The 144,179-nt window shown below is 40.2% G+C and overlaps 1 protein-coding gene across 1 annotated transcript; it reads right to left on the bottom strand.

Annotated features, from left to right (window-relative positions):
- Window positions 1–48,551: 48,551 nt before the first annotated feature.
- ALDH1A1 (aldehyde dehydrogenase 1 family member A1) lies at window positions 48,552–102,056 on the bottom strand. Its single transcript, XM_046023790.1, has 13 exons — window positions 101,928–102,056; window positions 88,625–88,729; window positions 80,630–80,770; window positions 77,939–78,068; window positions 76,277–76,338; window positions 73,680–73,808; window positions 72,204–72,317; window positions 67,861–67,963; window positions 65,628–65,812; window positions 61,297–61,461; window positions 57,188–57,345; window positions 53,861–53,935; window positions 48,552–49,173 (listed from the first exon to the last, which is right to left on the bottom strand). The coding sequence occupies exons 1-13, from the start codon at window positions 101,991–101,993 to the stop codon at window positions 49,101–49,103; spliced, it is 1,506 nt and encodes a 501-aa protein (XP_045879746.1). The 5' UTR covers window positions 101,994–102,056; the 3' UTR covers window positions 48,552–49,100.
- Between the last annotated feature and the right edge of the window lie 42,123 nt (window positions 102,057–144,179).

Below are 144,179 nucleotides of genomic sequence, written 5' to 3'. Positions count from 1 at the left end.
GGTCCCCATGCAGTGAGGAGCTCGAGGCCGCTTCTCCCTTGCGCCTCGCTGTTCCCTAGGTTTGCAGCGTCAGTACCTCCGTGTCTCCTGGAATCTCTGTGAACCCCGCTCTCCGAACACGTCCATCCGCACACCCCGAGCTGAAATGTGGTTTGCTCGTGGATCTGCTTCCTGGTTGCTTCTGTGGTCTGGAAGGTGCTATTTTGGCAGCGCTAGAATTGGGATTTTGTTGTTGTTGATGATGTTTTTCTAATAACTCTTGTTTCAAGGCTCAGCGGGCATCTTCCCAGATCGCCTCCATAAGCTTGACTCACGCACTGTTCCCCGGGGGAAGCAGGACGAACGCGAGCTCTGAGCTCCAGGCAAGGGTTCGTCATGCAGTCCTCGCATGACCTTGAAGGTTGTCACAGAGGTGTCCTCGTCTTGCAGATAAGGCAGAGAGGGTGGCGAGGCTGTGCCAGCGAGGGTAGTGGCGCGGGACCAGGGCGTGTCTCATCCGCTGGATTGCACGGGGTCGGCCCAGTTCCAGCTTCATGGTCTCATCGTAGCATTTATAACTTGACCTTGACCGTCTTCTCCTTCTCCTCCCTTTCCCCTTCCCTTCCACCATTTTCTTCCTTCTCCTCCTGACTCCTCCTCCTCCTACCGATTCTTCCTCCTCCTCCTCCTCACCATCATTATTACTGCAGCTTATGTACGTCTGTTTACCCTATGAGTGTTTGACTCTTAAAGTCCAGAGGCCGAGTCCTGTCACTGCCGGTTCTGGGCGGTCCACGGAGCTCGGAGGGGCCGGGGAGTCTTGGTGAAGAGAAAGAGCTCCACGGTACAAGGTTTGGGGGCATCCGTCGCTTGTGAACCAAGCGACCTGAGGAAATACACACTGTCTCGTAACCTTACTGTCCTCCCCAGGAAAGCCAGGAGGAGATTAACACTTCTCGCCACTAGGCTTTGTGAGAGGCAGTTGAATCAAAGTCCACGAAGCGCTCCATGCAGGGTCTGCGACGTGGAGCTCCATATGGGTTAGGGATTCCAGCAGCCGTTTGATGTGGATGAATCTTGTTGAATTGACATTCCTGAGGCTCAAAGTGTGACATAGCTCACAGTTTTCAAGGCAGCTTTTTATGCTTTAAAAAAGAAAAGTCGTAGCGAGATTAATATTTTACTCTCACTGATCCATAGAATTAAGTTTAAGAATGAGTTGGTGACCAGCCATTAAAAGGTGGCAACATAAAAACGAAACAAATATCAAATAAAAATCATTTTTAAAATGTAAAGATTACTACATACCATATATATGTATGTATATAAAAGTTTTATTTATTTATTTGACAGAGAGAGAGCACAAGCAGAGGGAGAGGGAGAAGCAGGATCACCACTAAGCAAGGAGCCGGCTGTGACTCATTCCCAGGACCCTGGGATCACCACGTGCACTGAAGGCAGATGCTTAACCGACTGAGCCACCCAGGCACCCCCCCCCCCATACCACATATATTTAACATTTAAAAGTTAACATCCTTGAATTTTAGAAAACACAAAGCATTAGTTGCCCTCTTTGATAGTCTCTATGTTTGTTTTATGACAAAGATGACTTTTACTCTGCATCAGTGTTTGTTCAGTCATGCAAAGCCATCTCTCCATTAGGTGTTAGGATACACATTGTTTCACAGAAGCTTGTTTCTTTTTAAAACAAGTTTGGGGTTTTGTCAAAGTCAGTACTGCTTTTGCTCATTCAGATATTAGATCAATTTCTGATTTCCCAGGGGAACATCCTTCAATAACATTTATATCTTCTTCCATTTCCTCTCTTAAGATCTTTACAAAGAACTGTAGCCTAGAGCAAATATCCAGACACTCGAAGGGCCATAAAATACCGTGGAGCAGTATATGAATGCCATAACAGGAGGATCTGCTGGGAAGTTCACAGACTGCGCAGAATCAGTAGTTGAAGGTCCTGATTTAAGGACTCCTTTCACTTTACAAACTCTTTTTTTGGGGGGGGGGCACACCGTTCATTGAATTTGTTTAAAATGTGTCATGAGATAAACTTACTGATTATTTATAAGAATAACTGTTAGCATACCGGGCCATGAATGCTATTTTTAACACACTGTAGTTGAGCTACAGGAAGACTAGATTAAATCATTCTGCTTCTCTCCTCCATGTTTTGTCCCAGTTCCTAGAAAGTTTGGCCCCAAACTTCAGGCCCCAGGTGTCTGGCTTTTTACTAGAGCCAGTGAATTCCTTAAAACCGGTGATACTCTGTATACTGGTTGCTAGCTTACAGAAGAATTAGGGTTTTTTTCCCCCTTAATTCCTCAACTAATTTTTCTTGAGATTCCTGATGGATAAACTTCTTGGGACACACTGGACAAGAATACTCACGCTGAAATCGCAGTGCAGGATCCTCTAGGAGCCATTCCCACCTTTGCTGCTGGAACTTTCTCACACTCGTCTTGTGCTGTGAGTTTTCTTATAAACTCGACCTATCGGGCATTTGTATTTCCAGGATTTCTCATGTTTTTTTATCTATTTTAGGAGTTGTCTTCTTTTTATCCTTCAGCATGGCCAAATATCCTTTAAAATGTGTTTTCTGTATTTCTATGGGTTTTATGTGAGAAAGACATTATAATGTCTTGAAATGAAAGTTTATCGCTTCCATTTCTAGACTTCAGTACTGCAGTGAAGAGATAAGCAGATCCTCTTCATAAATGGTGTTGGAATGAAGGAGAGCCAGGATTCCCAACTGCTGTAGAGACAAATGGTGCTATATTGAGCTGTTCTTGTAGACTGTGCCTGGGAGGTAAGTAATTTGGCCAGCAGTGGTTTGAATCTCTCTTTTTTATTTTTACGAAAATGAGCCGTTCTCACTGCAGTAATTGCTTTAATATATGAATCAGTACTTTCTGATTAAATGCTATATTCTATTATTCTGTGCTGTTGAAATGACAGGCTGTATGATTAGAGACAACTTTCATGTGATGAGCAAATCTGGCTTCAAATTTGTTAACTGTTCACACCAGCCCTCCTCACGGTGGACCTGGTGATTGCTAGAATATTCTACTTGGTTTCCATCCTAGTGGTCTTTAGGATTGTCCATTTCTTTGTTCTTCTGTTTTTATTTGTACAATGAAGACTTTCTAGGTAAACAAACAGAATTATCCAGTGAGAGAGAAAAGTCTTCCTCTGTACCCTGCCCATCCCCATAGCAGTTTCCATCAACCTTGGTTTATAGCTTGGGGAGAAGGAATGAATTCATTTTTATTTTTTTTTTTTGAAGATTTTATTTATTTATTTGACAGAGATCACAAGTAGGCAGAAAGGTAGGCAGAGAGAGAGAGAGAGGAGGAAGCAGGCTCCCTGCGGAGCAGAGAGCCCAATATGGGGCTTGATCCCAGAACCCTGGGATCATGACCTGAGCCGAAGGCAGAGGCTTTAACCCACTGAGTCCCATGAATTCATTTTTTTTTAAGATTTTATTTATTTATTTGACAGACAGAGATCACAAGCAGGCAGAGAGGCAGACAGAGAGAGAGGAGGAAGCAGGCTCCCTGCCAAGCAGAGAGCCCAATGCGGGGCTCGAACCCAGGATCCTGGGATCATGACCTGAGCTGAAGGCAGAGGCTTTAACCCACTGAGCCACCCAGGTGCCCCATGAATTCCTTTTTCATCTGAATTCATCTTTAATGACGGTGATGACAATGATAATGATGATGAGAATGGTATGTGGTGGTGTTGTTTTTTTATGGTGAGGTCTTTTTCAGGAATCATCCAATGACGTGGATGAACAAGAGAAAAGTAAGTGGTGAGAAGGAACTTTTGAGAGTCTGAAACAACAGTTATCAGGATACCCACACTGGTTACAGGTGGTCAAATTTATTTCAAGTAGACGAGCATTGAGACAAATAGAAAGAAGCATAAACAAGGATGACTTTCTAGAGCCGCCATCTTTTCTTTTTTTAAGCCAACAGGATGTCAGCTCAGAAATGAAGCCTGAGATTCAGATGATTCCACTCTTCGGCCGAGATGTCAAGTTTATCCTAAACCATGACTAATGACTGTGCTAGTGTGGATTTGGTGATATGTCTGCTATATTGGCAAACAAATAGATTTTCATAAACTTCTTTTTTTCTTTTAAAGATTTTATTTATTTATTTGACAGACAGAGATCACAAGTAGGCAGAGAGGCAGGCAGAGAGAGAGGGGGAAGCAGGCTCCCTGCTGAGCAGAGAGCCCGATGCGGGGCTCGATCCCAGGACCCTGAGACCATGACCTGAGCCGAAGGCAGAGGTTTAACCCACTGAGCCACCCAATTGGCGCCCCAATTATCATAAACTTCTTAAGAAAAGGAACTAAAATTTTTCACAAAGACCATGACAGAGTCAGTACAAATTCCCAAAGCTTTAATGATGAAGTCAATAGAATGCTGTGGAAGGTCAGGGAAGTCTGAGGAAATCCAATCCGGTCTCACCATTCTGGATGAGTTCAGGGAAGGACCCTGAGTTAGAAATATTTTCATGACCAACGTGTAGGGTGAGACTACTCTGAGAAGTGTTTGAGACACCATTTATCCACAAAAAGGATGTATGTATCACCTTCAACAGATTCACTAATAAGAATGGGAATGTTATGGGCACCTGGCTGGTCCAGTCTGTTGAGTGACCAGTTCTTGGTTTTGGCTCTGGTCATGATCTCAAGGTCGTGAGATCGAGCCCTGTGTAGAATCCATGCTCAGTGGAGAGTCTGCTTGAAGATTCTCTCCCTCTCTCTCTGCTCCTACTCCCCACTCATGCGCAGCCATGCTCTATCTCTAAAATAAATAAACCTTTTGAAAAAATGCTTGTTAAATATACAAATTTCTAGTCTCTACTTACATAATCTTTTCAGTCTTAATCTCTGCTGAATGGGCCCTAACATCTATAACAAACTCCCTAAATGTATTTCTGCATAGTAACATCCAGTTACCCCTTTCTATTTAGATGAATAGGGATCCTGGATGAAATTAGGTCTTTGGAGAAAATGCATTCTCCGCTGCCTCCAACTGAAGAAGAGATGTGGTTGGAGCAGGTGTGAGGTTTCTGGATTGCTGAGTTTGTACCAAGAGTCTCAGAGTTGCTTTAACAGTAGAGACGGCACCATATAATGTCTGTCAACAAGGTCCTAAAAAAGCATTTAGTGCTATGGTGTATTACAAGTACTGACACTAAAACTGCTGCATGGCTGACTTCAGATGTAGTGGTGATGTAAAAAATGGAGGCTGGCCGCCTGGGTGGCTCAGTGGGTTAAGCCGCTGCCTTCGGCTCAGGTCATGATCTCAGGGTCCTGGGATCGAGTCCCACATCGGGCTCTCTGCTCAGCAGGGAGCCTGCTTCCCTCTCTCTCTCTCTCTGCCTGCCTCTCTGCTACTTGTGATCTCTGTCTGTCAAATAAATAAATAAAATCTTAAAAAAAAAAAATTTGGAGGCTGGGTGAGCTCAGGATCTAAGATGGCCGCACTCTCATTTGGGTGGTGGTTGTGGGCTGGGATGCTTACTAACATTTTTAAGTCTGTCAGAGCCTTATTTCATTGTCATTTCAACTCTGTGCTTCTTTCTCTTCCTCCTCATTTTCCAAAAAGCTGTTGCACCATTTGCTTACATTAACCGTGTGTACAAAACTTACAGAAACATGATCTGCCATAGGGTGCCTGAGATTACTGCTTACTCTGGGCTAAAAGTTGAAAGTAGAATTTGTTCCTAGATTAAACATCACATTTTCCAGAATGTATATTCTATTTGATTCCTGCAACTAAATATGTAGTTGTAAGAAGCAGCGATTTTTTTTTAAACTGCATCTAATTCTGATGCAAATTTAAGGACAGAAGGCAAGGCAATTTACAAAACCATGTTTTATATAAATTGAGAAATGAAAGAGGGATGGAATTAACACTTATAATTTTGATGTTATTTTCTGCCAGTTTTTAATCCATGCATTTCATAATGTTGTCATAATTGTTTTAAATGCTGCTTTTAAAATAAGCTTATGCCACAAATAATCTCTCATATTGCTACATGATACTCAAGACATATTTTTAATGGAGGGTTGATTTTCCATCCAGTGAGTGAATTGTAATTTATTTAACTAGTTCCCCATGAGTGGACATGCTGTTTTTTTCCTGTTATTTTTTGTTTTGTTTTGTTTTCCCTTTTATTATTACCTAAGGCCAGATTCCTATAAGTGAAGTCAAAGCTTATGAACACGTTTATAAGACGCAGCTGACCTCAGTTCCAAGGAACTGCACCAACCTACTTGCCTATCAGTAATCTGTGAGCATCATTACTTGCCCTCTTCAGCATTTCTCGTGTTCACAAAATGTAATTTCTTCAGATGTGTTTATTGAACACTTTACTATGTGTCACAGCCTACAGATACAAAGAAGTTAAAGTCTAAAGAAGTTGGTGACTAAGTAGGAAATACAGATAAATAAAAAACGGATTTCCAGTTCAATTTTAAAAGTCCATTAAGAGAGATTCTCAGTTAAGATGCCTTAGGTCATCATGACTGTAGTCCGCTTCAGATACAAAACAACGGTGGGCAAAGGACAAAAAATATGACATTTAAAAGCCGTGACTATATTAAAAGCCAAATAAAGGTGAAGTTCTAGGCCCTCTGGGCTCCTGGACTCTGGTATCTGTGTGTGGCTGCAGGGAGAAAGTGCGTGTTGATGGACCCCTCCCCCAACCGCAAAGCCAACTGTGTTGATCCATCCTTTGACACCACAGTGGACGCCGCATGCTTTCTTTACTTTGTTTCATGCTCAGTTCACTAAACTTCAAATCTTTCTGTTACTAACACTTAACCACTGAACGATCACAATCTTTCTAAATATTTCTATACTACTTATAAAGCAAATCCATCAAAACTTTTAAAGTTAGAATATCTCAAATATTTATATGCTTATGAGCTTATTTAATTTTACTCCCCTAGATATTTAATTAAATCAAAACAAGATAAGAAATTCTCTTAACTGCCTTTAGCAGCTTAAGGAACAAATAAAACACACACAAAATATCACAGCCATTACAAATATTACAGTAAAGTTAAAATACATTTGACCCTTGAAAACACAACTTTGAACTGTGCACATCCACTTCTATGTGAATTTTTTACAGTACAGTACTGTAAATGTATTTTCCCTTCCTTATGATTTTCCTAATGTTCTAGCTTACTTTATTGTAAGAATACAGTATATAACACACATAACATACAGAATATGTTAACCAACTGTGTGTGTAATCAGTAAGGTTTCTGGTCAATAGCTAAGCTATTAGTAGGGAAGTTTGGGGGATGTTAAGTTTATACAGGAATTTTTTTTTTAAGATTTTATTTATTTATTTGACAGAGAGAGATCACAAGTAGGCAGAGAGGCAGGCGGAGAGAGAGAGGAGGAAGCAGGCTCCCTGCCAAGCAGACAGCCCAAAGCGGGACTCAGTCCCAGGACCCTGAGATCATGACCTGAGCCGAAAGCAGAGGCTTAACCCACTGAGCCATCCATTCACCCAGTTATACAAGAATTTTTGACTGTGCAGTAAAGGTGGTGGGGAGGATTGGAGCCCCTTACCTTTGCCCTGTTCAAGGGTCAACTGTAGCTGTAAAGGTAATGATGAGAAGATTTACCTGCATTAATGAGTGATTTCATTTCATATTTATATTCTTATTTTTTGTTCTTATGTTTGTATCTCCCCGAGATTGCAGTAATTTTCCCAGAAGGTGGAAATGGTATTTTCAAACTCTCAGCTGTCCGACTTGCTGAGGTCCACGGTCTGGCCTTGAGCCATTGACTCTCAGTTGCGTTGCAGGATCCAAGCTGAGCCACCACCGGGAAGAATCCTTTCCAGTGGTGAAACTCCCTCGTGAGACCGTAAGAAACTTCTGAAGCTTGATACTTTTCTGGGAGTAACAGACACTTTATTTATCTAAAGATTTTATTTATTTATTTAAGACAGAACATAAGTGAGTGAGCACCAGCAAGCGGAACAGCAGAAGGAGAGGGAGAAGCAGACTCTCGGCTTGAGCAGCGACCCCAGGAGCCCTGGATCATGACCTGAGCCAAAGGCAGACACTTAATTGACTGAGCCACCTAGGCACCCCTGAGGTACACTTTAAAAAAACAACACTATTAATTGATAGTCCTCTCATTTTGAGTTTTTTTTCTTTTTCCCTTTTTTTTTTTTTTGGCATCATGGGAAATTTACATATGTTTTTATAAGTGTTTCATGATTTCATCAGGGGTGTTAACTTCTAGAGAGAAATGAATGAAACAGTGTGGAAGGAACAAAACTTTAAGTTTAGGAGTGGTGAGAAACACTTTTTTTTTTTTAAATCTAAATTCATTGTAAGTAGATTTTTGGCAAAAACACTGTAATCCAGATCCACATAGATTTTTGGTTTTTTTCTCTATGGCTTAGAAAGAGCTGTCATCTACCGGACATTGTGCCCCTTCAGTCCACAATCGTATTAAAGACCAAAAATTAGATGCTGGCTACAGATCAATGGTGAGGGTAGAAAAGCACGTGAACTTGAGCTCCTTAAGTATTTTATCGTTTCTGATGCTACTCTAAATGGAATTGCTTTCTTAATTCTGTGTGGATTGTTCGCTGTTAATGTATGAAAATTCAACTCATGGTTGTGTGTTTTTTATTTCTTATTTTTTTATAAACATATAATGTATTTTTATCCCCAGGGGTACAGGTCTGTGAATCGCCAGGTTTACACATTTCACAGCACTCACCATAGCACATACCCCCCCCAATGTCCATAACCCCCCTCCCCTCTCCCAACCCCCCCTCCCCCCATCAACCCTCAGTTTGTTTTGTGAGATTAAGAGTCACTTATGGTTTGTCTCCCTCCCAATCGCATCTTGTTTCATTTATTCTTCTCCTATCCCCCTGACCCCCCATGTTGCATCTCCATGTCCTCATATCAGGGAGATCATATGATAGTTGTCTTTCTCCGATTGACTTATTTCACTAAGCATGATACCCTCTAGTTCCATCCACGTCGTCGCAAATGGCAAGATTTCATTTCTTTTGATGGCTGCATAGTATTCATTGTGTATATATACCACCTCTTCTTTATCCATTCATCTGTTGATGGACATCTAGGTTATTTCCATAGTTTGGCTATTGTAGACATTGCTGCTATAAACATTCGGGTGCACGTGCCCCTTTGGATCACTACGTTTGTATCTTTAGGGTAAATACCCAGTAGTGCAATTGCTGGGTCATAGGGTAGATCTATTTTCAACATTTTGAGGAACCTCCATGCTGTTTTCCAGAGTGGTTGCACCAGCTTGCATTCCCACCAACAGTGTAGGAGGGTTCCCCTTTCTCCGCATCCTCGCTAGCATCTGTCATTTCCTGACTTGTTAATTTTAGCCATACTGACTGGTGTGAGGTGATATCTCATTGTGGTCTTCATTTGTATTTCCCTGATGCCGAGTGACGTGGAGCACTTTTTCATGTGTCTGTTGGCCATCTGGATGTCTTCTTTGCAGAAATGTCTGTTCATGTCCTCTGCCCATTTCTTGATTGGATTGTTTGTTCTTTGGGTGTTGAGTTTGCTAAGTTCTTTAGAGGTTTTGGATACGAGCCCTTTATCTGATATGTCATTTGCAAATATCTTCTCCCATTCTGTCAATTGTCTTTTGGTTTTGTGAACTGTTTCCTTTGCTGTGCAAAAGCTTTTGATCTTGATGAAATCCCAATAGTTCATTTTTGCCCTTGCTTCCCTTGCCTTTGCCGATGTTCCTAGGAAGATGTTGCTGCGGCTGAGGTCGAAGAGGTTGCTGCCTGTGTTCTCCTCAAGGATTTTGATGGATTCCTTTCTCACACTGAGGTCCTTCATCCATTTGGAGTCTATTTTCGTGTGTGGTGTAAGGAAGTGGTCCAATTTCATTTTTCTGCATGTGGCTGTCCAATTTTCCCAGCACCATTTATTGAAGAGGCTGTCTTTTTTCCATTGGACATTCTTTCCTGCTTTGTCGACGATTAGTTGACCATAGAGTTGAGGGTCTATTTCTGGGCTCTCTATTCTGTTCCATTGATCTATGTGTCTGTTTTTGTGCCAGTACCATGCTATCGTGATGATGACAGTTTGTAATAGAGCTTTAAGTCCGGAATTGTGATGCCACCCACTTTGGCTTTCTTTTTCAATATCCCTTTGGCTATTCGAGGTCTTTTCTGGTTCCATATAAATTTGAGGATTATTTGTTCCATTTCTTTGAAAAAAATGGATGGTATTTTGATAGGGATTGCATTAAATGTGTAGATTGCTTTAGGTAGCATGGACATTTTCACAATATTTATTCTTCCAATCCAGGAGCATGGAACATTTTTCCATTTCTTTGTGTCTTCCTCAATTTCTTTCATGAGTACTTTATAGTTTTCTGCATATAGATTCTTAGCCTCATTGGTTAGGTTTGTTCCTAGGTATCTTATAGTTTTGGGTGTAATTGTAAATGGGATTGACTCCTTAATTTCTCTTTCTTCTGTCTTGTTGTTGGTGTACAGAAATGCAACTGATTTCTGTGCATTGATTTTTATATCCTGACACTTTACCGAATTCCTGTACAAGTTCTAGCAGTTTTGGAGTGGAGTCTTTTGGGTTTTCCACATATAGTATCATATCATCGCGAAGAGTGATAGTTTGACTTCTTCTTTGCTGATTTGGATGCCTTTAATTTCTTTTTGTTGTCTGATTGCCGAGGCTAGGACTTCTAGTACTATGTTGAATTGCAGTGGTGATAATGGACATCCCTGCCGTGTTCCTGACCTTAACGGAAAAGCTTTCAGTTTTTCTGCATTGAGAATGATATTTGTGGTGGGTTTTTCATAGATGGCTTTGATAATTTTGAGGTATGTGCCCTCTATCCCTACACTTTGAAGAGTTTTGATCAGGAAAGGATGCTGTACTTTGTCAAATGCTTTTTCAGCATCTATTGAGAGTATCATATGGTTCTTGTTCTTTCTTTTATTAATATGTTCTATCACATTGATTGATTTGCAGATGTTGAACCATCCTTGCAGCCCTGGAATAAATCCCACTTGGTTGTGGTGAATAATCCTTTTAATGTACTGTTGAATCCTATTGGCTAGTATTTTGGTGAGAATTTTTGCATCTGTGTTCATTAAGGATATTGGTCTGTAGTTCTCTTTTTTGGTGGGATCCTTGTCTGGTTTTGGGATCAAGGTGATGCTGACCTCATAAAATGAGTTTGGAAGTTTTCATTCCATTTCTATTTTTTTGGAACAGTTTCAGGAGAATAGGAATTAGTTCTTCTTTAAATATTTGGTAGAATTCCCCTGGGAAGCCATCTGGCCCTGGGCTTTTGTTTGTTTGGATACTTTTGATGACTGTTTTAATCTCCTCAGTGGTTATGAGCCTGTTCAGGTTTTCTAGTTCTTCCTGGTTCAGTTGTGGTAGTTTATATGTCTCTAGGAATGCATCCATTTCTTCCAGATTGTCAAATTTGTTGGCGTAGAATTGCTCATAGTATGTTCTTATAATTGTCTGTATTTCTTTGGTGTTAGTTGTGATCTCTCCTCTTTCATTCATGATTTTATTTATTTGAGTCCTTTCTCTTTTCTTTTTGATGAGTCTGGCCAAGGGTTTATCAATCTTATTAATTCTTTCAAAGAACCACCTCCTAGTTTCATTGATTTGTTCTATTGTTTTTTTGGTTTCTATTTCATTGATTTCTGCTCTGATCTTTAAGATTTCTCTTCTCCTGCTGGGTTTAGGGTTTCTTTCTTGTTCTTTCTCCAGCTCCTTTAGATGTAGGGTTAGGTTGTGTACTTGAGACCTTTCTTGTTTCTTGAGAAAGTCTTGTACCACTATATATTTTCCTCTCAGGACTGCCTTTGCTGTGTCGCACAGATTTTGAACCGTTGTGTTTTCATTATCATTTGTTTCCATGAATTTTTTCATTTCTTTAATTTCCTGGTTGACCCATTCATTCTTTAGATGGATGCTGTTTAGTCTCCATGTATTTGGGTTCTTTCCAAATTTCCTCTTGTGATTGAGTTCTAGCTTCAGAGCATTGTGGTCTGAAAATATGCAGGGAATGATCCCAATCTTTTGATACTGGTTGAGACCTGATTTAGGACCCAGGATGTGATCTATTCTGGAGAATGTTCCATGTGCACTAGAGAAGAATGTGTATTCTGTTGCTTTGGGATGAAATGTTCTGAATATATGTGTGATGTCCATCTGGTCCAGTGTGTCATTTAAGGCCTTTATTTCCTTGTTGATCTTTTGCTTGGATGATCTGTCCATTTCAGCGAGGGGAGTGTTAAAGTCCCCTACTGTCATTGTATTATTATAGATGTGTTTCCTTAATTTTGTTATTAATTGGTTGATATAGTTGGCTGCTCCCACGTTAGGGGCATAGATATTTAAAATTGTTAGATCTTCTTGTTGGACAGACCCTTTGAGTATGATATAGTGTCCTTCCTCATCTCTTATTATAGTCTTTGACTTAAAATCTAATTGATGTGATATAAGGATTGCCACCCCAGCTTTCTTCTGATGCCCATTAGCATGGTAAATTGTTTTCCACCCCCTCACTTTAAATCTGGAGGTGTCTTCGCGTCTAAAATGAGTTTCTTGTAGGCAACATATAGATGGGTTTTGTTTTTTTATCCATTCTGATACCCTGTGTCTTTTGATTGGGGCATTTAGCCCATTAACATTCATTGTAACTATTGAGAGATATGAATTTAATGCCATTATATTGCCTGTAAGGTGACTGTTACTGTATATTGTCTCTGTACCTATCTGATCTACTACTTTTAGGCCCTCCCTTTCCTTAGAGGACCCCTTTCAATATTTCCTGTAGAGCTGGTTTGGTGTTTGCAAATTCTTTCAGTTTTTGTTTGTCCTGGAAGCTTTTTATCTCTCCTTCTATTTTCAATGATAGGCTAGCTGGATAGAGTATTCTTGGCTGCATGTTTTTCTCGTTTAGTGCTCTGAATATATCATGCCAGCTCTTTCTGGCCTGCCAGGTCTCTGTGGATACGTCTGCTGCCAATCTAATATTTTGACCATTGTATGTTACAGACTTCTTTTCCAGACTGCTTTCAGGATATTCTCTGTCACTAAGACTTGTAAATTTTACTATTAGGTGACGGGGTGTGGACCTATTCTTGTTGATTTTGAGGGGGTTTCTCTGCACCTCCTGGATTTTGATGCTTGTTCCCTTTGCCATGTTAGGGAAATTCTCTCCAATAATTCTCTCCGATATACCTTCTGCTCCCCTCTCTCTTTCTTCTTCTTCTGGAATCCCAATTATTCTAATGTTTCATTTTATGGTGTCACTTATCTCTCGAATTCTCCCCTCATGGTCCAGTAGCTGTTTGTTCCTCTTTTGCTCAGCTTCTTTATTCTCTGTCATTTGGTCTTCTATATCACTAATTCTTTCTTCTGCCTCATTTATCCTAGTAGTGAGAGCCTCCATTTTTGATTGCACCTCATTAATAGCTTTTTTGATTTCAACTTGGTTCAATTTTAGTTCTTTTATTTCTCCAGAAAGGGCTTTTATCTCTCCAGAGAGGGTTTCTCTAATATCTTCCATGCCTTTTTCGAGCCCGGCTAGAACCTTCAGAATTGTCATTCTGAACTCTAGATCTGACATATTACCAATGTCTGTATTGATTGGGTCCCTAGCCTTTGGTACTGCCTCTTGTTCTTTTTTTTTGTGGTGAATTTTTCCGCCTTGTCATTTTGTCCAGATAAGAGTATATGAAGGAGCAAGTAAAATACTAAAAGGGTGGCAAAGGCCCCAGAAAAATGCACTTTAACCAAATCAGAAGAGACCCCAAATCGTGGAAGGGAGCAAGGGGATAAAAAGAGGTTCAGACAAAAAAAGAAAAAAATTAAAAAAGAAAACAAATAAAGAAAAAATATTAAAAAGAAATATATATATATATATATATATATATATGATAAACTAGTTTAAAAGGGTTAAAAAAGAAAAGCGTAAAAGTTTAAAAAAATTTAGCAGAAGAAGAAAAAAGAAAAAAATTGAGAAAAAAATTAACTGTAAGACTAAAGAATCATGGGGAGAAAGCCATGAGTTCCGTGCTTTGCTTTCTCCTCCTCTGGAATTCCGCTGCTGTCCTAGGTATTGAGCCTTCTTTCCTTGGTAGATGAACTTCATCCTGGCTGGATTTTCTGTTGATCTTCTGGGGGAGGGGCCTGTTGTATTGACTCTCAAGTGTCTTTGCCCGAGGCAGAATTGCACTGCCCTTACCGGGGGCCGGACTAAGTAATCCACTCGGGTTTGTTTTCGGGAGCTTCTGTTCCCTGAACACCTTCCGTAGAGTTCCGGAGGACGGGAATGAAAATGGCGGCCTCCTAGTCTCCGGCCCGGAGGAGGCGAGAGCCTGGGGCCCCAATCCTCAGTGCACTCCCAGAGGACAGCACCCAATCACTCCCGTATCCCCAGTCTCTAGCCGGGCTCCGAGCTCACCCAGCCTGCAACCGGTTCAAGGTAACCCTGAGCTGATAGTTCAGTGCTCGGCTCTGTCTCTGTAGCCGGCTTCTCCGTTCTAATACCTGCGAGCTCGGCGACACTCCAACACCACCAATCCTTCTGTGACCCTGCGGGACCTGGTGCCACGCTGACCCCGTGTGGGCTTCACCCTGGTTTAGCCTCTGGAGCAATGTCCCTCAGTGGAACAGACTTTTAAAAGTCCTGATTTTGTGCTCCGTTGCTCCGCTGCTTGCCAGGAGCTGGCCCCTCCCCCCGCAATCTATCTTCTAGTCATTTTGGATTCACTTCTCTGCCAGTCCTACCTTTCAGAAAGTGGTTGATTTTCTGTTTCTAGAATTGCTGTTCTTCTTCTCTTCGATATCCCGTTGGATTTGTAGGTGTTTGCAATGTTTAGATAAGCTATCGAGCTGATCTCCTGCTACCTGATGTAGTCTCAGCCTGCTACTTCTCCGCCATCTTGACTCCTCCCCTCTGTGTGTTGATTTTTAATCCTGCCACTTCGCATAATTCATTTGTTACTTCTAACAGTTGTGTGTGTGTACGTGTGTGTGTGTGTGTGTAATCATTAGTTTTTCTTATTATGAATTAAAGTTATATAAAGTTGCAGGAGTCATAGAAGTCCAGTTGTCTATGAACAGAGATAATTTCACTTCTTCCTTTCCAACTTCGATGTTTTTTATTTCTTTTTTCTTGCCTAATTGCTCTAACTAGATCTTCTAATACTGTGCTGAACAGAAATGGTGATAGTGGGCATCCTCATCTTTTTCTTGATCCCAGAGGAAAGATTTTCGGTATTCCACCCATCAGTACGATGTTGGTTGTAAGTTTTTCATCTGTGGCCTTTATTATGCCAAAGTCATTTTTTTCCATGCCCAGTTTAAGTAGTTTTTATCATGAACGGGTGTTGAGTTTTGTCAAATGCCTTTTCTGAATTAAAATGATCATGTGGCTTTTGTCCTTATTCTGTTAATGTGATGTAGTACATTGATTTTTTCATGTCTGTAAAACCATCTTTGCATTGTTCCAGGAATAAATCCCACTTGGTTGTATTATATAAGCATTTAATATGCTGTTCAATTTGGTTTGCTAGTATTTTCTTGAAGATTTTGCAATCAATATTCACCAGAGATATTAGTCTGTTGTTTACTTTTCTTATAACGTGTTTGTGTGGTCCTCATAAAAGGGAAAAGTTGGCCTCATAAAGTGAATTTGAAAGTGCTCTCTCCTCTTCAGTATTTTAGAAGAGTTTTAGGAAAACCGATGTTAATTTAAAAAAAAAAAAGATTTTATTTATTTATTTGACAAACAGAGATCATAAGTAGGCAGAGAGGCAGGCAGAGGGGGAGGGGAAAGTAGGCCCCCTGCTGAGCAGAGGGGCTCCATCCCTGGACCCTGAGATCATGACCTGAGCCTAAGGCAGAGGCTCAACCCACTGAGCCACCGAGGTGCACCCCCCCCCCCCTTTTTTTAATGTTTGGTAGAACTCACCCATGAAGCCTTCTGGTTCTGGGCTTTTATTTGGTAGGAGGATTTTGATTACTGATTCGAACTCCTTACTAGTTATAAGTCTATTTAAATTTTTTTTATTTCTTCATGATACAGTGTTGGTAGACAATATGTTTCTAGAATTTGCCAGTTTCATCTAGGTTTTCCAGTTTGTATACAGTTGTTCATAGTATGCTTACTAGTCCTTTTTATTTCTATAAACCTATGGTATTGCCCCCCACTTTTTTTTCTGATTTTGATTATTTGAGTTTGGTCTCTTTTTTTTCTTTATCAATCAACCAAAAGTCTGTCAATGTTGGTGTTTTGTTTTGTTTTGTTTTTTTCCCAAAGACCCAACCCTTGGTTTCATTGATTTTTCTCTATTGCTTTTCTGTTCTCTAGTTGATCTAGCCTACTGTTTTTAAAATTGCTACAGTTGAGTAATCACATGATTGTTAGGAAAGTTTAAAGGTTAGCAGATAACCTACTACTTTTTTGATATTTCTTTTAATTAATCCTGAAGTAACTACTTCCCCCCCCCCTTTTTTTCTTGGAGAGAGGGGAGGAGCTAGGGGGAAGAGCAGAGGGAGAAGGAGAGAGAGAATCCCCAGCAGGGTGTACGCCCAGCATGGAGCCTGATGGCAGGGCTCGATCTCAGTACTCTGAGATCACAACCTGAGCCAAACTCAAGAGATGTATGTTGAACTGACTGAGCCACCCAGGCATCCTAGAAGTAACTACCTTTTAAATCTTTCTTGTCCAGTAGGTCAAGGAGGAGAGTGATAGCATTTGTTCTTTAGAAATATACCTTCGGTAACAATGCGCTGAATGGTTTGAACAGAGGAGAGACTGAAAGAGGAGAGAATAGTTTGGAGATCCTGCTATAATGCAGTCGATAAAAAGTTTGAACAAAGGTAGTGACTGCAAGTCTCTTTTCAATCTGAGATTTTCTTTTTCGTTTGTGTTTTTTTCCCTGAGTTGAAAATTTTAAGAGTTGAATGTCTATGTGCGCAAACATGCCAGTCTTTAACTGTCACTTATTTGTAACTCCTAAGGTTTAAAAAATAAATCACTTTGCATTTCTTTGGTGGGTTTTTTTTAAAAATTAACTATTAATTTACCAGATCATTTTCATTCATTTTCTGAAACTGATCTGAATCAGGATATTCAGGCCTTGAAACAGAAGTGGGTCAAAAGCCACTTTAGATTTTCAAACAGGAATTGAATACAGGAAATTGGTTGTCCTCAGGTATAAATACTCAGGTACTCGGGTAGCTGCTGGGACCAGCAACAGTCCCTTTGACGGAAGGTATGCATGGAGGCAGTGGGTCACCTGAGCCCAGGATCCTGGAGGATGGGTCTGCCTGGGCCAGTGCTGAAACCAGAACTGAAGAACCACCTAACCAGGTGCTGGGACTCCTGAGGGGCTGCTGGTTCCCCAGTGATAGCACTCACTGCTATGGGCACCAGAAGAGCTATCGGATGGTGATGCAGTGTTGGCTATCTCTTGCTGGTGGAAAGTGCCCCCAGAATCTGGACCAGGAAGCAGATCCTTTTTCCCCACTCCTGCCTGTACTTCCCCTTGGTAGAAACTAACCAGAAGCTTGAGGCAAGTGACTGGGAAAACAGAACACCCAGGTCCCTGGACTCTTCAGAGCAGAGCCAAGAACACCAGGCAAACGACAGTTCAAGCCTGTTTATTGTCATGGAGGCTGAGCGGGTCAGAACATTCCAGAAGTTTCTCCATTTGACTTTCTGAGTATCTCTCTTTTCTCTTTGAGAAATTAAATAGGTCTGGTGCCTTTTATACTCCTTTGGATTGAGTCATTGCCACAGGTTTCTGTATCTCCACCAGGTGGAGTCAGAGGCCAGTTTTAAAGGGTTAAATTTAGGAAGTAAATTTAGTTGAGAGTTTCAGTTTCAAATTTGGTGAAGCCAAGATAAACACTACCAGGGGGACTACTTCTTTCCTCTGATGTTTCCTACTAGAATGTTACCTTGTTACTATTTTATTCACTTTGACTGTTAGTCAATGCACCCCATTCCCCAGCTGTACCTGAGGACATTTCTGTTGCAAGGAACAGAGACTCATTCCAGCTGGCTCAAGAAAAGAGAATCTTATTATAAATATACAAGAAGAAACATCACAGACATTTTTGGAAGAGAAACAAAACACAGCAAAGGCTTACCAGGGGCTGCTCTTTGCTTCTTGTAGGGAACACATAGTCACTCTCATGTCTGCTCCTCATTTATTCATTATTCATTCATGAATATGCACTGTGTCTCTGCTATGGTGCTGGAGACTTGAGATACAGGGGTGGATGAGGCATTAGAGGGAAGAGAGATATCAAATAAATAAGCACATATAAAATTATAAATCGCTATAAATGCTCTGCATACAATGTGTAGCTTTTTTTCAACTTTCTTTTATTTATTTATTTATTTATTTATTTGACAGACAGAGATCACAAGTAGGCAGAGAGAGAGAGAGAGAGGGAGGGGGGAAGGGAAGCAGGCTCCCTGCTGGGCAGAGAGCCTGATGTGGGGCTCGATCCCAGGACGCTGGGATCATGACCTGAGCCGAAGGCAGAGGCTTTAACCCACTGAGCCACCCAGGCGCCCCTCAACTTTCTTTTAAAAAAATTAAATTCAATTAATTAACATATGTATTATCAGTTTCAGAGGCACAGGTCTATGATTCGTCAGTCTTACATAATACCCATTGCTCATACATCACATGTCCTCCTTAATGTCTATCACCCTGTTAACCTATCCCCTAGCTCCTCCCCTCCAGCAACCCTCTGTTTGTTTCCTATGATTAAGAGTCTCTTGAGGTTTGTCTCCCTCTCTGATTTCGTTTTGTTTTGTTTTTTTCCTCTTTTCTTCCCGATGATCCTCTGTTTTGTTTCTTTTTTTTTTTTTTTTTAATTTTTTATTTCTTTGACAGAGAGAAATCACAACTAGGCAGAGAGGCAGGCAGAGAGAGAGGAGGAAGCAGGCTCCCTGCCAAGCAGAGAGCCCGATGCGGGGCTCGATCCCAGGGCCCTGGGACCATGACCTGAGCTGAAGGCAGAGGCTTTAACCCACTGAGCCACCCAGGCGCCCCCTCTGTTTTGTTTCTTAAGTTCCACATGTCACTGAGATCATATGATAACTGTCCTTCTCTGATTGACTTACTTTGCTCAGCATGATACTATCTAGTCCATCGACCTCATTGCAAATGGCAAGATTTCATTGTTTCATCTTCTTTACCCATTCATCTGTCGATGGACATCCGGGTTCTTTCCATAGTTTGGCTACTGTGGACATTGCTGCTATAAACATTCGGGTGCAGGTGTCCCTTCAGATCACTACGTTTGTATCTTTAGGGTAAATACCCAGTAGTGCAATTGCGGGGTCGTGGGGTAGCTCTATTTTCAACTTTTTGAGGAATCTCCGTGCTGTTTTCCAGAGTAGCTGCACCAGTTTGCTTTCCCACCAACAGTTTAGGAGGATTCCCCTTTCTCCACATCCTCGCCAACATCTGTCATTTCCTGACTTGTTAATTAGCCATTCTGACTCGTGTGAAGTGGTATCTCATTATGGTTTTGATTTGTATATCCCTGCGACTGAGTGATATTGAGCATTTTTTCATATGTCTGTTGGCCATTTGGATGTCTTCTTTGGAGAAATGCCTGTTCATGTTTTCTGCCCATTTCTTGATTAGATTATTTGTTCTTTGGGTGTTGAGTTTGATAAGTTCTTACAGATTTCAGATACTAGCCTTTTATCTGATAAGACTTGCAAATATCTTCTCCCATTTTGTTGTTCATCTTTTGGTCTTATTGACTATTTCCTTTGCTGTGCAAAAGCTTTTTATCTTGATGAAGTCCCAGTAGTTCATTTTTGCCTTTGGAGATGTGTCTAGCAAAATGGTGCTGTGGCCGAGGTCACAGAGATTGCTGCCTGTGTTCTCCTCTAGGATTTTGATGGATTCCTATCTCACATTTAGGTCTTTCATCCATTTTGAGTCTATTTTTGTATATGCTGTGAGAAAATGGTCCAGTTTCATCTCCTGCATGTGGCTGTCCAGTTTTCCCAACACCATTTATTGAAGAGGCTGTCTTTTTTCCATTGGACATTCTTTCCTGTTTTGTCAAAGATTAGTTGACCATAGAGTTGAGGGCCCATTTCTAAGTTCTGTATTCTGTTCCATTGATCTATGTGTCTGTTTTTGTGCAAGTACCATACTGTCTTGATGATTACAACTTTGGGATAGAGCTTGAAGTCCAAAATTGTGATGCCACCAGCTTTGGTTTTCTTTCTCAACATTCCTTTAGCTCTTTGGGGTCTTTTCTAGTTCCATACAAATTTTAGGATTATTTGTTCCAGCTCTGTGAAAAAGTTGATGGTATTTTGTAAGGATGGAATTGAATGTATAGATTGTTGTAGGTAGCATAGACATTGTAACAATATGTGTTCTTCTAATCTATGAGCATGGAATGTTTTCCCATTTCTTTGTATCTTCCTCAGTTTCCTTAATGAGTGTTCTATACTTTTCTGAGTACAGATTTGGTCAGGTTTATTCCTAGGTGTCTTATGGTTTGGGGTGAAATTGTAAATGGGATCAACTCCTTGATTTCTCTTTCTTCTGTCTCATTGTTGGTATACGAAATGCAACTGAGTTCTGTGCATTGATTTTATATCCTGCCACTCTCTGGAATTCCTTTATGAGTTCTAGCAATTTGGGGGTAGGGTTTTTTGGGTTTTCCACATAGGGTATCATGTCATCTACAAAGGGTGAGAATTTGACTTCTTCTTTGCTAATGTGGATGCTTTTTACTTCTTTTTGTTGTCTGATTGCCGAGGCTAGGGATTCCAGTACTGCGTGGTAGTGATAGTGGACTAGTATTGTGTGGTGGTGATAGTGGACAGCCCTGCTATGTTCCTGACCTTAGGGGAAAGGCTCTCAGTTTTTTCCCATTGAGAATATTTGCTGTAGGCTTTTCATAAATGGCTTTTATGATATCAAGTTATGTTCCTTCTATCCCTACACTGTGAAGAGTTTTAATCAAGAAAGGATGCTATACTTTGTCAGGTTTTTTTGTTTGTTTGTTTTGTTTTGGGTTTTTTTGCATCTATTGAGAGGGTCATATGGTTCTTGGCCTTTCTTTTATTAATAGAGTGTATCACACTGGTTGGTTGATTTGTGGATGCTGAATGACCCTTGCAGCCCAGGAATAAATCCCACTTGGTCGTGGTGATTAATCATTTTAATGTACAGTTGGATCCTTATTGGCTAGTGTATGGTGAGATTTTTTCCATTCATGTTCATCAGGAATATTGGTCTATAATTTTCCTTTTTGGTGAGGTCTTTTCTGTTTTTTGGGATCAAGGTAATGCTGGCCTTATAGAAAGAGTTTTTAAGTTTTCCTTCCATTTCTATTTTTTGAGACAGCTTCAGAAGAATAGGTATTAATTTTTCTTTTAATGTTTAGTAGAATCCCCCCCAGGAAGCCATCTGGCCCTGGACCCTTTTTTGTTGGGAGATTTTTGACTACTGTTTCAATTTCCTTGCTGGTTATGGATCTGTTCAGGTTTTCTATTTTTCTTGTTTCAGTTTTAGTAGTTTATAAATCTCTAGGAGTGCATCTATTTCTTCCAGATTGCCTAATTTTTTGGCATATAGTTGCTCATAATATGTTATAATTGTATTTCTTCAGCATTGGTTGTGATCTCTCTTCTTTCATTCATGATTTTATTTATTTGGGTCCTTTCTCTTTTCTTTTTGATGAGTCTGGCCAGGGGCTTATCAATCTTATTAATTCTTTCAAAGAACCAGCACCTAGTTTTGTTGATCTGTTCTATTCTTTTGGTTTCTATTTCATTGATTTCTGCTGTAATCTTTATTAATTCTCTTCACCTTCTGGGTTTAGGCTTTATTTGCTGTTCTTTTTCCAACTCTTTTAGGTGTAAGATTAGTTTGTGTATTGAGACCTTTCTTGTTTCTTGAGACAGGCTTTTATTGCTATATACTTCCCCATTCCAAAGGTTTAGAACAGTTATATTTTCATTTTCATTTGTTTCCAACATCTTACATATATTATATTGATAAGGTCCCTGGCAGTCAGTACTGCCTCTTGTTCTCTTTTTTGAGGTGAGTTTTTCTATCTTGTCATTTTGTCCAGAGAAGAATGTATAAATGAGAGAACAGAATACTAAAACGGCAACAATGACCCCAGAGAAGTATACACTAAGAATCAGAAGAGACCTGAAACCAAAACACACACACACACACACACACACACACACACACATATACATGAAATCAGATAGGTGAACAGAGCAGAGCAATGCACTGGATCCTGTGTATATTTTGGTTTGTTAGGAAACTACAACCCAAAATTGTAAAGAAAGAAAAACTTATATATGTACAAAAATAAAATTAAATATAATGAAAGGATAGAATTTAACTGTAAAAGTGAAAATTAAAAGACAAAAAAAATGAAGGAATATAAACAGACAGTTGAACGGAACAGAGCAATACACTATATCCTGAGTGTACTTTGGTCAGTTTGTTAGAAGAAACTGCATCTCAAAATTGTAAAGAAAAAAAGAAAAAAAATATATATATATGCAAAAATAAAATTAAATATATTGAAAGGATAGAATGTAACTGGAAAGATGAAAATTTGAAAAGGCTTTAACAAACAAACAAACAAAAGAATAAAAAGAGACTATTATCAGACAAATGAGGAGAACAGAGCCATACACTAGATAGATTCTGGGTGTATTTTGACCTGTGTGTTAGAAGAAACTGCATCCCAAAATTGTAAAGAAGGAAAAATTTATATATACCCAAAATAAAATTAAATTTAATGAAATTTATGAATTTAAGAATGCTACTATAAAAATAAACATTTTAAAAAGATTTTAAAAAGTTGATAAAATAAGAAACTGGTTGAAAAAGGAAAGAGGAAAAAAAATTAAAATTGAAACACTGAAGTATCATGGGGAGAAAAAACCCATGAATTCTGTATGCTGTATTCCCCAAGCACTGGAGTTTTACAGTTCTCTGGGATTAGAAAACTTGATCTGGGCTGGATGTGCTTGCTGATCTTCTAGGGGAGGGGCCTGTTGCTTTGAGGCTCAGTGTCTTTGCCCCAGGGGGAATTGAACTGCCCTTGCCAGAGACCAGGCTAAGTAATCTGCTCCCCTTTGCTCTCTGTGGCTTTGGTTCCTGAAGGCTTTTTGCACAGCTTTAGAGGATGAGAATGAAAATGGTGGCCTCCCAATCTCTGGGCCAGAGGTGAAAGCTGCAAGCTTGGGGCCCCACTCCTCAGTGTGCCCTCAGGGAAAGACAGTCAGTCAGTCCTGTCTCCCTGGTCTCTGTCTACACTCCCTGTTCACCTGGCCTGTGACCGAGCATTTGTATCTCAGGCACAGAACCCCATTTGGAGTCTCCAAACCTACAGACTCCTGGGGCGTGCCCCTGTGCTGCTCCTCCTGGGGGAAGAAGGGGTTTCTCCCTGGTTCTGCGGTTTGTTGGGTTCTGGCTCAGAGAGCAGCTGCTTGACTGTGCCGTGGTTTGAGGTTTACGGCAACCCCAGGCTGAGAGGCCTCTCCTGGGCTCACTGATTGCAGCTGCCTTCCCCTATCCGATCCCTGGGAACTCTGCTGCCCTTAGGCCCCCCTGTTCTGTGACCCCAGCAATCCTGAAGCCACACTGTCCCACCTAGGATTCCACTCCGTTTCAACACCTGAGCACCTTTCAGGCAGGGATGACGCTCCCTGTGCAGACTTCTAAAAGTTCTGATTTTGCGCTCTGCTGTTCTATCACTTTCTGGTAGCTGGCTCTTGGAGGCTCCATCCTTCCAGGGTCTATCATCCCTTACGTCACTTGGGATTCACTTCTCCATGCTTCCTCCCTTGCAGAAAGTGATCGCTTTTCTATTTGTAGGGTTGCAGCTGTTCTTTTCTTACATCTCTGGTTGAGTCCACAGGTGCTCAGAATGATTTGATCGCTATCTAGTGAGTTCCTGGGACCAGACGAAACGAAGGTCTCCTACTCCTCTGCCGTCTTGGACTCTCTGCCCCTGTGTGGCTTTTAAGAGAATATAACCTGGGACCTCAATGATAGTTACGAGGTTAAGGCAAAAAGAATTCTCAAGTAGCATTTAAGTATAGATCTAAAAAGAAGACTACAAATCAGCCCAATTAGAGTAACGAAGCAAGTTTGCTCAGGTACAGAGTGTTTGAGAAAGAATCTAATTATTTGTTATGTATATGCATAAGCACTAGGCTTATTATTTAAATAGCTTATTATTTTAATATGGGGTGTATATATTTGTGGGGAGTGGAGAAAATCCTTATCAGAATTAGTGAAAAACCTGTGGAATACATAGTACTATTTCATTTGAATTGGTTCTTTATTTTATATTTGCTTTATGTAGTAATGGAAGGTAGAAATCATACATTTGTGATGAGCACAATGTTTTCCAACACTTGTTTCTAATGTAATTTCAAAGTGCATGAAAATAACTTGCCTTGCATTTTAAGTCGGCCAAACTCCCTGTCTCTTGGGGGAGATTTATTACATGAACACGCAGATCCGGTTCTCTTTATCTCCACCAAAATGGCCACAAAGGTAACTTTGACCCTGTCAAATAAATAGTGTCCTATCTGCTGATGATTTCTCTTTTAGATCTAATCATTGCAAATCCTTAAACACCACCTGGCATGCATCTGGTCTCGCTGTGTCCAGGGTGTAAACTTGAATTTCAGAGGTCTGACATACAGCCCTTATTCTCCCTGGCCTCTTGTACACAGCAGGCTAATTGTGAATTAGTGAGTTAGCCACCCTGAGTCAGACGGTCACTCCTGGTGGCTTTGTTCCCCTCAGGTCCTGATTTCACAGACAACAATCCACAGTTAAGTGCATTGATTTAATAAAGCTCCACTGACAATTCTGATTCCTATGTTGATGTTCTACTTACTGGATTTGGGATAATTACTAATAGTCCACAGATATACAAACAAACAAACAAACAAACAAAGAAATCCTAACAGTCTACTGGGGTAAATGACTGAACATAAAATGATCACTATTGGCTTCTAGCTATCTAAGCCTAGCAAATGGACTATTTAAAAACCCTGCCCAGAAAGGAAATTTTGCCCTTAAAATTTTCCGAGAAATACCTAGAAAATATAACGAATGCAAATTTACTTGTACTCTTTGATTGATAGAGTTGGCAGTTTAAATGAAAGCTTTCTAGGAATCCCAGAAATCCTTTGCAGGTATTTATTTAAGGGAGAGGTGGTGTCCAGGTCTGTTTGTTTTGTTTGTTTGTTTTGCCTGTTGTTAACTCATTTCAATAAAAATAACTGGAAGTATGTAGACTCAGATAATCACACTTTGTCATCTTTAGGGATTTTTGGCCTCCACATAGTTAGTGGTTGGATGGCCAAAAGATAAACCAAGCTATGAAACAGATTCTATTCTTCAGAATTAAAAAGTATTTTTCCTAGATATATGGGCATAACTCCTATAACCGAATCATCCAAAATAAACTAGATTAATTAGGTCCAGGATGGATAGGACAAATACCCATGAAAGAATCACACCGCATGTCAACATAAAAATCTTCATTCCCCTGTGTCAATAGTTTTATGTTTGGTCTGTGGATGTGTAAAGAAAGTGAGTGAGCCAGCGAGACTTAAAAATGCTGTTTCTGGGGCGCCTGGGTGGCTCAGTGGATTAAGCCGCTGCCTGCGGCTCAGGTCATGATCTCAGGGTCCTGGGATCGAGCCCCGCATCGGGTTCTGTGCTCCGCAGGGAGCCTGCTTCCTCCTCTCTCTCTGCCTGCCTCTCTGCCTACTTGTGATCTCTCTCTCTGTCAAATAAATAAATAAAAAAAATCTTAAAAAAAAAAAAAAAAAAAAAAGAACTCTTTGCCTAACTATAGGTCAGGAGTTTGTTTGTTAAAAAAAAAAATGCTGTTTCTGCCTCAGTGCATGGATTAGGATGTCAGGCCTGGATTCAGATCCTATAGCTCGACCAGCCACTCTCATGCAGCTGGTAGGGTCGGTTACTTACGGTCTTTGTGCCTTAGCCCTAGTCTGTAAAATGGCCATCAGTACACTGCATACACATCGAAAGGTTTTTATGAGGATGCACTGATACCAGGTTTCTCAAGTACTTGGCAAAAAATAAGCCCTTGTTTAAAAATCAGACAGGATCATGAACAACCTGCAATTTGGTTTCATTGCTTATCTCTGCCACGGTGTATCCCCAGGGCCATAATTTGGAACTGGACCTTGATACCTCCCATTACCAGGAAGCATTTAGAAGTGTCTGGAGACAGGTTTGGTTGTCACATCCGGGGAAGGAGAACATTATACTGGTGTTTAGTGGGTAGAATTCAGAGACACTGTGGAACATTCCATAATGCCCAGTGCAATCCCAACCACAAAGACTCACCCAACCCCAAATGTGGGAGTTCTGCGTTGGGGTGTAGTGTGCCTCTGTTTTACTGAGTGTATGTTATATAAGGGTGTGACTTTGTGTTTTGTTCTCTGATTCACTCTCTGCTTCCTTTCCCTGTCCCCACACTGCCCCCCCCCCCCACAGCTGGCTCCCCCCACTCCCCTCCCCTGATAGGCTATGAACTCCTTGGGCAAGTTTCGGGGCATCTCTAGCACGGTCATGCTTGCATTATCCAGCCCAAGGCCTGACCCAAACACCTCAGCAAATGCTGAAGGATGTTTCAAAAAATGCTTTTCTGAAAGTCCATGAAACACTAAATCTATTATTGTGGGCTATGCATAGCAACCATGTATTTTGAGCTAAAACTCAAGACATGTGGTCTGAACAAGATAGGAGAATTTTCATGATGAAGTCAGAGCACATTTGTTTTGGAGGTAGAAAAACACGAGGTTTTAATTTTGCTCTGAATTTACCACTTAGCCCATTACTTTGACAAGTTACAAAACTGTTGCTAGTCCTGTGTTTATTCTAGGGGTGTTGTGAAGATTTCACGAGATCGTCCATGTCAGGTGCTTAGTTCAAGATCCTTATTCCTTGCACCTAGGACATCCTATGACTTTGGGCAAATTCCCACCCCTAGCTCCCCAGCCTCCTGCGTCAGTAAAATAGAGACAATAACTTCTTGGCATGAGTTTCAAGGCTTAAAGGAAACCATGATGTTGGGGCGCCTGGGTGGCTCAGTCATTAAGCGTCTGCCTTCACCTCCGGTGATGATCCCAGAGTCCTGGGTTCAAGCCCCGCATCAGGCTCTGAGCTTGGCGGGAAGCCTGCTTCTCCCTCTCCCACTCCCTCTCCTTGTGTTCCCTCTCTCACTGTGTCTCTCTCTGTCAAATAAATAAAATCTTTTTTTAAAAAAAAAAGGAAACCATGATGTGCTTAGCAGAATTTAATGAACAATAAATATTATCATTGTTGTATTTTTATTTCAGTGGCAGAAAAACTCAAGAAATCATTCTCTGCCTCGTCCTTTTCGCCTATGTCCTCTCCTTTATTCATACTCCCTGAGAACAACAGGAAGGAAACAAAACAGAACAGAAGAAGGAATCCAAAGAGAGACATTAGAAGGTATTTTGCAAATACTCTAAAATAACGAGATGCATTTAGGGCTCTCTTCCAGAGAGGAGTTGGACTCCCTAGTTCTCATAGTTACATTGACTAGAAAGGCACATAGGCCTTTTACTTGTGTTTCTGGGTCATTCTTCAAAGTACTGAATTATTTTCTAGACCATGTGACAACCAAAAGTAAATTGTGATGATTACGGTCACCTTCTGCCCCATCTTTTTTTATATACAGAGATGAAGCTGCCAAAACATTGAAAAGTTGTTTATGTCAAACGTTGGGTGGCAGTGCGGGAGAGAGGAAATAGTATGTATGTTATATAGAAATATCTCTTATTTGATGATGGGTGTGGGGGGAGGGGGAAGAGACCAGGAGAGAAAAAGAGACAGTATGAGAATTAGTCAGGTTTGGTTTTGTTTCAAGGGCACAGACACAACTTAAAAGGAAACTATTGGCTCACTGGCCCATGCCTTAGGATGGACTCGTTTGGGCTGGATTGGGCTTTATGTTCGGACCTGGGGACACCTTAAGGAAGAGGGATGGAATATCGTTTTCCTGCCAGTGAGAGACTGGAGTTTGCCACTGTGCCCAGAGGGTCAGGCACTAGGTTTACAGGTCCCCCTGGAAGAATTCCCCTAAATCACATCTTTCTTAATCTTTCCTTCTTTCCCTTTCTTCTTCTTTTTTCTTCTAATTTTAGTGGTATGAGATCTCTTGTCTCATACCTCTCCTATAGGATCTATCCTTCTGTGCAAGACATGAGAAGGTTTTTTTTTAATTAATTATTTTTATTAACATATAATGCATTATTTGCCCCAGTACAGGTACAGGTCTGTGAATTGAAGAAATGGGAAGTTTTAAAACATCATATTCCACTGGTGGATGCGAGAACCCCCTGCTCTGTGTTACACTTGGTAAATAACACCACAGGTTGCTTTCAGTGACCGTGAGAGTTCTTCGGATTCCAACACGCAGAACCTTCCTCGGGGACCCTGCGATGCCCAGGCAGGTATGACAGCTATAAAGCCCCCTGAGAGCTACCTGTGAAGGGCTCTTGGCAGGGAGGTGGGCAAGAATTCAGTCCTTCGAAATCAGCATGAAAAAAAAATTAAAAAAAGAAAAAAAGAAATCAGCCTTAAGATGTTCACAGAAAAGAGGGCAGATCCATGAGTCTGTCTTTTGGCAGAAAGTGTCCTGTCGTGCTTCATTCCCCCGGCACAGAATGTGTTCTTAATAACCATCTGTTGAATGAAGGGAACTGGGGTCATGCCAAACTCTCGGGCTCGATTTTGAAATTCAGGGTTGGTATGCAAAGGATCCTGTAGAGCTCAGAGTCACACCCTTCTGGAACCTCCAGGCCTGTTGGATGGGAGGGGGGGAATCAGTATAGGCCAGAAGTATTCACCCTTTTCTATAACCCATTTTCAACAAAAAAACTTGTTGCTGAAACTCAGTATGTAGACAATATAAGAGACGTTCTGGTTGGAGCTGGAGGGAGCAGGCAGGGCTTCCCAAAGCTGGCCATTCACCCTTTGCCTTGCCACATGGACACCCCGTCCTGTTCCATCAAGAGGCACATGGGACAGTTGACAAAAACCAGGACCAAGACACTTAGAAAGAGGGCTGTCCCTTGAAAACTAGCCTCTATCCTGTTGAGCCTAAGAAGGATCATCTCTTAGAAGTCAGCACATCAAAATAGCAATGCAAGAGTATTTCATTAAGAGAACAAGCCTCCTTCCACAGGGGTGAGTGGTCACCTTTAGTGGGATGCAAATTCAGCAGGAGATTGGTGTGGGACCACCTCGAAGGGGGTGAGAGCTGGGCCCTTGCAGGAAGCTACTGTATGGGTCTAGGATTGTCTCTTAATGGCAATGGAGTGATAAGACCCTAAGGCAGTGTGGGGAGGTGTTCGGGACTCGCTAAAGGGATCTTGAAGGGTAAACACCCCGACAGGATGCCCCAGATAGAAGAAGGAAGAGAGGGAGAAGATTAAGAGTCATTGTCTTCGTGTGAGGAAGCCTTGCGAGGAGCCAGCAGTCGGGGTTGGGGGGGGCAGGGGGACAGGAGACACCCATGGGAACAGCTAACTGTCAGATACCCCTTTACCCTGGGTACTGATGTTTTGAGGAGCAGGTCACTTGAGGGCAGCAGCCGAAGTTGGCTTTCCTGACCCCAGCTGGAAGACCTGGGAATGTTAGAAGCTGCTCCCTCTGCATTGACCTAAAAGGATGATCTTACCAACATGGTAGCTCAGGTTTGTTTCCACCTGGAGTCTCTGACTGGAAAGAATGGAAGTCAGGTGGGAGACTATGAAGCCTGCCAAGCCTCCAGCCCCTTCCCTCCCGGAAGTGTTCTGGGTCCTACAGGCTGACATGTTTGGATGGAAGAGTGAGTTCGCTCAGCAATCTGCTAACCAGGTTTGCCCCGTCAGACATATCCGAGGACTTCGCTGAGTCTTCTCACAGGAAAAAGGAGAGCAAAGAAGGCTTGATATAAACTTTGACTTTATTTTGGGATAGAGATTATGGATTTCTCTCCTCTTTTCTCCAGGGGAATGTTCAGTTTTGGGGTCTAGCTGGTGAGACCTGTCTGGGGTGGCTGTCCCTGGAAGCAGGTGTGTCTGTGATCACCCCATGTTCCTCAGGAGTGGCCCTGTCACCCCACAGCCACTCTCAGACATTTATCCAGCTTTGTGTTCTTCTCAGTGCTTACAACCAGACAAAATAGTGTGTATTTATTTGTCTGCTTCTGTATTATCTCTGCCTCCCTCCCTGGAGCACGTGCTGAGGGAGAGCATGGACTTTTTCAGTATTCCTCGCCATGTCCCCAGCTAGAACAGTGACTGGCAGGCGCCTTGCCATGTGTTCTCAGTGTTTTCCTTCTTCATTTCGCTTCTCAGCCTACGGATTGGGCACCATCCTTATCCCCACGTTATAGGAAACAACTTTGACCTTAACTTGGTCAAGATCCCACAATGACAACTGATGAAATCAGGATTTGAACTCCGGGCTTCCTGCTCCCGAGCCTCCAGACTTCCAATCCCCTTTCCTCATCTGCCAAGTTTTTGTTGAATTAAAACCACTCTCTTGAAGAAATTATTTGCAAACATTTTATGGGCAGTTGGTTTTGTGCCTCTGTCTCTGCATAAGACTAACGGTGGTCCCAGTGGCTGGGGAGCCGGGTGTGGTACGGTGAGTCTGCAGTCCTCACTGTTCAGAGGGCTGGGCAGGGAGGTTCTGCAGAGCTCGAGGCTGTATGGGTGTGGAGGTTTGAGAAAGGAGGGCAAACAGTAAGAGACAAAGAAGTTGAGTTAAATGAACAAACAAACCCACAAATAAAGAAAGGAATAATTATTTGTTGGTGGAGTGGAATCAGGTAAGGGCAGAGGGCGTACCCTGTCCCACCCTCAGTAATCTGGCCACACTCTTTTTCAGGACTCTGATGAGAATAGAGAAAGCTTTGAGGTTCCTGTCTCCTCGTTATTATTTTTTTCAGCTTCAGTAAGATATCACTGAAAAATAAAAATTATATACCTTTAAGGGGTATAATGTGATGGTTTGGTGTGTGTAAATATTGTGAAATGGTCACCACAAGGCAGTTAACATATCCATCATCTCCCACAGTTAGCTCTCCCCCCCCCTTTTTGGTGTCCTGAGGAAAGTGCAAATCTCCTCTCAGCTTATTTCAGGTCTACGGTGCAATAGTAGCGATAGTCCCCACTATCACATTAGATCTCCAGAATTTCCTCATCTTGTAACCGGAAGTTTGTACCCTTTAACTAGTATCTCCTCATCTCTCCCACCTACCAGGTCCCAAAAGCTACCATTCTCCATCGGGTTCTGGGAATTTTTCCAGTCTCTTTGCTCCTTCCTGCCACGTTTTGACTGGTTTCGATGGAGCGGAGTCAGGCATGTCTCTGTGGAACACGCTAAGAGGTTGTGGAGGACATCTTGTGTACCCCTTTTTTCACCTGGTAAGTGGGACTCTTGGAAGCCACTCCAATCCAGGGTTGGAAAGCCAGCTTCATAACTTACTCAGCACATGACCTTGAAGAAATAACTTACCCTTTTTTTTTTTAAGATTTTATTTATTTATTTGATAGAGACACAGCAAGAGAGGGAACACAAGCAGGGGTAGAGGGAGAGGGAGAAGCAGGCTTCCTGTCGAGCAGGGAGCCTGATGCGGACCTTGATCGCAGGACCCTGGAATCATGACCTGAGCCAAAGGCAGATGCTTAACGACTGAACCTCCCAGGTGCCCAGGGGATGAATATTCTTCATCCCCTCATGATGTTACCGGAATGATAAAAAATTGTATAAAATACACACACACACACACCCCACCTAGTGCCATGCCTATAGCTCAGTAAATACAGCTGTAAGTCATTACATTTGAGAAGGCAGAAATAAAGCTGAAACAAAATATGGTTGGTGGGGGATATATGTCCCAACGGGATTCTCTTGGTTAACAGAGTTTTAAAAAAAAGATTGATTGATTGATTGATTGATAAAAAATATTTACTTATTATTTATAAATACTTACATCTTTATAAAAATTATTTATTTATTTGTTTGCATTGTGGGAGGGGCAGAGGGAGAGAGAGAGAATCTCAAGCAAATTCCCCACTGAGCACAGAGCCCAAGGCAGGGTTGGATCTCGGGGCCCTGAGATTATGACCTGAGCTGAAGCCAAGAGTCAAGCGCTTCACGAACTGCACCCCCCGGGCGCCCCGTGATTTTGAACAGGATTAATATGGGCAAACGATGTTCAGAGCTGCAGCTTGCCTTTCTCTTCCCACTTAAGTTCTAGGAAAACAGTTTGCTGACGTCCTGTGTTTTCTGCTGAAGGGCGGGGCCGTTTGAGAGCTTCTGTATTTATTTGACTCTCCGGCTTGGACAGTGTCTTGGTTGGATTAGTGTCCAGTTAGACAGTTATGGGTTCTTCACTTTTTCCGAAATTGCTTTGGAGGATTTTATGGAATCTTGTTATTTTGCTGTGAGATGCTGGACATTGGAGTGGCTTGTCACAGACCGAGGTGTTAGGTTTGCAGTGAGGTTACAAAAGCACACGCATGTCCCTGGGGTTGACTGCAGACGCCACACAGCACAAGAAGCCAGGTCCCCGCAGGAAGAAGCGATGAGCACCGATAAATTCCACATTAGAATCACGAAAACTGGGGCACCTGGGTGGCTTAGTGGGTTAAGCCTCTGCCTTCGGCTCTGGTCATGATCTCGGGGTCCTGGGATCGAGCCCCACATTGAGCTCTCTGCTCAGTGGGGATCCTGCTTCTCTCTCTCTCTCTCTCTCTCTGCCTACTTGTGATCTCTGTCTGTCAAATAAATAAATAAAATCTTTACAAAAAATTCATTTATAGAATCATGAAAGCTTTCTAGTTCTCTTGATCATAATTACATCTGAATGTTGTGGATGCACCTTATGTGATGGGAGAATCAGGAAATATTATACAGAAAAAATGGCTGAGCTTATTTAATATTTAAGTAAATGTATTTCTTGGAGCTGGCTTTGAAATATAATGCACTTCCCCGCGTTGGTGGCAAAGGTTACAAAGCTAGTAACATTTCGTAAGGTCCCGTAGACCAGAGTACCTATGCAACGTATCACTTCGGGGCTGAGGCTGTTAAAAGCGAGTGTGTCTTGTTCACCTACCTCTTCCCTTAAAGTGGTCACCTTGACGGTTCCATGTTCTGAGGGCAGAGCTATTGGAGGCACGGGGGCCGCCGCACCCACCACCGACTGCATGAGTAATCAGCCCTCACTGCGCAGACACCAAGATCTGGAGGGTTTTCTGTTACGGCAGCATCATATACCAGACCTCACTAATTGGGAGAATTAATAAACTACCCATGGGATAAAGCCACAGGAGAAGAAAACGGTACAAAAAGAAAGGCCGAGAAGGTCATCCTTCAGAAACTGAACTGAGTTTGAGTTCAGCATCAGCCGTGGCCTGTGACTTTACATAATACCACTAAACCTGTTCTCTGTAAAGTGGGAATAAAAATAGGATGTGCTTCAGAAGGCTGTGACACGGGCGCCTGGGAGGCTCAGTCAGTTGGCCGTCCGACTCTCGATTTCAGCTCACGTCATGATCTCAGGGCTGTGAGGTCGAGCCCTGTGTCAGGCTCCACACTCAGCGCAGAGTCTGCTTGTGATTCTTGCTCCCTCTGCCTCTACCCCACTCTTCTTCTTTCTCAAATAAATAAATATATAAAATATTTTTTAGAGAGAAGGTTGTGGTAGGAATAAATGAGGCAATTCATGCAAAATCACCGTGTTTTAGATAGTTCCTGGCACATAATAAGCCCTTAATAAAATGCCTGATAGCACAAACTTAAAAAAAAAAATACAAAAAACTCATCCTGCTTTGTTCAGGATGTCCGTCAATATTGTGAAAGCCAGATCAGGCCCAAGTATAAAAGAGGGGTTCTTAAGTTATAAGATCTACAGATAGATTTTAGAGGGTGAGTAAACCCCACAAAATTATATGCAAAATTGCATAAATAAACGTGCACTTGTCGAAATAGAGTGATTCCTAAATGAGAGTTTTGAGAGCATCCGTGGACTTACGTAATAGATCATAGGAATGGAGAATCAAGTTTGGACATAAAAGATACTGCAGTGAAAGTATAGATAAGGCACAAAGACTCATTGGATTATTGGGAAGTTCAAAGATTCAAAGAAATTAATCTGGGAATCTGCAATGGCCCAAGCTCAAAGACTTTTGGCTCTGGTCATCTGTGCTACTTGAGACTGCTTGTGTCTCCGTCTGTCCCACCATCCGTCCTACCATCCGTCCCACCTTAGAGGGGCTCCTGCTCTTCAAGGGATATTTCTGCTCAGCCCTCTGAGCAGTGCAGACTCTGGGCTTATATCACGGCCCCCAGGCCCCAGCTGCGGTGACTACTATGGCCAGTTTCATAACAGGTTGAGGGAACTAAACCAGCCAATAATAAAGCCCTTGAAAATAATCACCTCATGAATGGGATTTGCTTTATTTCAACAGAAGCTTTGAAAATGAGGGAGCAGAGGGTAAGAATGCTGGCTCTGAGGTCAGCTCACTTAAGCAAAATTTCCCAAGCTAGACCCTGCTCAGGTACAGCTGAATTCAATCAAGACTTTCCTTTTCTATCCACCAGTTTTACTTTTCTTTGTGAGTTGACTTCATTTCTACCTGGGCTCTTGTCACGGAGGATGTAATTTTATAACCAGCTGAGCAAAAGTTTCAGCGAAATCACTGAGGTTCCGTACCTATTGCGTCATGAAGGAGGTATTAAGGCATAGGGGGAATCTGCAAAGAGCTAACCAAAACCAAATTGTACGATGATGGAAATCTCTATTATCGAAAGGGTTGGCATGGGTGATACGAAGGAGGAGTTAGCGGAAAGATTTGTTTGAGGAAAACTGTTTGTGAGAAGGTGTGAGTGGGGAAGCTTTAGAGGGATCACTCTGAGAGATTGACATTGTACATATAATGTAGTTTTCCCTGCGACTGATTACTCTCTGAGTCCTGAGAAATCTGAAGGATGAGAAAAAAGTTGCCTGGCTTCTCTAGAAACAACAAAGGAGAATTGTTGTGATGTTAGACTTGTGCTTCTAAATTCTGACAATAAGAATGATGCATAAGGTTTTCTCTTGGACTGTGTAAGGCTTTCCTAAGGCCACTGTAACAAAATGCCAAACCCTGGGTGGCTTTAACAACAGAAATTTATTTTTTCAAATAAATTTTGGGGGCCAAAATCCATGATCAAGATGTCAGCATGCTTGGTTTCTCCGGAGGCCTCTTTCCTTGGCTTGGAGACAGCCACCTTCTTGATGTGTCCTCACATGGTCTTTCCTACCTGTGTGTCTCGGTCCTCATACATTATTGTAAGGACACTTGTCATATTGGCCCATCCTACTCACCTCATTTTGACTTAATTACCTCTTTAAAGGCCGTTTCTCCAAATACAGTCCCTTTCTGAGGTACAGGGGGTTAGGACCTTAACATATAAATGGAGTGGGGGGATGGGGCAGAATTCAGCCCATAACAGACCGTGTGCAGCCAAGACACATGAGAAAGCACCAGGGTCACTGTCTTAGATCCGATCCAAAGAGAAAAACTGAACTGTGGACAGTTTATGGCTGTGGTAAGAATAAGGTTGAAAGCGTGATGAAGAAGTTTTCATCTGGTCGAGGGCATGAATGGCATGAGAGCCCCAGCACGTGGTCTCCAAAGAACCCATGAAAATGCCCCCAAGAGAAAGTCAGAAGCAGAGAGAATGAAGCCTGAACACAACAGGGTCAGTTAAGTGAGGCCTTTCTTCCCACCAGACTTCTGTCTCCTCTTTCGTTCCACCCTGTCCCTGGCTCAGATTTGACCCTGACGGGGAAGAGATCTGCTTATCAAGTTGGGGAAGGAAGAAACAAATGTGTATTCAGGGAAAAGTGATAAATAAAAAGAAAAGATCATTTCTTCCTCTTTTCCAGTCCATACGCTTTTATCTTGTCACCAGCTGTGGTTAGCGGTGGATGAGTAGCCTTACCTTTAACTCACAAAGGGGATCTGACATTCTACATGTTGAATTACATCTTAAAAATATAAAGAACTTCTTACTCCTTGAGAGTGAAAAAAATTATACGTCTATTAGAGTTTTGTGCAGGATCAGAACTTCTCCCATAAAATACATTTTTGGGGGAGAGGGGAGATCAAGATAAAAGTGTACACCGATTATATCCCCTAAATCTCGTTCATTCTGTGTGCTAGATGTATTAGTTATCATTCTCCATAGTTCTAGCAATAGTCCCAGGTAGAGGTCTGCTTGGCTTAGTTGGGACCAGGTGCCTAAGTCAACACCAATCCACCAACTCAATCAGAGTTGACCAGATTGGGATAGTGCCCATCCCAGAAGTTAGAGCAGCTGTATGGGTTCCAACTTTCCCAAACCATATGAAGTGAGAATGGAGTAAAGCTGATTCCCCAAATAATACTAAGTTGGCACAACAAAACAATTACCAACAAAGTTTATAGCAACAACTCTCAACTTACTTCCAAATTCAAGATGTAAATATTTTATGTTTAGAAAATGTATAGGTTCCATGATACTGGAAAAAAAATACCGGTGTACAGATCAGCAATCCTAGATTCTAGTGGTGATGTTGCCACTAACGAGCTGGTGGACCATTTCACTTCACCTCTAGGACCCTCAGTATCTTCATCTATACAATCACAGGTCTGGGCTACAGTGTATACTTGATTCCCTCCCACTTAACAACCCCATGCCAGGCACAGAATGATTTTATCTGCTTCTAGAGGGAGGATTTTGACTTTGCAGTCATTTTATGCCGACTTCGTCCTCAAATCTACAACAGACAGTCTGTCATGACCAGCAAACTGGTCTGTGTGGAGTTAATTGCAATGTGGATGACTTACAGAGACACGTTAATTTCAGTGCTTCTCTTTTACCTGCTGGGTGTAATCATGTCATAGCTGCTGACGTTTGTTTGATTCCAAAAAAGCTTATAAACCAGGAGAAGATCAGATGGGACGTTTCTAAGCCCAGCAAAACCACTCCTTTTCTTTCAATCGCACCATCTGCCTAGTAGGAAAATCCTACCTAGTTTTACCCCTCCAGAATGTGACTCAAAATGATTGGAGAAAAAAAAAATGTGAATGCAACAAGAGAGGGAATATCCTGCAATCCGTTAATATCCTCTGCTGAGTCATTTTGTACCCATTCTTGCAGTTGGAGATCACAGGATTCTTGGCAACCTAATAGCATTTCATGCCAATAACTGTCCAGACTGCCTGTTTGTTTGATGTCATTTGGAACGTGCAATTATCCCAAGGGCAGGTTGGAGCTAAACATTGTCATCTTCCCTCAGCCCTATCTTCCCTCAGCCCTTTCTGCGGGGGTGGGAGGGGGGCTGTGATGGGCTTCTCAGTTTCAGTTATGCAAAGTTCCAGGATTGGCAAGATTCAAGGCTTTTCCCTTGCAGAATGCTTGCTGTTGTAAATCCTCTTGGGGAAGGGTTTTTTTTTTGGCTCTTTCATAATGGCCATTTTGCTTCTAATTTTTATTTGGATGACAGATCCAGAAATTTCCGCATTGTTCTATGTCCGTCACCATTCGGACCTCCTTTTGAAGCTCTTGTCCCTCTTTAAGGTATAAAGGGAATAGGGATCAGCTTCTCAAGCCCCAGACAGAGAGGGATCTCTGTAGGATGGGTGCACAGACAGCGGCTTCAGTCTGCGCCTTTCTTTCTTACACCGTCCCCACCCACCCTGCTCCACGCTCTACCTACTATTTAGAAATGGTAAGAAAACAAAGAAGAGTTAATAGGTCAGAGTTCTGAAGGGAAGCCGAGCATGCCTGAGGGAGCACTGTTACAGGGCCGTCATTCCAGGAACACGGAGCGCTGTCCCCCTTCCCTGCACCCCTTCCCCATGTGGAGCTCACCCCAGCAGCTCTCCTTCGCCATTTAGGAACAATGTGAAGGGGCAATGTCGCACTGTCTCTGTGCAGAGCACCACCTCCCTTCCTCCTTTCTACTCTTGCCCCAGTACTGAGCTACTGCCCTTTGCCCTAGCTGCTTCTTCAGCAGGCTCTGACTTTTATTTATTTTAGATTTTATTTATTTATTTATTTATTTATTTATTTATTTATTTATTTATTTGACAGAGAGAGAGAGACAGTGAGAGAGGGAACACAAGCAGGGGGAGTGGGAGAGGGAGAAGCAGGCTTCCCGCTGAGCAGGGAGCCCATCGAGGGACTGAATCCCAGGACCCCAGGATCAGGACAGGAGCTGAAGGCAGATGCCTAACAGCTGAGCCAGCCAGGCGCCCCAGGCTCTGACTTGAAAAGTACAGCGAGGGAAAGAACAATGACTGCTGTAAGGGTGCTGTCTAGGAGCCCGGAGTCAGCCCGAAGTCGGAAGATTTCAGCGTAATCGTTGTGTCATTACGCCTTACCTGTGTGAACTTGAATGCGTCAGTCAATCTCTTAGAAGTTAGGATTTCAGATATCCAGTGGGATAACAGCACCTTCCCAGCTCACTTCATGAGACGTTACAAGAATCAAATACAATAAAGGGTGTGTAAGATTCATATAAAATGCAGCAAAAATGTGAGCTGTCATGAATAATTTCGTAGTTAATGATTTCCAAGCCAACTTTTACGAACCAGGGACTGTGAGCTGAAACCCAGGCAGAGCTAGTTACTTCCAAGGATTCTCGTAGCCCTCCCAAGTTTTCACTCTTCTTCCTCCATCTCACCGAGCAGGTGAAGAAAGTGAACCCTAGAACGGTTATTCTACCCAAAGTCGCTCAATTATTGACATCAGAGGCAGGAGCTGGCTCTTTGAAGCAAGTCTAGGCAAGGCTAGAGTGACCTTTCTTGTGCAAAATCTCCGTAGTAGTTCTTGGAAGGATCAGTGTGCCTGCCTGGGTTCAGAGGGATGTGTTTCTGGGTCGCCTGGGTGGCTCAGTCGGTTAAGCGTCTGCCTTCAGCTCTGGTCAGGATTCCCGGGTTCGCTGGCTGAACCCCACGTCGGGTTCCCCGCTCAGCAGGGAGTCTGATTCTCTACCCCTCACCCCCGCTTGTGCACACATTCCCTCTCAAATAAATGAGTAAAATCTTTAAAAGAAGAAGAGCAAGAACAAGAACAAGGATAAGAACAAGAAGATCAAGGACAAGAAGGACAAGGACAAGGACAAGAAGGACAAGGACAAGGGCATGTTTCTGATCTGCTTGGCTTACTCTTCTTCACCTGAAGCCTAGGCATTGCTGAGCAGCTCTGGTTCCCTTTTAGGCTCTATTCCCTCATCCCTGGCTGCCACACAGTGGAAACCCAGACATAGAGGACTGGGAAGGGCTGATGGCGGAAACCAGATTGTGCCAAAGGCAACATACATGACTTACATAGAAAACACATTTTTCTGGACGTGTAACCAGAGCTTGCAGAAGCCCAGGGTCTCAGAATACAGATCCGTTCTGTAAGTTTGAACTTCTAATCAGTGTCAAGCCCAGTGCTGGAACTAGGAACATGGAATAAAAGCAAAGCATCCCATCTCAGGTTGTGACTTCGCCCTCTGATGTGTGAGGCAAGCAAGGAAATAGAGGGTGACCGCTAGGTGAGGTCAGCCGAGCGCGCTGGGGCATACAGAGGGGAGCCGACTGGCTGGAAAAGCGGTAGACATGTGGGCGGTAGGGAAGCTTTTGGGTTAAGGAGACCATTGACTTACATCATGAAGAAGCATCACCAGAGTCAACATTATAATGAAATAGGTCTTCCTCCCCCTTCAGCATCTGTACCTACAATCTCCCTGTGCTTTCATTCCTTATTTCTCCAAATCTTGCCTTGATTTTTCCCTCAGCTATCACTTGACTCTAAAAAAAATTCTTCAATCTAAATATTTCAAAAAAAAAAATCTAAATATTTCATCTTCTGCCCTTTTCCTTAAAACACGATTTGGTTAAAAACTGGTCGTCCTTTGTTGTTGGAGGGGATGAGCCCTAATAAAATTCTTCGATCTTTTTTTTTTTTTTTAAAGATTTTATTTATTTATTTGACGGAGAGAAATCACAAGAGAGGCAGGCAGAGAGAGAGGAAGGGAAGCAGGCTCTCCGCTGAGCAGAGAGCCAGATGCCGGACTCGATCCCAGGACCCTGAGATCATGACCTGAGCCGAAGGCAGGGCTTAACCCACTGAGCCACCCAGGCGCCCCAAATTCTTCGATCTTTGAAAAGCAGCTGGGAGTAGCCTAAGAGTCTTGAAAAGTTGCAGAAGTTCTATAATCAGTCCTCTTGGCTGAAGAAGACCTTCGACGCTGGAGTTACGGACCTGTTGTTTGAACATCACCGAGATGGGGACTCTTTCATTGGATGACAGAGATGGCAGCTTCCTCGTGTGCTCCTTTGTGAAAATGAGTGTGAAGGAGACGTGGACTTCTCTACCAGCTGTGTCTTAGGAGGTTACCTGCCACAAAGACCCCCACCTTATGGGTCTTTCGGCCAGCAGACGTCAATAGGAGTATAACAGAGAGGTCTCAGAGGTCTGGACTTCAATGTTAGAGGAAGAAAAATAAAATAAATGTTTGAAGTCTGAAAAATCTCAATGACCTTTCATGGAACATTAGTGCAGAGGAAAAGAGTAAATGTTGCTAATAATATTGCGTAGTTTGTGATTGCTTGACTGGGCTTGGTGTGCCCAGTTCTAGTTTTACTGGTTAAGAATGAGGGGGATTATGTGGTGAGACTGCCTGGCTTCCTATTTTGATGCTGCTGCTTCCTAGCCATGTAAGTTAAGTTTTCTGCTTCTTCCCCTACAAGTTGAAAGTAGTTCCAGTCTAATGCCCTTGTTGAGAAGAGGCAATGAGATAGTTCATTGAGTGCACCTACAGTAGGGCCTGGAGTGAACTCAGTGGTCCGCGGTGGGGGCGGGGGGTGCTATTGGGCTGTGTGGTGTCGTGTGGGGCTGGGGGATGTTCGCGGTACTGCCTGGTGTTCTGGGGCGGCCGCCCTTCCACTCTGCAGGCAGGTTGTCAGCACTACTGAGTGCCGCAGGGTCTTAGCCTGATGGAGCAGCCGGAGGAGTGGAGAAAAGATGAGGTTCCTGTGGGGACAACTGAACTTTCTCTGGTTGGGGGAGAAGCTGGAGAAAACCAGTCTGTTTGGCAGGGTGAGGACCCGCATACCCGGCGAGGACCTCGGGCTTTCTGGGTAATACTCAGGAGATGGATGAAAAAGACACGTAGAATTCAAACATCTGCCGACCTGTTTGAATTTGTCTAAGACTATGAAGCGCCCCTTCTCCCACAGTGCCCTGCACTGTGTCCTTCAAGCCTTTGTTGAGTGTCCGCTGTGGATACTGAAGGAATTGTTTCTTCTTAATCTAACCAAGAACTTCAGAGGAGAGTCAGTTATGCTTCCAGAAGTATCTGCCAACAGATCCTCCTCCTACTTACCCACCCCACCCTCTCATTGTTATCCTGTTCTCACACTTGGCTGGAGGATGATAAGACATGTCAACCCTATTCTTTTTTTTTTTTTTTTTTTAACAGAGTGAGAGAGCAGAAGCAGGGGGAGCAGTAGAAGGAGAGGGAGAAGCAGGCTCCCCACCAAGCAGGACGCCCAATGCAGGGCTTGATCCCAGGACTCTGGGATCATGACCTGAGCCGAAGGCAGACGCCCAACCGACTGAGCCACCCAGGTGCCCTCTATTCAAAATTATTAAAAAAAAAATAGTGAACGTCTCTCTAAAGATACGTATCTTAGGATCTGTCAAGACACTTCCCATTACCGGTGGTAAATTGCGGCCGTATACTTGTCATGTATTATGACTTACTAGACACAATAGCTGGGATGAATCTCCACGGAATTATGCTGAGAAAAAAAATAATCCCCGAAGATTACGTACTGTATGATTCATGAAATGACAAAACTAAAGAAATGGTGGACAGATTGTCAGGGGTATAGGCTGGAGTGAAGGTGGCAGACACACCCGTATGACAATGAAAGCAACACGAGGAATCCACATGGTGACGGAAAGTTTCTGTATCTTGTGTACAGTGACATCAGTGCTCTGGTCCTGAAACTGTACTACAGTTTTACACGCTGTTACCATTGGGGGAGGTCGGAAAAGGGCACACCAGATCTCTTTTTATGATTTCTTACAACGACATATTAACCTACAATTATTAAATAAGAGTTTAACTGAAGAAATCAAACCAGTGAATTTACTGTTTAAGATTTTTTTCTTTTTTTTTTTTTTAAGATTTTATTTATTTATCTGATGCAGAGAGAGCACACAAACAGGGGGAGCAGCAGAGGGAAAGAGAAAGGCAAGCTTCCCACCGAGCAGGGAGCCCCATGCGGGGCTCAATCCCAGAACCCCGGGATCATGACCTGAGCTGACGCTTAACTGACTGAGCCACCCAGGCACCCCAGGATTTTTCTTTGTTAAATGTTTATGGCTCACCTTGGAATTCCATCCATCTTATCATACTTCATACATTTGCTGTTTTAGTTGCACGATTTTCTTCTCCACTAGACTGAAGCATTGTAAGACCAGCATCTTTCCTTCTTATATGAAGCAACTACCCTAAAGCATCTAGAATTGTGTTTGCACAGAACAAGAACTTAATGCTCATCATCTCTTTCGTAATCCACTGTATTTCATAGACTTCCGGTAACCGTTAAGTAAACACATATAATGGATTTTAATTTTTGTAACTATATCAAGACAGCCTGCTTTACAAGTGATTGAAGCTGATTTGCATTACTTGAAGGCTTAGTAAAAAAACTATCACTGGAAGTTTTTCCTTTTTTAGACAAAAGGAGTAAATTCCAATCAATAAAATATCTGCAAACAAAATACAACAGTGGGTGCTACATAACTTCTTTTACATAAATGAATAAAATATAATAAATAAAACACAGCACTGGCTGTTACATCTCTACTCACGTATCGATTTACACATCTGCCGTGCTGCATGGGGCACAGGCAGTAGGACAGAACAGGAGTTAAAATACAGAGGGTCTTAACCAAACCCTGCCACTGATAATTTAGTGATATTTCAAGCATCATCCGATTTCTCCATGCCTCCGTGAAATGAAGTTACTGGGCTAGAAAAACACTACGTTCTTTTCTAGCTCTGACATTTTGTGGTTGCATGAATGCGAGATGACTGAACATTGAACACAAATGCTAAGCCATGTGCTTTTAAGTCCCCTAATCCTCGCTGAATTTGTGTGAGTTGAACCTCTGAATCAATCACCGGGTGACCACTGTCCCTGTGGGCTCCCGTGCTGCATTTGAAACCAGTCTCTCCAGTTTGTTGTTCTCTTAGTCACGCTGTCCCAGACTATTAGCTTAAGGATTAATCATGAGGACTGGCAACTCAGGGGTGAAAGGCAGTTGAGTTCATTTCTTTAGAACTAACCCCACTTTGGTATTAAATGTATTTAAATTTGTAGCCTCAAATCTAAGCCAAGTTTTTTACTCACATTTTCCTCCACCCTGGTCTTTCTTTGATAATGAATTTTCACCTGTGTCTGAAGGAAAGATTAAAAAAAAAATGGTTGGAAGGGATAGGTATATCATAATTAAAGGGCCCTCACTGAGGGTAGCCTAACAGTTAGGACCCAGGAAGACAGAGAAAGAACATGTAGAAGATACAAAGTCAAGGTCAAGAGAAAGCTATTTAGTGTCTAAAGAAACTCTGTTATCTTCATTGTTATTGTTAAATTTCATCAGTAGACGAGTTATGTGTATTGAGTAGTTACTAGGAACCTTACATTTTTGCATTTTACAAACATTATTTCACTTAATAAAATAACCCAGTTAGATAAGTCCAGTATTAATTCCTCCCTACAGAGAAAAACAAACAAACTGGAATTTTAAAAGGTTGGTTATTTTGTCCCAAATTCCAAGGCCACCATGATTGCTATGGTGGTTGCTTTTGATTGCTAAATGAGAAATGATTTCTAAATGAGAAAGGTTTAGTAATTGGCCTATGATAATACCACTAGTGAGTGGTAGAACCAGAGTTTAGCATTTCTTTTACTCTAAAGGTCAAGATCTTCCTGCTACAATTGTACTTTGAAAGTAAAGTCATTTAAAGTGTTTCTAAGCGACTGAGAGATTTGTAACCAGTTACAATTAAGGTGCCTCGCTAGACGTCATTAGAATGTTGGCAACCTGTTATTATGAGAAAATATTCAAATAAACAAACTACGGAATGAAATGAAAAAGGGCAGCATTGCAACAATGCATACAAGAAATAGGTCCTAATGTCCTCAAGGGAACATAGAGCTTTTCTTCAAAATTGTCCAAGGGAGAACCCATGTGTATAATATCTTTGACAATTTATGAGGAAAGATGGTAATTAATAGTCAGTCTTGAAATGAGGTATTTATGCTTTAAAGCTACTTAATCCCCTTTTCTTACTCTTTTTAATTTAGTGAGTTTTATGTGTCCTTTAGGTTTCTCTCTAGACCAAGACATTATTGATCAACCTGGCTGAATATTAGGTATGTTTGCAAGTTATGCTACTGTTATTAAGGAATAGTAAAACAAAAGAAAATCATGAAAGCCAAATGTAATTCATGATCCTTGATTAAGTTTTGGATCACAGGGGGAAAATGCCATCAAGGACAATAGTGAGACAATTTGAGAAAATAGTGCATGGGTTGTGTTTTGGATACTAGTATTTTATCAATGTTCATTTTCCTGAATTAGGTAATTACTCTGTGGTTTTGATAAATTACATTGAAGGAAAAAAAAACAGAAAAAGATATTGAAATATTTTGGGGCAAAGGGACATGATGTCCAAGAGTTATTCTCAAAAGTTTGTCTCAAGAAAAAAGTGAATCTATAAAAAGAATGGGATGATAAAGTGAATGAGGGAAAATATTAGAAATTAGTGAATAGAAGATACACGGGAGTTCTTTGCTCTGCTATAGCAACTCCTGCAAAAGCTTGAAGTTATTTTAAAATAAAAAGTTAAAAAAATAAAGGACGGGATTGGGAGGGAGACAAACCATAAGAGACTCTTAATCTCATGAAACAAACTGAGGGTTGCTGGGGGGTCAGGGGGAGGAACAGGGTGGCTGGGTCAGGGGCATTGGGGAGGGTATGTGCTATGGTGAGTGCTGGGAAGGGTGTAAACCTATGATTCACAGACCTGTACCCCTGGGGCAAATAATACAGTATATGTTAACTTAAAAAATAGGGGGAAATGAAAAAAAAGTTTTGTGCTTTCCTATTTGGTACATTCTTCTAGGCTTGGCAAATCTTTAAGTAAGTTACTTGACAAAAAGTAAACAAAGTAAAATCTTAAAATCTGGTGAAATCCACTGAAGGTACACCAGGTCAGTCTCCTAGAACATTTCTATAAAACTCAGAGATGTTTATTTCTTAAATGAAATGAAATCCTGCTTGTGAAACTAGTGAGTACATCGTACTAAATCAAACGTGTGATAAGCATTGCTATACCTTTGCCAGAGATATTTCATTTGGCAAGAAAGTTGACTTTCTAGGGGTTTTGGAATGATCCAAAGTGTTTATGGATGTTACTGTTTTTCCCTGGGATAATCCTGCCATTCAGAATCCAAGGGCCAGCTTAGAGACAGGACAGAGGGCATTCTGAAGCCCCCACCAAGAAGTCTGTGGCCATTACTACCCTTGTGCAGAATTTGAGTGAAAATTGGGCCATTTCGCTCTCATGTGTGTCCTGACACAGGATCGTATCTTCCAGAATATCACAGTCCCAGCATGCTACAAGACTAAGTCTCTGTGCCCTTGTTGCAGTCACTGAATTTTGGTATCTGGAGAATTCAGCCATCATCTCCAGTTCTCTTCCCAGTGTACTCTTTTACCACCAAAATGGAACGGCTCAAATGCATCTGCAGAGAATATATAAACAAGAGATCCAAGATAAATCAGCAAATGAAATTCTAGGTGGGAACTTGTGCTTCATGTGAAAACATTACCTGGGGGTATACGTATACTTCTAAAGGTCCAAGTGAAATGAGACAAAAAAAAAATAATAATAATAAAAATAAAAAAAAAAAAATCATGCATTACCCAGGCAAAGGGGAAGTTCCTCTCTCCCTCCAAGTATGTAAAGAAATGGCCAAAATCCCCTACATTCAGTTAGCTCTATTTTGAATTGGCCACAAAAAATTTTAAGAAAAATATTTTCCTCCAATTTCTCCTTGGCTATTACAATATAATGCAGAAAGAATCATGCATTCTAAAAAAAAAAATGGGGTAGGGGGAAAAGAGGTAGGAAGCCACTAGGACATTTGAAAATCTGTGTTGTCTGATCCCTGACATTGCCTCTGCCTGAACAGTTCTAACTTCTGTGACTTCGTTTGGTATTCCCCGAGCAGAAAATATGTTCTATCATGTGGATAATGAGGACAATGATATCACATTAATGACTGCAGAACTGAATTCTTCATGATAAAATTCCTTATTATATTTTCTGTAGCACATGGGCTAATAAAATACCCTTTAATTTTTCAAGGTTGGAAGAATTACTGCCAGCATAGCTTTATAAATTGGAGGAAAAGAAAGAAAAATGATGTCTAGAGGCTCAGGACAAGCCAATATGTAACAGGTATTTTGTTTAATCCTGTAATCTCTTATTTATACAATGAAGATTTAATTTTCAAATATTTAAACTTGCTTCTGGCTTTTGTCTTTCACCTCTTTGTTTTACATTGTAGAATGTTCTGGTGGGTTGCCATTACAATATTAACTTGTCTACCTATTAATTTATTTATGCATGGTTTTAAACACGTCTCTTAAAAAAACGTAGACACTGTCTGGCTTTGGGAAAACACAGCCCTCCTCTGTATTTGGGTACTTTTTCTTCTCAACGTCCAAAGATTTTTCAGTTCTTCCCAGGCCTTTGATTCCTCCAGTTTTCAAAGTGATAATTGTGTCCCACATCTTACAAGATAGTCTGGATTGCCAATCTTCGAGGCCCTCACAGTTCTGAAAAACTTTTGCAGTTGGAGTTGATATTATTTCGGGTCTAAGAAGCCAAAGAATTCCATTTGTTCGCACATTGTGGAGCTGTACTGTGACAGCTGGTTCATTTCCTAACAATAATGGTACTGAGGGATCCGCTACAGTAAAATAAGCAATTATGTTTATAAAATCTGAATCTGGAAAAAAATGTTATCCTAAATGTTATTAAGCTTAAATTTTGGGTTGCTGAACTAAGAACATTTTGGAATATGTATACACACAAAATATTTACTTATTTTTACTTTCTACGTGGGAGCCCAGACAGAAAGTTCTTTGTATGAGGGCATAAATATGTAACTTCTTCAGTGTCCACAGAGGACAACTGTTCCAGTCGCTCCTCCTTGATCCCCAGCGCTCTCCTCAGAACACTCAGTGCTAATATGATGCTCAGAACAGCACCCTCCAATGTGGGTCCCTTAGTGTTAATAGGTATTAAATGAGGGTGGGAGAAATGGAAAGTGTATGGTTAAATAAATCTAGAAGAAAATCCGTATTAAACAAAACTGAACAAGTTGTAGGACTTCTCAGAATCTAGAATACACCACCGTGCAATCTGGAACTCCAAGAGAGGAAAATACGATAGAAAATTTTTCCAATTTTTTTTCCAAAGGAACATATCCTGAGAGAATGTTACAGAAACTTTTCCCTTTTTTTTGTATAGTGTCTTTGTTCTCCACTAAAGCAAAGCATCTTGAGGTAATGGAACATCCATTATTCACTTGTTTGTGTGTCTCTGTGTGTTTAATAACACCTAAGGTAGCACCCAGAATCTTCTAGAAACTCAGTAAATGCTTGCTGAAAGACTGAAGCCACCCACCTACCTCAGATGTTTGCTGTTGATTTTAAGAATTCCTTTGGAAAGGAAAATACGTTTCTTTACCTATTTGAGAATGAGTGGATTTGACTTTTTTTTTTTTTAAGATTTTATTTATGTATTTGACAGCGATCACAAGTAGGCAGAGAGGCAGGCAGAGAGAGAGAGAGCGGTGGAAGCAGGTTCCCCACTGAGCAAAGAGCCTGATGTGGGACTCCCGAAGGCAGAGGCTGAACCCACTGAGCCACCCAGGCACCCAGACTTTTATTCTTAAATACATCTTGATGTCCAATTTAACACTGATTTTAAGTGACAGGAAGAGTAAATAACCATAAACAAAACTTCTACTTAAAGAATTCAAAGCAGGGGTGCCTGGGTGGCTCAGTCAGTTGAATGTTTGACTCTTGATTTCAGCTCAGGTCATGATCTCACTGAGGGTCATGTGGGATGGAGGCCCCCCCCCCGCCCCGCCCTGGTCCCACTCCATACTGAGTATGGAGTCTGCTTCTCCTTCTCCCTCTGCTCCTCCCAACTCATGCTCTCCTTTCTCTCTCTCATATAAATAAATAAATAGTCTTAAAAAAATTCAGACTTAACAAAAATCATGCAAGGTTGTTTTTATTAAGCTTTATGTTTAGGTTACAGCTAAGTACTTCAGGCAATTACTTCCTTTGACAAGCAGACACGACATTCTAGGACACATCTCAACAAACTCCAGTGACTTCACAACTACTGGGAACACAACAGATCTATTCTGCAGTTCAAAGGTGTGTTAAGGACTTCACGGGGTCATTAGAGAAAGAAGCTACATAACAACTGGTCCTCTTCTATAACATGATTATCCTGGACGAGTAGCTACAAAGAGAAGTGCATCGCTATTACAGAGTTTGGAGAGATCTTACACCAGATCCGTCTTTTTTTTTTTTTACAGATAGGACTTGGGGGGGGTCACATGTCAGAAGATACAAGATTCTTTCAGAATAAGCTACATGTCAAGTTTTCTATGTGTAGTTTTAATGCTAATATGATTAGCTTATGTTTAAGAAAAATCAAGGACAGAACAGTTTTGTATTTAAAACCCACTGCAATATATTAGTGACTGTAGGAGATGCTTAGTCACTGAGGATGCTTCGCTCCATCTTGTGCTTTCTTTATGAGTTCTTCTGAGAAATTTTCATTGTGACCGTCTTGACCTCTGTGTATTCGTGGAGACCATATTCTCCCCTGGAGAGAGGGGGAGAAACCCACAGAAGTTAACAGAGCAGTGCAAATGGACCATGGTCCATGGTTTAGTACAAATGTGTTCTTGCCTATCTGGCTAGGGACAATGGAAAATATTTTCTGCGTATGGAAGCATTTCAAATAGTAGCCAGCCAACCAGAAGATATCTGGTCTTACATAAATCCCCTTGTGGGGAACCTTTTGAAGCTCTTTTTATTATTTTGCATTTTAAATGACTATGTGCGTTCTGTTGATTTTCACATAAATTGTCCAGTTTTGACATTGTTCTGTTTGACTATAAACAAGCTCACCACAAAAAAAACAAAAACAAAAAAAAAACAAAAAAAACCAGACAGTTCAGTCCACCAAGCATTGTAACATTTCTAGTTTAGGTTCGAATAAATAAGAGAGATATAGTACAAGAGGAGAAGTCGTAATATATAATCACTTGAGTGGTACAGTAAAACTATAAATTCAAGTGGAGCTTAGCTCAGCATTTTTATTGTGTGTGATTGGCCCGGAAGTGATGACGGGGCATTTTCATGCTAACGTGCCCTGACACAGTTTGAAACAAAATATTTTCTAGCTGTATGTAGTTTTAATAGTATCTATTGATTTGGGGGAAAACAAAACAAAACAAAAATACTACCTTTATTATTAGAATTTTTTTCTTTTTTTTTTTGTTTGTTTCGAGAGAGAGAAGAGAGGGTTCATTGGTCCAAATTCAGACCTTTGGGCTTTTTGTAGTTTCAGGGTTTTTCTATTCATTCCGCCCCTGCCATTTGCTTATATAATTCTTAAATCCAACCCAAATGATCAAGAACTAACCTGAGTCAACCAGTTAGCATCCTCGTACCTGTTATCGGGTTTGTTGAGAGCTCCTACCAGTTTTGGAAACTGTAATTTACTCTCTTTTGAAGAAATGACTAAAAGCCTTGGGTTCGTTATTCTCTATATTGTTTTGGTGAGAGGATTGAATTGCATGTACGTAGCGGCTCCCTTAAAATTATAACTCGGGCACATGCAGGCTGACAGAGGAAAAGGATCTTGATCCCTTCCCACCCCCCCCCCCCCGCTTCTGGTGATGGAGACAGGTAGGCAGAAGACAACTTTTTCTCCTGGGTAACCTAATCCTCTTAACGCTGATTATTTTCTTGGGCAATTAAGCTTCTGAAAATACCTTCTGAAAGCTTCAATGAACATGTTCTTCAAAGTAATTAAAGGACTTAGCCTCAGTTGTCTGAAACCCATTAAAGGATAATATCTTAGTAAGTATTTTATCTCACAAAGTTAGATAAATTAACCCATGATTTTTGCCAATGGGCTTTCCATTGTATTTCGGGTGACATGGACACTTGAAACTCTCAGGAGAGTACTATGTGTGATTATTGTCTTGCTCGGGCTGAACCAAGTCCTGCTCCTAAGTATCCCGATGCATAGACATTCCTGTGTCTATGTGCACAAACACATCTGTTTGCATTTCTCTTTATCTTGCTGCTCTGTGGGCTACTGGTTCTGTGCTTCTAAAATCCTCAAGGTACCAGTCACTGGGGCCTTATTCGAATGCTGATTCTGTTTCAGTAGGTTTGGAGAGAGGCCCGAGATTTCTCCTTCCAGCAAACCTCTGTGGGACACCCTTGCTTCTCACCCAGGTCCACGCTGTACTAATAAGGTCCTGGTAAGCAAGTTACAACTGTTTCTCTCTGTACCCAGAACAGAGCCTGGTGCCACTTCAGCGGGCACAGCAATAATGCTCGCTACACTGACTTGGAGCATATAACTGAACAAATATATTCACGTGAGCTTTCTCTGTAAGTCTGGTAGTTTATAGCACTTTCATGCTCCCCTTTCCTGCAAGGGACAGGAGGAAAGAAAGCTCTTGTGAGGTGCTAAGAACTGATTAAGTTTGCGAGAGTACACCAGTAAAGTCTCCAGTGACTTAGTTCCCTCGATTGAAAATGAGCACAATTACACAAAGGAAGGAGTTTCTCCCATTTGACTCATTTCAGCGCCAGCACCATGAACGAAGACCAATCCCAAGTTCAGGGACTTAGTATTACCACCGTGCGGAGGTCTGCGCACCGTTCGTCTTGGCTCTTTGAGGACTCTGTTCCCAACTGACCAATTACACCTTTCTATCTTTAAGGATAAATTGTAATTAAACTCTTGGGAGTCATGTAAGGTTGCTGCTTGGGTAATTCTCTTTAAACATCTTGTGGTAAATGACTTAATTAAGTTGGCCAGATTTGGGTTCAGGTAGACATTAACAGCATCCTCAGCCAGAATTTTTGCAGTAAAAAACATTACAGCATAACGCTTCTTTGTATTTACATAGATGTAGAAGGAAATTATATGCACGTAACAGAATTTTAGGAAACTATTGATGTTTGATTATTTTTCCATTTCCCTCTCTTACTGGATTTCCTTATGCCTCAACCTTAAAGTTGGACCAAACTGTATTCAACAAAATTGATATATTTGGTCTGCCTTAGTCATTTATCCTTTATGATTGTTTTATCCTCAGCATTCTTAGGGAAATGCATTAGACAGCTGAGCCAAGAACGAGTTAACCCTTCTTCAGAATAACAACCTTTGTTACAGCTTTTTGTACAGTAATTAGGGACTCCCTAATAATGGATATTATAAAGAAAAGGAACCAGGGAAGGAAGGAACCATTTGCCGAGTCCCCGCCTGGTGACAGAATGCTGTGGGATGGACACACAGTGTGTCGCTGGACTCTCAAACAGCCATCTTAAGAGGCTTGTTAGCATTTCCGTTTTAAATAGGAGGGAACAGAGGCTCAAAAGTTGGACAACTTGAAACAGGCTGCAGAGCTAGCAAGAGGTGCAGCTGCGATTCACATGCAGGTCGGCTAGGATCCCATCATGCTTCCTCTACGATGCCATGTTCTTTTTACAAGTTGAGCTTTTGCCATTCTCTCCCCACCAACATTCTAAAGATACCCATGGTTTTTCACTGCTCCCTCAACAAAAGGTAAGCCACTTTTCTTGAATGCAAGACTTCTTAATCTGTATCCTGTTTAACTCTGAAATCATACTCTCCAACCCCATAAATCCCCACCAGCCATCAAAGTTCACTAACTCCCCCCCCCCCCCCCCCCCCCCCCCGCAGTGCGCCACAGGTAACCTGCTGTTCAGGAATGCTCCCTTCTCTGCTTCCTGACATCCGACGTTTGTTTCATGGCCTAGATCAAGTCCTGTATTTTCTGTGAGGTCTTTTCTGATTCTGTCAGCTGCCAGTAAGTTCTTATTCACTGAGTTCCCACAAGGGTTAAAACCATAGAATCTTAAGTATGGAAAGGAGCTCACTGAATCTCTACACTGTGTTCTCCCCGTCCTGTTCCCACGCACGACTGCTGATCATATGGGACAGATGAAATCGTGAGAGGTAAAGCAATGCCATGAATGTTAGACTCTGGTGGTGCCCCAGATTTTCTATCCTTCAGTGCTGTGCTCTGCATTTTATCTGCTTTTCTACCTCCAAGACTTACGAACTCCTTTTCTTACGACTGTTTACTTCACAGTGTGAGGAGATTATTTTGCACAACTTATCCTTTTACAAATTCTTGCTGCCACCACAATTATATGGAGGATGGGATGTGGTATCGTGTGTCTCTAACCCCTGGGTCCTAATATACAGAGCAAATGCTTAGTGAACATACATTGAGAAGGAGGACGAATCATTTTATCATTCTTCCTTCCTACTGGCTCCCTGAAGATGATTGCTTCATTGTAATTTTGCTGATTTATTTAAATGATAAAGTTGATGCCTATTTAAGGCATTCAAGACCTGTAGAAACTGAGGCGCATTCTTACTTGCTATTTACAGAATGAGCAGCTTTCCTACGCTTGATTCCGTGAGGTTTGTATAGGATGCGTCTTTATTCTTTATGACTTTTAAAACATATCGATAAATACAAGAAAATTTTGAGATGAAATGGTTAAAACTGTTTGAACAACATTAACCAAATATATTGCGACCACTTTCTGTGTATACATATGTATATGTACGTTTTTAAAGAGTCTATATACCCAGGTTTCAAAAGCAACTTGAAGGCTTGTAAATGAATTTATATATATATATTCTCAATCTAGTCATGACTATAAAACATCTTTTCCTTAGTTAAATTTCCTTTTTAGTTTATATTTTAGTGCAAAAAAACCTAATTTGGGTAATTTAAAATTTTAGATTCCATATCAAAATATTCCAACAAATGAGAAACTTGTTACACTGAGAAGCTTTTTGAGATAAAGACACTAATTTACTTTTTAAAGAGGTATACTCAAATGACTAGAGTGTCATTATATTTTCATATTTCTTAGTCATCAATGTGTAGTTTTGCTTCCTTTTTGGAAATATTTCCCAGATAGATTCCATTCTTATACATAGCAAGAAACTCTAAAAGTAGGCACTATTTCAGTAACCAACGTCAAGTGCTTAGTGTGGTCCCTCATGAATAGTAGGAGCGTAATATGTTACAATTCCCTTCTGCCAATGCTTTTTTGCACTTTTGGGCTAAATCCAGCATTTAAAAGCTATTTGACAGTACGAATCTCTAGGAAAGAACAGAGGCAGGTTTTAATTCAAGTAGCAACTACGGATCGATTTGCTGGAGTGACAGTCGTTTTGATCAAGGGAAGCATTTATCTGAATAGAAAGTTATTCTTACAGTTCTCTTCCGTTTCCGGACATCTTGAATCCACCGAAGGGACACTGGGCAGATACTACGCTATAGCAATTCACCCTGGGAAAAGAAGAAGTACACTGTAGATCATAACCGACGAAGTAACTCCTGAATCTGGGATGTTAACAACCTTAACAACCCTGCTGATTTCACTACAACGTACTCATTGTTATTTTTTTAAAAGCAGTACTATAAATTAGAATGCAATAACATGTGTATGTATTACCGAGAAAGAAAGAGAATGGTGCAGCTGTGTGTGTGGATAGTCCTTCTGGTGTAGCGGATTGTGTCCCTGAGAAATTGTAGTTTGATTTATAGAAGATAGAACAGCCGACATGCCATAGGAGAAAGGATACGGTTTGCCAGAGAACTGGTGTTTGTTGGGTGGGTGTTTTTCACTGCCTATATTCATAAGCTTTATAAATCCCTTGAGGATTGTGTACGTAAATGGCTAGAATCAATTATCTTTTGCAATTGTATGTATCACATTACTCAGTTCACTTTTCCCATTAATTGTTTTAATAAATTACTTAAACAGGCCTTAGCAGGAGTTGGATTTCACTACTGGTTTATCCCTTGCCATATTCCATAAAATGTTTAAAAGATAGTCTATGAACAAACATAATTACAGAAACATGAATAATTAGAAGTAAAGGAAAAATTATGATAAAAGGTCAAGACAAGAAAAATAATACATTTTTGCAGGGCATGAACAATTTGTTTAACTTTCAATCTCCTGATGGCCAAGGTGAACAGCAAAATTTAATGACCTACATGATTCTCATTATACATAAGGAGAAAAAACACAATTTAAAGGAGAAACAAGGCTCTTTTAAAATACTTCCTCTCCCTTGATGTTACCATAATAGGAGAACAACAATGTGACCCTTAGATACATTGTATGATGCATGGACGTCTGACTATGAACACGATCCGGAGACAATACTCAGACATCTCCTCAGTTAAAGCATTTACTGTCCAAATTCCCAGAGCTCCATGTATCCCGCTGAACCACAGTTTCTTCCAAGTCTCTCCTTCTGGAGCAGAGCTCCTTAAATAAATGTATGCTTTCAAAACACAACTTGTTTCAGCTTTAACTGTTCTTCTGCAAAGCTAGAGCCCTACTCTGAAATGATGAGTAAAATCAAGCAACCCTGGGATTCAGTGATTATCCTGAAACACCAAGTGGAAACTATGTCTGGGACAATGCCAGAACTAGAATTATGTTCTAGAATAAATAGCAATAAGAATATGGCTCTGTTTTAATAACAGAGGAATTCCTGACTGGGGATTTCCACACCACTGGGCAGAATGATGTCATACACTCAGTCTACCCGAGCAGGCATATAACATTCCAAAGTCAGAAACCTGAAACTTATCCTTGTTAAAAGGTGCAGAAAATGAGTTTGCTCTTTTGAACCTATACTGGAAATGAAACTATTTTAGTTTAAGTAATTGGAGAACTAAGAAATACTCAGTTAGAGAAAACTGTTAATTTCAAAATAATCAACTCTGCCAATTGATTCTCCTTCCACAGCCTTTTCTTGTTATAAAGGAGGGAGGTTCCAAACCCAAGACCCCCGACTTTGCCCCTTAGTACCCAGGTGATACTGAGAAAGGTGTCTGGCTTCTTGGAACATATATTTTCTCCTGTGTACAATGGAAGTGGTACTATCTCACCAGGTTATTATTTTTTTTTAAATAGAATGTCCTTATAGTGGTTAGTACATAGTTTTTAGTAACTGGAGATAACATACATACGTCTAATAGTAATGCTGAATCTTCTTAATAATTTTATCATGGGAAAATTACACTTTAACCACTAGCCCTCCTGGTTCTTTAAGAATTTGCTTGATTTTAAGTCTCTGACAGAAAACATCCCACTATAGAAAGAGATTTTTCAGAATTTTCTGTGTTCTAGTTGCACAGAGAACCACATGGGAGCTTTGAAAAATACTCCTTACGTAAAAGTCCATGTTCATTCCCAGAGATTGGTACAGCTGATGGGTTTGAGGGTCACCGCCCTCTGCCCAATCAGTTTATTTAATTTTTAAAACTCCCCAGATGACTCCAAGGCACAGCCAGGGTTGAGAATCACTACTTTCGAGGTAAATAGGTCTGCATCTCAGCTTTGATCAATGACTTAATGTCACTAATTAACAAGTGGGGACCACGTCAAACTAAAAAACTCCACAGCAAAGGAAACCATTACCAGAATGAAAAGACAATCTATACTGAATGGGAGAAGAGATTTTCAAATCATATCTAATGAGAGACTGACCTCCAGACTACATAAAGAACTCATACAACAAACAAAAAACAGTCCAACAAACAAAATGGGGAGAAGGATCTACATAGACATTTTCCCAAAGAAGATATGCAAATGGCCAACAGGCACATGAAAAGATGCTCAACATCCCTCATTATCAGGGAAATGCAAATCAAAACCGCTTGAGAGATTACTTCACTCCTGTCAGAATGACTAGTTTCAAAAGGATAAGAAATCACAGTGTTGGCAAGGACACGGAGAAAAGGGAACCCTCTTGTGCGGTTCGTGGATATGGAAATTGGTGCAGCTACTATGGAAAACAGCATGGAAGTAGCTCAAAAGATTAAAAATAGAACTGTCCTGGGATCCAGCAATTCTACTGCTGAATATTTACCCAAAGGAAATAAAAATACCTCTTTAAAAAGATATATGCACCTTATGTTAATTGCAACGTTATTTGCGATAGCCAAGATATGGAAACAACCAAAGTGTCCATTAACAGATGAACGGATAAAGAAGATGTATCCTTTGTGTACAATGGAATACTACGTGGCCATAAAAAAGAAGGAAATCCTTGCCATTGGTGACAACATGGATGGACCTTGAAGGAATTATACTAAATAAAAGAAGTCAGAGAAAAACAGATATTGTGACTTCACTTACATGTGGAATCTAAAACACAAAACCTATAGAAGTACACACTTCCAGGTATAAAATAAATAAGTCACGGGGAGATAATGTACAGCGGGGCAACTACAGTACATAATTTTGTACTGCGTATTTGATAGTTGCCAAGACAGTAAATCTTAAAATTTCTCATCACAAGAAAAAGAATTAATTTTGGAGAGAGACTGATGATAATCAGACTTATTGTAGATCACTTTGCAGTGTATGCAAATACCAAATTATTGTGTCGTACCCCTGAAAATACTACAATGTCAATACCTCCAAAATGGATAGGTAAATAAGGAAAGAACAAAGTTCAAAGTAACATGTTAATGTGACTAACATGGAGAAGATGATTTTATGTGGGTTGGACTTACCACACTGTCCCAGCCTGCAGAGCAGAGGAGACTGTGATGGCTTTATCAATATCTTTGGTAAAGATTCCTGCTGATAAGCCATAAAGAGTGTTATTTGCTCTCTTGATCACGTCATCTAAAGATTTGAACTTCATGATTTGCTGCACTGGTCCAAATATCTACACCATAAAAAATGAACGAAATCAAAGTAACAGGTTAAAACTAAATGGTTTTCAATGGTATTGTAGTTTTATTCCCCTACAAGCTATCGTAAATTAAATTAAAAAAAAAAAGAAAACCCTCTGTCCACGAGGTAGATTATTTATAATTCCTAAATGCAAACTAGCCTTTCCTAGTTGTATAGTTATATATCATATCTCTGGATTACATCTTCCTAACATTAATTACCTTGTGCTCACCAAATATTTAATTGCAATATATTTGTCTAGGAAAATTAGGAAGTACAAGAGCTGAAAACAGGGCCAAGAGCATATGGAGCATGAGGAGTCATATGGGGGATGACTGTTATTTTCAAATATATGGATGGCTCTTATGTGGAAAAGGGCACAGTGAAGCTGTGAGGCCAACAAGCAGAACATACCAGGAGGGATTCATGTGTTGCCAGAGGCAGAACTTTCTAATGCTTAGCATTGTCCAAACATGGAAAAGTCTAAGAAATAATGAATTACCTAGTGGTGATGCTGCTGTTTAAAGAGACACTGGCTGGCCACTGGCCAGGAGCAAACCAATGGACATAGTGAGTTTGGAGAAATGGGTTTAAGAGATCCTTCTAGTTTGAAGATCCTATCTATATCTAACAGTAACCAGACACCTAAGCTCTACAGATCTCAATTGCCTCATCTATAAATTTGACTTTTGGCCTAAATTATTCATAATCCTCTTCCTAACATTAACACCCTATCACTTTTTAACAGAATGGTTCCCAATGCTCAATGGGATTCTGCGCTGTTAGGTTAGGTGGGATTGGGTGGTAATGAGGTTAGTATGAGCAACAGTCGGTCACATAGAAAGAGTGGGGAAGGTGGTCATGAGAAGTAGACTACACTCTCAAGCTGCCTTGAACTAGCCATGTGAGCTACCTCCTTTCTACTTGGGCCTTGGGTTTTTTATCTACTACTTAAGATGATAACAAGAATCATATGTCATAGTTGACTATGTGGCTCAAAGGAGAGCTCAAGATACAAAAGGCATAAAGATATAAAAAGGTTCAAAAAAGTTTGACATGTTATATTCACAGGGGTCATAAAATATGTAGAAACGGAAAACAACTACCATGTCATTATTTAAGAAAAATTATTGGATCAGAATTTTCAGTTCAAAATGTTTAATTTTATTTAGTTGCCAATGATTAAAACATAATGTAGGAATTATACACTGGATAAATATTCTGAGATTTTTTTATTAGAAAAATAATACCAGTCTTGGGGTGCCTGGGTAGCTCAGTGGGTTAAAGCCTCTGCCTTCAGCTCGGGTCATGATCCCAGGATCCTGGGATCAAGCCCCGCGTCCAGCTCTCTGCTCAGCGGGGAGCCTGCTTCCCTTCCCCCCTCTCTCTCTCTGCCTTCCTCTCTGCCTATTTGTGATCTCTGTCTGTCAAATAAATAAAATCTTAAAAAAAGAAAAGAAAAGAAAAATAATACCAGTCTAAATAGGTGAAAATAATAAAAGAGTATTTGTCTCTGGGAAGAAAAGACTACATACAGGCTCTCTTTTTATATTGGAGAGATTCCATGAAAAGAAAACAATATATTGACACTTCTCTCCAGAGGCTGTGAGAATTAAATGAGAATATTTTGTGTTTATATTAAATATGTTTATATAAACATTTATATAAACATATACACTAAACTTTACAAAAATGAATAGGAATGTCAGAAATATAAATCTATATATCACATAAATAAGACATTTGTATTTCTGTTATTTCATAGGAATATACTTATGTTTTACATTGACTATAAGGCACTTAACACTATACCTGGCACATAGTTAGCAATCACTAAATGGTTCTCATTATTAATAAAAGCAATCAAACAAAACAAAAGGAATTAGGCCAATATCCCTCAAACTACAGACGAATATCAAACTATAGACCAATATCAACTACCGCAAATATTCCTTAAAAGCGTTAGCAAATAGTATTCAGCAATACCTACAAAGAGCTATACACCATCACCATGTGGGAATCATTCCAGAAATACAAGGCTGGTTCAGTATGCAAAAATCAATCAATACAAGACACCACATTGGTAGAATGAAAAAAAAAAAACAAACCCCACAAAATCATCTCAGTCCAACAAACAAAATGGGGAGAAAATGCAGAAAAAGCATTTGACAAAATCCATCCTCCTTTTCCTCTCAACAAACTTTCCAAAACCTTATTAAGGGCATTTATGAAAAATCTCATCGCTAATATCATACTCAGTGGCAAAGAGTGAACGTTTTTCTGCTCTGATAGGGAACAAAGCAAAGATGCTCACTCTTGCTACTCTTATTCAACATAATGCAGAATTCTAGCAAATGAAAAAGACAAGCAAAAGAAAAAGCATACAGATGAGAAGGAATATGCTTTTTCCTATTTGTAGATGACAAAATTGTCTACATACAAATTCCCAAGAAATCTCTAAAAACCTCCTAGAATTTCTGAGTCCAGCAACATCAAGAAAATAAACAAAATCAGTTACATCTGTTTATACTAGCAATAAGCTTATGCATACCAGAATTAAAGATTCCACTTACAATAGCTCAAAAAAATACTTAGGCACAAATTCAATAAAACATATTTAGGACTCATAGACTGAAAACTATAAAATCCTTATGAAAGAAATCATGGAAGGTATCAATAAAGACACAGGCCATGTTCAATGACTGGTAGAGTCTATGCATTCAAGACGTTAATTCTCACTAAATTGATAGACATGTTTAACACAATTCCTCTGAAAATTCCAGTAAGATTTTTTAAAATCTATGTGGGCAAGTTTATTCTAAAGTTTATACGGAAAAGCAAAGGAACGAGGCTAGCTAAAACAACTTTGAAGAAGAATGAAGTGAGAGGATTCATTCTTCCCAATTTCAAGAGAATTGCTCTGCAATAAAAATAAACTCTCCTGAGATGCAACAATTTAGATGAATCTGTAGAAAATGAAGCTGAGTGGAAAAAAAAAAAATCAATCCCGAAGGGTTGCACGAGTATGAGTCCACTTATGCAAAATTCTTGAAATGACAAAATGATAGAAATGGAAAACAGATTAGTGGTTAAGGGAAAGCTGGGGGTTAAGGATGGGGGCGGGTAGAAGAGGGACAGAGGTTTGGCCCTTAAAGAAACATGAGGGATTCAGGTGCAGATGAAATGTTCTGTTTTGTCTGTTTCAATGTCAACATACTTGCTGTGATATTATGCTATAGTTTGCGAGATGTCACCATTTTTGAAGAAAACTGGATAAACATGAAGGGGATCTGTCTGCATTATTTCTCATACCCATAGCTGAATCTACAATTATCACAAAGGAAGAGGTTTAATTTTAAAAAAATCTTCCATATTATGTAATAGTTTTCCAGTTATCTTTGAATATATTATTTATTTGCAGAGGAGAGAAAGCAACAACGAAATGAAGGTTTCTTTTCCATTACTTTAGAGCTGTGGAAGAAGCCCCTAGACATTGTTAAACATCCCGATCGGTCTTTGACTAGAAATTCTTGCCTGGCCTCATGACTTCCTTAATGCTTTTAGTCTTGATTACAAATAGACATTTATCAGTAAAAGAAATGAAAAGTAACATTTACCAAAGAAAGAGGTTAAGAGAACTGAGGATTTTATTTTATAAAGATTTATTTATTTTAGAGGTAAGAGAGTGTGTATGAGAGTGTGTGGAAAGGGGGGCAGACCGGGCGGGAGAGGGAGAAGCAGACTCCGTAGTGAGTGTGGAGCCCGTTGCAGGGTTCGATCTTGTGACCCTGAGGTCATGACCTGAGCCGAAACCAAGAGTGCTGTGCTCAACCAACTGAGCCACCCACGTCCCCAGGGGCTGAGACTTTCAAAGGGACACTTTGTACACACACGTTGAGAAAATACTGCACAGAAGGGAAGGGAGCAGAAGGAACGGATTTACCTCCTCTTTGGCAATGCGCATCTCGTCTGTAACGTTGGAGAAGACCGTGGGCTGGATGAAGTAGCCTTTGTTCCCCCACGGGCCCCCACCACACTCCAGTTTGGCCCCTTCCTTCTTCCCACTCTCAATGAGGTCAAGTATTTTTTCATACTGTTTCTTATCGATCTGTAGGAAAAATACCACCCAGAAAGGAAAATAAATGAACAGATAAAGTGTAAGTTTTATAAGGATACTATATTGCCCAGCCTGTTAATGAGGGTTTCAAAATGCTGGAATATTGTTATTAAGTGAAATCTTCCATCAAAACACAGCGACAGAGGATCAGACTCATTCTGTGCTTATTCTCCCGACTTTTCCAGAAAGAGCACTTACAGATAAACATTTGTGTTCGGCATTTGTTTTGCAGTTACATAAGCAAAGCGTATCAGCCCTGCAAACAAATGTGAACTTTTTCACACAACTGTCCTCTGTTTACAGCAGAACAAAAATGCCTGTTAATGGTCAGATGTACTTACTTGGAAACTATAGTCCTGACTGAAATATTGAGAGGAAAAGGAGAAGAGAACTTTGATAAGTTTAATTAAATATGGCAGTTGGAAAGAAAATGCTTTCAGGCTTTGAAGACTCCTAGACCTCTGTTTGCTTCTCCTCATTCCTGACAACCTCGTCTGGCCAGACCCACGCTGACCACAGCCCGGGCGTCCTGCTGGCCGGATCCCCATGGGGCGGTCTCAGTGGGTCTGATTCCAATTTCCAGTGGGTCCTGATTATTAACATCCTGCTTCCTTACATAGAACACATCTAAATACACAACAAGAATTACGGAGCCTTAATGGTTTGTTAAACAATATTTTTTTATAAGGAAAAAACCAAACAAACCCAAAACTGTTAAGTCCAAAGTTCTGGCTGGGATGCCCGGAGCACCCATCTTCCCTCCATGCACTGGAATTGGGCCTGTGTACTGTCTCAATCTCTATTTTGGGAGGGACTGGGTGACTCTTGGACCCTGAATCACTGGAGAAGCCTGCCCTGTGTCAGGGGTGGCCAGAATTAAGCTTTAAAGGAAAAAGATCCAAGATCCAGGCGTTAAGGTGAAGGGCCTTTTGACAATTCAACTTGTCTCTTCTCACTACTTAAAAAGTGTCGCTTTTGGGCACCTGGGTGGCTCAGTGGGTTAAGCCGCTGCCTTCAGATCAGGTCATGATCTCAGGGTCCTGGGATCGAGTCCCGCATCGGGCTCTCTGCTCAGCGGAGAGCCTGCTTCCCTTCCTCTCTCTCTCTGCCTGCCTCTCTTGTGATTTCTGTCAAATAAATAAAATAAAATCTTAAAAAAAAAAAAAAGTGTCGCTTTTTATCTTCCTATTTGACCCTGAAATCTCTCCGTCATCCAAATCCCAGAAAAAGGTCTCAGACTAAGGGCACACAACCCCGCTCCCATATCCAAGGAGATTAAGTGCTATTTGAAACCAGAAACCATTTTCTAAAGTTTGGCACAATATTTGGTACAATGTTGCTCAGTCCTTACTGTATGATATTTAATTGAATATTTCAAAAAGAAAACATTTCTTCATTTCCAGCAGATTAAGGAAGTTGTAATGTTAGTTTAATAACTGTTGGTCTGATATTTAAATTGCTGCCTAGTATTTACCACAGCCAGACTAAGGGGTGGTGTAAGTTCTGCCTGGTTAGAATGTTCAGGTTTGCCAGCAACTAGCCAAGGGTCCAAGTATCTCCGCGCAAAGCTTCTCTGGCCTATGCCAAAATATTAATCTCACTATGGCCTCAAAAAACCATGATTCTGGGGTGGATGTGGTTTCATCTTAAGATGTATTACATACATCTTAAGTTATAACTTTCCCCTGCCTGTGGCCAGAGTGGATATTTGGGGACAGTCCTAGTCTTGCTTATTAACTGGAAGGTAAAGGCTGAAAGGATTTGTTTGTTGGAAAACTTAGATGGTCAGTAACTTCTAAGAATACAGGAATTCACAGTATAGTGTCAGGCTACCAACAATATGCATTACTTGGTGGCAAAATGCATTTCTTAGCCCTCACCCTAGACCTGCTTCATCAGCATTTGCATTTTTAATGAGATTCTCAGGTGATTCAAATGCACAGGAAAGATCCAGAACATTGCACAAGAGTTTAGTCCTAGTGATGGAAGTTTTCAGTTATACCTCGGGACATACTCCGTGTAGTCTGGCTAATTTTGCTTCACCGTAAATACAAATCTTCCTCAGAAGGTTTCAGAGAGTCCATATCTGGATTTGGCTTTCCTTTTGGCACTCAGGAACTTCTCAGTAAGGCTAGGATGTAGCTAGGGCTCTTTACAGTGTAATGGGCCATTAGCTCATGGGCTAGTCTATGAAATGTAATAGGGCATGGCATTGTAATGTCTCAAAGTATACGTTTTGATGTGTTTGAATGTGCACGTTCTTTAATTCCTTAGGGCTGATGGGTTGAGAAAGAAGACAGTTTGAGAAATGACACTGAGACATCTCTCATATTATTTGGAAACCATAGATCAGCAAAACCAATGAGAGCGGATATATGAAGTTATTGATCTGACAGTAATTGTCGCTGTAGGTATGAATGGAAGCATGCAATTTTCATTTACTCAGCAGACATTTGGGCACGTGCTGTGAACGAGGCCCTCAGATGCTTTGTAGAGATTACTGCATTTCACAGCTCGATGACCCTGCAAGATTGGTGTTACTATTTCCATTTTACAGAGGAGAAAACAGAGCCTCAGGGAGGTTAGATTTAAAATCCAACCTCTATTTTGAAAGTCCGTCTCTCTGCATTAGGACAAGATACCACTTCTGCTGATAATGTTATAACCTTTGATGAGGGTATCCTTACTTCTTTTGCAAGTGAAAATACCAATTTTTCCAGGTTTTTAGAAAGACAAATTTTAAAAAGAACGCATATTTTGGTCTATGAAATCAAATTGGAAAATCACTTTACCAATGAAGAAATATAAATATAATGTGATTCAAATAAAACAACATATTACTTCATTTACCAGATGAGTTATTTTAGGGCTCTTAGGTTTTAATATTTGGCATTGCCTAAACCCTAAGGTTTTCCTACTTGGCTGTCTTGGCATGAGCAGGAAAACCCCAAGACAGCCTTTTAACTCTTCCAGAATGTAAACTCCATGAGGTCAGGTAGTGTATCCTTCTTGTTCCTTTGGGCATTGCCAGGTCCGTATCCCAGAGTTTAGCTGACAGTAGCATTCCATAAATTTTGGCCAATAAAATTTATTTTTGGCTTAGGGAGTATGTTAAGAACAGTGTTCATTTCAAATCAATAGCATGGAACAGTATATAATTTTTAGTGTGAAAGAATAAAGCCTCTACATTTACTGTCTACACTCCAGAGAAGGATTTCTCAACAGTGGCCTTATTGGCATTTTGCTGCAGAGAACTCTTAATTGTGGGGCTCTCCTGTGCATCATAAAATGTTTTATAGCATCTCTGGCCTCCACCCTCCTTTAAATGCCAGTAGAACCACTCTCGCAGTCACCCCAGTTGAGACAACTTAAAATGTTGTCAAATATTGCCTTGGTGAGGGGCAAAACTGTTTGCAGTTGAGAACCACCTCTCTAGATCAAGATCCCAGAAGGCTGGAGTAAATTCGGAACGAGAGATCCAGGAGTTCACGTAACAGACAACGAACAGGTCACTGTGCAAGGAAGAGGCAAAGGTAGCCTTTGGACAAGAGAAAGACCCTCTTGTTGACAATGGTTCTAAGACAGAAGAAAATGGGAACCTGAGGGAACAACTGGCCTTTTCCACCGGAAATGAGAAGTTTGCCCCAAAACCAAGACCTGGGACCTTCTAGAACACTCAGGCCACCACTGCAAGGCCCGTCAGAGCGCATGAAGGCCGGTGTGAACTGAGAGGCGTGCTAGCGGCCCGCGTCTGTGGGATGGTAGCTGAGACAAAGGGTTGATCCTGAGGGAGAGAGCAATGCCAGGATTCTACACGAGCTTCCAAGTGGCCGGAGACGGCACGCAGGAATCAGGAGGTGTGTGGACTGAGGGGCCAAGACAGTGACAGCCTTTGCTGTTTGTCCTCACCTCTTCCATTGCCAACAGGCTTCTTAAACTGTTTCAAGACATGAAGCCAGGGCCGCACAACTTCGGGGTGCTTTCTTTAACACTGGGAATGATTTGCTGCTTTTTATTTTGAAACACCAAACTGATACAGTGTGATCCCCTAGGAAGATCTGTGGTAAGGAAATGATCTTACTCAATGAAAAGTAAACCTAAAGAGGACACTTTATTCTTGTCCCCTGTGAATGCTCTCTCTTCTTTTGTACACTCACCTGAGGGCCTTGGCTGACTCCTGGGGTCAGAGGATTTCCAAGGACGTACTTTTTAGCCCGTTCAACGCTCCGTCGAACAAACTCATCGTAAATCGATTCTTCCACAAAAAGCCTGGATGCGGCTATACAGCATTGCCCTTGGTGGTAGAACAACCCGTGGTGTGCAAATTCAACGGCATTGTCCACTGCAGAGGAGACAGTCACACGGAAGAAGGGGTACTTTTTAAAGATGATGCATTTGTATGCATCTCTCTCAGGGGCAGTAGGACACTGTGAGGTGCACGGTCAGATGTAGATCCACCCCCCGCCCCCCCCCCCCTTATTGACCAGGTGACAAATGAACCTTTCTAATCCTTCATTTGATATGGAAATGTTAGCCACAAATATAGAATCTGAAAAAATTAATACAGAGACTACCAAGAATACAGAAATATTTCTTTGTCTTTTAGTTAAAATCTGAGGCCAAGAATAATGACCAAGAATATAGAAAGTATCACAAGATCCTATCCCACTATAAATGATTTCTTTTAGATTTGTTCGTTTTAGAGAGAGAGAGAGAGAGAGAGAGAGAGAGAGCAGGGGGAGGGGCAGAGGGAGAGAACTCAGGCAGGTTCTCTGCAGATGGTGGAGCCCGACTTGGGGCTTGATACCAGGACCCTGAGAGCACACCCTGACACAAAACCAAGAATGTGTGCTTAACTGATTACACCGCCCAGATGACTGACCCTGTACATGGTTTTTATAAACATTTCTGCTTATCATTAGTTAGATGACTGAATAGCTCAGGCCTCCGATTTTTTTTTTTTAATTTTTTTTTAAAGATTTTGTTTATTTATTTGACAGAGAGAGATCACAAGTAGGCAGAGAGGCAGGCAGAGAGAGTGAGAGGGAAGCAGGTTCCCCGCTGAGCAGAGAGCCCGATGCGGGACTTGATCCCAGGACCCTGAGATCATGACCTGAGCCGAAGGCAGAGGCTTAAACCACTGAGCCACCCAGGCGCCCCCAGGCCTCCGATTTTAACTGACAAAGAAAACATGAACTATCTATTGCGTTAAATAATTTAAAAACATTTTTAGACACCCTGATCAATAGGAAAGGTTGTATTTCTGAAAAAGAAAATAATAGTCAAAATCACTCCACCACCTTAACAGCACTGTTCTAGAAAAAACATTTTCCACCTTTATTTAAAATACACCATATTATTTCATATATGCCCATAAACTCTTCTTATCTATGTATTTGAGATGATAGGATGGGCCTTAAAAGGGAGAAATAAGTTGTTATCACTAAACCCTAAACAACCTGAAGAAAGTTTTCTCCACATTTTAATTTTTTAACTGTTGAAGATTTAATTGAAAGGAAAGCAATTGAGTATTGCTCTATTTACATCATGAATTAAGCACACCCACTTAAGTTGGAGTGGAAACAGTTTCTAGAAAGGTTTGGTAAAAATCAGGACTCTTATCACATTTGTAGAATATACAGTGAGGCAGTGTGCTCTGAAAAGCTTCAGCTAAGAGCACACTGGGCCATTTCTGTTCATTGCCTCATACTGCAGCTGTCAAAGACAGAACGAGATGAATGCCTGACAGTCTATCACCGCTGACTGACTCCCATTTAGGAAATAATCGTGGGAGGTTACTTGATAATATAACCAGAATGAACCAGGGGTACTGTATAGTGGAGTCACATCCTAATTATAGATGGAATTTATGTAAATTTGACCACACTTGCTAGGAAAAAAAAAAAAGGAGAGAGAGACATTCCTTAAATGCTAAGTATCACTGTCTTCTGGCCAGTTCATTTCGTGTGTGTATGACCCCGCGTGAAGGGAAATGAAAATTGGGACATTAGCCATCTCTCCAGTTGGTCCCAGTCCAGCACAACTGGGGGGATATCACCATGCCCAAGCCAATGCTAATATTTACAGGCACAGAATTAAAAACAACAAAACCAAAAACACCATGGCTCCTAAGTGCAAGACAGTCACCCAGAGTTCGGCCGCGAAAACGGCAATCTATTCCGCACCAGAAAGAAAGTGTGTCTGTGTTAGACTCATCTCCTTGTGACATTTTAGGACAGTTTGAGAGATTCTCAAGAGTCATTCTGGGTTCTGGTTAATGCCTTACATTTGGATGTTAGAAGCAAACCCTTTTATAAACTTCAAGGTCACGGTCCGGCATTGCCAGACACCAAGATGAAGGGTGAAAAGTTAAGAATGGCTCCCACTCACGGTCGGCGTCGGCAAACACGATGCAGGGGCTCTTCCCCCCAAGCTCCAGGGTCACCCTCTTCAGATTGCTTTTCCCGGCAGCTTCTTTGATCTTCTTGCCAACCTGGAATGGAGCATTACAGAGCAGGAGGCTGAATCCGCTCTCCCGAAGGCGGCTTCATTTAGCCTTTTAAATGTATATGAGGTTTGTGCCACAGTTGAGTTCCATTGGGGAGAAACATTAAATGGTTGTTCTCAAGATTTGGCACCTTCCGCTATCAAAGGCCCCTCCATCCGAACACAAACATGAGGCCTCAGAAAAACACTCATGAGAACAGATACGGAGAAGATGACGGCTGATCGTGATGGACAGAAAGGACAGGAGGTGTTTTTCATTTTAATCAGAACTTCATGTTTCTATTGCTGGACTGGACGTGTCATGCTCCAGCCATCACTTACCTACTTGGCTTTTTATCCTGCTACTGAAATCCAGAGAGTTCTATCCGAACTGGCAAATTTACTGCCCCCTAAATCTCATCTCTGTTTCTCATTCTATGTCTACCCTGACCTGAGCCTCCCTCAGTCCCACCTTTCCTTGGGGTCCGGCCGATACGGGAACTCTTCTGCGAAGCCCGCTCTGTTGAGTCTTTGCAGACACGACTTTTTCTTCCTCTTATACCGCCTCCCCCATGGAACCCTCATGAGGACGGATTCACAGTCTCCCTCGGATTGTATTATTTGCAAACACATCAATTTCCCAAACAGATACCGCCCCATTGGTGGCAGTGACAAAGTCCTGTCGTTGTATATGTCTCAGCACACTCTGTCACAGTGGGAGCTGTTTAACTATGGGTTGCTTGCCAGGTCTCCCCCCGCCACCTCCCTCCCTCCGTTCCTCCCGTCCTCTCTCCTTCCACACCTTTGAACCGTGGAGCTAGAAAAAAGAAATTGGATCTGGGCTCCGAGCTGCTGCTTCAGTTAGCTGGAATCCTACTGTTCTGGTTTCTTCTTTAATGCTAGTTGTCCCTCTTCAGAGAAAGGCATTGTTTTCATTTTTTTTCTCTGTGGATCATGTCCCATCAAGATTATTTGCTGTAGTTGTTTTATTTTTCCATCCCTAAGACCTGGCCTGCTTTGTAACTCTTTCCTCTTTACTATTTCTATTGAAGTCCTAATGTCCTAAATGATCTTTGCTTTTCTTTTTGAAAGATGATTCATTTTATCTTGCTTCTGGGTTTTTTTTTCTTTCCCTATTTGACACATCAGATTTTAATAAAAAGTTTCTCTCCCAACTGAACAAAAGATAAGCAGGTGCTTGCTCAGTGTACGTTTGAATTTTATGTGGTTATTGAACTGACTGCTACTGTGCCTTACAGAGCACAGCAATAATGAATCTGCCAATGTTTTTATCTTATTTAAAGATGTCATGCACTAAATCAAATCCTTTAATATAGGTTAATAAAAAGAACCTAAGATAGACTTGTGGTTGGGAAATCCTGTCTGAATATTTCTTTTGTATAACATTTTCCTTCTATGATATACTTCCTATTAAATTGTCATTTAAGATGATGATTAAGAATCTTTTATTTTCTACATAATATTTTCAATTCTTCCTTTGAAGTCTCCAAATTCTTTCTGCATCTTTTTTTTTTTAAGATTTTATTTATTTATTTAACAGAGAGAGATCACAAGTAGGCAGAGAGGCAGGCAGAGAGAGAGGGGGAAGCAGGCTCCCTGCTGAGCAGAGAGCCCGATGTGAGTCTCGATTGCAGGACCCTGAGATCATGACCTGAGCCGAAGGCAGAGGCTTAACTTACTGACCCACCCAGGTGCCCCTGAATCTTTTTTTTTTTTTTTAAACTTAGAAATATTTACTGGAGAAACTTTTATTAAAGTACATCATCTTTGTCTCAGGGAAGGGAATGAAATCTGAGATACTTTCCTAAAAGCTACAGATGTCAAAAGAACTAGAATGAAGAGTGGCCAGAAGTATGAGTAGGGGAGGAAGGTTACACTTTTGCTTAGTACAAGTTTCGAAGGCAAATAAAAGGTTTGTTTGAGTTTTCCCAAAGGTCTTGTGAAAGCCGAAACAAGGAGACATCAGTTTTTGTCCCATGATTTTGTTCTCTTGGAGAAAAATGAAGATTCATCATTGTTCTTAAAGGGGTCTGCAAGGAAGAAAGGTAAGAACCTTCGAGACTAGAGTAAGCAGTATGTTCCACGATGCTATCGCATTGCCACGTGGGGCAGAAGTAGCAAGTGCTCATGAAAATGGTCTCATTTACCACATCCTGCACAATGTGCACTGGACTCTCTTGTTTGCTTTGTTTTGTTTTATTCTGTTTTCAATGAATCTAATAGGACATTAAAGTTACCTTGCCAGAAACACTTTAGAAAGAGGGTCATTGCTACCATGACCACAAAAGATACAGGTGGTGGAAGCCATATTGCAGTGGGTGTGGCCCTGAGTGAGCAAAAGGCTGGAGGAGTGAAAAGATACATTTGAATACCCTGTACGGTGCCTGTGTTTTACTACTCACTAGCTCCTTCAATTGTATTTTGTACAATACGGTAGATATTATTATTTTCATTTACAAATGCGAACTGCAAATGTAGCAATGATACTTAACGTTTGGAGGACACACTGTTTAAAGGGGTAGATTCAAAATTTGAACCCAGATGTTTCCTAGTTTTTAATCTCAGAGTTCTACCATTTTTAGCAGGTCAAGTGCCCCAAAGCGTGTAGGGGCCCAAGCATGGGTCAAGACAAATAGGCAATGGTTGTAGAGATGGGATCCGATGAACTGGGGAATGAGTGGGCATGGGATCTAGAGCAGGAAATGTGTGTGGAGGTCTAGAAGGCTATGCTGAAGAATTTCTCCCCTTATGTCTTAACCTCCCCTGCTATAATTTTGATCTGTGACTTCACCATTTTTTAACTTATTGCCACGTCTTATTCCCAGTTGTTTTGTCCACAGAATCCTAAATGCAGGATTCATTTTCCCGAACTCACTGAGGGGTCTGTAGAATGTAAACCTTTTCTGTTCTGTGTCTATGAAACATAAAAAGTATTTTTTTGTATTTGTCTAGTTTTAAAAGGATCAAGGAAAATAAAATTTGATTTTCCGCCATTTTCATTCTCTATGTAAATGTTTCTTTAGGGGTGCCTAGGTGGCTCAGTGGGTTAAAGCCTCTGCCTTCGGCTCAGGTCATGATCTCAGGGTCCTGAGATCGAGCCCCGCATCGGGCTCTCTGCTCAGCATGGAGCCTGCTTCCTCCTCTCTCTGCCTGCCTCTCTGCCTACTTGTGATCTCTGTCAAATAGGTAAATAAAATCTTTAAAAAAATGTTTCTTTACATTGGAGTGTTCTAATTAGGAATATAAAATAATCAAATTAGCCTCTCCTCGTAATCTAGGATATTCTTGCTTCTCAATCTCCGGGGACTTAAAAAAAGGAACCACTCTTCAAAATTCAGAGCAGGTTCTCACTCGTGTGTAGGCATCATCATTCCTTCCTGTGAATGCCCTTACAGCAAGCACTTTGTACAGCCCGTAGTATCTTGTGTGTAACAGCACCTTAATAAGGGGCTCTTCTCATTCTTTATCTTTCGTCCTGTGTACCAGTGAGAGGTTTGCACTGAACATCCCAGTGCCACATAATCCAGCAGAAGGACTCCAGTGGTTTTCTGCTTGATACCGCATGATTTTACCACTTTCTACTTGCAATAGGAAATCATCTCAATCCGTGGGAATCCATTCTCCTGAACTCCACTTTCCGGGCGGTTCCCTCTTCCTTTCCCCACTGCCTCTTCTTGCAGTGCCCACAGCTGACACCCTGTCCTTTCACCTTCTGGAAAGTTAAGCTGGAGCCAGAGAGGCATACAAGTTAGGCTCAGCCAGCAGAAGCACTCAGGGAGCTGAGTCGCTGGCTCCCTTTCAGAATGATCAGGAAAGAGAGCCCCAAATAAGGAGCTAAAGGGGATGTGCTGCTGTTTAATTTCCATAATCTACAGGGTATGATTACTTTCATTCATACAAATCACTGTGGCCTAATTTAGATTTTCTATCATAAACCATACTAATCATACGCCCGGGTCTCATTGGCTCCATTTCTTGTCATGGAAAGTAACGCACACACTAAACACAGTTTCGTGCAGGCCCTGTGTGTGACAGGAACCCCACTTCATCTCGCCCACATCTGCTTATGTTCTATAAACATGCACGGAGCCTGGAATAAGGAACAAATCATTAAAAGGAACTTTTGTTTTAGAGAAATGTCGGCCTAAAAGCAGTGATACAAAACATGCTTCTGACACCTGGAGATGCAGACCTTCCGCACGACTAGCCTGAGTAGCTAATGTTACCTCTGTGGATCCTGTGAAGGCCACTTTGTCTATATCCATGTGGGAGGAAATGGCTGCCCCAGCAGTAGGTCCGTAGCCAGGGACAATGTTCACCACGCCGGGAGGGAAACCTGCCTGAGGATAAAGAGTAGAGCGGTTACGACAGAACTGAGAATTTAATTCTATGGTAACAAGAGGAGAGTCTGGGATCAAAGCCACCTCTCGATGCTGAGCTTATGAGTCTCTCTACCAAGACAGACTCATTTAAGTGCTCTTTTTATTATTCTTATTTCATTTTGTAGCCCACTTAAAATAACCTCCCAAGTTATGTTACTGGGGAAGTGTTTCTCCTTGGTCGGGGGAAGTCCATGTTTGACTTTTCTGGATCATTGCCCCAGTGATGGCTACCTCACATTTCATAAGAGTAACCCAGAAAGAGAGTGTGTGTAAAAGAGCTTGGTAAATTATTCTCAGAGAAGGAAAACAATGCAATTATTATCCTATCGGCGAAACTAAGAAGCTAAAAGGATCTCACATTTTCAGTTTCTAGCTATTGATTGTTCAGGGCATTCCAGCTGGGCTACAAATTTGTACTGGCAATATTTAATCAGTAAAACATTAGATAAGAACTGTCCTCCTGTGCATGACTAAGCTTCACAGATTGATTTCATTCCTGTTAAAGAATGAACAGGTAGAAAACAGTGTGTACTTAAGATGGGCACATAAAAATTTCATGTTATTAGCATCAAAATGCCCCATTTTGATATCTCTTTTGCCCTTTTTCTCTTTCTTTTAAATTTGAAGTGAAGAATAGTTTTAGGATTTAGGTTCAGATTTTTAAAAATTTTTGAGTAACTAAAGCATGGTTTTTAAGTTCTGGAAAGATCTGAAGGACAAAGAGCAATAAATTGCAAGAAGAAAGTAGAAACCCAATCTGGATAGTTGATGAAACAACACTTCATGCGTTTTGTTTTGTTTTGGCCGGTGTTTGAGCAAGAAGGTAAATGCAGAGAAAACCACAACAGAAAACGGAACATAAATATGTCCTCTCGTGGATAGATATGTTTAAAAATTATGTGGCCCAATATTAAAAGTAAGCATATTGGTGCAGAGGCCTCCAACCTTTGGAGGGACTAGTTTAAAAAAAAGTTCTGCGGAACCTCCAATCCATTAGCGCCAGTTAGAAACCAATGTTCATCTCAATATTTGAAAGAAAGATACATCAATTTCAACGTGACTTTGCATCCGTGAGTTAAGCTAAGGAAACAAAAATCAAAGTGGTTGTAAGGTGACTGTTTGACAGGAAGCCTTTGAGTCTGGCTTCTTGTCCCCATTTGGGCAGAAGTTCATGGCGGCTGTCGGCTGGAGGCCCTGTTCGATGTGTTCTCATCTGGATTGGAGCCATTGGCAGGTGGTTTACAGCAGCACCAAGTGAGGCCTTCATAGGGTAAAGAAGGGCTCCTGAGTTCTCATATGTATTTTGATTGGGAAACTCACCTCTTGGATTAAAGACGCCACGTGAAGAGCAGTGAGAGGAGTTTGCTCTGCAGGTTTTACAACCACTGTATTTCCACAGCTAAGGGCAGGCCCTATCTTCCAAATGAGCATGACCAGCGGGAAATTCCACTAGAAAGCAACAGGGAACAATTGATTCTTTGTATTGCTGAAAGCCACATTAGCCAATCTAACTTCTGCATTATTCACTACCTACAGATGTGAAATAATACTTGTTGCAGTTTTGTGTAATCAACTGGTGTTTTCAAATTAGGTTCATTGCTAAAAGCAACTCATAAGTGCTGGAAAACTCCAAATAAACTAGATATGGGACAGGAGTGGAAGGGAGCTGTAAAATTTTATTAAGTGCTGTTATTTTGAGTTCTTCATCTACTGGAGGAAAAAAAAAATACTGCACGGTTTAAAAATCAGGCCTGTTAAACATGTCTGCACATCTTTGAAAATTGTAATTACTCCTTCTTCCTTATAGATCATTTGTTGTTACCATGTACCCAATAATAATAGTTAGCAGTGACCTGAAGCTAATATAACAGTGTACATCAACTATATTTCAATAATAAAAATTGGATGTGTGTGTGTGCACGTGTTTATGCGTAGTAGTGGTAGTTGCAATGTTTACTTACAAGACAAATATCTTGTTAAAGACAAAAAGTATAGGGTCTGGTGGCTAAGAACTTTGTTCAAATCTCAGCTTAATCATTGACCAGCTCAGTGAGCTCTGAAAAGTTACATGCTCTCCATGCATGATTTCATCATCTGTAAATGCTGATAAAAATCCTCTCTACTTCAAAAGGTTATCCTGAGGATTCTAATTTTTTTTAACATCTTAATTTAATTTTTTTCGTGTTCCAAGATTCACTGTATATGCACCACAGCCAGTGCTCCACGCAATACGTGCCCTCCTTAATCCCCACCACCAGGCTCACCCATTCCCCCCACCTCCCTCCCCTCCAAAACTCTCAGTTTGTTTCTCAGAATCCACCGTCTCTCATGCTTCATCTCCCCCTCCACATTCACATTTCCCCCAATTAACTCTTCCTTTCCGTCTCCTAATGTCCTCCATGTTATTTGTTATGCTCCACAAGTAAGTGAAACCACATTGATAACTGACTCTCTCTGCTTGACTTATTTCACTCAGCATAATCTCCTGCAGTCCCGTCCACATTGATACAAAAGTGGGGTATTCATCCTTTCTGATGGAGGCATAATATTCCATAGTATATATGGATCACATCTTCTTTATCCATTCGTCTGCTGAAGGGCATCTTGGCTCTTTCCAGAGTTTGGCGACTGTGGCCATTGCTGCTATGAACATTGGGGTACAGATGGCCCTTCTTTTCACTAGAGCTGTATCTTTGGGGTAAATACCCAGTAGTGCTAATCATGTCAAAAAATGGGCAGAAGACATGAACAGACACTTCTCCAAGGAAGACATACAAATGGCTAACAGACACATGAAAAAATGTTCATCATCACTAGCCATCAGGGAAATTTAAGTCAAAACCACATTGAGATACCACCTTACACCAGTTAGAATGGTCAAAATTAACAGGACAGTAAACAACGTGTGTTGGAGAGGATGTGGAGAAAGGGGAACCCTCTTACACTGTTGGTGGGAACGCAAGTTGGTGCAGCCACTTTAGAAAACAGTGTGGCGATTCCTCAAGAAATTAAAAACAGAGCTACCTTATGATCCTGAGTATTTGTCAAGAAAGTGGGCCAAAGGCTTAACAGAGTGATGGGTTCATAATAGGCATGCAAAAAATATTAGCTATTATTAGTATTCAGGATGGTGTAATTTTTATTAGTTTTATTGAGTGTCGAACTAATGAGCAATTTTATTCAAAATGTGGCTGTGGATGCATTTCCATCGCACTGAAGGAGAAGATAAGTCATTGACATGTCTCCATCTAAAAGCTTCAGAATACTTGACCATCTTTTTATTTGGCTTCTTGGAGTATGTCGGTGAAATCATTTAGATAGTCTCCTTTTTGTTGGGTTTAAAAGAAAGCCTTCATGATTCTGCTTAAAAATACAACTAAAGGTAGGATAAATTCCACACAGTGTTCCAACAGTTTCCTCCACTTTAATTTAAAAAATGCATTTTGGACTCAAACACTGGTTGCTACTCTTCTCCTGGATGAGAAGTCTCAATGAGGAGATAAAAAGTGTTGGAGACTAGTAGGCCATCCTGCTTCACTAAAATGGCGTCCTGCAACAGAGAAGGCAGCAATGGCTGCTTTGCCACATGCATGTGAAACATGGGTATTTACATAACACAGCTTTTTGAAAAATGAACCACAGAATAAAAGGTTAAGATAGGTCAATGCTGTAATATCAAAACACACTCAAGTGATATTGCACAATATAGATATATTTCTGGACCACCTCATTCACCTCCAGAGGTCAGTCACAGAGAGACCTAAGCTCATCAGCTACTATGTTTGCTCCACATTTAGCAAATATCTAAGAATCCCTATGTGCTGGAGAAAACTTCTTTACCAAATGAAATAGAAATAGAATTCTTTTTTTTTTTTTATTTTTTTTAAGCCTGAAAATGATACAGGAGACCAACTTACAGGAATGATTTGGCCACATACACCAATAGGCTCATGTCTTGTGTAAGTGAAAAAGTTTCCATCTGGAAAATAAAACACACAATCATTTGTGGACAAATACGTTTGACATTCATGGAACAGTCATTGGGGTTGATGTGAGAGGAAGGTGTAGACAATAGCTGAAAACAAAAACAACACATAAAGAAATAAAAATAACCTCCATATCTCCAACCACTTACAAAAGGAAAAATCCACGTCCTGCAGTAGTAATTTGTAATGAGAGGTACCATAAAACTGACGTAAGCCAAGGCAAAGATGCAAAACCGGAATGTATCTGAAAGATATTTAATTCTCTCATCTTGTAGAAGGGCTATTTTCTAATTTATCCTCATTCTCAACTTTATTTTCTTAAAAGGTACAAGGTGGGTGGCTAAGACAACTGGTAGAGTTCTGTTTCTGGCAGTTCTATCAGTAATGGCAGAATTTTTTTGGAGTAAAAATAACAAAATTAGAAGAGAGTAGAATTAAAAAAATATCTCCCTACAAGTCTACTGGCTTACTCTAAAAGGTGCTTTTTTTTTTTTTTTTTTTTGACCTACCAACAATAAAAACAAATCTGTTCATTAAAAAAAGAAAAAAAAAAAAAAAGGAAGAAAATGCCAGAAATAAAAAACATTGTTTTGCAATCTGGATTTGAACTGATTCATATGCCTCAAAGTTTGATGAGGTACATTGTGCTTTTTGTTGTTTTGTTCTGTTCTAGTCCCCACAAGAGCTTCTTGGCTATCATAACAAGAAAGCTCCTTATCAAATCTATTTGTACTTAAAATAGTTCCTCCCATTTTGTCATAGGGTAAAGAAAGTGTTTCTGGAGTAGCCTCATTTCTTTTTGCCACCATGTTCTCACTCTCCCCTTTTAGTTCCTGGCTATTGCTTTTACGCTGCTGGATGCTTGAATTAGATTGAAAATGCCCATCAGGGCCAGTCCTGGAGGGTGTTGCAGTTCTAGAGCCAGTAAATGTGTACGAACTAAATTCTACCCATAACGTTTTCCCAGTTAATGCTTTTTTATATTCCTCTCCCATTAGCATTCTCTGCTAAAATGCTAAAGCACATACATATGCATTTCGTCACGCAAATTCTTAAACTGAGCCGTAAACACCACCTCATCTCACTTTGAAGTGACTCAAAATAAATCAGTGTGAACTGGTTTGTGGAATTAATGTACCGTAACTCTACTGAGTGAGACCAGGCACAGATGACCATAACTGCCTCGCACTGGAACACACAAAGACACTTAAATAATTACATTATAGGAAGGGTGTACATTTCACTATCGGAATACAAAGTAAATCATCCGAGGCCAACTTTGAAAAGCCTGGGCGGTTAGAGAGACAACTGCTCTAATTCAGTGATTGTGCACATAAAAACGTTCTTACTTGAATATTTTCTAAAATATCTGCAGTGGGATCTTCTGCATGATTATGCTGAAACAATTTGAAAAAACCATTTGATAAATCTTTGCAGAACTTCTAGGCTCAGAGCTGCCTTGTCTCAAAGTCAAGGAGAAAATCAGTCTGCCTTTTTGGCTGACATCTTTGAAAGGGAGAGTTTGGAGTAACAGCTCTACAGGGATCGCCTCTCGCCTACCCTCTCCCCTGGTGGCTTCTTGAAGCTACTCACCGATGGGTATTGTGCGGCCTTGGATCTTGTCAGCCCATCCTGCACAGTAGCGCAAGGTTGTGATGCAACCGCCCAAATCCATCAGATAGGAACTGGAGAAGAGCTTTCCACCGTTCATTGATTCCATCGTCTGAAAAGGAAATCAAACCTCAAACGTAAACTCCCACAAACATTTTCAATTAAAAAATCGAGAGTTAATATTTTGAAGAAGCATGTGCTAGAGAATTTGGGAAATAGAAAAGAAAAAAAAAATCCTGTAAGCTATCTTGTATAACCTTTCCTTTCTACAAAGGAGGTAAAAACAGAACAAAACAAAAAGAGTAAAAATGACTTGCTTAGACTTGCTTAAGGCCACATAACAAGATCCAGATAAAAAGGGCAGTAAGATTGCGGCTTCTATACCCTAGCATTCCTTCTTCAGTCTGAATGTCCTCCGGCTGGACAGCTTGCTAGGAATCAGTCCCAATTTGGAAGACACACAGATGGTGAGAGTGAGTGGCACCTCGGTTCCTAAGTCAGATCAGAGGCCTAGCAAAATTTCACTTATTGTATAAACACAACTCGACAATTTAGTGACTACGAATGGTGCCTCAGTGATCATTTTTGGTATTTGGATTCCATCCAGATATGACCTATGTACACAAACCTCAGTGCTTCCTGGATCTTCCATCCATGAGTTTTCTTCAGCAGAACTGTGAATGGGGAAACTTCCAGTATTGTCCCTATTGTCATAATTATTGTTTGAATGGTCAGGCTGGAAAGTGCAACATTTTCTAGTCCGGTTTCCTAACCATCCATTGGATGACCTGGTTTCTTTTCTTCCTTCCCTTCAGCAGGAACTTTAAGAGCTCTTTGGAGATCTCATGTCCTGCCGGGGCAGGAATATACAGGTGAAAAACTGTTGAAACAGTTCCTCATTTGTTACACAGCCTTCTGTCTCTGTGTTACCCTGATTGCCATCCCCAAACTTCATCGAACATTTTTGTGTGCCTAATTTTTTTCCCCCTTAGGATCTTATGCTGACAGAGACAGCGAGCATTCTATAATCCACAGAACAGTTAAATAAGACAAGCCAAGTTTTAGCAAATTCTGCTTTCTTCCTACAGGACATTTTGATTAATGTGATTTTATTGCGCATAACTTTTTTTTTAAAGATTTTATTTATTTATTTGACAGACAGAGATGACAATTAGGCAGAGAGGCAGGCAGGGAGAGGGGGAAGCAGGCTCCCTGCTGAGCAGAGAGCCGGATGATGCGGGGCTCTATCCTAGGACCCTGAGATCATGACCCGAGCCCAAGGCAGAGGCTTTAACCCACTGAGCCACCCGGTGCCCCAACTGTGCATAACTTCTAACTCCATATTTTTGCATGCTTTGAATCATGCTGAACCTTTGAAAAATAAATAGTTCCTTGATTAACTATAATCGCTCAAGTTCATTTAAAAGTATGTACATGGGGGTACCTGGATGGCTCAGTGGATTAAAGCCTTTGCCTTTGGCTCAGGTCATGATCCCAGGGTCCTGGGATCGAGTCCCGCATCGGGCTCTCTGCTCTGCAGGGAGCCTGTTTTCTCCTTTCTCTCTGCCTGCCTCTCTGCCTACTTGTGATCTCTGCCAAATAAATTTATTTTTTTATTTTATTTTTTTTTTTTAAAGATTTTATTTATTTATTTGGCAGAGAGAGATCACAAGTAGGCAGAGAGGCAGGCAGAGAGAGAGAGAGAGAGAGAGAGAGGGAAGCAGGCTCCCTGCTGAGCAGAGAGCCCGATGCGGGACTCGATCCCAGGACCCTGAGACCATGACCTGAGCCGAAGGCAGCGGCTTAACCCACTGAGCCACCCAGGCGCCCTCTGCCAAATAAATTTAAAAAAAAATTATGTACATGAGATTCTTTGTTACTGCCATTATAAGATTCTAAAGGTAATGAGAATTTGCTGTAAAGCTTGTTCTTGGTATTGGTTCATTTGCAATTGGCTTTACTCTAATGTCTAATTGAAAAGAAAACAAGGAAACATCCCACCCATTTTACTTGCTGACTCATCTAACTGCCGAAATGTTTTTTTAAAGCAGTATACATAACAAATACAGTTTTTACAAATACACAAGGGATTGACTTTTTTTTATTTGTCAACTTTTTCACCTATAAGAAGACCATCATTTAACCCAGACCGCTGTGAATACATACATTTCAGGAGGGAAAAAGCAGCCATTTAGTAAGTTTCTTGGTGGGCTAGATTAAAGAGAAATGCATCTATGTTAGAAAAATATTCTGGGCACCTTTGACAAAATCTAGGACCTTTTCCACAAAAGAGTTCAGTGGTCAGGTAAGTTGGAGAAACCCAGCATATTATCCCAGGACATTCACTGCATGTGACTTTGTTAAAGGCCCTAAGGAATTCTAGAATAGAGAAAAAAATTTTGCTTAAGAGGCTATAACTTGGGGCTTGCTAAGGTTTAGCCTGGAGCATCTAATCTAGGCGTAGAAATGAACATTAGCCAGAAGTAGCAGGCAGCTTCCTCTTTGAGAATAAGCTCAATGGTGTGTACAATTTCTATGCAGGAGCGGGTAGAAGTCTCTCCATTTTGTTTGTAGAGAGCACACAGTGATCACTAAAACCAAAGCCACTCGCCAATCCAAACAATGGATGCTTTCTAGAGATCTCTCTACCTCCCCAGTTTGGTTAATACTCACTGCCAGGAGAAGACGATCTCTTTCAATTAAGTCAGCCAGCTTGTAGATTAGCCGCCCCCTCTCCGAAGCATTCATAGTACGCCATGGAGAGCCGATCTGAAAAGCCTTTCTTGCAGCCTTCACTGCTTTGTCAATATCCTCCTGCAAGTCAAAGGGAATTCATTTCAGTAGCCTAAACGTGTTAGCAAATGCAGTGGCAATAACCCTATAAAAACAGACTGACAGTCCTCCTCAGCAGATGTTGTGTGTTCATTAGCCCGAAATCTAGCACACGGTACGAACTCAACTGTCAGATATGGGAGTTACAGACCTGCTGCCTAATCTTTAGAAGGATGAATTCCACACACACAGCTCAGTCTTGATTTCCCTGAATAGCAATATTGTAATATTATAATATTGCTACCATTGGAGTGCTTACTGTACATCGATCAAGTCATGTTCAAATACTTTGCACACATAAACTCATGGAATTCTTTATAATCTTGTGACACAAATATGTTTCCTGTTTTACAGAAGAAGATACTGAAGCAAAGAGAGAGAGGAAATTGGCCCGAGGTCACTAGCTGAAAGTGTCAGAATGGTTGTACACGGAGCAGCTCTGATCGTAGAGCCTCTGCTCTTCGCCGCGATCTACAGCTTTGGTGATGGACCAAGAGTTCCAGGGAAAGCTCAAGATCTACTAAAATGGTGACTGTCTTCTTGGATGGCTGGTGACTCCATAGCCTGTGCCTGCTTTTTGAGAACCTACTGCAGGATGACTGAAAACTGGGTCTTGCTGTTGAAAGGTAAATACTATAAGTGCACGTTCATTTCTCCTGTGCAGATAGAAAAGGCATTGAGAAGTGGAACTGGTATACAGAGGATCTGTCTGGATATTACAGCCTCTCTTTTCCCAACTGCGTACAAAGAGATCTTTTCCATTCCTACCTAGGTACAGAAGTCCATTTCTTATTATTAAGGTGCTACTTAAAATTACATTAATTCAAATAACCAAGCAGGGTCAAAAAATCAAGTAATGCCACATTCAGTCTAGCCTCTGGCCTTCACTCCTGCTGCTTTAACTCACACTCTTTTCCCGGAGCCAGGTTTACTCCTCCTGTTCTTTCCTAGTCAACCTTAGTTGCATACTTTCCCCTGGCCTCTCCATTCCACCGATCCCTGTTGAGATCTCTTTGAAGCTCCTATAGCATATACCTACTACAAAACTCACCACCTCTTCCATTACTACTTTATATGTTTTTCCCCCTCAAATCAGTTGCAAGCATTTTTTTTTTTTTTGAAGAGAGAGAGGGTGAATGAGAGTGAGGGGTGGGCAGGGCTGGCTGAGGGAAAGGGAGAAAGAAAAATCTTAAGCAGGGTCCATGCCCAGGATAGAGCCCCATGAGAGGCTTGATCTCATAACCCTGAGATTGTTGATGAACTGATGTGACATCAAGAGTCAGATGCTTCATCGACTGAGCCACCCAGGCTCCCCAGTTGCAGACAACTTAAAGGCATAGATTGTTCCAATGTTCTTTGGTGTGTAGGACTGGCCACGACACAGAGCTACATAAGTTCCACAAATCATGGCCACATCTTAGGCCAGTTGGTTGGAAATTTTTGCAGAAGACATAATCTCTTTTGAGAATTGGGGAGAAAATTAAATAAAATTTTCTTAAAGTTGCCCACAATTTAGCTGAACCCCATTCAAGAATGACCCCTGCCCCAGTGGGAATCATGAACTTCAAGTTAATATCCCCCACCTTGGAGTATATTTCATTAAAAAGGCTGAAACTTAGAATTCTGCAAATTAAAAGACAAATGAACTATTTTTACAGTATTTATTACCACACTAAGATGATCTGGGGCCAGCAAGATATTTTAGAAGTATAATCTACTTTGATTAAGTGATAATATTCACATAGCCCAAGCAAACATTCTTTCACTATAATACATCATATATTTGTTTATCTCACTGCCTAACTTCTGAGAGAATGATGAGTATATACAATAAAATAATGCGTTGTTACTCGTCCTTCCTGAGAAATGTGTATATAGTCATTTTGGGGGTATTCAGTTAATCACATTGATTATTTCTATTTGGATATTGTTTTATGCCATAAGTTCTAACCTTTCCCAAGTTATACACGGACAGTGCAATTTGGGGAAAAAACCCCACAAGATTCGGAAATTGCCAGTATGATCTATGGATACCGCAGCTTATAAAATATATGCTGCTGTGTGTTTAAACAGGTCTGTGTGACACAGCTTTCATATGGATCCTTCTGCTCAGTGTCCTGCCGTCAGCCTTAGCCAGATACAGTTTATCAGAGCCATCCCGGCCTCTCAAAAGGAAGGGAGAAAAATGGCTTCAAGACATCTAACTCTGCCGAACGGAAAACACATTGAGATAAGGACTTTCTTACAGTTGTGTCCTTTGCACCATAATCCTCCTTTGCTCATAATCTGTTTTATCTTGCAGGCACAGAAGTAGAGTAAGAATTGTTAACACATAGATATGGACCAAAACAACCCAGGTTTAAATTCTGGTTCCTCATCTATTAACTTCTGTGAGTTTGAAGACACCCACCCTCCCTCCCATCCATCCATCTGTCCATCCATTCATCCATCCCCCCAATCCATCCATCTATTCCTCCATCCAAAAATTTGCTTAAACACTCTACTGTAAATCTTGGGCTCAGGCGACTAATGATCAAATCAGGAAGACAGGAGACTGTCCTTTTGAAAATTAAAAAAGCTAACACTGGAAACACATTTTCTCTGGGACAGACATGACTCAGTGTTCATTAAGGGGTCTCAAGGGCTATCATAGTTGTGGCAAAACAGGCGAAACCACCTTAAAATAACTCTCAGCAGTTGTATTATATTTTAGTCTTTCTTTCAGTTTTCTCTACTGTGTATTGTTTTAGGCTGCTCTTATCTAATCATCGCTTGGCTTCTCAAGACGTTCTCTTCTGTGTCCCCCAGCTGTCTTGCCGAGGGCCACCAGGCTAATCTTCCTCCTGCAATTTCCACTTTCCCTATCAAATATTTACAACTCCCTTTGTCTACGGTCCTCAGGCCAGACTCTTTCTGATTTTCAAGACCCAACATTTTGGGGCCTCACCTCACCTTTCCAAACTTGTGTTCACACAAGTTTTTTTTCTACTCCGTCTGGCCCAACTGCTTCTCACCTTTGCTCCTGAAATTCTCCTTGCCAAGAATGTTCCACCAGCACAGCTCTCTATTTTCAAAATGCGACATACTCTTTAAGACCAAATATCACAACCTACTTAAACTAAAATCTAAATCAGTCTAATCCAGCCTGATGGCAGCTACCAGGAAGAATTTACTAAGCTCCAGGCACTCAATGAAGCCTTCCGTACCTCTGCAATTACTGTGACAGTTTAACACCATGGACTTTGTTTTACAGGATGTGAAATCCAGCATGAAATCTATCAACCAAAATTTGCTCCCACATCTGGCTCCCAAATCCGGTTTCATAGCTCTGCAAGACATCCTGATGGTGATCTTTGCGATGAATATTTATTGGCCTCTGTATTAAAGGCTATAATATTCCTTATTATTCTGGGCCTACAACAGGCAGCTGATAAATATTTAACAATTTAATTACCAACCTTTTAAACTCATCATGTTACATTGATTTTATAGAAGAGTGCTCCTGATATAAATAATTTGCTTATATTGACATTCATATCATAAATCATATTTTAACTGATTCTATTACATAAGAAAGCTTTTGCACTAACCATAGTAAGCCTCAGGGGTTTTTTAATTGCTATTGTTTAAATTCTAAGAGTAGTATTTCTTGGAATTTTACTCCAGGACTAACTAACATCTTCAAGGACATAGTTTTTCAATTCACCGGAAAACAATTTGGTGTATTAACTCAGATTTGCCACCGCCAATAACACTTTTCCCTTAGAGGGTTTTAAATGTTCCCTTTTTTTTTTTTTTTAAAGTTTGGATGATGAAATATCAAAAGACCTCTTAAACACAGTTGAGGAAGGACAAACTTCTCTATTGCTCCTAGGGTGCACGTTTCCATATTGGATCCATTCCAATTTGGAGAAAATAGTCATCAGACCAGTTTTACTTTTACACCTGTCACAGGCACTTACTTTAATGGACATTTATTTTTATCCCCACCAATTATTTGTTAGGTCATGCTCAGTATTAAAAGCAGTTTTCAGGATTAGTCAATATAGCCTAAAAGAGGCACTGAAGGGAAAAGAAAACAGTTCCCACCCACATTTGTGCTTTGCTTTGTAACCTCCATTCATTCTCGCTCCTCCTCCTTTCTTTATAACACCATTGAAAGGCGGTATATAGCCCATTGTTAGCTCCATTCTACTCATAAATTAAATCCCTAAAACCTCTTGGCTCATTATCTCAGGAGTCAGTTCCAGAATATTAGGTTTACAGTGACTGTGTAATTTACTCGATTTGTACCTTTCACTAAGCAATATTAGCAGTTCACGCGCATTTGTCGGCAAAATTGTGAGAGGAGCAATCATTATTTAAAAGCAAACGTCGGTAGAGTACTCCAGAAGAGAACGGGATGACAAGAATGTTGAATGTGAAGCAAACAGCTGCTTACCCTGAACAGTTTATCCCATAAACAACTGAACTCAAACAATCCAGTATCTAGCAGCTGGGTTAGCGCTGTGACCCGACTTGAAGCTTTGCTGGGTGTTAGTGAGTGTTCCTGATCTACATTGGCGCAGACAATACTGCTCTGCCCTGAGGGGGAGAAATTACCGATAAGCCCACAGCAAATAGATGACAGATATTTCTAAAGCTTCAGGTCTGACCCTCAGCTCCCCCTCACTGCACTTTAGGAAGAAGGCAAATCCCACCACCAGCGATCTTGACAAGGTTGCCGCTGGAATTCCAGGCACAGATTTGTCTTCCTGAAGAAACGAAAGCTGCAAGCTAGTGGCAAAGAGAGATGTCCAAAGCACCAGGGCCAAAGCATCAAGAATACTTATTCTTTTGGTAATTGCCAACATAGCCATGTCTGCAGTTGTACTCCTGAGCAGCATTTATATCTCTGGAGAGAAGGAGCAGGCAGCAGTCAGGGGCTCAGACGTAGCTCACACTGCCCTTTATTGCTTCCCCTCCCCACCCCGGGTTGCCAGAGCCACTCAGCCAACTAGGACATTTGCTGTAACGTGAGGCTGTAACGTAGTGTTGGGTAGATCTCCAGGAGTCTCTGGTAAAGTCATTTCTCTTCTGAATAGAAGAATACATGTTTCTCTTCTTTCTAGGATGGCCCAAAGCACATAGGCTTCTGGGTCTCCTAAGACCCATTGCCAGGGATCATCGGTATTTCTCTGCTCAAGTCTGGTCTTGTAACATTTCACAGGGGTGCACGGAGATTGTTACGGTGCAGGTTCTCACTCCGACTTTCTTACTTATTAAAGCCCATGCCCCTTATGAAATGCAATCATAATTGAATGGTTTAATAACTTCATTCAGTAGTTCTCAAAGTATATTCCCCCATCTCCATGCCAATCAGCAACAGCAGCATCCCCTGAGAATTTGTTAGAAATGCAAATTTTCAGGCCCCACTGTAGACTTACTGAAACAAACCCTACGGGGGTGGGGGGCCCAGAAACTTGTGTTTCAGTAAGCCTTCCAGGGAATTTGGTTGCAGGCGAAACTGTGAGAAACACTGTCTTAGTCAGTAGTTAATTTAGTACTAGATTCCTAAGATGAGGGGTATGAGAGTGTGTGTGTTGTGGGAGGGGTGGTATATGGAAACTCAGAGTTTAGTAGAGGAGTTTTACGTATTACTTATGTAATTTCATTTTTCCATTACCTGTAGGAGGTAAGACACTGAAAGTATAATGGTGAAAGGTAATGTGGACCTTTACAAGAAGCATGGTGTCTCAGACAAGCCCACTGATACCCATGCAACGTTATCATCTAGGTAAATATGATGTTCTGTACTGGCACAGTTGAGAGTAATTCTACCTGGGAAATTTGTGGGGGGGCTTTAAAGAAGTATAAAACCCTACAATGACTGGGCTTTGTTATATCCCTGGCACTGTTAAAACACTACATCCTTTTTTTTTTTTTTTTAAAGATTTTATTTCTTCATTTGAGAGAGAGAAAAAGCAAGAGCAGGGGGAGGGACACAGGGAGAGGAAGAAGGAGGCTCCCCACCGAGCAGGAAGCCTGACACCGGGCTGGATCCCAGAACTCTGGGATCATGACCTAGGCCAAAGGCAGATGCCTAACCAACTGAGCCACCCAGGCGCCCCAACATCTTTTCTTACTTAACTTTCCCCAAGTTTTTCCTATCTCCCCATTACACAACAAGGAACCAAAGCTCAAAAAGAGGGTCAGTAACACGTGAAACATTTGTGCTCTTTCTACAGCTGATGATCTGAACTAGGGCCCGAGGATCGTACCTTGACCCTGGCAGTCACGGAAGCCATGAGCGGTGTGCACTATCTGGACCGTGATTCTGGGCACAGGGAAGGTGAAATTCCTGTGTTGATGGGGTGGCCTGAGAAGGCCTCTGGCCTTTCCCCAGAGGCTAGTGAGAAACCCATGAAGAATTTATGCACAGATGAACTCTGGTGTGTGCAGAAAGTGAAATCTAAAAGCGGTGACCTGTGTTCTCCATTCTATTCTGCATCTACTTCCCAAGCCGTTGACCCCTCTGGTTAAACTCTGAACTCTTGCTCCTTGAGGCACAGATCTTATGTCTTCTGATAATACTGCCACCTGAATCTGGGGGCTCCTCTAAACTAAATGAGCCCCATAGGTCTATGGCTATCTTAGAATAAATCTGCAAGGCTCAATGCCTTCAATCAGGGATCTCATCACGTGGGGAGAAGGTAGTGAAAGAATGGGAACTGGGCAGGAACATGGAACTGAACCTCGGGTCACAAATAGTATTATCCTTGGGTCGACATCCGGACTTCATCTTTCAATGGTATTTTTACGTACCCAAACAACTTATTTTTTAATACCTTATAGGACAGAGATTTCAAGCTTGATAATATTTGGACAACTAAAGACCGAGAAACACATTCACATTTTATACGTGCTCAGATGAAAAACAGGAAGGCTTTTATCTCCTCACTTCCCAGGCTATTTAATATTTCACTTTTATAATAATCACAAGGTAAGGCAACCCTGCTGGTCACAGACTCTGGGGTCAGAAGGACAGCATTTGACTACTTACTTCATTATTATTATTGTTTTTTGATTTTTAAAATTTCATTATTTATTAGCAATGTTCCCTAAATTAGTCAACCTGTCCATTCTGCTATTTCGTTATCATTTGTGAAAACAGTTACAAATAGAAGCTTTCCCACTGGGATGCTTGAGGGTTAAATTAACATTTAGAATTAAAAAATAATGATGATATAAGTTGGTTTTTGTTGTAGCCGGTATGATAATTAGCTAGAAAACAACAATACCTTCAATTCATGGTTCAATTTCTGTGGCTTCAAGATTCAGTTTTTCAAGGTACCAATTTAATGTTCCTCAATGATATTTTTTGCATTTTATTTTATTTTTATTTTTTAAATTCAATTTTATTTTTTCAGTGTTCCAAGATTCATTGTTTACGCACCGCACCATTCAATGATTTTTAAGGATATAATGTGGGCAATATATTGTTTCAAACGTTCTATCTTGTTTCATCTTGCAACTTAAAAAAAGAAAAAGTTTATATAAGGGGTGTCTCTGCTTTGTAAATCTATGACTAATCGTATATAGTCTTTTTATACAATAAACCCCAATACTGAAGAACAAGTAAGGAGAAATAGCAAGAAAAAAAATCAGCCCCCCATCTGGAACCGTGGGCTCATCATTACCACATGGCTACCTAGCACCCTTGATGCACCAAGAACAATTTCCCAGACGGCCCCAAAAAGGGTATTTTCATGACCTGTTTACTTCAGGTTGTGGTGGGATTCGAAGCTCAGCATGGTGAGAAACAAAGAAAGCTAGCATAAGGGCTGGGAAACGCACCTTATCTCCTTCTTCCACTTCACAGAGTTTCTCCTCGGTTGCAGGATTAAAGACAGGAAATTTCTTGCCACTCACTGAATTATGCCACTCATTGTTTATGAAAATCTGTAGAGAGGGAGAGAAAGGAGGTAAACAAACCTTTAAATAGGCAACAAATTTGAGAAATTCTTTTATAAACTTAGAGCATTATAAAATGCCTATATGAGGCCAATTGAAAACCTTCACACACCTCTCCCTGACCCTGCAAGGAATTTTTGGCTGTTTGAGACATTTTACACAGCATACACACACGCGTGTGTGAGTGCACACACACATATTACAATACGGTAATACTTTGAAATTACACTGAGGTACGAGGTTATTTCACCCTGGAAAATACAAACTGGAGAGAACCATCTAGAAAAAGTGCTTTTATCTGAGTTTGAGGCAAGACCAGAGGCTTTGATGGCTTTAATCTTTTTTTTTTTTTTTAAAGATTTTAAGGATTTATTTGACAGAGAGAGATCACAACTAGGCAGAGAGGCAGGCAGAGAGAGAGGAGGAAGCAGGCTCCCTGCAGAGCAGAGAGCCCCATGCGGGGCTCGATCCCAGGACCCTGAGATATGACCTGAGCCAAAGGCAGAGGCTTTAACCCACTGAGCCACCCAGGCACTCCGGCTTTAATCTTCATTAATCTTCATTTTTCCCTTTAGATTCTGAACGTCCTCCTGTTGGGCTGCTGGTGATTTGGTTTCGTAAGTGACTGTTTCCTGATCCTTTATTTTATTATTTTAAAGGTAGCGTGGAGGGCAGTTTTAAAAGAAATTTGCTTGGAAAAAAAAATTGGCTAGTGACATGTTTTTACTGGCTGTTTCCAGGCATAAGGGTTTTATTCTTTTAAAGAGTTATCTAATCATTTATTTGTTCTCAGACTAAATCAGGTACTGGATTTCTTAATGATATCTAAGAGACATGTATCAAAGAGACGGAGGGTCTAGAAACATGGAATTTCGTTCTATGTATAAATGAACGGAAATACTTAAACATGTTAGTATGTCATTTTAAAAGTCCCGAATTTCAACTTTTGTTGCCTTTAACTGCTCCTTCACTATGCAGCCTACTAGGGCTTTGAGATGTCATTCATTCGCCTTTTACTGCAGTAAAAATATTTTACAAAGTCTAATTAAGAAGTGCTGCTTTTGCGGTAAAGAAAATTGTGTTTTGTTTCTGGTAAAAGCTGGAATTTCTTCCCCCTTGTGTTATTTCATTATTTCTTGTTTACTCTCCCTTTTCTTACTTATTTTTGAACTATAAATATTATCGTTAAGTATGCTATTGAACTTTATGTATTGCCATTTTCTGTTGGATTTGTTGTTGCACTGTGAATTAGTTGATGTAATTGTGAATCACAGGTAGTTGATAAGTGAAGGGGGACATCTGCCCTGCATTTTTTTTTTTAAAGATTTTATTTATTTATTTGACAGAGAGAAATCACAAGCAGGCAGAGAGGCAAGCAGAGAGAGAGAGAAGGAAGCAGGCTCCCTGCTGAGCAGAGAGCCCGATGTGGGGCTCGATCCCAGGACCCTGAGATCATGACCTGAGCCGAAGGCAGAGGCTCAACCCACTGAGCCACCCAGGCGCCCCATGCCCTGCATTTTTTTACATTTGTCTTAATTCAGACACCTCCCCTTACTTGATACTTGAAGATAAATTATTAATAGGCCCCTAAGGGACAAAGTATTGAAACACGGCCCCCTTCCCCCACCAAGGTTTAAATTTGTTGCTATACAAAACAACAGATGGCTACTAAAAGTTTCCCAGTGGTGGCTAGCAAGATTACACATTTTTAGCTTAATTACTTTTATTCTGCATATTTGAAATAACAAGTCTTTAAATTAACCTGTGAGCTTATACTAACTCAGCTATTCTATTGAATAGTGTTCATAAATATCCAGAGCTAAATATCCAGTCACATTCATAAAATGTGTATTACCCTGTATCCCTAAATGCTTACGTAGAATTAATTCTATATTCTGTCATTTACAACATTACTTAGACAGGCAGCCTGTTCTCCAGAATAGTTCCGTGCTCTGCTAAACTTCCATCACCAAACTCGTCACTTTAAGGTCAAGGGTGATGTTTTTGTGACTTTCTGGTTTATCCTCAGTGTCTCGCACAGTCCCAGCCCTCAAGTGATTTTCAGCCATCATGAATTCTTGAATAAATAACTTAAAACTGCATCAAAGAACCTACAATCCAGTAGCTTCCTATGGGTAAGATCTATAATGTTCTGTACATGGACACACTATGATATTTGTGATTTGCTGAAAACAAACAAACAAACAAACAAACAAAAAAACAAAGGGAAGGATAAGCCTTCTTATTTGCCTATTCACACTGATACAGTTACTCGTGTGTCCAAACAGCATCAAGCCACTATTCAGAGGAGCTCACAAAATTACAGTGCTAGCCGGGAATCGACAGGAAGAAGACGGGAGCGTGAGTAAATAAAGGGGAGGGGGTGCAGAGCCGCTAAGATGAGGAGACTAGATGTCCAAGGACACATATGTGGGGGTGTGGGAAAGGATAATGGGATACAGATGAAAACCGTGCAATTCCTATTGTCCTTCAAGAAAAACGTGTTGGCATCTGAGTTCAACTTGAAGAAAGATAAATTCAGATTAAAATACTGACTTGCTCAACGTCTCTTAGGGTGAATTAGCATTCCAGCTCTCGCAAACACATTTTGCAGAATCCTATAATTAGGCTTGAGGCAAGTGCTTTCCTTTATGCGTCTCTAGCCCTTCCTTTTTTATACTTTCTTCCGAAAGGTTGGCTGCGAAATATCTGAATCAACGTGTTCCAAACGCAGTTCACGGTCGTCCCAGCTTTATGCTCTTGACCCGAGACTACAGTTCTATAGTTTGCACATTCTCTCCCTCCCTCTCTCTCTCCCTCTCTCTCTCTCTCTCTCTCACACACACACACACACACACACACTTTCCCTCTCCTGTTAATGATACACACAATCCCTAGTCATCCTTTGGTATCATGCTCTTCTATACTATCTCACACACACACACACACCCCAACAAAACAAAAAACAAACACAAAAAACTCCCTGTTCTTCCTCTGCTTAATTGAAATTTAACCCCACCCCCACCCCCCACTATCATAATCTTCCTAAATCAATTCCAATGCACATTTTGGCCGCTCCTCAGAACACTTAGGTGGTTCTCCTAAGCATACGGGGGCCCCATTGTGCTTTTCCAGATTTTATTTTATTTCCTCAGTTCAGCTTCTACTTTGGCCTTATTCGACTGTCTCCAACACCATGCCCTTCTGCTGCCCACCTTTATTCGTGCTGTTCCTCAGACTGGAGTTTCACTATTTTCTTCTACTCATTCTTTTTTTTTTTTTTTTTAAAGATTTAATTTATTTATTTGACAGACAGAGATCACAAGTAGGCAGAAAGGCAGGCAGAGAGAGAGAGGGAAGCAGACTCCCTGCTGAGCAGAGAGCCCGACATGGGACCCTGAGATCTTGACATGAGCCGCAGGCAGAGGCTTTAACCACTGAGCCGCCCCGGCGCCCCGCTTCTACTCATTCTTGAAGTCTTGCTTCAGGTATCACCTCCTTGTGAAGATTTCACTCATCGGTCCAATTGGATTTAACCTTTTATTTCCCCCTCTTTCCTGACACAGCCTTTTGTATCTTGCTATTAAATTACTTATCATGTTCTGCCAAACAGTAAATACTTGAGATATCCGGAAGATACGGTGGGTAAGTATGAGAGAGTGAGCCCCTGCCCTCAAGGGGCTGAGAATCCAAGGAGAGAGTGTATTCACATCAAGATCGGCCCATAAAGAATTGAAGGTTGTATGTACGGTAAAAACCAAAGCAGTGCTTTTCATCAGGACACTGCAGAGTGGAACCCACAGAAGGGCGGGCAATGGGCCAGAAGAGTGCAGCCTTGAAGGATGGTATTGGATTGATGGAGAGAGAAAACGAGCAAAGGAAGGGAATGCTCTTGGGATACACAGAACACAGGGAAGAGATGAGCCCCACGCAGAGAGTTTATGGAAACAAGTCATAGATCAGTTTCGACCATGGAAAGGAAGCCAGTTTGTGGTGAATCTTGATCCTCAGACTGGGATGGTTGGACTCTATTCTGGATGTGGTAAGGGCATGACAGGATCAAATGGATGTTTGAGGAATGTTGATGTGAATGTACCCAAAATGGATTTGAGGTAGAGCGACCAGAATCCCGGGAGATAAGCCGGGAGACGATCTTCACATTCCAGGCGTGTGTTCGTTCTTAAGGCTTGAGACTGGATGGAGTGAGAGACCAGCAGAGGCTGCAGTTTACAAAACGTATGGGTTCTCCCCTCAACAGAAGCCTTTCAGCATAAGACTAGAACATGGCGTCATGAGATGACCAAGGTGGTTGCGAGGGCCAAGCGTCGCACCTTTTCTTCCCTTAGCTGTGGAAAAGTGTTTTGGTAAGAACTCCTCTAATGACCTTTTTTTCTGTTTTAATTTTGTGGGCTTTACATTTGACATTTGCCTTTCAGCTAACTGTGTGACCAAACATTTGTGAATAATCATCCTTCCTGTTATATAAAAATGGTTATGTGGAGAAGTGTAGGTTAATGGATGTTTGGCATAATCATCATGAAACCTATTTGAGGCCTGTTGAAATGATCTATCATGATAACAACCTCATTTTCCATTTGCTGTTTGTCTTTATCAACTTTAGGGGGAAGGGGATCATCCCATAGAAGTTAAAAAAAAAAAAAATCTTGGGTTCCATTTAACTACTATATGAACTACATTCTACTTATGAGTTTCACAGTCAGGATACTTTTGAATAATGTATGTACACTGGACCTCAGCTTAAAGTTCTAATATTGATTGGGAATTATAGATTCCTATGCATGCTCTTAGACATCATGTGCTTCTTATTGGGGGAAACAATCAATGGGAGTGTTGAGGAAACTTAAAAATTGATTTTTTACTCTTTAAATTTTACATATGCCAGCTTTAAGGGACACATCATGAACTTTGATTTAAAAAGAAAAAAAGGCAGTTTCCTGACTGTAGTTTAATGTCCAAGAATAAGTCATAATTTGGGGGGGGGACCTTTCCAGAATAAAAATGATTATGTCTTTATGTGATTGGCATAAAGCCACAATTCTAAATAAATAAGCCCTTTCCTCAAAATATTTCTGGCCTCGATCAAGCTGAATTTAACTAATAGGCAAAATAAAACCTAGTAGCTTTGCCTGTTGGTATAAGATTTTGGAACCTGTTGGCTTAAAGGAGAGAGAGCCCGTGACTCCCTCCAGTAGATACTCAGGCTGCCCGAAATTCACATCATCTCTTTGGGGCTGCAACAGGGCCAGTGGCTCTAGCTCCTTTAAGGGAAACTGGTGCTTTCTTGGTGGCAGAGAGATTTTTTTTTTTTTAAAGATTTTTATTTATTTGACAGAGAGATCACAAGTAGACAGAGAGGCAGGCAGAGAGAGAGAGAGAGGGAAGCAGGCTCCCTGATGAGCAGAGGGCCCAATGCGGGACTCGATCCCAGGACCCTGAGATCATGACCTGAGCCAAAGGCAGCAGCTTAACCCACTGAGCCACCCAGGCGCCCGGCAGAGAGATTTTTTAACAGATCACATTTCCAGTGCATGGAGGATTTGTTTTAAGATATGCCAAGGGGGAGGAAAGTGACAGAATTCCCCAGATTATGTCTCCTGTGTGAATTTTCAGACCTGAGATGCTGGGTCACAGCATGTGGAGTGATGGCTGTTGTAAATGGACAAGAAGGGATGTGTGCTGTAAACATGGAAAACTTTTCTCAGCATCAGGCACTTAAAGAAGTACCAAAGACTTTGGGGGAGGAGGTTAGAGAACAAGATGGAGGATGAATAATGAGAGGCTGAACTAAAGTCTCAGAGAAGTGTTAAACATTTGAAAGAATCAAAGCTAGATCTCTGGCAACTCCGTTCATCCCAAACCCTGAGGCAGTAAAGTAAAATGTTGAGACCGAAAGTAAAAAAAAAAAAAAAAAAAAAAAAAAAAAAACTGAAAGGAAATTAAGGAGGAAATAACAGATGGGAGGAAAATATTTAACTTGACCCAAAGGAATGAAAACAAAATGAGAGTGACCAAAACAAAAGTGGGAGAAATAAAATTTTCCTTTCATTTCTGTTTTATATTGTAGTCTGACTTCAGTAACATGAATGTATACTCCCACCGAGGACAAAAATACTTGCCAAGGATCTCTTATGTCACGCATACCCTGTATCGAAGAGGTAAGATGTAGATGCCCCAGAAAGTTCTGCATATTTAGGGCAAATAGCATAATTCAGTTATTTGTTGTTTGTATTATTTCAATTTCTTATTAGGTATCAGGAAAACAGTGGAAATAGTCACATGATGGGACCTGGGTGAGGAGTGGGTAGTTGTTCAGGCAAAGTTTTGCAATCTGTGGTGTTTGTCCAGATTCCTAGGAAACAAATTTCCATGAACAATTTCAACATTACAACAAAGTCAGGAGGTAGAGACATGATGACATATAATCAGAAACTCAAATATGAAAACACTACATCCCTTGCAAACAACATTTGTGGGAGGTTTGGATACACACATGCACTCAGAACATAACAGTGTCCTGGAATCTGGGTTCACACAAACATCTACTTCTCCGATCTGTCAATTAGTCGTGGTTTTAATTACGAAGCTACTATTGCTTCTGTTCTTTTGAACATGGCTCTACGCTGCTACTTAAATCTGATAGATGTGTAAGATATCCGGCCACAATTATACTAGTGTCAATAAAACTGAAACCACCACCCCAAGCCAGGTAACTACTACTCTGAGACCGGTGTATCACCATTTATCAATGTTTGTACTCCCATGAGGTTTCTTCTATGCAGCTGTGTACCACATCATTCTACAGATTACACATGCCATTTCAGAAGCATTACCTTAACTTTTGGTTCAGTTCCTCTTCAAAGGAGCTGTTTCCCATAAACCCTACGAGTTTTCCCACCCAGCCCTCTCATTCTGGCAGGCAGTTAATGACGAATTCAGTAGGTGAAGTCCAGTGTAGAGAAATCATGTGAACGCTTGTAGTAGTGAGACTCCTGACGAAACTGAGCTAATAGGATCTCTAGAGCATGGGTTATTTACTTTAGGATTGCTATTGATTAGGTTCCTTGAGGCAGGCAGGTGCCAGAGAACAAAAGAATCTGCCAAGACACCAGTCTTTGGAGATGAGCTAAAACACTGCATTTGTAGTGAAGGGTTACCTCTCAGGAAAAAATTCAGTGGTTGGTCCCACCATCTGTTTGCAGCCACCATCTGGTTCCTGTTGGACTCAGGCACTCTCCGAAGGGGAAGGTAAGTGAATCGGACCTGGCTGGGTGGGAACGGTTTCTGAGAAAAGGAGGAAGTCTGGCCCCTAAGCAACTAGATGGTGGTCATTGCTGGTGAAAATGTGAGGTTGGCCTTAAACTACTGGACCTTTGCTGCTGGTCAACAGACCACCCTTGGAGTGGCATCAGCAGAATCTGGAAGCCTGTTAGACATGCAGAATCTGGTACTTCACCTCAGGCCAAGAGAATCAGAATTTGCATTTCAACCAGAACCCTTCCTGATTCACGTGCATATTCAAATTCGGAAAGTGCTTCTCTAGAGTATCTTCTCTCTTGTTGGACCATCTGTCTGGGGATCTAGTGCCCAGATCATACCTCTTTTCTCATCATCCAAATTTTGACTCTCGCAATCAGAGTAAGGGATGAACGATACAAAGGAAGCAATAGGTATGAAATCACTTGTTACAGACAATCCGGTAGAGTTCCACTACTACCATCATGTTTAATACGTGCCTCCTAAGGGCTGTGGGACCTGGAGCAAATCACCTAACATCTCTGAACTCAGGTTCCTCAGCTTTAAAATGGGACACTACTAACATGTTCTAACTCCCTTCCAGTGGCTCATTATGAGCCTCAGATGAGATCAGTAGATGAAAGCAGTTCTAAACTACAGCAAGCGTTGCAAGTATTCATTCCAGTACGTTGGGAGTTGAATAATTTGAGAACTGTAGGAGTCATCTTGGGCAGGAGAGGGTTAAAAAGAGCCTGCACCAAGGGCCTAATAAGCACTGGGCGTTTTCCACAAATTACTTCACTTAATTCTCAGGCCACTTTCCCAGGTAGTTATTATTATTCCCAATTTACAGACAGGGGAACTGAAACTCAAGGAGATTAGAAGCTTGGCCAAGGTCATAGCATTAAATAAGTAGAAGGGCTGGAACTGGAAGCCTGGTTTGTCTTGTTAAGCCACCATACCTCCCAGCCACCCAGCTCTTTGTTCATCTGCTTCCAAACCAAAAGCAAACAAAATATTTCTTCATTCATAAGGGAGTTAAAAATGTTTCCCAAATGAAAGCCGTGCCTTGGCACAACCGGCTTGGTTTTGGGTGTAAGTCCTGCCTTGTTTGAAGCACCCCTTGGTGTGGTTTCCCTCCTTCAAAGTCCACCAGCAAGTCTGGCCACAGCCTCTAGCTCCAGCCTCCGCTAGTCTGTCCTTCGCCTCCCTCACTTTACGACAGCAGGGGCAACTGTACGACACTCGACACTCACGACAGCCCTTTGGATAATTCTGTGAACACAGCAGGCTCTTGCCTGCAAACATTGTTGTATGTGCCATTACCTTGGATATTTGTCTCCGCGCCCCTTCTCAGCTCTCCAGGGTCACTTTGTGCTCTGCATCCTTCAGGCTCCCCTCCAATGTCCCTTTCTTAAAGAAACCTTCCCTAAAAGCTCATGGTAAGAAAGCTCTTCCCCCTCATTTCTCAACTTTCAGTTGTCCTCTCTTTAGCATTTATCATAATTCATGATTCAAGTATACACATACTTGCTTGTTTTCTTCACCTTCCAGGGACATAAGCTCCCTAAACCCTATTAGCCTTCTTCTACCGTAAGACCAAGCACAGCGTGGTTATTCAGTGACTTGTTAACTATATGGAAGGACAAACAGGAGATGGGAGTGAAGAGAATGGGGTCGTGGGAAATGGACGTGGCCTGAATTTGCCGTAAGAATCTAAAATGGCGATATGGTGCCTAGTGCATAGTATGCCATGATTCATCATTTTTCCCTATCAAAAAGATACCTTTAACAGCAATGTATTAAACAACCTTATCAGAAATCTAGGAAAGGAATCTCTTACTCCAACCAAAAGTTACTCTGTAGGAGCTGAGAAAACATAGTTCCCATTGAAATGGCACACCTATTTCCAAATCCTCTACAGGGCTGCCTCTCCCAGCCCAAACCCCACCTTTTCAATCAAACCAGAATGTCTGTTTGCTTCCAGCCTTCCTTATTGTTCTCCTCTTTTTCTAAGTTGGCCACCGACTTTCTCCTGTTGGCCTGGGGACAGCTGAGTGGCAGCTGGAAAGCCTCATGGTCATGTCCCCTCCAGGAATCAAGAATGGACAAATGAGAGTCATAATAAAGAAGGACAGAATAAGATTCCAGGAAGTCCACGTCCCCACGGAACAACATTGATCTTAGACAAGCCACTTGGTGTGAGTGTTCAGACTGGCCCCATTCGAAGTCTAGTTTTGTCACTCTCTAGCTGTATGATTTAAGGCAAGTTACTTAGCCACTCTGGTCCTCAGTCTCCTCATCTATAAAACAGGAGGAGGAAACTCCCCATAGGGTTATCATGAGAAGTAAATAGAGTTATTGCAAATAACTTAAGCAGTCATTGCTAAAGAGGAAACACAATGAATTTTAGCTATAATTATTTCCTGAGTGTATGGGCCTGAGTCTGTCAGTTTATGAAATGTCATTAGCATACGAAAATCTTTTCTAGTAGGAACATCTTATTGTTCAATGAGTTAAGTTTAGGAATTAAGTTAAATATGTTGAGGGTTTTAATCCTGTCTGAGAAAGCTTGGCTTCTTGAATTTTCTGTTTTTCTTTTTTTTTATCAAGGTAAAAAACAAAACAAAAAAAACTGTGGTAAAGGGAGAATGGAAAACAAAGTTACCGAATCCTTTAAGATAAAATTTTTGATCCTTGAAATCCTGGATAAACTCTCAGAACTTCACACCAATGAAATCCTTGTCAGGTGGGGCATGACTGTGCAAGAAAGAATGGCAAGAAAACTAGAAGAACGTGGGGTGCCTGGGTGGCTCAGTGGATTAAGCCGCTGCCTTCGGCTCAGGTCATGATCTCAGGGTCCTGGGATCGAGCCCTGCATCGGGCTCTCTGCTCCGCGGGGAGCCTGCTTCCTCCTCTCTCTCTCTGCCTGCCTCTCTGCTTACTTATGATCTCTCTCTCTGTCAAATAAATAAAATAAAATCTTTAAAAAAAAAAAAGAAAACTAGAAGAACGAGATGAGAGGAACATTCATGATGAGATAGGTCTTGGAAAGAGGATTAAAAGAGGATTCTGGAAAATTGGAAAGAATTTAGAAAAATAAAGAAGACCAGGGCAGCCAATGTTAATCAACCACTTCCCATGGTCCAGGCACGATTTCAAATGGTTTATATACATTACACTCATTTAATGCTTTCATCCACCTTAGGAAATTAGGACCTTTATTATTCCCATTTTATACATAAGGAAACCAAGGCAGAGAAAGGTAATGTAGTTTGCCCAGTGATCACATAAGTTTTGAAGAAGCTCTTCATTTAAAGGCTCAGTAAAATGGATGAGCTGGCAGATGTGGGATTCATTTAGAGCTGGGAAGGGGGAAAAACAAGCCTAGAAATGGGATCCAAGTTTATGTGGATTTATAATGATGTTATTGAGGCTTGAAATCCTAAAAACGTTTGTATCATTTTAGAAACTATTTCTTAACCTTAATCTCTGTTTTATCCACCCCACAACAATAAAAACATAATCAGACTGTACTAGAGAATAAGTCATAAAAGATATGTAACAAAGACTTCTTTTGTTTGGGTGAAAAGCTGTCACAAATTTGAGAGCATGTAGTTCTACCAGAGTTGTAGTAATTCTCTGTTATCAACCCTGCTTGGCTCTTCCCTCTTCCTTGCCCCAGTGACCAATATATTTCTAGTGGTAATAACGAAGGACATTAACATAGTAAGAGAAAAATAATACAGAGTTTAGGGGCCGGCCATAGAAGAGAATTCCACAGACACTATAAAATCCTTGCTTACTTGGTTTGCAACCAGGAAACTTAGTGAATAACTGCCATTTTTCCAACCCCTTTTGCAAGTGCAAATCCAATACAATTCTTCTGTGGGGCATAGTAAAAAGCAAATGCAAAGGCATTTGAAAAAGCTCACCCATTTAGATTTAATTACATACATAACTGGTGTCCTCCCAAGTGTGAAAATGCTGTAACCAATAAATCAGACAATAAAATGCTATCTGAACAGAAGAGATTTATAGAGATTCACTCACTTGCATTGGGTGTTTCTACCCTGAAAGTTCCTAAACGCAAAAGCAAATGGCTGCTTTTTTAATCGTGCCTTCTTTTCAACCCTTAGGTCCATCATTTTCCTTAGAGGGGTGTTCTCGTCGAATGGCTTTGAAGTGAACAGCGGATTCCAATCTTGAAAACATCTCTCTGTGTTAAAGGATCACTAGATCTGTGTTTGTATGCTAGATTTTAAGGACCATCTCATTTGTTCATTACTGTTTTGTTCTTACATGCTCAATTTATAGCTACCAAATGAAGCATAATTTAGTAGAGAGAATACTTCACTTTAGAACTTCCTCAAGATACACGTAGAAGACTGCAAACTTCTGCAAAGCCAAATTTTAAAAAATGTGACATTCAGACTACTACAATATTTTCCCAAGTAGTATCACAGAAAAAAAGAAAAGACTCTGTAGTAATAGTAATGAGATAATTTTCAGTCTTTGCCAATGATTCTGACGTTTATGAAATGCATTCTTAAATGTGCCTGCTTTAGATCGAAATTTCTTGTGAATGACCAATTTGGAGTAAGAAAGTTGGGAAGACTGGAGTCTTGTCATCTTTTCAGGCAAACTTTTGCCAAGGGCAAATTGTTGGAGGGTATGGACTCATCACATTTTCCATGTTCTCATTTGGAATAAAATTAAATGAAAAAAAAAAGTTTTCCTTTTTAATAAAACCTCATAAAGATAATACCTTACTACACTTTATAGCTGCTGACCAACCATGTTAAAGGCACAATCTGATCTCTGCAGACACTTTTCCTAAGGAAAAGAACCAGTCAGCTGAGCAACTTCCTCATTTGTTGTGCTTATGAAAATGAAAATATAACTGGCCTTAGGATTTCAAAATCATCCATGGTTACAAGTAAGGGAGTAAATAAATACTAGAGGGGCTTTCACTTTATCATGAAATTATATTGCTCTTGATTTTTCATTGGCTAATTCAGAAGGCAAAATGGCTCTTCCTGAGATGGAAGGGTTCCTTTCTCACCTTACTTTCTGCAGTGTACCATAAAACCAATTTTAAGTGATTTTTTTCAGATTGGTTTGTTTGCTTGTTTTATCTCTTTTCCTGGGAGTTCTAGACTCCGACAGGAAAGCAGGCATATAACAATGTGAAACCCAAAAGTTCAGGGATAATTTCGAATGGCTCAAATAGGATCCATTTCCTCGTTCTCCCTAGCTTGTGGATTTTTTAAGTCTGGATCTGGCGCCTGCTGTTGTTTCTCTAAATATTTATCAGTTAACAATTATGCATCTCCTCCAATGGCAACAAACTTGGCTGAAGAGAGAAGTAAGAATGCTTTCTTTGCCCCTAATAGGCTAAACAATGTAGGTCCATTTGGAGTTTTTTGAAACAGGAGCTTTCATCAAATTATCGGAGGTAAGTCCTTCGATTTTGACAATCACTAAACATATAGAAAAGCCATGTTACTTCAGCACGGGGTTTCTTCTTTTCTTAAAAAAAATAATCATTTCCTATTTGTTTGGCTCTTTCCAGTAAGCTTCTCTAGTAAGTACTTGCCTCTCTTATCATATATGCTGAGCAATGCTGAAGTCAATAGAACTGCACAGAAAAGTCCACTGAACCCTAGGGCAAGAACCCTTCACACAGAAGAGAATTCCTTTCACTTAGACACATTTTAAGAAATAAACTTATGAAACATTGCCTGATACGATTTAGAAATCATTATTTGATCAAGACACTATAACCCAAACCTGCATTTTGCAAGCCTTTTATTTTTGTATTTGTAAAGGGCTCCTTGCCCAAGTTTACTCACATTGACCTTTTATGCTTTCAGCACATGTCGTTTTTATAAACCTGAGAGGCAAAGCAGCAAATATAAATTGTACTAACCTTCGTATATTTATATGTCAAATTGGTGAGTGGGACAGGTAAGTCTGGCATGCCTGAGGACGACATTTCTGGTTCAGCTCCTGGAACACAGGTGACAGGCTCAGCGATTTGGTTCTGATTGAGCCCTTGGCTTTATTTGTTCCTTTTTATCTGCACGGGCTAAGGTCTATTTGCATACCGGACTATGATTGGATGAACCAACTCAGAGCGAAAAGAAAACGACACTACTTATTTGTAACACCTAGGGCAGGAAGCCCTTGACTTTAAACTTAAATCCTTAAGAAACCAGCTCTCCAGCGTTTAAACTGCAGCTGGAGACAGGGCACTATTTGCAGACGAATTAATTTACAAAGCCGAAACCTGCGATGAGGATATGCAGGGCAGCTGCTCTGGCCACTAAGGCCAGTTATGATTTTTTGGCTTTTCGGGCTTTTTATGCCACTGTGAAACTTTCCTTGCTCTGACAGACTTGGACTCAGAGAATTGGAGGATTGAAAAAAAAAGTCTCAAAGGGCACTTGTTCTCAGCAGACGCTGGTGAGGACAGGTCCCTGGCCAGGTGTCTTCAGGACAATGCTTTCAGCGAATCAGCCCAGGTCCCAGAAAAGCGGAGTGGGAAGACAGTCCTTCTGGATAGACCAAGTCAGCTTTACAAGATCCGACCAGTCGAGTGTATTATCAGTGGGTAAGCAGACCCACTGTGATTTCACAGACTCTACATGATCATTACGTTACATGGGGGAATAGAAAAGTCAGCAGGCTTTTTACAGATCCTGGAGTCCACTTTCACACACAGTCACCACAACAGCAAGATGGCAATATCGTCTGTTAAAACCATCTAAAATGAGACCAACCTAAGGTTTGGGAAGCTGGCTATATTTATCAATGACTGGTACAGGCAATGGTGCAAAAGATTTAAACAGGACCCTAAGGAAATCAGTTTCTTAAAAATGAGTGTTTCAAGTTGGGATTGTTAAAAAAAGGAATGTTTAACTGTACTCCTCCCATGTTAAACACAAAACTTTATTGTATTGAAGCTGAACCAAAAGTTACAATAGGAACATAAAAGAAAACTGTGGATACTCTTAATTCTGATTACTGAGAGTTAAGAACCACAATTATTTTTCATCCAGGGAAAACTGCCAGCTCCCCCCAATATGGGATTTAGGTAGGGAAATGAAGGTTCAGTGAATAGTTGTTACAAATCAGACACAGTTTTTTTTGGTCAGTTTTCCATTCTTACTTGGTTCCCCATTCTACAGATAAAGAGACAGCAAGCCGCTTGCTTAAGATCACAGATCTAACAAGTGCAAACCAGAGTTTCATTTCCAGGCGGGTTCCCTAAGTGACTAGCTGCCCTCACGGACACTCACGGTTACTAGCCCTTTCATTCATCTACAAGTAGGGTCGGCAAACTTTGTTAAAGAGAAAATATTTTCTAGGCCAGATGGTTTCTGTTGTAACTTATTCGACTCTACATGAACGAAACGAGAGACAATAGATACATTAAAGAGTATAGGTGCTTTCCAATAATATTTAATTTACAAAAACAGGAGGCAGCCCAGATCTGGCTCATGGGCCAGCCCCCACTTTCTAAGCCAACCATCTCCAAGGACCGTGCCTCCCCTCCACCTCCTGCTTGAAGGCCAGGAGGAAACTTCTGTGTTCTTTCAACATTCTGCTCTCTTTCTCCATTCCTCCTCCTTTCTCTTGCTCTCCATTCCTTTCTTTTGGGAAAATCGGAATTGTTTTGCCTTTTAGAAATGTGTTTTGAGTTAAATGCACAATTACACAACAGCTGTTATGTAACTCGCAGAGCGGAGCTCTGGCTGTGCCCAGACAGCTGGGTTTTGCTGCTGTCTCCCTCTTCCAGCTTTGCAGTTGTCCATGGATCCAAACACTGGTCCATTTCATGTCCCGACAGTGAAAGTGCAAAGCCTCCTGACACTCTCGGTGTGTTGCCTTACTACCTGCATGCTCTCATCCTTGACTCCTTTGCACTGAATAATGAATTACCTAAGAATATTTCCCTTTGCATCAGACATGACCGAAGGTAGGTAAAAGGAATGGCTTGGGAAACAGGTTACCGTCCCTGTCCATTTAATTTCAACAAATATTTACCAAGTAGCTTTTTAAGGGTAAAACACAGTGATTAGAATCAGGAATTCTCCCACCTTCATCTTCCTTGAAGGGGAGGGTTGGTTTTTTTTCCTGCTCAGAAACCACAGGGCCTGAGGTCTCTATTTTTGAAGTCAGTGGTCATCCCGTCCCTAAAGCTTTTCTTGTGGAATAGTGTGTTCCCGGAAACAGTGGCATGGATGGAAGGCTTTACCTGACCACTCTGTCCCTCCCACACCCACATGACTTTGGTGAAAGCACAGGGCCAAAAGAGATCCACGTCAAGACTGAGCCCAGGGCTGGGTATTTTTATTGTATTTTTGTATGTATGGACTTGAATTTGGGAGTGACAGACAAAAGATGTTTGATCTTCCAATCCTCATTACGGGCAAGCTAAATTACACATGCACACGCATGGGGGCAGAGCAGTGGGAGAGAAAGAGAAGCATAATTGATTCTTCTCTTGCATCTAACTTTTTCCAGCCCTTTCTGGAAAGCTGTCACGATGCCAAGGAACACACAAACCATGACTTCGACCATTGCTGAAACCACGATCTCCTTTTAAAAGGAATCTCTTTCTGGAGTTCCACGCGACGCTCCATCGCTGAAAAGATAATGGAGCCGATCCCATCCATTTCTATTTCTATTGAAATAGAAGTCACTCAAATTTGTTAAAACAAGCGTAATTATATGGTGAAATAAAAAGAGCTGCTTTTTACATTTCCTGATTTCAAAATCCAGGATCACTTTGCTGGAGCTAAATTGCTTTTGCTCAGCAATGTCCCTTCCCCATCTCTCCACTGTTGCCTTAAGCATGGCTGGGTGAGTCTGCCGGTTGGCTGAGCCAGAGAGGGAAAGATCCCTTTGCCTTTGATCACCGCAATTTCTGCAGACACCGCATTGTTCTTGGGCGCATTTGGGCTTTAACAATTTGGAAAAAGCTGGTCTTGCCTGGGGGACAGCATCTGTCCTTGGTTGGCATGCTGGAGTTAACAATGGAGGTGGGAGGCAGCCTGTGAGCACCTGATTGTATGTGTTGTGGGCTGATTTCTGCTCATCTGCCAATTCTTCTCCAATTAGCATTATCTCCTCACTCCTGATTTCTCCCGCTCTTCACATACCCTATTGTTGTTTCCTCTTCATTTTGTGTTCCTAAGGGTAGGGCAGGTGCCCCTCCTCTCTGATATCAGTTAGGAAAGCCACTAAAACAATCAGTAGACAAAGGTCTCCATAAGATCATGATTTTAATTGAAATAGGTCTTCGCTAAACTTTACCGGGCTGAAGCCATTTCTTAGCACTGGGTCAGCTGCCAGAGTTTGGAATAACCTTACACAGCATTCACAGTGTGCTTGTTTCCTCAAAGTGGAGAGAGAAATTCAGGACACTAATGGCACTTTTGAGGCAATCTGAATGTAGGCGACTTTGTAAGTTTTAGGACATTTCCTGTATTGTTTTACGGTCGTCTTGGGCACAGATCATTGAGTAATGTGTTTAACCACTGGGAAGGTTGGGTGTTTGCTTAACACTCAACTTTATGCGTAGTTTTCGTAGATACAACCCTGCTTTTCCTCCTGATAAATGTGCAATTTACATAACATTTAATCCTGTAGTTTAAAGACGAGATTCACTTGAGTGATCAGGTTTCAGAGCAGCTATTCTGTGAACGGTAAGCAGGAGAGGCTGTGTCCTAAACAGAGTGAACACAGGAGTGGTCAGGGTCGTGTTCTTGCTTTTTACTTTTTAAACATTTTTGAAAAATATTTTCAAGTCAAATACACCATACAGAAAAAAACTGCAAAAATTGGAAGCGTACATCTCAATAATCATAAAAGGAACACAGGAAAATCACCACCACTGGGGTCAGAATAGGACAATATGGGCACCCCCAAAGACCATGTTGTACCTCCTTCCCACCCTTATCCTCTTTTCCTCACCCTAAACTGGGATATCACCCATATCCTAACTTCTAATGCCAACCATCTTTTTTAACCCTGATTTTTGAACTTGATGCAAGCAAATCATACAGACAGAATAATTTTAAAGGAAATCCAGAAGTGCAAGTGAATCTGACCAGTGAGTTAAATTGTGATCGTAAGTGAAGAAAGTTTCTCAGAGAGTGGTCTCACCCAAATATAGCCCCAATAAACATAATTAAGGATTGTGAAATATACAGCAATAGGATGGCATTTCTATGAGAAGAAGGGCATTTTTTTCATGCTAGTCACAGTACTTGCTAAAGTCCAGAGAAATGGCCCTTTTCCTACAGTTTTGGTCAGAGCTCAATAGCACTTACGCATTATATCAAATTTAAAAAAAAAAATGTTCGAACCCATGGGGCATCTGGGTGGCTCAGAGGGTTAAGCCTCTGCCTTCAGCTCAGGTCATGATCTCAGGGTCCTGGGATCGAGCCCCGCATTGGACTCTCTGCTCAGTGGGGAGCCTGCTTCCACCTCTCTCTCTGCTGCCTCTCTGCCTACTTGTGATCTCTCTCTTTGTCAAATAAATAAATAAAATCTTTAAAAAAATGTTTGAACCTTTGTTTTAGTTGTTCTACTTCTAGAAATTCATTTTAAGGAAACAACCAAAAATATATGTAAGTTGTGAACAAGTGTCTTGAATATATTATTTATAAAATAGGAAAATACCAAATGGTTAGGTAGTTTGTGCTTTAGCAAAATACATAGGTAATAAACAAATAATTGAGGAAGGACCTGATAAACTTTTGAAATATATTGTAATTTAATTTTTTAAAAAAGTAGATTGTTAAAGCTGTGTACTGTGTAGGGGTGCTAAGAAATTATACTTCACCCTTCGGATTTGGCCAAAATCTGCAATATACCTTTGACCTTGGCCTCAGCATTTGGAAAGGTGAATAACTGAATTTCAATTCTAGTGTCATTCCTGGAATCCTGAAATTATGCAGGATCACATGATTCCCTTGGTTGTAGATTTATATAATTTTCCCTTTGAATAGTGGCTCTCAAAGTTATCCTTGGAATCTGTGAATTTGACCTCATATGATAAAGAAAAGTTTGCAGATGTGATTAAGGATTCTGAGATGAGAAATTATCCTGGATTATTGGGGCAGGTACTAAATGCCATCACAAATGTCCCTTGAAGCGGAGAGCAAGGGAGACTTGACCCCACAAGGAGAAGGCAATGTGATCACTGAAGCTGCCAGCTTTGATGACGGAGGAAGGGACCAGAAGCCAAGGAACACAAGCAACACACCTCCAGAAGCTGGAAGATGCAAGGAGCCTCTTCCCATAGAGCCTCTGGGAGGAACAGGCCCTTTGGTATTGGCCAGTGAAACTGATTTCAGACCTCTGAACTTTGCAATTGGGGAAAATAAATACGTGTTGTTTTTAGGCCACCGAGTTTGCGGACACTTGTTAATTTGTTAGAACAACCCCAGCAACCAAAGACACAGATCACTGAAGGCAGGACTGCCGAAAAAGCAGCTGCTGTCATTGATCACGACTCTGCACCTTATCCTGGTTTATTGCTTATATAGAAATATTCACGCTCAAATAAAGGAAAGCCTCCCGTTTGTACCATGGAGTAGAGACTTCTCAGGTGCTCAATCTCCTAAAAATCTTTCACTTTCAGTGGCTGTGTAAGTGGATATTTATTCAATTGCAAAAGTAAAATGTGACAGATGATGTATGAAAACTGTTAATTTTTTTCAGTAATCCTTTCATTGGGGCAAGTGCATTTGCATGCTTGGATCTGTTCCCATATTTTAAAGTTGCGTGTATGTACCCAGATCTAGAACCACAATCCAAACTCATTTTCCAGGCTCTGGTTGTACATGTCAGATGCCTGCTTGGTGCATCTTAACTGGGTTTCCAAACTCAAGAGCCTGCGTATTTGTTTCACGTGGACTCATACAGTGTATAACAGCAACAATAACAAAAATTTGCCTTTTTTTCTTGTTTTCTTGTATTTTTATTGGTTAACCTAAACTTAACACGCTCATAACACTCTTAAAGCATGTGTAACTTTAATCACCAGCTCACACAAAATTTCTCTATTCCTGTTCGACATGCTGTATGTCTGTTATAAATTGTTTTTTCACCATCCCAAAGGAATCACAATTATATAGTTATTACCCTAGTCAATGAATTTCTATTTTATTTTATCCATTTATTTGGAAAGTTCTTTGACCAGTGCTTCAGGGGTGCCTGTGTGGCACAGTGGGTTAAGTGTCAGACTCTTGGTTTTGGCTCGGGTCATGATCTCAGCGTTGTGAGATCCAGCCCAACGTGGGGCTCCACACTCAGCACGGAGTCTGCTTAAGACTTTCTCTCCATCTCCCTCTGTACCCCCAACCCCCATGCTTTCTCTCTCTCTCTCTAAAATAAATAATCAAACAATAAATAAATCTTTAAAAAACATTAAAAAGTAAAATTATCTCTAGACATTCATTATTCTTTTACCTCAACCCTTTCTTCAGTGATAATTATCTCCTTTGAGAGTCTGTCAAATGGTCCCATTGTTATCTTATCAGGAGACTGTCAGTGTTATCAGTGTTTCAAAGAACTTCTGGCTCCGTGGATCTGTACTGTTTATTTGTTTGATTAATTTCTGCTCATAACCTCACTGTTTCTTCCATTCTCTTTTCTCAAGGTTCTAACTTCTGGATACTTAGATCATTTGGTTTTCAGCCTTCTTCCATTTAAAGCTCTAAATTTCCCTCTCTGCATATCTTTAGCAACATCAAGAAGACTGGATATAGCATTTTCATTTTCGGTCAATTAAAGGTACTTCCACATTTTCATGGTGGTGTCTTCCCTGACTCATGATTTATTTTGAGGTGCATTTCTTAGTTTCTCTATTGGCTGGCAATAAACAACCCCTGAATCATGGCAGCTTATTTAGTACAGCTATATTTTTATGTACTTATAAACGTGGCATGACTTTGTCTTCCTGGGGAATTGAACTTTTTTTTTTTTCTTTTTCTTTTGTCATGATAGGCTCTCCCTGTTCCTCTCTATGCTTTTTGCCTTGGAGTTTCCTTTGATAAATTATCCCTACAAGAGCTTTTCCTTTGGCTGGGGTTTGCATAAGACACTTCCCCCATCTTCCGCATCTGTGTTGCATATAGTTCTCTAATTTCTATTTGTTTGTTTCTTATGTCTTTTTTTTTCTAATTTTTTTCTTAATTTTTAAAAATATTTTATTTATTTGAGTGGGAGAGAGCAAGCACGAGTGGTGGGGGCAGAGGGAGAAGCAGCCTCCCTGCCGAGCCCTACACAGGCTCAACCCCAGGACCCTGGGACCACAAGCCAAGCCAAAGGCAGACACTTAGCCAACTGAGCCACCCAGGTGCCCCTGTTGCATGTGGCTCTTTAATGGCCCATAGTTGGGTTTTATGTACTTATGCAATCTCACAAATGTTCTCTTTTAATTGGATCATTTCCTTTATTCACATGTAACATACTGTACTGATGAATTTATGTTTAAAAATTCTCCCATCTTACCAAAAACAAACAAAAATTCAACCATCTTACTAAATACTTCGATCTTATCTACTCTGTTCTTCTCTCCTGACTTCTTTTTAAAACTGATTTTAAATTATTAAGACGTTAGCATTAAAATTAAACTAAATTTTATCTTTATTGCTTTAAATTTCTTTTTCAAGATTTTTATTTTATTTATTCATGCACGCAAGAGAGATAACGACAGAGAGCACAAGCTGGGAGGAGAGGGAGATGCAGGCGCCCCACTGAGCGGGGAAGCCCAGATGTGGGGCTCAATCCCAGGACTCTGGGATCATGACCTGAGCCAAAGGCAGATGCTCAACCACTTAACCAACTGAGCCACCCAGGTGCCCCTAAATTTTAAGTTTACATTTAGGGTACATACATTTTAATTAATTTAAAAATTAATTCTTTATTTTCTCTCTCAGGTTGGGAATTATATATTGTCTTTACTATTATTTTAATGGTTACTTGAGAAATTAAAGGTTTTTATTTTGTCACTTCCCAAAGTATAATTAATTGATTGGTGACTTTAGTCTTTTCTTGGTGAAGACAAATACTTGGGACACTTTAAACGTGTTTACATCCCTCCCCAAATCCACGCAATTGTCGGTGCATGTTTATTTAAATGTTTGCGTGCATGTTGATTTAGTGGATATTGTTTTCCATCCGAGATCCACTTCATCTCTTTGCCTCAAGACCTAGCTCTCCAGCTTCTGATTTAGTTCAACCAATAGGAAAGGGTGGGGGGCAGGTGGGACAGGGAACATGGACAGGCGAAGGAAGTACAGGAAGAGAGAAAAGCCCTTCCCGCCTTGTTTCTTTTATGCCTGAATGACACTCTGGCCAGGCTGAGTCTTCCTCCTAGGACTGCAGGCTCAGCTGAGTGTCCCTCTCCCTGTGGAGCTTCGGCCTCTACAGCCCCATTATTCCCCAGGCTCCGGTAACACCGTTTCCCCTCTTGCAACTTCAGGCTTTCAGGAGTGGTAACAGCTTCTCACGTGTGTCAGCTCTGGGGTCTGCAGTACCCCTTGTGGGCTGCCCACACTTCCCTAAATAGTTCTTTTCTTAGAACATTTTCAAAATTCCAGCAAGGTGTGTCTACTGGTTTTTGCTGTGACCCTGAAATGATTCCTTTGGAACTTCCGATGCATCTTTGTGTGTGTGTGTGTGTGTGTGTGTGTGTGTGTGTGTGTTGGGGGGTACATAAATAGTTATATATAATGACAGTAAGCATTAGCAAGCCAATATGTAAAACAAAATACTTGGAAAATAACCTACATGGGTACTTGTGGTCCTTTATCTGACTGCTTTGTCTCCTCTTTCCCACCCAAATGAGAGAATTATGAAACCCGTCTTCATTACTCTCTTGACTGATTTCTCTTGTGTCTCTCTGTACTCCAAGAATGCCATGTATGTGGTGTGTAGTTAAATTTAAGTTATTCCTAACTTTATAAAAACAAACTTATTTTCTTCTGAAACACTACGTTGGTAGGAGTCATCCACATTACTGTACATCACTGTGGTTTCTTCATTTCGACTCTTGTATATTATACCTTTCTGATCATAGTTTATTCATCCAGTCTTTTGATAATGAGTTTTGGGGATCCGCCATTGTGAATAGTGTTTCTATAAACATTCTTGTGTATATTTCTGTTGACTGTATATCTGAAATCAGATTTGCTAGTTCTTCAGGAATATGAATGTTAAACTTTGGGATACAATGCCTAAGTGGGTCTATCAATCAATACTTCCACCTTCAATGGAAAATGACTCTGTGGCTCCAAATTCTCCAGCATGGGCTAGTGTTTTCTCATTTAGATTGATTTGAATAATGGGTTTCATTTGTTTATATTTAGAAACTCATTATTAGTTTAATGAATGTTCTTTTTTTTTTTTTTAAAGATTTTATTTATTTATTTGACAGAAAGAGAGATCACAAGCAGGCAGAGAGGCAGGCAGAGAGAGAGGGGGAAGCAGGCTCCCCGCCGAGCAGAGAGCCGGATGTGGGGCTCAATCCCAGGACCTCGAGATCATGACCCGGGCTGAAGGCAGAGGCTTAACCCACTGAGCCACCCAGACGCCCCTAACTTTTTCTTTTTAACTCTGTATGTTGTCAGGTACATTTATGGTTTTTTCTAATATTAAAAAATCCTTGCATGCAGGAAATAAAGCTAAATTGTATTTCCATTTGGTGACTTACTTTGGGAATGAAAACAATAGTCTGCCCAGAAATGTACGATAATAACATTACCATGTATTAAAATCTGTGAGGTCCAACAAAAAGAAAAAAAAAAAGAAAAGAAAAAAGATACTTCAAAGGAAATTTTTGTTCCTGAAAATTCGGTCAAAGAAAGTTTTTCAAATGGAATGAATTGTTCACTTTAAGAGGCAAAGAAATCCACAGCAGTATACGTCTAAAAGTAGAAAGAGGACGTAGTGAGGGCTAAGACAGGCATGAATTAAATGGGAAAAAAAAAGAGACAAAATAGAGAAAGTCAACAAAGCTAAAGGTTTGACTTTTTGAACAAAATAAGAAGATAGCATCCTTTGTAAGACTGAGAAAGAAAAGAGAAAAAAAAGACATAAAAATGTTTTGATTAAAAAATGGGACGTGCTTGCAGATAATGATATATTTTTTTTTAAAAAGAAAACACTACCTTTGGCTATTCGAGGTCTTTTCTGGTTCCATATAAATTTTAGGATTATTTGTTCCATTTCTTTGAAAAAAATGGATGGTATTTTGATAGGGATTGCATTAAATGTGTAGATTGCTTTAGGTAGCATAGACATTTTCACAATATTTATTCTTCCAATCCAGGAGCATGGAACATTTTTCCATTTTTTTGTGTCTTCCTCAATTTCTTTCATGAGTACTTTATAATTTTCTGTGTATAGATTCTTAGTCTCTTTGGTTAGGTTTATTCCTAGGTATCTTATAGTTTTGGGTACAATTGTGAATGGGATTGACTCCTTAATTTCTCTTTCTTCAGTCTTGTTGTTGGTGTACAGAAATGCAACTGATTTCTGTGCATTGATTTTATATCCTGACACTTTACTGAATTCCTGTACAAGAACAAAGTCAAAGTTGGTGGCATCACAATTCCGGACTTCAAGCTCTATTACAAAGCTGTCATCATCAAGACAGCATGGTACTGGCACAAAAACAGACACATAGACCAGTGGAACAGAATAGAGAGCCCAGAAATCGACCCTCAACTCTATGGTCAACTAATCTTCGACAAAGCAGGAAAGAATGTCCAATGGAAAAAAGACAGCCTCTTCAATAAATGGTGCTGGGAAAATTGGACAGCCACATGCAGAAAAATGAAATTGGACCACTTCCTTACACCACACACGAAAATAGACTCCAAATGGATGAAGGACCTCAATGTGAGAAAGGAATCCATCAAAATCCTTGAGGAGAACGCAGGCAGCAACCTCTTCGACCTCAGCCGCAGCAACATCTTCCTAGGAACAACGGCAAAGGCAAGGGAAGCAAGGGCGAAAATGAACTATTGGGATTTCATCAAGATCAAAAGCTTTTGCACAGCAAAGGAAACAGTTAACAAAACCAAAAGACAGCTGACAGAATGGGAGAAGATATTTGCAAACGACATATCAGATAAAGGGCTAGTATCCAAAATCTATAAGGAACTTAGCAAACTCAACACCCAAAGAACAAACAATCCAATCAAGAAATGGGCAGAGGACATGAACAGACATTTCTGCAAAGAAGACATCCAGATGGCCAACAGACACATGAAAAAGTGCTCCACGTCACTCGGCATCAGGGAAATACAAATCAAAACCACAATGAGATATCACCTCACACCAGTCAGAATGGCTAAAATTAACAAGTCAGGAAATGACAGATGCTGGAGAGGATGTGGAGAAAGGGGAACCCTCCTCCACTGTTGGTGGGAATGCAAGATGGTCCAACCACTCTGGAAAACAGCATGGAGGTTCCTCAAAATGTTGAAAATAGAACTACCCTATGACCCAGCAATTGCACTACTGGGTATTTACCCTAAAGATACAAACATAGTGATCCGAAGGGGCACGTGTACCCGAATGTTTATAGCAGCAATGTCTACAATAGCCAGACTATGGAAAGAACCTAGATGTCCATCAACAGATGAATGGATCAAGAAGATGTGGTATATATACACAATGGAATACTATGCAGCCATCAAAAGAAATGAAATCTTGCCATTTGCGACGACGTGGATGGAACTAGAGCGTATCATGCTTAGTGAAATAAGTCAATCGGAGAAAGACAACTATCATATGATCTCCCTGATATGAGGACATGGAGAAGCAACATGGGGGGGTAGGGGGATAGGAGAAGAATAAATGAAACAAGATGGGATTGGGAGGGAGACAAACCATAAATGACTCTTAATCTCACAAAACAAACTGGGGGTTGCTGGGGGGAGGTGGGATTGGGAGAGGGGGAGCGGGCTATGGACATTGGGGAGGGGAGGCGAACCATAAGAGACTATGGACTCTGAAAAACAACCTGAGGGTTTTGAAGGGTCAGGGGTGGGAGGTTGGGGGAACAGGTGGTGGGTGATGGGGAGGGCACGTTTTGCATGGAGCACTGGGTGTTGTGCAAAAAGAATGAATACTGTTACGCTGAAAAAAATAAATAAATAAAAAGGGAAAAAAAAAAAGTATATGACGAGAAAAAAAAAAAAAAAAAAAAGAAAACACTACCAACAAACAACTACATATGAATTTATCCAAATGTGCCCGTACCATTTGTTGAAAAAACTATTCCTTTTCTATGGGATTGCCTATGTAGCTCTGTAGAAAATCAACTGTCTGCCTATATGTAGGTTTATTCCCGGACTCTCTATTCTGGTCCATTAATCTCTTTATCTGTCTTTAGACCAGCACCACACTGTTGTACTAACTGTTGCTTTATAATGAGTCTGAAAATCAGACAGTGTTGTCCCTCAAATGTTGTGCTTTTTCAAAGTTATCTTGGCTAGATCCTGTTTGTTTCTACATTAATTTTAGAACCAGTCAATTTCCACAAAATCTTTCTGGGATTTCAGTTCAGTTTGCATTGAATCTTCTCCCTTCTCCTGGGACTCCAGCCATGTTTATAGATCATGTCATTGTATCCTTTAGTACTCTTCACCACTTTTCATTGTTTTGTCTGTTGGGCGTCATTAAGGAAAATTTCTTCTATCCTAATGAATTTACTAATGCTTCCTTTATCAGCGTCCAATTCTTATTAAATAATTCACCTAGTCGGCTTTTGATAATGGCCATTTTTATTTCAAGATTTATTCCTTTATTATCCTCTTGTTAGTTTCCAGGTCTTGTGAAATTTTCATTTTTGTCTTTTAAATATAGATCTTTTCAAGTCTATGTCTGATAATCCCCCAATCTCAAATCTCTGCACCGAGAAATACATTTTGTCCTTTGTTCTTTGTCTCCTTTGTTTATGTTGTATTCCCTTCTTCTGGCACTGCTAGCTATTTGGTGCTAGGCATTAGATTGAAAAGTGTGCTTGTAGAAATGATTAGAGACCTATGATGACATTATCTTCTCCCAAAGAAAACGTGTACTTGCTATCGCTAGATTCCTAGTATCTCCAGGTTTCCCTGAACGGCTCTGGGCTCTCGTATTCTAGCATCAAGGAAGAATGGTTTTGTCAAGCCTATTCTTCCCTTCTCTGCAGGCTCTGGGCTAAGAACCACCAGACTGTCAAATGGGCAGTACACTCTCTCTCAGATATGCAGGGATCTACAGTCAGGAAATGCCCCAATGTAAAGGTTGCCCAAACAGTGGGCTTCCTTCTCAGGACTTCCATCCGGCTCCTGAATCTGCCCTGAGAGCATTTCACCATCTGGTTAGCAATTTTTGTCTATTAGAGATTTGTTTAAATAAATATTTTGTCCAGCTATTCTTGTTGTTCTTCAGTGGAAGGTCCAGCCCAAAATATTTGTTCTGCCATTATCAGAATCAGTTACTAAGAAAATGTTTCCATTTTTTTCAATGAAATGTTCTTGACTGAAAATTTAAGTTAAATAATAATTCTATATTGGCAGCTTTTTTTTTTCTGTCAGTCATTTATATGTACTTTCCTCTCTGCTTTTTTCATGATATTTTCATTTTTGCTATGATATGTCTAAATGTATATTTTATTTTTATCCTCTTAGGGGTTTATTTTGATAGCTAAATCTGAGTTTTATGACCTTCATTAGTTTTGGAGATGTCTCAGCATTTATTTCTATTAAGTGTATATTGGATCTTTTGACTTTACCTCTGTATTCCTGAATATCTGTTTCTTATTGCCCACATCTTAATTTCCCATGCTGCTCATTAAATAGTTTTCTCCAATCTATACTCTAGTTTACTTAACCTCTATTCAGTTATTTTTAATCTACTGTTTAGAGTATCCATGAAGCTTTTATTTATTTTTTTAAAAAAGATTTTACTTTTTTATTTGACAGACAGAGATCACAAGTAGGCAGAGAGAGAGAAGAGGAAGCAGGCTCCCTGCTGAGCAGAGCCCAATGTGGGCTGGATCCCAGGACCCTGGGATCATGATCTGAGCCAAAGGCAGAGGCTTAACTCATGGAGCCACCCAGGCACCCCCATACTGAGATGATTTTGTGAGTGTTTTTAATTCACCACTTCATCAGAACTAAATTGAAGGCATGAAGTTATATCTGCTTCTTTGTACTGTAAGGGGGTGGGAGGGACATTTTATTGTTATCTTTCTGATATTTCTTTAATTAGCATTTGGGAGACTGCAGCTTCATGTCTGAGTGATAAAACACGGACAAGAGTATAGGCCTGTGTACATGAAATCACAAAGAAGAATGAATTTTTTTTACACCACAACCTAAGCTAAGGAGCTCTTGCTTCCCCATCCAGCGATTCAGAGGGCATATTTTTCTATTACTTTACTTAGTGAGTGTCAGTCATTCCAGGAAATGGAGACTCAGTTTCTAGCTCCTCTTCAGACAACCCGGGACAACCCTCCTTATTTGGCTATCGAGCCCTTTGGCTATCAAGGCAACAAATTCTCAAGGGGAGGACAGTTTGTTTACCTCTTGATTTTTAGCTTCCTCGTTCTTTTGGCTTCTGGAGATTTCTCTAGCTTTCTTTTTGGGCCAAGTATGCTTTTGATAGCTACTTATTATATTTTTATCTTGTATTTTTTTGTTGTGTCTTTTTAAGGAAAATTTCCAGGCTGCTATAATGAGTGACATGGAAATCATTTTTACAAAAGGACATAGTCATTTAAAAAAAAAGAGGTAAAACTGGTTGTTTCATCAGACTGCTAGGTTTATGTCTTGTTTTGTTTTGTTGGGTTTTTTTTTTTTTTGTACATATTTTGGGGAAGATTTTCTTTATAAATGGCAATCAGTAACAATATCTTCTTATTCTCATAGTTTTTTTTTTTTTTTTTTGCTTAATTATTACGTATATGCATAAGGGTTATCTGTATAGACTCATCTTCCTTAATTTGGGGCTATTCCACAAATTTCAGCTTTTTTCCTTTTACAGAAACTCCTGGTCAATTTATGCTAAAGTTACAAAGTCATACCAGTTTGTTATCGCTTCAACATTGAGTTAAATTTGTATTTAGAGCTCTAGATTGAGTCTAAGTCCACCACTATTCAGATATTTTTGGATTTGTCTGGAGAACTGCTCATATTAATTCATTAGGCATATTTTTTACATTCTTGAGGAGTATTTTGTTAAGGAGGAACTAAGACCTTCTTGGGAATAATTCTCTAAGGGAAGGTGGTTTCAGACAAATAAACCTGGGTCTGTATAATGCTTTGGTTGTCAGAGATGAGGGTTGAACCCGATCACAACTTGCTATTTGCTCCTGAGATCTGCTCCTGACTCAGCACCTCCTTTCTCAAGCATGGTGTCACACCATCATGATAAGGACAGAATAGGCTGAAATTAATTAATGAAAGTCATTGGTGAATGCAAAAGCAACCTTCCACATACATGAAGAAATTTCAGGGGTCCTCAACTTATCTTGGTTACCCACATGGTAAAGAGAACTATAAAAGGGAAGAGGCAAATACATTCTTCAGACATTGGCTTATGGGCACTAAGGAACCCAGAAAATACATTATCACTGGCATTCTTGAAGATGACCGCCACTGTATCAACCGTGGCAGGAAAGATGTAGGGCCTAGAGCAATGCCCAGGAGATAGGATAACCAGGGAGTTAGGGTAGCGTTAGGTAGCAGAGACTTGGAATTGGCAGCTTAGTGACCACCAAGAGAGACTGTGCCTTGAACTCTAGGATTACCTTTCTTCAGCTGTAAATAAGGTGCTCTCAGATGATTTTATGGACAGGAAAAGGCTGCGAAGAGCCCTCACCAAAAAGAATGGATCACAAAAGGGGAAGGAGATGAGAGATAATGCCCATTGGTGGTGGCCAGGGCCTGGGGAGAAACTGATTAATGGGTAAGAAATTTTACTTCAGAGTGACAGAAATATTTGGGGACTAGATAGAGGTTGTGGCTGAACCATATTGTGAATGGATTATATGCCACTGAACTGTTTACTTCCAAATGGTTAATTTTGTGTTATGAAAATGTCATCTCAATAAATTATTTGAAAAATAGAAAGGGGAGGAAGATAGATGCTTATTCTTGACCAGAGGAGATGACCCAAGAACCACTCTAAATAATGGATGATTCTATCGTGGGGCTCTGGACTTTACAACAACATGGATATGAAAACCCTGAGAAACAGAGTTTTTATTACTTTCAAACTGATCCAGGAATGGTTGCCCTGGGGAAATATGAGTTTCATGCCTTTTAAAATATTTTGCTTCCATGTCCTATTGTTTCAGTCTCGATTCTTAGATATTGTGACAACATAAATAATGATTAGCTTGTCTTGGATAACACTTCAAGAATATTCTAAAAGGGTAACTTTTATATATTTTTCTTGTTGTTTCTGATCATTTTCTGAAGGATCATGGATGATTTCTCTCACATTTCTCCCTCCCTCAAATAATAAAACAAAGGTAGGTATTAATCCAAAATCTTTTGTAAGTCACACTGATTAGTTGTGGAAAGTGTTTCTACGTTGTCCTGAGAATCGGGAATTCATTCCTCTCTGAAGTCAGGCTAGTATAGCTTTAAAGCACGGGGCAGCAATTGAGAATCTGGAGTTGAAACATTTTAAAAACAAATGGTGTGTGAACATAGGAAATGGCTTCCCTTAGGTGATGGTGTCATGATTTGCCCTGGACCCAGATTTCAAAGCCTCTCTCTAAACCCCTTTACTAGACAAAACAGCAATGGCACATTTCTCTCCCTTATGTTCCTGTATAAAGAATGACTTTCATGGTGCCTGGGTGGCTCAGAGAGTTAAGCCTCTGCCTTCAGCTCAGGTCATGATCTCAGGGTCCTGGGAGCCCCGCATCAGGCTCTCTGCTCAGCAGGAAGCCTGCTTCCCCCTCTCTCTCTGCCTGCCTCTCTGCCTACTTGTGATCTCCCTCTATGTCATATAAAGAAATAAAAAAAATAAAAAAAATGACTTTCTTAAATATGTGGATCATGAACTCCATAAACACATATAATCATGTAACATTATCCATAGGCAATCCAAACTGTTCCTCAAAAAAAAAAAAGAACTTTAACAGTATGAAGTCCTAAATGTGCATTAACTAGTTGATTTTCCATGAGAGTTTTTCCCCCAGATACCAATTTAGGTTTTCAATTCCATCCCCAAACTGCAGAATTGCAAGAAATACACAGCTAATGCCAAGATACTGTTTCTTTGGATTTTAACAAGCACCTGTGTCCAGACATTCCACTCTGTTCCATAGAATTATGAGTTAGTCATTCCCTACCCAAGTATACCATTCCAGGCTGTTGAAATTGACCTTGCACAACTAATCTTACTTCAGCTACCATTTGAGTGGGGACTAACCCTATAGAAAGAAATTTTACATGCCTCCCATCTGGGTAATCACTGATGTTTGCAGCAACAAATTCTTTTACCCCATCCAACATATAGAAAAGAGGCTGGTGGACTTCTTCCTAAAAAGTGTAAAACAGGAAATTCATAGAATTGGATAAATAAAATCATTCTTTGTAAATATAGAACCAAGGGCAGAGAAACCATGGTGCTTCAGAGTCCTTTTTAGACATCTGGCTTAGAAAGGCATCTCGCTTAGTAAATCCATACTAAAGCCTATTGCGTTCTGGATTCATACCACTGAAGTATCCAGTAGCTGATGATTCCATTCCATTTGCCTGAAATATACACTCCAAAAATTGTAGCTACTGGAATCCTGCTCATTCTTCAAAATCAAAGTTTCAAAGAATTATGTTAACCAGAACAAAAACAGCAATGATAACTGACATTTATGATTATTATGAACCTGATTCTGCTCTCAGTTTTTTAAAATCTAGATGAAAAGGGAAACTATTTTCCCATTGTACAGACGAGAAAACTGTGGCTTGGTGAGGCCAATTATATCCTCAGTTTTTGTCCTCCTAATCCTTCCTAACCTACCATCCCAAATCAATTTAGTGCCTACCTCCTTTGACTTGTCACATCCTACAGAAATGTGTTAAATCTATCCTGCTACATCTCTTAATCTAGCACCTATATAAACCCTTGCTCCTTCTTCCAGAGGCTTATAAATTGAGGGAATGGCCTATCTCACTCAGCTTTGTACCAAATGCACTACAGAGGGAAGTGCCTTGCATGTAATAGAACCCTGCATAATTATTTTTAGGTTTTACAGATTACTATTATTTTTTAAGATTTTATTTATTTATTAGAAAGAGAGAGAGTAAGTGAGTGAAAGTGAGCAGGGGAGGAGTAGAGGGGGAGGGAGAAAATCTGAGCACTCCATGCTCAGCACAGAGCCTGATGTGGGGCTCGATCTCATGACCATGAGATCCTGACCTGAGCTGAAACCAAGAGTTGGACACTTAACCGACTGAGCCACCCAGGTGCCCCAGATTTTGTAAATTATTGACATTGATATTAGAGAAGTACCCAGATTTGGGTATAGATCACCCAGTATCTATCTTCTGAATACCTAATGGTTTAGTATTCCACATTTCCTGAATGATGTTTCAACTTGAGTTGCAATGGATAAAAATACTCATATTATAGTTAAGAACCAGGACCCCCAACCGACAGACCTGGTGCAAAGAATATTTGGAAAGTCATTAGCATCATAGCTTTCCATCCACAAAACTATGATTAATCTGGTTAGTACAACAGGAGACTTAGGATGCCTGGGTGGCCCAGTCAGTTAAGTGTCCAAATTCTGGTTTCGGCTGAGGTCGTGATCTCAGGGTCATGAGATCAAACCCCATGTTGGGCTCGGCGCTCAGTGTGGAGTCTGCTTGGGATTCTCTCTCCCTTTCCCTCTGTCTCTCCCCCCTATGCTCTTGCTCTCTCTCCCAATCTCTCTCTCAAATAAATAAATAAACTTTTAAAAAACAAAACAAAAGACTTGGTGTTCCTTTTTGATCACCATACAAAGGTACTTCCCACAAAACTTGATGTTTATTTGCCTTCAGAGGCAAGACCACAACCATGTCACCTGGCCAGTATTCTTCTTTGTTATGCTGAGGCTAATTTGTTCTGTGACCACATTGTCATTCTGCCAACTTTGTTCTCATAATCCAAAAATCTAAATATATAGAAGCTTCAGTAACTGGAAAAGTATTGTATCTCCTCCTCTCCTCCCCTGGTGGAAGGAAGAAATCTCTGCACATTTCTTTGAATTCAGTCTGTTCAAAAGTAGAAAACCATGGAAAATTTTCATAGACTTTTCTTTCAAGCAAGTATCATTCATAAATTACCTTACGATCTTCACATTTAGAATCATATTTTTTACTGTCTGCTTATCATTGTTTGGGCTGGTATTCTTTTACCAGATAGAAAACTATTACCTCTTTCAGGAGGGAGACTGCTGTTTGTCCACCAAAATCCATTGTCCTCCTCTTCCAAAGCAAGATAATGAAGGCTGGTACACACCTTTACAGTACAGTTCCATAAGCGGTGTGTCCATTTCTTGGTTCGGGACTTTAGACATTGAGTATACCTCCTCTATGTTCTCTTTCCCTTTTCCATCAACAAGAATTTAGATGACATGAGAATTTAGTTCTGAGGGATGGCATTACAATGATAGAAGGAATCTGGTTTATGAATGACCTCAAGTAGTAAGGCTTCTCTGCAAATCTAGGGTGAACTCCTAGGGACATTTACGGGAAGAGACATGGATAGCTTTTATCCTTACATCACTGGTTTTTTGGAAATCAGTTACAGTAGTTTATTTACTCATACTCTGGCAAATAATCTGCGAATAGATACCACTGTTGTAGACTATCATCATAACTGCAGGAGTCATAAAGGCCAATGGAATATCCAGAGAATCTAGTGGCAAAACTCAACCTCTTGCCATTTAATTTTTGATCATTTATATTGGGTCAATTTTATCTATATTGCCCATGAGGTAGGACTTTTTCAATTCCTAAGAAATATTTGGCCTTCTGTTCCAGATTTTCCACTATGCTTACGAGATATCACAAAGTCGGCTATATTTAGTCACAACGTGGTGTCAGCTTGGCAGGAACACACTCTGGGCTTTATTATCTTCCAGTTTCTCTCCAACTTAGCATACATGAATTCTGTAATTCCTCTCCATGATAATGATGAAAAATCTTTTGTTTCATTAAAATATATATTTTTTAAATTTTCACTGAGCACTCTCTTTTTTTTTTTTTTTTTTAAGTTTGCCTAACATTTTGTCTAGGGGTTAGCAAACTGTAACCATGTGTGAGACAGTAAATATTTTAGCCTTAACAGGCCATATGATCTCTGTCACAACAACTCATCTTCACGGTTGTAGAGCTAACACAGCCACAGAGTCTACATAAATGGATGGATGGGACTGTATTCCAGTAATATTTTATTTAAAAAAATAGGAAGTGGCTGGATTTGGTCCACAGTCATAGCTTGCTGGCCCGTGTCTTAGTCTGTGTACTAACATGGACACTATGGATAATTATTTTACCTTCATCTCTACCTGTGTCCTTCAGAACTTTAACACCATCCATCCTGACGGGTTTTTTAAAATCTTTTTATATATATATTTTCTTAAGTTTTATTCAAATTCCAGTTAGTTGACATACAATGTAACATATGACAGTTTTTTAAATCTGCTTTCCCCACTTTTGTTGCCAGGTTTCTAAGTGTATCTGGAAAATATTATGCTGATCAGTGCTATTTCACATTTTTATTTTGAATATCTGCTCAATTGTGTGTTCATCACTACTTAGTATTCTTTCCCATTCCTCTCCTAAACCTGCCATTAATCATCCTGGATAATGACAAACTGTTCTTCAAAATGGCTGAACCAATTTACACTTCAGTAAGCAGTGACTGAGATTCTTATTGTCTCATATCCTTGCTGATATTACAGACTTTTGAATTTCTGCCAGTTTGAGGGTTATGAAACAGGGCCAATGCATTCCACAGTTTGAGGCAGGTGACATTCATATCCGAGTGCATAGGAATGATGCTCCCTGGAGTTGAGCAGTGCACCATCCATGCATCTGTATATAGCAACCTTGGTATGAAACATATCTGGTGTTTTTAATTTATAATTGCTTGATTATTAATGAGTTGGAGAATCTTTTCACTTTTGTAATGGCTACTTATATTTCTTCATTTATGAAGTATTCATTCATACTTCTACCCAAATTTCAATTCTTGCTGTATTCTACATACTAGTCCTTATCAATTGTGTGTTACAAATATTTGTTCTCAATTTTTTGGCATGCATTTTTACCCCTTGTAGGGTGTCTTTGGATGAAGAGAAGTTTCTTATTTTCGTGAGGTTAATTGGATGTTAAGTTTTCTTCTATGGTAAATGCTTCTACTAAATGATTTAAGGAGTTTTTCCTTGCCCTGGAGCCAGAAAAGTTTTCAGTTTTTACATTTCATATTAAAGTTTTTTCTTTCAATTTACCAGGAATTGATTTTGCCTTTGCGTTATCTAGTACTATTTATGGAGTAGTTGTTCTCTTCCTCTTTTATTTTCAGTCATAAATTAAGTTTCAATATACATATTATTTGCTTCTGTTTACTTTATTTGAGCCAATTTAGTCTTTAGTCTTTGTCTAAATGTATACTTCTTGTCTACATGGTAGATACACAATTTTGTATACTGTTTCTCTGTTTCAAAAGTTATGTTATTTTCCATATTTCTAACTGCTTTATAACTATATTTGTGCCTATTTGCATATTTGGAACTTTTTTTTATCTATTCATTCACTGTTCTTTATTAGTCAATTTTTTTCTAATATTTTTTGATATTACAGAGAGTGTTATAAAAGACATTTTATGCATATACCTTTTTCTTATGCTGAATAATATCCTGGGGACGTAATCACAGGAACAGGCATATTGACTAAGAGTGATACTATTACATGGTTTCACTTAAACATCTTAATTTTTTGCCTTCAAGTTGTTATTAATGCAATGATACTCTGTCTTGGTTTTAATAAACACTCATTTGATTGCCCATGGGGTTAAACCAGCTATCTTGAGTCATTATTATGCACATCCCCTCATGGTGGGCCTCTTCCTGCTCATTCTCTTTACATTGAAGTTTAGTGCTTTACACGCAAATCTGAATGGGCTCTTTAGAGGTTACAGACTTGTACCACATACTGTATAACTTGATTTCTGTTTTTCTAAGAGCTAACGTCTATTTTAAGCCCTCACTTAGTCTGCTTTTTTAAATTCCATCATATTGGACAAATCATACAAGATTAATCTTGAGCTCTTGAATAGAGGCAAAGGAGTTCTTTTCCAGCTGCATCTTGGCGCAGATGTGGCATCGTCTCTCTGAAATCACTATCACTTTTACCTCTGGGAACTGGAGATTGAATTACTGCTCTGCTTGGAGTTACCCACAAAGATCAGCTTCAAAGATGAGGGTTTAAGTTTCTATCCCATTCAAAGCAGGGCAAACATAGAAGCAGAACACAGTGAGTCATCCTCATCCTTTGGTGGCACTCAGCTTAGCTGGCATGTCACATCTGACAGTGCCCAGCCTTTAGATGAAGGAACATCAAGTGCTATGTTAACTAATTACACTGGGCTTGGAACTTGACTCCTGGAGTACCAGGGGCGGGGGGAAATGTACACACGGCCTCTGTTTCTTCGTGTTGGCTATTCACCAGGCTTCAATACACCATATGGATTTCCTTGGACTGAGCCCCAAGGAGAACTAAAGCATAGCCTGCTTTTTCATTCATTCGTTTTAGTTAAGAATGCACCCTTTCACTTGCCTCGATGTTATGGTGGAGAGTGTTTTATAGATAACATCTGTCACTCTTCATCCTCTCTCACATCTAATAACTCACTGAATCTTGTTCATTCAGGAGTCATGCATTTGGACGTACCCTCTTTTCTTTAGCTCCATTGTCTCAGTTCAGCCTCGTATCTTCTCTCATCTAGATTACTTTCATTCCGCTCAGTACCTCTCTCTGCTGCCACTCTTATCTGACCTTTACCCTGCATTAGTCAGAACATTTTCAACCACAAATATAGGCATCACAAACTATGTTTATGAAATCCACAACAGCAGCAAAAATAATTTATTGAATCAAAGAACTGAAGAATAGAGTTGACTTTAAATTTAGCTGAAGACAGGGGTTCAAATGACGCCATTGGAATTCTCTCTCCCTCTCCTTCAACTCTGCCTTCTTCGCCATTGACCTCCCAAGGGCAGGTTCTGGCCACAGAGTGACAAGGATGACCAAGGAGCACAGGCTTATATGAGTCTTTCCACTAGAAATTCTAGACAAAATAGCACGATGTCCCAGAGCATCGGTACCACCTACACTCCCTACCCCCAAAAGCCTGTATCACACTCTCTTAGCTCAGGGTCTCTACTGGACTGCTCGGATTAGCAAGCTTACGCTGTTTGCCAAACCTCATTGTGGAGAGAGGTGAAGACTTTGAGTTTTCCAGCCCTACCAGAATCACAAGGAGCGGGGAAGAAGGGGCAGTATTCAAAGCAAAGGCTGGTGGGTCCAGCAGAAAATTAATAGATGTTAACTAAATATGACCTCCAAAATTATCACTTTAAAATTAATTTATAATGATGTCTCTAGTTTCCCTGCTCAAAAAAACCTTCCAAGCTTTCCAGTTTCTTATGGGATAAGCACAACCCTCTTGCCTGGCACATAGGTACCCAGAGTAAGAACTCATTCTGCCTTCCCTGTCATCTCCCATTTCCTCCCTCACATATTTTAGGATCTTAATCACCTGGTCTTATAATTACAGTTATATGCCGGCTTTCTATCTTTGACTTTGAGAAGCTTGAGCATGGGAACTACTTCTTAATTGTCTTTATTTTCTTCACTACACTCTGCCCTATAGGTTCCAGCAAATGGATGACCAGACCCATGTAGACTGACTGAATGCACGTATGAAATAAGACCCCGGATTTTTGTGTGAAAAACTTATTGAAAGTATGATGCTTCCAAGCAAGCGAATCTAGTCCCTTAAAAAAAAAAAAATACTTGGTGCTAAGAGAATTCATCTAATAATGTGGCTCAACAGGGTAGCAGGAGTATGTTGGCACAGTGACTTATTTGCAATGCTGAAGACATTCTATGGATTGGAAGCATTTTCAAATAGTGAAGTGAAATGTTATATAACAATCCAACAGATTATAGGCCTGAATAATGCAGTACATTACAAGTATTTCCTTCTGGTTCTTGTATCTACTGGCTCCCATCCAATTTCTACCTACTGATAGATGAACAGGCTTCAAGACTCACACATTTTAGATAAACTAGGGCATTATATGTTCATGAACCAATACGCTTGAAATAATGTTCCAAGCCCTTCCACGATGTTTCACTCTCAAGAGTAGCCACTAAATGATTGTTAGATAAAAAAGGCAACCATTTTCCAAGACTTGAACTACTATGATCAGGCACATCCACTTTTTTTTTTCTTTTTACCATGTAGCCTTTTCCTCAGAGCAAGGCCCCCCACTAGTTCCCGCAAGTTTCTACCAAAGAGGTAATTATCTCCGCAGATTTGTAGGAACCACTCTTCACCTACAAAACAATGCAGTCACAGGGAACTCACTCGTGTATCCTAGGTTCTAGTGTCTCTAAGTCAAGCTTGAATTAGAGTTTTGGCACAAACAGCAACACCTTCCACAAAAATGCTCTTGTGGGTACTACCGCAGCAACCAAATACAAACAGGACCTCAGGTGTATGTAGACACAAGGTGTATACACTCTTGCGAAAGAGCATACACAGTGGTTTCTGGGGTGGTAATGAGGTGCCGGGTTATGAGAGTGCCATGGGAAAAAAAAGGGTGTAGATTTTATTTTTATGGGTTATATAACAGCTGGTGTGAAAATTAGTTAAAGTTCTTTACCAGCATCAAATAATGCTGACTCACTGTGCAAGAAACGAAAGGTCAAGCCCTAATGTACAGATTAAATCTGGGGAAAAGTGCATCCTCAGGTTAAAGACATGGCCTTTGTCAGCAGAGGCTGTATGAAGTCAAATGCCCATTTGGGGCTTTTACTTCATGTGTTAATTATCCGTTGAGATGGTGGTAGCTTTCAGAGGTCTGCCTCTATCAGAAATGTTAAAGTTCAGGTGTGTTCTTTAATGACTTTTTTTTAAAGATTTTATTCATTTATTTGACAGAGATCACAAGTAGGCAAAGAAGCAGGCAGAGAGAGAGTAGAGAAAGCAAGCTCCCCAATGAGCAGGGAGCCCGATGTGGGGCTCGATCCCAGAACCCTGGGACCATGACCCAAGCCGAAGGCACTGAGCCACCCAGGCGTCCCCCCACCCTTTTTTTTTTTTTAAGATTTTATTTATTTATTTGACAGACAAGAGATCACAAGTAGGCAGAGAAGCAGGCAGAGAGTGAGGCGGAAGCAGGCTCTCCGCTGAGCAGAGAGCCTGATGCGGGGCTCAATCCCAGGACCCTGAGATCATGACCTGAGCCAAAGGCAGGGGCTTAACTGACTGAGCCACCCAGGTGTTCCAACAAATTTTTTCATATATATTTTTCATATAGAAAATTATTTTCATTATTTCATATAGCATATATATGAAATATATATATATATATACTTTTTCCAACCAAGTGGTTTATCCTTCCAAATTCTTGAATGTATAAGGTCTTAAAGTTGAAAAATGCTTTACAGATCATTTCATTTTACTATTTTAATTTGCAAGCTTAAGAAGCAATAAAGAAGTATTCATTATGTATGACAAACCACATATAGAAATAATGAATACCCAAGAACAGTTTGCCATTTAGCCCAGTTCCCCTGCAGTGATAATTACTAGGATTATTGAAGAGTTTCCAGAACTTCCTTGTTTCTCAGTTAGCTCTTTAAACTTTCTGTAGTGGTTTTATAATTTTCAGGACTGTGGGACAAATAATCAGCAATTTAGAGGGGATGAGACAGTCTGCAGGTAATAAATACTATATTTGAGTCTCCATATTTTAAGCGTCCACTTTGAACTGTGGATTATGGCTTTCTTTTATTTTACTTGTTTTCTTCTTCACTTCACTGGAAAGTTATTTTGCCCATTTTTCTTCTTCTTCATATCCTGAGTTAATCTGAAAGAAGATTCTGATCTACATTTTTGGCTCTTTAACGACCAGATTTCTTGATAGAGTCTCAAGTGTTAGTTCTTTGATCTTTCACTGAAGCCTGCTACTCACAGAGGGAGTTATTGTGTGTGCTGGAGCTTGGGGGAAAGTGTGCTTTGAATAACCCTTACTTCTGTTCTATGTTACTGCTCAGATCTTTATCATATGTCCTTTAGTATTTTGTAAACCTGTTTCAGCTGTTGCCAGCATTACTGGCTGTTGGCTTAATACATTTAGAGAGATGTGTTTATGAATAATGGAAAGTGTCTTTCATTCATCTTTTGGTTCTTGATGACAAACAACTGATTTTCTTAGTAGTTACCCAACATATTTTGGAAAAAAAAATATATAGTAAGATTATGATGTAGGATTAAGGGAATGCCAACTCTCTAAAACAAAATATAGAACCTCAAAAGATTTTTTTTTTTTACTAAAGGCACAATCTCCATATGGAGGTCCATTTGGAACCAAGTGGCTCCAGATTTGTTCTCTCAAGTTTCTCCTTTGCCATGATTCCCATGATGCTGAGTTTTTTCCTTCCTTCCTTCCTTTCCTCCTCTTCCTCCCTCCCTCCTGCTTTTTTTTTTTTTAAATACTAGAGGTCCCTGTCACTAAAACAAAGCCAGGCTAGATTTTCTGAGTTTTACTAAGTACATAGGAAGCGCAAAAGGAAAATAAATACTGAAAACAAAAGATTTATTTTCTTTCAGGGAAACGTATGAATTTTTTTCAGGGCCAGGAATTCACCTTATTCCTCTAAAACCCTTAGCACAATCTTGACACATAGTAACTGTTTGATACACTTGAATGAACAAATACTTGAGTGACTGAAATATCTAAGTAATTTGGACAACAAATACATGGGGCTAACATACCAGTAAGCTGTATGAAGTTTCTCAACTCCAGCTCCAAAAGACTAGACTAATTTCATAACCTCCTTGCCATACTTCCTTGTTTCCTTGATCTGACCTTTGCTTGCGTGAAAATCACCATCTTAAAATCCTGGCCTTCCAATTGCTTCCTGGACACCTGGGGCTAAGTTATGATAAGGAGAAGTAGATCCCCCTCTGCTGTTTGATGAGGCTCCAGGCTCTTGAGCAGATGGTGGACACCTGGGATGTCTCCATCTCCTCTAAGCCATGATCCATGGCACAGCCAGAATTGTCTTTTAAATTACCAAAAGGAAAACAGAGACTAGAATCATGGTTACCGGGGGCTGGGGACTGGGGGAAATGGGGAAATGTTGGTCAAAGACTTCCAGTTATGAATAAATTCTGGGGCTCTCATGTACAGCATTGTGACTATAGCTTATAATACTGCACTATATACTTGAAAGCTGCTTAGAGAGTAAATCTTAAATATTCTCGCCACAGAAGAGAAATAGTATTATGTGATGTGATGAAGGTATTCGCTAACACTATGGTGGGAACTGTTTTGCAATATGCATGTGCAAAAAATCAATACGCTTTACACCTTAAACTTATAAAGTATTATATGTCAATTTCAATAAAGATGGAAAAACGTGGGGAATGCTTCTGATCGTGGGTAGTTTGAGGACACTGTTTTTGCAAGGAGAAATATTTAAATCAGACTTAACCATAATTTCCATCTGGCTATTTTTAGTTGAGAAAATTAATTAAAATGTCATCTCTTTCATTATTGTTTGTTACCTTTAATTAAAATGTTAATTAGGTACCAAATAAAATACCAAAAGATCGCCCCATTTTTTTGCTTGAAATACTTCAACAGCTTCTTGTGACTTACAAGATAAAACCAAATATCATGAACAAGGCCTATAAATTATTTTTACCAGGCCTTTAAAAAAGTTAATTTAGCTCAAAACAGTATTTTTAAATGACAAATCAAATAATCGGTCAAATTAACTGTCAAACTTCAAATGTAATGATACAAATTTAGTGGGTCGAGATCAGCATTTGAAAAAGAAGGCAGGGGGGCGCCTGGGTGGCTCAGTGGGTTAAGCCTCTGCCTTCGGCTCGAGTTGTGATCCCAGGATCCTGGGATCAAGCCCCACATTGGGCTCTCTGCTCAGTGGGGAGCCTGCTTCCTCCTCTCTCTGCCTGCCTCTCTGCCTGCTTGTGATCTGTCTCTGTCAAATAAATAAAATCTTTAAAAAAAAAAAAAAAGAAGGCAGGGGCTATCATAGATTCGTGTGAACTGTATGTAGTATTATTTCAGTAATTTTTTCAGTTATGCTTATATGATATATGAGATTATACTATATATGATATTAAATATGTCATATGAAAAATAACACTGCATAATATGTTAGCTCATTAAGTAGTTCCTGGAAAAAAAATAAATAAAAGCTGCTGAAAGTAATCATCCCTGAGAAGCCGCTGTCAAGGAGATAGGTACCCTGATAGTAAATTCGTGAAGAGAAGCGGTCCTGACTCAAAGAACAAACTTTTGAAGAGAAATGGCAGGGTTCTGTTATCAGCGGGGTGCTCTTTTCAGTTGTCTCTCCAAATCTGGGGCCATGGTTGGCTGACTCGTTGTGTCCAACGGTCTGATGGGAAGAGTCTTTAATGAAGAAAATTCTCACTAAAATTACAATTTCTTAGGAAGAACTAGGTTCAAAGTCACAAGCCCTTGCAAGTCTTTACTCCTAGGCATTCTGTAGTGATGTCATAGAGGATCTATGTTTATAGCCTTTCCCCAGGATCCTGCATGATCTTAGAAGATCCACTGGGATGTCTTTTGCTCTGTATTTTAGGAGACCATGCATAAATTATATTGTCTGAGCCTATTCTGAACCAAGTCATCCTGTTCAAAGAAAAAGGCTTTGAGAGAAAAAAAAGAATTCATTCCTTATTTAGGTACCTTCTCCAGGTTAGGGAATCAAGTGAATAGACAACGTGGGTTAATATATCACAATAGTTACCAATTAGACAAATAATGTGTGAAAGCTACTCAATGATTGTGTTAAGAATCATCCTCAAAGCCTTTCCCCCAAAGGGATAATTTGGGTATATGTAGCCACTAGGGAACACAAAATTATACACATAAAGTTCACATGCATTTGTGAAACTTTAGCTAATTATTGGCATTGGGAAGTTAAAAGCAGGCAAATAAAAGAAAATATCCTCCATAGAGGTCAATGGCTATAAATGGCTAAACTATAAAGCTGTTCCTTGCAAAGGACTGTTTTTTCCTTTTTCAGTAGTTCACAATCTAATAATTGCTATAATTTATAAAATCCCCATATAACAATTGAGCTGCAGGATGGAGTGAAGAAAGTCCTGATTTAAGTTAGGAGTTCCATCCCTCTGAAAATCATCAATCTGAGCCTGGGCAGATGGAGGCACTTGGACCTTCAAGTCCTCTGTGTCCCCAACTGAGAAAAAAATGCTTTGAACCAGAGGAGCCGGGCTTTCAGTCTCTATCATGCATGATTCCATGTGAACTTTATACTCCCAAACTGCTTATTAGCTACTTATTTGCCATGGAAGATAATAATCTGACTCAAATGACATATATAACAAGGGCAAATTAAACATTAACATGAGTTTTTCCTACTTTAAAAAAAGAAATTATTTTTATGCAGAGGTTAAGGAATAACTCGTAAGTGTTCTGCGTTAAATATAATCTGAGTAGACTCATAGATCCTTACCCCTCACCAGCTTGCAGATAGCTGGTAAACCAATCAGCCCATCTTGCTGAAATCAACTGGGGTTAAACAACCTGAAACTTTCCCTGAAACAACCTTGGTTTCAAAGCCAAGATTATGGCAACCTTTGATTTTTCAGTGTTTGAAATGTGGGCAGTAAATCTGTAGATAAATCTTTCTGCTATTAGGCATCACATTAACCACACTGCACTCTGAGCCAGGTGGAATGGAGGACCGATTCCATAAATGTAGTGATATAGGTCAATGGGAATAATCGCTTAGGGGTTTGAAACACTTTCTCCTCTATAACACTGGGAAAGGTCATGTCGAACGTGCTTTGCCATCACAGAATAATTGGAGTTAAATTAGTCTTGATGCCAAAGTTCACAGTTAAAAGTTATTCTTTAAAAGATGCCCTCCATCACACACACACACTCCCACCTAGACCAAGCGCTTACAGAAAGGATATTATCGATCTGATGGAGTATTTTAAGGAAAGCTTTTCCTTAAGGAAGAGATATGTCAGAAATTGGTTAAAAAAAGGATTTCATTGTTTTTCTATACCCACACTAGACTATCCAGAATCAGAAGAGATTATTTTAAATAATATGTCATCAGCAGTTTATGGAGCTTCTATCGTTTTCCAGACACTGTGCTATGGAGTTATTTATAAGAGCAAGACAGTATTAGAACAGCTCATGTAGGGCAATGGCAACATACGACAGAAATGATGGTTAGGAGTATGTTTTTGACTTTCAAGACACTGGTTGGTATGGAAGACAGGGGCTAGACTTAATGAACTTAGCGCCTAGTTTCCATATAATTATGAGATAGTTCTCCAAGTTATGTTTCTATGATAACTATTTGGGAAAAAAAGTCCCCGTTGCAGTTCAAAATGGTTGAATGAACACTGAAAATATTTCCTTATTGTAAAGGAACAAGAAATGCAGACAGACAGGACGGCCTCAAGATTGGTCCCTCTGATGTAGCTTGCCTGTAGGTTGGTCCTTCTAATCCTTTTTCCACAGGGCCAGACAAATCCTTCTGAAACACAAATCTGGCTGTCACCTTCTACTAAACCCTGGTGAGTGGCTCCCCATTGTGCTCGGGATGCTAAAATTCAAGCCTTTTAGCATGGAGTGTTAAATTTGCTTCAAGGTGAAGGCCTTGCTTACCTCCCCATTCACCGCTCACTTCCCTGCCCATAAATGCTGAGCTCCATCACATGACACTATTTCCCTGAACAGAACTTGCTCTCTTGCTTCTGTAGATTAGAATATGTTATTATACTATTTTCTCTATCTGTAAAATTCCCCTTTTCTTTTTTCTTTTCTTCTTTTTTTCTCTTTTCCCCCCACCTTCCTTTTTCTCTCTACTTGGTCAGTGACTACTTCAGATCTTAGGCTTCCTAGGACTTTATTCTTGGAAACCTTCTCAGACCCCGTAAGACTGTTTGGGCTCTTACCACACTAGGGTGTCTCTGAATCTGTTGCATCCATTGGGGTATTACTGGACTGTGTTTTGCTACCATCATATTCTCAGAAACGAGGACAACATGTAGCTTAATGGGTGAACTTAATCAGTAATTATTAATTACACAAATACATGTTGAACATGGTACTAGGGGATGATGTGAGAAATATTCCTTTTTTTAAAGATTTTATTTATTTGACAGAGAGAAATCACAACTAGGCAGAGAGGCAGGCAGAGAGATAGGAGGAAGCAGGCTCCCTGCGGAGCAGAGAGCCCGATGTGGGGCTCAATCCCAGGACCCTGGGATCATGACCTGAGCCAAAGGCAGAGGCTTTAACCCACTGAGCCACCCAGGTGCCCCGAGAAATCAATCCTTTTAAGTACAAGGCACCTAACAGATTTTTTTAAAAATTTGTTGTGAAAACGGAGCACACTAAATTCAGAAGCCTGAAGTTTGTGCCACAAGAGCTTGTAAGCAGCAAACCATGGAATGATTTAGGATCTCCCACAGGAGCATTGGAAGTGTGAGATTGGCTAACAAGACGGTGTAGAGTAGGTCCCCGTGAGAAACACGACTGTAAAAAGTCACTGCTTCCATTTTTAGCCATTCCCTTCAGTCCAGCGCCAGGTACATGCAACATCGTGCCTGGGATCAACTTACATCCTCTGTATTGCATTTCATCCCCTTGGTTATTTACATAATCCCCCTGGCTGTACCTATCAATTTACAGACCAAAGGAATCCCATCATAGGCACGCTAAGTCATCTACTTGGCGGCTTCATACAAATGCATTTTACCTGGATTATATCTGTCAGTGCAACCCCCCAGGGAATGATAATTTCATTGTATTTTATCACCAAGTGTTCCTAGAGACAGCAGCTGGGGAGAGGGGAGTGGTAACTGAGGTTGAGGGGAATCAAACCTGTTCTACATAATCACCCTTGATAACTTGTCTTCTTTCCACAATTTGTGACTTTAGAACTGTCTTACCCTACAGGGTATTTAAATCTGTATTGCAGTAAAATGGTTCTAGGGCCAACCCCCTTTGAAGATTTCATACTTCTGTCCACCACCCTACTGTGATCGTTTTCGAAAGGCTAACCTTGAGAGGAGAGACGGTTCATTTTTCCCTCTCAAATGATGGACTTTGTTAGATCCCTAAATACTTTGAAGGGGAAGACAGGCCACCATATTCATGTTTTAAAATACATAAAATGCAAATTCATGGATATAACCAGAAGTAAATTGAGAAAGAATCATTTTATGAGTAGAAAGATAACAGTAAATCTTGGCTGCAAATAATAAAACAATTATGATGGTGCTCATAGTTCATTGACAAGGTTAAGGCCAATAAAACCACATAGTACTACAGCATGGAAGTATCTGAAAGCGCCAGGAGAACCGAGCGCCATTTCCCTGATGTGCTTTAGATAAATTTTCTGACACCAAGGTGAAGAAAAGTAAGGATGGTATTTAGGACATCAGTGTGGTCCTACAGGACACTTTCTACTTCTCAAACAGAAGCACTGAAGTAGACTTCGCCAAGATTTTGTTGAGCACTTTTAAACATTCATATTTTCCCATTTGTAGAACTGTGTTCTTAGAAACAAATGATTGAGACTAATCAGAGAGCCATGATCTCTGCTATGATCTTTAAAGTTAAGAAATATTTAATAAAAAGTATTCATTATGCATCATACTCTTTCTTCTTGCATTATTAAAATATAAAAATTGATGCTGTCTCTTCCAAAATTATCCAAATAAGCCTGAACAGAAGTGGAAGGAGAGCATGAGGGTCACACACACAGAGACTTGGACAAGTTGTTCTGAGCTGGGAGTCAGGGTACACAACTTTTAGACCGGTTTTACTATGGCTATGAGATCTGGGGCAGTTCTGCATTGCCTTTCTCTACACCAATGGTTTTCAGACTCAGAATCACCAGGAGGATTTGTTAAAACACATGCTGGTGCTTCCCATCCCCTAGGGTTTCTAATTTAGTAGGTTGAAATGCCTGAGAATTTGCATCTCCTCCCAAGTTCCCAGGTATGGGAACTGATAAGGGGCGGGTTTTGAGAACCACAGCAACGCACACATCTCTCCATCTGTTCCTCTTCACTGAGGGAGGAAGCAAAGGGATGACGATGGAAGGCAGCATGGCCTTGTGTTACAGTCTTTAGATGGCACTGTGGGTGGGGTGTGCATTTATGGGAATGGAGGCAGGAATGAAGGGAAGAAGAAGAAGCACACATTTGGATCTAGCTAAATTTTTTTTTTTTTTTTTTTTAAATTTCATCAAGCAGAAGATGGGCCTACCCCTTGGAGGCAAAGAACCCAGAGTAGTTTAGAGGAAGAGTGAAAAACTACCAGAGAATTCCAAGTACATTCTCTAGCTTGCCATCTTTGCCCTGGCTCCTACTGCATCCTGGAGGTCAAAAATCCAAAATTATAGAGAAACATAAAGGGACAAAGCTGGCCTGAAGTTATCCTGCTGGTAGGAATACGATCTTTCTCTGTATAAAAAGTGACGCTCTCATCGCTTCTCGGCCTTTTGGCTAAGATCGAGTGTAAAAAGTGACCTCTCTCAACAGCGTTGTGTTAGAAAACAACAGGAAGGTTGGATGTTTTTTAAATAAAGAATATGAAAAATTACTATGCTTTAACTAGAATATTTTAAAATCTAAACATGAGTAGATGCTGTTTGTGAAACATATGGATAAACACATTTATACGGCTAAATATGGAATTATGAGCTGATGAAAAACATTTTCCAGTAGGAACATCAAAATATGAAAAAGATTTATTTAGTGCATAAACTTGCAAGAAATAGTGAGATAGAGCTTCCTTCGTATTTTCTGGAGCTCAAATCCCATTGTAACATTGCCATAAAATAAATATATGTGAAAAGAATGTTTTTCTCCGCTGTCACGAATGTGTTACTTCTTACAATGAGCACTACACACAATAAAAGGCCAGTATAAAAATTGTCAGGTGTATTAACAAACTTTCTGCAATAAGATTTGTCTTGCAAAAGCTCTTTTCTTTTAAAGCGATGAGGCTGCATGCTTTCCTTATTTGCACACCATTCATTCTCTGTATTGAACACCCCTTTGTCTCTGCAATTCATTGCCTCCTCATGGAGTTATTATGGTCCAGCATATTGATTATAGTAGCATGAATTTCACTGCTGGAATAAATATTACAATACTTTGTAATCATAGGGCATCACGAGCAGGAACATTACGAGACATCTGCTTTCTCTGAAGGGAATTACATGAGCCCTCTAATTTTCAATGGGAGAAAGAACAATGTGCAAATTTAGAGCCAGTCTGTGTCATTTACCATAAAATTCATTCAAATTCACACCAAGTCAAGTCCAGACACAAAGCTGTCCGCATAACTGAATACAGTTTGCAAACTGAAAAGATGCAGTAAAGTAAGAGCTGAAACTTTAATGATTAATGGGCTCTCCTCTATTTTGGACTCATCCTGGGTTGCAAAATTCATATAAAATATCCAAACAACGGGGGGCACCTGGGTGGCTCAGTTGGTTGAGTGACTGCCTTCGGCTCAGGTCATGATCCCAGAGTCCTGGGATCGAGTCCCACATCGGGCTCCCTGCTCCTTGGAGAGTCTGCTTCTCCCTCTGACTTTCTCCCCTCTCATGGTCTCTCTCTCAAATAAATAAAATCCTTACCAAAAAAAAAAAAAAAAATCCAAACAACGAAGGCTTATGATAGTACTATTTATTTTCAGTACATATTTTTAAAACAATAATAATAAATAATAATTTATGTGACTTTCATTAAAGAAATATGATCTCTTTCATCTCATTCAAGTGTTTAAAAAAGCGGAAGTTATTTCAAGATTTTTTAAAGGAAAACTGAGGTAGAGATATTTTCAATGAATAAAATCATGAAAAACAAAAATACTCAATTCCTGAAATATTTACTAGGTGCACATATTTAACACATATTTTTATGTATGGCATTCATGCAAATTTTTGAGGTCAATTAAGCAAAAAACATCAGGAATCTGAATGATATTTACCCATTTGCTTGAAGAAGGGAATATTATTATATTGTATTTTGTTTTCTTATAGAGAACATATATTCAAGATTTTCATCCTGTTACTTAATGGTGACTAAGGTAGTATAAAATAGAATGGAACAAATTCTCAAGAGTTTTTCCCCATCAAAATAATAAATCTTATTTCTAAAATATGACCATTCTTCAGAACGTATGGGATAGATATAAAAGCAGAGAAAAATAGTGTGCTAAAATATGCAGCCATCAGAAAGGATGAATACCCAACTTTTGTACACAGCTGGAGGAGAGTATGCTGAGTGAAATAAGTCAAGCAGAGAGAGTCAATTATCATATGGCTTCACTAACTTGGGGAGCATAAGGAATAACATGGAGGACATTAGAAGAAGGAAAGGAAAAGTGAATTGGGGGAAATCAGAGGGGGAGATGAAGCATGAGAGACTGTGGACTCTGAGAAACAAACTGAGGGTTTTGGAGGGGAGAAGGATGAGGGGAATGGTGGGTATTAAGGAGGGCCCATATTGCATGGAGCACTGGGTGCGGTGCATAAACAATATATCTTGGGGGGTGCCTGGGTGGCTCAATGGGTTAAAGCCTCTGCCTTTTGCTCAGGTCATGATCCCAGGACCTGGGATCAAGCCCCACATCAAATTCTCTGCTTAGCAGGGAGCCTGCTCCCCACCCCCACTCTACCTGCCTCTCTGCCTACTTGTGATCTCTGTCTGTCAAATAAATAAATAAAATCTTTAAAAAACAAAACAAAACAATGAATCTTGGAACACGGAAAAAATAAAATTTTTAAAAACTTAAAATTAAAAAATAAAAAATAAAATACAATTTGCAGTAAAGATGGATTTTTTTTTAAAAAAATGCTTGGTAAATCTTCGCAATTCTTACATGGTTCCAGGGACTAGGAAAGAGAATAGTTGAGCGTGACTATTCGGAAGTTTGTTCAAAGTTTCATTTTCCAAGTTGCAACTTAAAAAGAAAAAAAGTAGTGTTAAGAATCAAACCTGTCTTCTCCAAATCCTTCCTCTACATGGAACAGCCACTCTCATTAATGAAAAAAAAAAAATGAACTGAAATAGCTCCTTTCTTCTTTGAAAGTCAGGAACTCCTAAGTTGGAAGATGTGTAAAAAAACACATCTTTTTTTTTTTATATAGTCAACATTTCAGTTATTCATTTTTTAAATAAAAAATTGCGAGCATCGTTCTTACAGATAGAAATCATTTGGTGGAAAAACGATGGCCGCAGGTAAATTGATAAGCAAGTATAGGAAACTACCATTTCAACAAAATAGACATCTATTACTCTATAAATCTTTTAAATAAACCTATGTATTTCATTAAATTATTACTTTTTTTTATTTGATTGATGACTTAGGTCTTTATTTCAATATTAAATTTTAAAAGTTTGTTATGCATTCAGATGCCATACCTTTAAAGTATCCAGAAGTGTATCTGTTGATTAAGAAACACATACTTGAAAATTTTTACTGTAGCTACGTAATTCAACCATGCTGTCCAAGACAGTGGACACAGACCACACATGGGCGCTGAGCCTGGAAATACGGCTAGTATGACCAAAGAACCAGTCTCTTCATTGTTCTTTTAAAAAATGTTAAATATGCTTGGGATAACTTGGTCAGCTGTAAATTTTATGCAGTCAAATGCTCTACCACTGAGCTATACCCCCACAACTGTAAATTTTATGAAATCTGAATACAGATGAAGTAGTTTCTGATGAAAATTTAGTCTTTTGAACTGTGATTTGCTGTCAATGTAAAAATACACTGGGTTTCAGAAGCACCATGAGGAAAAGGGAAAAAATTTTTTAAAATAGTACTGTATATTGTTTACAGGTTGGATTAATAATATTTAGCATATAGTGTGTTAAAGAAAATACATGACTGAACTTCTTTTTATTTACCAGTTTTAATATTTTTATGTAGCTCCTAGAAAAATTATAAATTACAAACATGGCTCACGTTTTCTTTTTCTTTTTTTTTTTAAAGATTTTATTTATTTATTTGACAGAGAGAGAGATCACAAGTAGGCAGAGAGGCAGGCAGAGAGAGAGGAGGAAGCAGGCTCCCTGCGGAGCAGAGAGCCCGACGCGGGGCTCGATCCCAGGACCCTGAGATCATGACCTGAGCCAAAGGCAGCGGCTTAATCCACTGAGCCACCCAGGCGCCCCTCACGTTTTATTTTCAATGGAACAGAGCTGATCTACATTATAAATAGCAATTACAACTTAACAGTCTTCGCAGTTTATAAAATCTGTGGCCAATTATTACTACACATATTTTTGAGCATATCCAATAAATCTTTCACTAAGTTTTTACACACATATTTTTTAGTATATCCCTTTTCATAGAACCACAGCTAATCTAACCACATGGGGCATGAGTTTCTTTTCTTTTTTTTTTTTTTTTTTAAAGATTTATTTATTTGACAGAGAGAAATCACAAGAGAGGCAGGCAGAGAGAGAGGAAGGGAAGCAGGCTCCCTGCTGAGCAGAGAGCCCGATGCGGGACTCGATCCCAGGACCCCGAGATCATGACCTGAGCTGAAGGCAGCGGCTTAACCCACTGAGCCACCCAGGCGCCCCGGGGCATAAGTTTCTATATGTGAGGCCAATTCAGTTGTTAGTAAGTGTTCAGACTCTATATAAAGGTTTTTGTCTGTTTGGTTTTTAGTAGGCTCAATGCCCAACATGGGGCTTGAACTCACTACCCCTAGATCAAGAGTTGCATGCTTTACCAATTGAGACAGCCAGGCACCCCTAAGGTTAGTTCTTTTTTACTGAAAACATGAGTTTTGAAATTAAAGTACGTTTGCTGCATCACACGTACAGTTATAAAAGTTGTTCACAACACAAGGTCTCCTAAGTAAAAGATCCAACCCACACTCACCCACCAAGCAATGGCCCTGGGAAGGCATTTATCTGGAAAATGGGGCTTTTTTTTTTTTTTTTCCATCTAAATGGCACAAAGACAGCATACGGGTGAGCTAACTCTGTGGATTTGCTTCAGATGCAATATTACAACATGCAATATTATAAAATGCATGCTCAGAAAATTGTTTTCTGCTCAAATCATCCAAGTAGAGTGTGCTGATATTTCCAGGTGAGATAATTCTGGTATTATCTTACATTTGCCAAAGGTTCTATTATTTTCCCAACTTTCACATATATTTTTATCAGTATTTTCAAAGGAGATGTGGAAAGATAGGAGAGTACTGTTCTCATTTCACAACCAAGGTAATGGAATTGAATTTCCTTATTTTCCACTTGCAAATAAAATTATAGTTCCTAGAGCTCATGAGGCAGACCCATAAAAAGAAACACTCCAACTAAAAATGAACGTCACATTTATAGGCTAAGAACAGATTGTAATAAAAGGAAATAATTTAACCACAATTTTGGTTTCTAAATTCAATCAGAATTTTGATTTCCAATAAAAATATTTCATCATCTTTTGTTACTTAATTTCTATGTTTTAAAAGAGCTAAAAATAAATGGCAATGTGGTATCCCCCCAATCTAATTTATTTATAATTTTAGTTTCTTACAATTTATCTCCATTAGCCTATGATGAAAGTTCTCCCTTGAAAATATTCTGACAATAACAGCTACCTTTGAGAAACAAGTTGACATTAGAGTCAATTAAATCTATTTTTAGCTAATAATAAACACTGTTTTCATGCTATGTATTTTATTTAAGGATAAGAAAAAAAACGTGGCTAATACTTTTATGAATCTACAGGACTCTGAGGAGAATATCTTTAAGCTAATTCCTTAATATCCCTTTTGAAAGAGTATTAGTAGTTTCTTATTCAATGTAGATTTCTTAAGTAGCTGACATTTATTTTGTTTCCCTAACACCTGATCTTGGTACCTTAAAACCTGTTTTTCATTTGTTTTACATTTATTCATGTTCTAATGGCTCCTAGTGATTTTCAACTAGAATTTTCTTAAGGAGTGGGTTTTAGATCTTTTTACATGTACAAGAAATATTGTTGGAACCTACATATTTTAAAAACCTTAATGTGTTAAACATTAATGACCCATTCAGAGTGATAATATTCTTAACAGTTACTAATATTTAACTATTGAATTGAAGGCTGAGAGTTCACTTGAATACAATAAATGCTGTGTATACACAATTATACCAAATATTATGCCTCTCTTTTGATGTTTTTATAAACAGCTCATTTGTTCCTTGCGTTTCAGACCAGGACTAATTCCAGACACATCAAATTTGAAGAGGGCGATGTATAACATTTACAGCAAAAGTTGGCATTGCAACCTATACACAAATGTGAAATTTCCTTTTGGAGTATCAAACCACACCATAACTCCCAGCTTATCAATTGGAGGCGATGGGCCCACAACATTGCATATTTACTTAATTCTCATGTTTACCAAGCCATTGTGGTCATCAAAAGAGATTATTCAGGCACAGACTTTTTTCAGGCTGATTTGAGGGGCGGTTTGATAAAACGTGACAAAGAGAGAAATTATTTTAAAAGTAAAAGCATGAATTTACCCAAAGCCATCGACATCTATCATTCCGTGGATCCTGTAGTGAATGTTGGCACTTTGGCATGTAGAACATGTCTCTTCTTCCATCACCTTCGAATTAATTGGATTGTAAGGGGGAGGGCCAAGCAAGGAGGGATGGGGGTAGAAGGCGCAGTGACTCCATTGCTGTTTGTATCCCCGGAACATTGTGAAGTCAGGTAGATATTAACCTAATAAGGGAAGCCCCACTGGCTTTCTGTCTCCTCCAGACAAGAAAACAACGTAATTGTGTCTGTGCCTCTCTTTCCAATTGTTCTACTGTAACACAGGTTGAGAACTAACTCCAGATTCTAATTAACGCAAATTAGACTGATGAGAGGGATGATAAGCACCACAACGTGAAGATTAGGAAATTAATCCTAATTTTAAACCTCAAAGACATTGGGCACAAAGGAAATAAATGTTAAAGAAGCAAATTGGGCCACTAACTACTTCAAAGATGTTGGAAATTAGTGCTACCAAGCAGTGGGTTTAACCCATTTGAAAGCAAGTTCTTGACTTTCTGCAAGGAAGGGTTTCAGCAACTAAAGGCAAATAGCCCGCGTTTCAAATTGGCGTCAAGCCTTCTCTTGTACTTCTTATGTTTGATTAAGTATTTATCATTAGCTCAGGAGTGGGAAAGGTGGAAGTGATGGGGATAGAAAACTATATTACTGATTTAAAAATAATTTGTTGAAAGCACAGAAAATTTAGAAAGACTGGGTGTTATATATCATACACATTTGTAAAAGATATACAATGAGCACTTGTATTCTAATATTGTTGAGGAAACCACTTATTAACTATAAATACGCATTAAATGAAATTCCTCATTGAAAATGTGCACACTTTCTGCTTTCCCACAGTGTACAGCTTATTAAAAATGTTACTTTCATATTTTTGCTTCTAATGTTCACTAATTTTTCTGAATTCTCAATTGTTTACTATGAAAATAGGCTCAGAGGACATACAAATGACCAAGAGACACTTGAAAAGATGTTCATCATCACTTGCCATCAGGGAAATCCAAATCAAAACTATAATAAAAAAACTATAATAAAATATCACCTCACACCTATCAGAATGGCTAAAATCAAAAACACAAGAAACAGCAAGTGTCAGCAGGATGGTGAAAAAAGGAACACTCCTACACCATTGGTAGGAATGCAAACTGGTACAGCCATTGTGGAAAACAGTCTGGAGATTCCTCAAAAAGGTAAAAACAGAACTACCCTATGATCTAGCAATGGCATTGGTGGATATTTACCCAAAGAATACAAAAACACTAATTCAAAGGCATACATGCACCCTTCGGTTAATAGCAGCATTATTTACAATAGCCAATTTACAGAAGCAGCCCAAGTGTCCAACAAGGGATGAATGGATAAAGGAGATGCAGTATAGATATTTAATGGTATATTACTCAGCCATGAAAAAGAATGGAATTTTGCCATTTACGATGACATCGATGGAAGAAAGTACAAAGATAAGGGACATAAATCAGAGAAAGACGAATACCAGCTGATTTCACTCATATGGGGAATGTAGGAAACAAAACAAACGAAGGGGAAAAAAGAGAGACAAATCAAGAAACGGGCTCTTAACTATAGAGAATAAACTGGTGGTTACCAGAGGGGAGGTGACCGGGGGATGGGTGATACGGGTGATGGGGATTAAGAGTGCACTTGGGATGAACACTGGGTGTTGTATGGAGGTACTAAATCACTATATTGTCCACCTGAAACTAATATAACATTGTATCTTAATTAACTGGAATTTTAAAAAAAGAGCAAAAAAGGTTTCTAGAGAAAGTTCATCTTTTTCATGTTGCAAGGTTCTCCTACACCAGTCATGTTGTTTGAAATCTGTATTATTTGACAGAAGAAGTGTTAAAATGGTGGAGGAGGAGGAGGATCCTGAGTTTGTCTCATCCCTCAAACACAGCTAGATAGTTAGAGTATATATAAATTAATTTGTAAGTATATGTTTGTAATTCTAATCCATGTACTGTGAACACAGTACACTCCTGGGTGACATGGTTGGTTAAGCATCCAACTTTGGTTTTGGCTTCGGTCCTGATCATCTCAGGATTGTGAGACTGAGCCCAAAGTCAGGCTCTGTACTCAGGACAGAGTCTGCTCAAGACATCGGTTCCTCCCTTTCCCTCTGCCCCACCCCCCTCACTCTTTCCTAAAATAAATAAATAAATCTTTAAAAGATTTTTTAAAAATAAAAATATAAAAACCCACTGC

Source organism: Meles meles, chromosome 11 (genome assembly GCF_922984935.1).
Source record: "Meles meles chromosome 11, mMelMel3.1 paternal haplotype, whole genome shotgun sequence".
Classification (NCBI taxonomy): Eukaryota; Metazoa; Chordata; class Mammalia; order Carnivora; family Mustelidae; genus Meles; species Meles meles.
Note: the sequence above shows the minus strand (reverse complement) of the source record. Positions and strands in the feature narration are given on the sequence as shown.

What these genes read in the sequence shown, in the direction of transcription:
- ALDH1A1 (XM_046023790.1), bottom strand. Translation starts at nt 101,993, where the DNA reads ATGTCGTCCTCAGGCATGCCAGACTTACCTGTCCCACTCACCAATTTG. An exon ending in AGGCCGCACAATACCCATCG is followed by an intron (nt 76,339 to 77,938) that starts GTGAGTAGCTTC and finishes TTTATTTTCCAG; the next exon opens with ATGGAAACTTTTTCACTTAC. An exon ending in GAGTCAGCCAAGGCCCTCAG is followed by an intron (nt 61,462 to 65,627) that starts GTGAGTGTACAA and finishes TTTTTCCTACAG; the next exon opens with ATCGATAAGAAACAGTATGA.